The sequence below is a fragment of the Glycine soja genome, chromosome 19, assembly GCF_004193775.1.
Source record: "Glycine soja cultivar W05 chromosome 19, ASM419377v2, whole genome shotgun sequence".
NCBI lineage: Eukaryota > Viridiplantae > Streptophyta > Magnoliopsida > Fabales > Fabaceae > Glycine > Glycine soja.
In genome coordinates, this window is record NC_041020.1 from 40,734,728 (window position 1) to 40,876,260 (window position 141,533).

The window sequence follows — 141,533 nt, forward strand, 5'->3', positions numbered from 1 at the left end:
GCTTTGTAACTGAAAAATTTGTCTTGTGTTCTTCTCTGTATGTTATACCTTATCAAATGCATCATTAAAGGAAAATAAAAAATGATATATAAAAAGTGTAAAACACACCGACCGATGAAAAACAATGTTTGTTTTAGTGAGCTAATCTTTTTTTTAGACATGTAGAGGTGCGAGTATTTTCTCGGAGGAAAGAAAATTATAAAAAAACAAATATGTGAAATAAATAGAAAAGGAAAGATATTATTGTTTTTTTTAAGAAGGCATCATCAATTAGGTAGTAATTAAAAAATGATAAATATTCTCTTTGGAATATTTGTTAAAAAATTAAAAGAAGAAATATTTCTATTGAAATGTATAAAATTGAACTGCTAATGATTTTTTATGTTTTTTTTAATGATTTTCATAATAAATATTTTTTTAATTTCTTAATCAATATTACCGTTAGTAGGACCCGTAAAAAATTAGTTAAAAAAATAATTAATTAGGCTTAACTTTGTAAGTTTGTGCAAGTTTATACCGGACAAACCCTTTTATTAGTATTATTCGTCTAATCTACATACAAAACCCACCCTAAGGAACACTGTCAAATTAAAATATAATCACAGAAAAAGAATATTGCAAATCTCATCTCATGAAAAATCAATTCTTTATTAAAAGATGTAAGAAATAAATTAATAATAATATAGATATCTACGCCATTATACTCAAACAAAATTAAGGATTTACAAATCACAAATGGGGTTTGAATTTGATCTATTTTTTCAAATCACTCATGAATAAAAAAATCATATTGATATAATAGTTTACGTAAAATAAAAGAAAGTGAAATTGTTATTTAATTTTACGGAGTTGTTTAAATGATCTCAAGTAGAAATGAAGTTAAATAACTGGTCCAATAAATTTTTGACTAATTATATACTCTTCTTATTATTTTTTTAGGAATTACATATTTCCACCTTTAACTTCCTAACCTTTCATCCGAATTAAGAAATCATATACAACTAATGTAATGGGATTTACGATGCTAATTACATGAAATCAACGGGATGTGCCTACTTATAGTAGATTTCAAATATTCAAAAACAAAGACTGGTTCATTCCCAAAAATCCTTTCAGGTTACATGAATGACCAACACCACGACCATAATTTATCGTTTTATATCAGCTTTTCAGAAGATTATTACAAATCTTTGTTTGAAAATAATACTGTCAATTCTTTATCTTCAAATCTCACAAACTAAAATTCAATGAATGTGTCTGGGAAGACGTTTCTCCAACTGATGCAAAGATTAGATGAAAAAATTGGATCTAGGTCAGTTTCTTATAAGAGATGATACAAAAACAATTACGGAAACCAAAAATCTCAGATTTCAAAATTTTGTGCATAAAAAAAAAGAGTAAATTAGTTTTTTTTTGTCTAACTTATTATTTAAATTTAATTTTAATTTGATCAATAATTTTTTTAGGTTCAATTTTTTAATTTCATCTTTCAATTTTTAAAATTAATTTATTATTTTGAAAAATATAAACCGTTACAAAACATAATTCTTATTATTTAGAAAAACACAAAATTAAATAGATTTAAAAAATTAAAGAAAAAATTAATTTAATTTTTTAATTTAAGTATAACTTTTAATACAATTATATTATTTTAATTTTACTGTATCGTATAGGATAGGATGGAATTGTTTAATTCCATTTCTAATGAAGATTAATTAGAAAAATCCTTATTTTTACACAACCACTATTTTATTTAATTATTATCACGAAATGATACAAGTACAAGTTTACCACATATAACGTTTCCACGTAGTGAAAACACTGTCATAACCACACCCAAGTCTCTCCATAACAAGTGGAGAGAAAAGCAGACAAACAAAGATAACCAAACAAACAAGTACAAAAGCCATACCCCAAACTAACTACATTTAATAAACCTTATTATTAAACTATTGCCAATAAACCTTGATGATATAATCATCATTAATTAAGTACCCCCAGTCCCATACCCATAATCATTCGGCTTTCCACCCGCACGGGTATTATGAGCTGTAGCGGTCCCACCCGGCCCTCTGTTGGTTCCAATGGGATGTGAGCCCACCACTCCTTCGGTGACATGGCCCGTGGGCTGCCCGGTTCCATGGCCAGGCATTGCCGACGTCTGGTGGGCCCCCATGGGCTGACCATATTCCCCGGTGGTGGAATACGTGGCGGTTCCAGTCCCGGTTCCGGTGGTGTGGTGGCCATGTCCCATGTGCCCAGCCGTGGTGGCGGACTGTTTGGCCGCCGTGTTATGCTGACGCGCCGCCTGCTTGTCCAGCTCCGCCTGGTTCATCTTTGCCTCTTTCTTTTGGGTTGCCAACTCCTTTTGCACCGGATCACGTGCTGTCATTCTTTCTGCCTGGTTAATGCACAAAACACATTTATTTGTTGCATAACATGGTGCAAGTGTAAACGCTAAACAACATAAATGAAGTGATCCATCAAAGTAAAACCATACATAGATAAAAATCTTTATTCTCTTCCTCTAGCATATACCATAGGACTAATTAATTGCTAATATTTTTAATAGTTAAAATGCTATACATTAATATCATTTGTATTTTTTACACATGTAACTTATGCTTGCTAATTTGTACACTCCTTATGATCTTTTAATAAAATCTTCATTTAATTGGCTATAAAAGAAGCATATGTATTTTTTTCTAAAATTAAATTAAAAGTATCTAAAAATGTCTCACAATGATATACTTGAATTACTCTATTTAGCTTCATGAGACATGTCGCATGACAACAATTCATCGTTATGACTGTGGAGGCCAACAAGACCAATGTGTTGTTATATCACTATTTGAAAATCACTAATTTTTTACGTAATTATTTCTTAATGATATAAAAAGATAATTCTTCTATAGAATTATATAGACATTAGAAAGGAGATACGTACCTTCTCTTGGACAGTGGCCTTGGTCTTCTCCATGCCAGCCTTGGCAGAAGCACCAATGTTTGTAGCTGTTTCCTTAATGGACTCTCCCGCTTTCTTTCCTCCCTGCATTTTCAACGATCAATTCTTTCCTTTCTTCTTTTCTTTGTTTCTAATTCTAAGCTTAGGTTTTCTTCAGCTCGGTATCTGTCAGCAGCACAGAGCATGGTACCAAATAAATAGATTTAGGTCCTACGCTATCTTTTTCACACGTGTCAATGCAGTACGCGTGGCAAGTTTCTGAGGATAATTGGACTAATCGTCTTACACGTAGTTGCCGCGTGTCTGTCGCAACGAGCTTGAACAGTGTGAGGGTTTCGGATTTTAGGGACACGTGGCAAACAACCACTCGTGTAGTAATTGCTAACCATCTCTCAACTCTCAAATGTTTTTCTTAATTCTCTGGAACTCTAGCTCTAATACCACTTACCAGTAGTTAGAGGTTGAGAAAAACATGAAAAAAAAAAAAATTCTTTGTTAATTGATACAAGAATATGATCATTTATTTATACTAAAGTTGGAGTGAACATTGTGAGCCTATCGCATGTAGTTGAACCATTCAATGTTTCGCGGCTTTAGACGGACAAGTTATTCCTTTCTCAGTTGAAAGAATTGTGAAGGGTGAATTGAAAAGAAAAAAGAGGGAGAGAGAGATACCAAGGATGAACTTGAAATAGAGATAGAATAACAAAGTTTAACTCTTTGCCTTCCTACATATATCTTTAAAATATTGTTTTTCAGAAGAAGAAAAAATTGCCAGAAAGGGGACAAGTTTAAGCCTTCTCAAATGTCGAGGATGAATCGAAAATAAAAGAGAGATAATCTTGAAATAGAGAGTAACAAAGTTTAATTAGCTGCCTTCGTACATATATATGAAGCCAACGAATCAGGATTTTGTAGATGTATACACTTTTTAATCATTAGATGCAAGAACGCATTTAAAATAGAGATCGACAGAATAACAAAGTTTAACTCTTTGCCTTCGTACATATATTGCAGTCTAAAATATTTTACATTTGTTAATTAATTAAAAATCATTTTAGATATTTTTAAAGTAATAATACAAAAAGTTAAACACATTGTGAAGATCCGACATAAGCACAAAGAATTTTTTTTTTTTTAAAAAAGAAGAGTAGTTCAAGGATTTAAGAAGAAAAAATACAAATAATGGATAGAATATTAAATCAATTTTATTAAGAATCTTGTGTAAAATATAACGATTTTACTTAAAGTTAATTTTTTTATTAATTATGTTATAAATTCGAAGGATCTACTAATTTTACTTAAAGTTAATCTTGTGTCAATGATTTATTCCAAAAAATTAAATTAAATTAAATTCAGACTTTTCTTAATAGATTTAACTCAATTCTATTTAAATGGTGACCGTGGATAATAATTATAAAATGTTTACTTTATAGTATAAAATAACTAGTTTGATTTTAACATACAAATATGATAATTATAAAATGAAATATTTATTGGATCTCTGTAGATACTTGATGAAAATTAGAAAGTAAAAATTGGTTAAGAAGTTAAAAATGAAAAAAATTAAAATAGATTATTTCAATAATTGATATATGTATAATTTACGGTTATTATAATTAATTGTAATTAAAATCAATTTTTATTTAGATAATTTTGTTGAAAAGAAATTTTAAATATATGTAATAGTTGTAAAAATTATAGCATATTTAACTTTGTATTTTAAAAGATAAATGCCACTAGCAATCTAACATATTGTGTGTGACATGATTGATATATTGAATAAATATTCGATTAAAGGAGAACAACAAACCTAAGTCCCTGAGGCATAAGGCATCCTGGGGAGTATTCAGCCATTATGGGAATAGTCCCGATCCTGTGGAGTGTGAGCCAAATATCCTCCCAAACCTCACCTCCTCGTTACCACAAGATTAACAAATGATTATATTAAGTTGAACATTTAGGTTCTCTAAACGTTTAAAAGGTTTGTATAAATAAGATAAGATCTAGGTAAAAATTATGCTCATTTTTATGCATTTTTACTATTTTAATATTTATTCAAAGTGGAAATCTTATTTAAGTGTCAAGGTATTTTTTATTAAGATTCCTTGGGACAAATTTTACTCACAGAAGACAGATAAAAACAAAGAACCCCTTGTCACAAAGAAGTGTCTAATCACTATTTGACAGAAATAATTGGTTGGTAGGGTCAATACCCGGTGGGTCCCACCTTCATTCGACGGAAGACGCGTTACCACTGCTCAGTGCTGATTGCTCACACACTAGCTGGCTTAAATACAGCCCCTCAGCGTCCCCATTTGTCACTCCCTCCTCTTCACACATTTTCTGATCGCTCCAACAATACTATTCCGTCACACTTTCAGGTACCTCTCTCTCTCACACACACACACATTATATCTCCTCTTTTTAATATATATATTTTGCCCAACAACACGTCAAAACATATTTTAAGTGATGCGTGAGTGAATGCTTCTCTCTAAAGGAAGGAAGAGAATGTAAAAAATCTATACTCACAAGAGAATAAGGAAAATAAGTTTCATTTTTAAGTTTGTCCCACATAGGACATCTTGCAGTTGGGTACGCCTATGCATTTATTTACACGAAAATGTTGTGCTGCGCTGTTAATTGGACCACAAACATGCAACGTACATGCAATCAAAATTGCTGTTCACTAGGGAGATAATTCTCGCCATAAGTTCCTGTGGCTGTGGCTGTGGCTGTGACACATTTAGTGCATATTAAAATTTTCATTCATAAGTTTGGATTAAATTTAAATTTGCAAATTGAATTTGTAGAAAGAACCCAAATCTTTTATATATAAAACTCAGTTTCAGGAAAAACTTTAATGCACAAACTTTGTTTTAAAAGGTAATCAACATGTTACAAAATCGAATTAATTTTCGAATAGTTTTTAGCACCAAACAGTATTTTTTTTTTAGAAATAACATCTTTAATGATCAAAACTTAAAGATATCTATTTTTATTATCTTTAGAGTATATTAAATTATTTTTATTTTTAAGAAATTTTAGAGATGAGTTGTTTATTAAGATACTCAAGTCAAAACTGAAGAAATCCACCATGCTTAATTCACAATGCTTAACTGGATTTATCCAACAACAAAAGAAAATAAAAAATTATTTTTTTCTCCTAAGAAACTCATCAAGCATCTTTCATTGGAGATGACTTAACTTTCTTTGAAAGAAAAGAGACGACAATAATCATGGTGGTCCGGGTTTTTTAAACGCAATGTGTTTAGAAAGTGATATATATGGCTTTTTTATAATTATTTTGTTAACTTATTTCATTAAGCTTTAGGATTATTATTATATATAAAAATAACTTTATTTCAATATCAATTACAATTACAATAATGCCACATTATGTTTTATGTACGACGATGTTGTAAGTTGGTGTTGTCCAAGTACTTAATTAAATTATTGAGTACTAGTAACCCAGTTTTTCATATACACTCTCTTTTATTGGTTAAAATATATTAAAAACTATAAAATCAAGTAAGAGAATTATTAAAAATTATGTGAGATCCTCTTAATTTTATAATTTTTAATAAATTTTAACCAACGAAAAAGCGTGTTATTGATTTTAGAAGAATTAGATAAATAAATTAATGTATATTTATTATTTGGAAGCGTTTTAAAAGTGACGTTTAAAAGAGTTGATCAATTTTGTTTACAGATCTGGATAATGTTGCATGTTTATTCTTCTCAATTGTAAATTTTCTTTTTTGTGCACGGGGATTTATTTTTAATTTAGATAAGACAAATTAAGCTTTCAGAACATCACCCTTGTCCAATTCATTTTAGTTTCTGATCATGGTGTAAAATCTAACTAAGTTGGTTTGGGCAAGAGAAATGGTCCCTATGCTTAAGTCATTCTAGGACGAAAATAAAAATATAACAGGGTAAAGCATATCCCTGATAGCGTGTGTCTATTGTTTTCTCATTCCTCCTCGGTCACGAAAACCAACTAATTCTTTTTGCCACGATTAAATAATTAATCTGTGTGTTAATTATAATGACGAGTAGGGTTATCTTTCCCTTTATCCTCAGGAGTGTGGAAATGAAAATTAATGAACTAGCTAGAAAACGATAATGAGAAGAACCTCTCAGCTACTATATATTTATGAAATGTTAATTTATTCCAGACACGTGAGTATATATTATACATTATTTTTTAATGAATGCAATTTTTGCTTTGAAGTGCACACACACGGTTCATTCTAATTCTGATACCTGTATGCTTTAGAATGAATAAGGTTAATTAGGTAACTAGCTATTACTGATCATAATCCTTGATTTAAGGTCAATTATAGTCTTGTTCATGTGTTCATGAAAAGTGCATGGTGTTAATAAAATGCAGGTTGTGTAAAGATGGGTGACACTATGAAACGGGTGCCAATTGAAAAACCTCCATTTACTCTCAGCCAAATCAAGAAGGCTATTCCACCACACTTTTTCCAGCGTTCTGTTCTGCGCTCATTCTCGTATCTCATTTATGACCTTACCATAGCCTTCTGCCTCTATTACATTGCCACCAATTACTTCCACAACCTTCCTCATCCTCTCACTTTCTTGGCATGGCCAATCTATTGGGCTGTGCAAGGATTCACCCTAGCTGGTCTTTGGGTCATTGCACATGACTGTGGCCACCATGCATTCAGAGATTTCCAACTTCTTGATGATAACGTTGGCCTTGTTCTCCACTCTGCTCTATTAGTCCCATACTTTTCATGGAAATACAGCCATCGCCGTCACCACTCCAACACAGGTTCTCTTGAGCGAGATGAAGTGTTTGTACCAAAGCAGAAGTCTAGTATCAAGTGGCTATCTAAATACCTAAACAATCCACCAGGGAGAGTTTTCACACTTGCTGTTACCATCACACTCGGTTGGCCCATGTACCTAACTTTCAATGTTTCTTGTAGTATGCTATGGACTTTTTCGTCTTGTCAGGCAAAAGGGCTTGCCTGGGTGGTTTATGTTTATGGATTTCCAATGCTTGTGGTCAATGGGTGTTGGTCACAATCTTGCAGCACACTCACGCTGCATTGCCGCACTACAATTCCTCTGAGTGGGACTGGCTCAGAGGAGCTTTAGCAACAGTAGTGGATAGAGATTATGGAATCCTGAATAAGGTTCTCCATAATATTACAGGCACACATGTGGTGCATCACTTGTTCTCCACAATGCCACATTATCATGCAATGGACGCTACAAAGGCAATAAAGCCCATTTTGGGAGAGTATTATCGATTTGACGAGACCCCATTTGTCAAGGCAATGTGGAGAGAGGCAAGAGAGTGTATTTATGTGGAACCAGATACTGAGAACAAAGGTGTATTTTGGTACAACAATAAGTTGTGATGGTTAGTGTTCTTGAGGCTTCTTCTCGATCACGTGGGAAGTTTTGAATTTTCCTTTGTGACGGTTTAGGATGAATGCTTGATTCTTGCTTATTGGGAATAATTTTGTCAAATTAATCCTGATGTTTGTGGTGCAGTAATTGTTGGTAAATATTTGTGTTTTAATTTAAAATTTATAAATATATATTAATTCTATTTTATAAAATAAAATATTTATTTTAGATTTTCTTAAGATTTTGTTTTTGAGCAATTTTAATGAAGCGTAAGTTGTTGTTTATTTTAATTTAGATTTTAAATATTTATCATTTTAAAGTTTTCTTAAGATCAAACTTGGTAAAAAAAATTGTTTTCTTAAAAAACTTCCGATAAATTTATTTCTTTGGTTGAAAAAAGTTTACGATAACGTAAGTTGTATGATCTTATTTGAAATATTCTAGGTCATGTTAAGAAAAAATTGTAGTATTGACGAAGCCTAAAGTTTGGCGAGATTTTGCATGCACCGATCATTAATAACTTCGTGTGGAAAACGACGTAATTAATTTAATCTGATGTTTCGTCCAACATATTATAAATTGGCCATCCCTCTCATCACTATTATTTATTTATTTATTTTAACTTGACATGTTCTTATGGGTCCGTTTCGGATTCGGTGTTAAGAAAATACAAAAAAATTATGAACAGACTAATAAGATAAAGCTCGCCATAAGTTCCTGTGGCTGTGACAACTGAACAGACTAGAGCTGCTTTATTTATCAAATCGCAGTCTAGTCCATGCACCTTAATTAACCTCCTTGTAAAGAAGAAGGGCAAGGGTGGTGGTGGTCCTTTTTTTTTTTTAAAAGGAACGTGTTTAGAAAGTGATTTGTGGCCTTTTATATGTTTTTGTTAGTTTATTTATTTTATTAATTAAGCTTTAGGGTTATACTTATCAAAGTAACTTTATTTCAATATCGATATCAATTGCAATAAATTATCTTTATGTTTTAACTACCCATGACATTGTTGTACTCAAGTTGGTATTGCGTAAGTATTTAATAAAATTATTTACTCAAATGCAACTTGAATGACAAATTAATTGCTTAAGAAAAAATGTGTTGTGACAAGAACGATTGCCCTAAAAGCAAATTTTTTCATTAATGGACCTCTGGTGAAACCCAAAATCTGATTTGCTTTTCAAGATTTACACAACGACATCTTTCGACTCGTGCACTCGAGGTCAAATACGTTAAAGCCTTACAAACAATGTCTAGAAAAAATATAGAGAAAGAAAAAGAGATAAATAAGCCAAATAAAGTATCAGAAAGCTTACAACCTAGTTAACATAATGTCTAGCTTGATTGAACCTATTTATTAAAAGTCTAATTTTGGCTTTTTATAGAAAGCTTTTAAGTAAAAAATCCGACGTTCATGTTTTGAAAAGACAACCCAGTATGCTTGACAGGCCAACAAACAAACATGCATTTTTTTTTATTTATTTAGAACTTTTTATTCTTTTGGAGGTTTTGTATGAAATAATAGTAGGAAGACATCTTTAATTTTATTTTCATGCACCGTTGATTGTTGACCTGAGCGATGAGTTCTAATAAAAGTCTTAAAGTCTAGGTTAGTGAGTAAGGCGTTTGAACCAACGAAAATTATTGTTTTTTAAGATCTTGTTTTTGTTTTTCAATATTTTATTTAATATTAATTTTAAATTAGATTAAGATTTAAATATTTGTTTGTGTGTATAAATATGTTATTTTTTTCTTTTGATCCACGTATATTTTGGTTTAAATATAATTTTAATTTCCTATTTTAAGATAAGAATACCGAGTCTCCTGTATTTTTTTTTATAAAAAAAAAATCACAATTTCAGTTCCATGGCCACTTATAATCTTACATAGATTTGTTCCTTTTATTTGTTACAATTATTTCAAAATCGCGACCATTTCTCTGCTCCAATCAGAGACTTTGGAACAAGTTTAGCACAAAATAATTACAACTTGTCTCGGCAGCCTCCTTAATAATAATTAATAAAGCGGTTTAAGAAAATCCTTAGACCATAGAGTTCTAAATACTGTGGTTGATAGTTATTATATTGGGCTTTTTAGATATATCCTCTCACGACATAAAAAAATCAAGGCCAAGATTCCGAATTCATTTTTGTTCTTATCAAAATTTGGAATCTTGACAAATAAGAACGTATGTAAGGAGAGTAAAACAAGTAATGTTGTAAATAACTTGTATGACGGAACGAGAAAAAGAAAAACATAGGTTATAGTTATAGTATGGGAAGCGTGTGCGAGAGCAAGTTATGTAAATGGATTTGATAAAACCTCTATTTATAGTAGATGAGCGAGGATGGTAGTCCTTGTTTATAGATATTGTTGTTAGCCTTGTAGATTATTTTTGATTTATAAATAATAATCGGTCATTTAAAGATAATGATAATGTTAAAGATAAATATTTAAATTAAAGAAAAAGATAAAAAATATTTATATCTCGTAAATAATGTAATATTATAAATAATTTAATATTTAATAATAGTAATTAGATTAAAGATATCCTATTTGTTTGTTGAAAATCCAAGTTTTAAGGATTAAACTTATGCGTTACTATAATAGACTGACGTAAAAAATATACACGGGTCTCTGCATGTCATGTATGATGTCATATAAAATTGTGGGTCCTAAACAATAAGAGATTGTTTAATCGAGATGTCCATGACCAGAAAGGGTTGTCACGTGAGAGTCGCAGATATTTTGGATATGCGGTTGAGAATAAGCATGCAGAACAGTAGTTGATATTGATATGAAAGAGAGGACGGAGTTAATTAAACGTATTAAATAAAGAAAATATTTATTGACTCAGCGTCTCTCTACAATCTACATAGTACATCATAAAAGTTAAAAAGTAAAACTTTGATTCCAATAAAGTAGTATGAAAGCATTCCTTAAAGAAAAGTATTAGTACAAATTAAATCAATTTAAAACATTTAATGAAATGGGTTTAATATTTTAATATTATATTTAATGAGATATAATAAAAAGACTTTTAATAAATTATAGATGCAAACATTATTATGGTTAGTCGTTTGGTTTTTTAGTGCAGATATTTGAACCTTCGACAAATGTTGGTGTAATGCGTAATGATCAAACTTATCTTACAACAATATGAGTTCATAAGGACCTTGATAAATACTAGTGAGACATTTTGTAGGGAGACTAGTAACACATTTTTCAACAAGTTTTTTATTGGTCTAAATTTATTAGAATTTTAAAAAAAATTAAAAATACATTTTCTAACATACCATTTTGTACATATTTTTGTTGGTTGAATTTTATTAAAAGACACAAAATTTTATAAGTCACACATTATATTCAATCAATAATTGACTTGATTTTATAATTTTCAATCAATAAAAAAGTGTATTTAAAGATCATGTTCCAAGAATTTTTATAAAAAAAAGTGAATTTCATCTTTTATTTAAGGATAAATCTTTAGAAGGTGAGTTTAAATTTAATTTTATAAATTCAACTTGTAAGTTGAAGTTTACACCAACTTATATACTATATTTTAATTGTATCATTAATGGATGTGGGATTTCCAACAACAAATGACAACTTTGATTCTTAATTATGTAAATTAATGATAATTTAATCTCTAAAATAATGTTTAATCCATGAATATGTAAAAATTGCGATAATGATGACCTGAGTATAACTTTAATATCAAATTGATTCATAAACTTTTTAATTTAATATCAAATTTATCTTTAAAAAATACAATAAAATATCAAAGATTCTTAAACATTATCACTTAATAATAAAATAGTTTAACAAACTTAACATCAAAACAAAATTATTATACTTTTTACACACTTAAAAACTAAATAAGAATTTTGATTATTTTAAATACTAAATTATCACCGATTTAGGTATTTAATTTAATGACTAAAATGTCATTTACCCCTTATTTAATAAGCTTTTCTCATGATTTTATAATTATAATGTTTAATAAATTTTAACTAACAATAAAAAAATATTAAAATGTGTATTAGTCCCACTTCTTTTAACAAATGATGGTATCTCTGTAAGAGTTTTGAAGTCTTCTACCCTAGTCCTAATAAACTCCGAAAGCCAACTCATTTAAATTTTTTCTATAATGCAGCTAATAGTAGATGCATGGTCACTGAACTTGAAAATAATAGATGTATGGTCACTGGGCCTTGGACACTAGAGAGGAAAGAGGTGAGTGTGATGGAGCACAAGTGGGATGGGAAAGAGAGGCTTTCCATTCGCCAAACAACGTGTCAAAATATACCCCGTGGGCCCCACCTCCATTGGTGTCACTGCTCATCGCTCACACACTCGCTTTTAAATACAGCCCCCTCTACGTTCCCCTAATCTTTGCCCCCTTTCTCACTCCCTCCTCTTCACACATTTTCTTAGCTCTCTCCAACAATCCCTCTCGTTCACACTTTCAGGTCTCTCTCTCTCTCTCTCTCATTATCTCTTTATTTTAATGTATTTTATTCTCGATTAAATATGAATGCTATGCTTCTCTTCTCACCGCTTCAATCGCACCTTCTTATTTTCCAATTTCCCTATTCTCGTTCGATCTAACCTTTTCCGCTCTTCGTGCTTCGAATGACTGAGTAAATCTACGATTCTCTGTTCATTCATTTCATAGATTTCGCGTGATTTTGGCTATTTTTTATTTGCGGCCATTCCTTACATGTAGTGGTTGATTTTCAAACTTTTCTCCTCGATATAACTCTTGTGCATAAATGAACCTGGCTGTTTAGCGCTATCTGCATATTTCCGTGACGCATCTCTATCGGATCTAAGGAGGAATCTCCTTTTTCCTCCGTGTCATTTGTTGTATTTATTGTTCTGTGCTAATACTTCAGAAAATGGCTGCATTGTGTTCTTCTTTGCTGTATTAAGTGTTTGTGTTGTGAATCTGGAAGCGATTTTGCGTGACGTAACTTGCGTCTTCTACTATTCTCTTTCAGATCTCATTCACTGTTCCTCTTTGATGTTTTTTTTTGCTTACTAAGCCTATTTAATGATATTCTTTACAAATAGTTAGTGGACTATTTGGTTGGTTGGTGAGTTATGAATATTCGTATTCTCTACCACAAGTTGGGTTAAAAAATCTCTGCAACTCCACGAGGATATGTTTTTTATTGTTTAGAGAAAATTACTCTTTCTTCCTTCCTTTTCAAATTACACGTTTTGCATCATTTGTTTTGAAATATATACTTTATGAATATAATAAGTTATATTGTGATTATTTTTAAATTGATGAATACTTATGAATGTTTGTCAATATTTTTTTCTTGCCATTAATTAATCTTGAACATGTTATTGATATCTCTGATCTATATTTTGTCCTGATTTTAGTATTTTAGAACGAAGAATAAAATTTTATATTTTTTATTATCAATTTTGAGCCATCAAAATTATTTTCAAAAATTATTTTAACCATCAAAATTAATTTTGTCAACCCATCCTACAAGGCGTTTAACTTAATCATTATATTTGCTTGGGTGAAGTGAGAAAACAAGGAAGAAAATATTAAAAACTAGCAGAGAAGTTAAAGATAATTTCTCCCTTATTATTTAGATAAAGAGAAAATGGAAGAAAATAAAATAACACTGCCTATTATCTCATTTGTTTAAAAAACAATGAAAGCATATAACTATATAAAATACAGTACTATAACTGAGCCAAGAACATATTTTGTCGTCTGAGTAACTTTTTCTTTTGCTTGTTACGCTTTCTCCGCCGATGCAGAAGGAGTATATGTTTGTGTTTTATGTTTTGAAAGATTCAATCCCCGGTTTTAAAGATAATACAGTATGTTTTATTTAAAAGAATTAGTAGTTTTTTTAATATGTTTATTATTAGGCGTGCAGACTACTACAACTAACCGCAATAATTTTTTAATATTTTCTTCACAATAAAATTGTTTTCGTTTTTTCTAACGGTTTACGACACGTAATGGGTTTTGAACTTGAGAACGTGCAAATAATCTAAACTCCTTCTGGTTGAGTAACGAAGTGAAGAACCAATTATAATTTGTAAATACTTGAGTAAGAGTTCGTGCATAAATTGGTTTTTATCAGTTTTTTCCACAAAATTATGATTTCCTGATATTTAAAAATAAATAAATAACTATATTCCGTAAGTCGTACACAGTTATATTCAGCAAATAAATTATATTTAATAATTATTATCTTAAAAGTTACTTAAGAACTTGGTAAAAATATTTTTGTTTGAAAAAGTATATGATAAAAGTTTACGATAATGTAACTCGTGCTTAGCTGTTCCTAATTTCTGTAACAAAAAAAAAAGTTTCTTATTTGAAATTTGTAAATTTCCGGGTCATGTTAAGAAAATCTTGTAGACGAAAAGCCGGCCTATTGCATGCACCGATCATTGATTACTAGATACGGAAAACGACTCAATTAATTTAATATGAGATGCGGACCGATCACTAGAGATGCTTCGTTCAACATATTTGATATTGCCAATATTGGCCATCCCTCTCATCATTATTGTTTATTTATTTGTAACATCACATATTCTTGTGGGTCCGCTTAGGATTAGGTGTTTGTTGCAAAAAATACAAAAAAAAATCTGTGGAACAAGGATCAACATATATTGTTTGTTTAATTGATTGATTGATTAGTTTGCAAGCTGTATTTTATAATTTAATTTAATTCAACTTTTGTTTTTTAGTTAAAATTGTTTTTATTTTACTTATTCTGAAAACAAATTTATTCTACGCAGTGAATCAAATGACAATTTTAAACACACAATATAGCATAATCGACAAATCAATTTTGAGTTTCTTTATCATTTTCTTTATTTATTGACATATTTGCACTTTCTGCAAAGACTCTGACTCGTGGTAGATATAGGGAAGGTTATAGAAGTTAGTGTAGTGTCATATCTAGCTATTTTTGCTTATTGGAAAAAGCCTTCCCTTTGTTTACAGATCTGGATAAGGTTGCATGCTTATTTTTCTCAACTGTGAATGGTTATTTCTTTGCATTTTTTGTTTTGTTTTTGGTTATGGGATTAATTTTTTAATTACGAAGAAGCTTTTAGAGCATCACCCGAATCTAATTCGTTTTGGCTTTTGTGATCTTGATGTAAATCTATACTAACTTGGTTTGGGCAAGAGAAATTGGTCCTTGCTCAAGTCCATTCTAGGACGAAAATAAAAATATAACAGGGTATAGCAGATCTCTATTCGTATGTGGGTAACGATAGCATGTTTCTATTGTTCTCTTATTCTTCATTGGTCACGATAACCTGCTAATTATGCCACGATTGAGATGAAAAGTAACGAACTAGTAAACCATAGTGAGAAGAACATTTCGCTACTATTGTTGAAACGTTTACACCAGGCACTTGAGTATGATGCACTATATTTCAATTAATGTAATTTTTCGCTTTGATGAGAAACATTCTGATTCTGTGAGTTTAGAAACTATTGCTGATAATCCTTGATTTAAGATTTCAGTCTTGTTCATGTTCATTTGAAGTGTTGGTAATAAAATGCACTGATGTGTCATGTGCAGATTGTGTGAAGATGGGGGCTGGTGGCCGAACTGCTGTTCCTCCTGCCAACAGGAAGTCAGAGGCTGACCCTTTGAAGCGGGTACCATTTGAAAAACCTCAGTTTAGTCTCAGCCAGATTAAGAAGGCCATTCCACCTCACTGTTTCCAGCGCTCTGTTCTCCGCTCATTCTCCTATGTTGTTTATGACCTCACCATAGCCTTCTGCCTCTATTATGTTGCCACCCATTACTTCCACCTCCTTCCCGGTCCTCTCTCTTTCGTGGCATGGCCAATCTATTGGGCTGTCCAGGGTTGCATCCTTACTGGTGTTTGGGTCATTGCCCATGAGTGTGGTCACCATGCATTCAGTGACTACCAGCTGCTTGATGATATTGTTGGCCTTATCCTCCACTCCGCTCTCCTAGTCCCGTACTTTTCATGGAAATACAGCCATCGCCGTCACCACTCCAACACAGGTTCTCTTGAGCGAGATGAAGTATTTGTGCCAAAGCAGAAGTCCAGTATCATGTGGTACTCTAAATACCTTAACAATCCACCAGGCAGAGTCCTCACTCTTGCCGTCACCCTCACGCTTGGTTGGCCCTTGTACTTGGCTTTTAATGTTTCTGGAAGGCCTTATGATAGATTTGCTTGCCACTATGACCCTTATGGTCCCATTTACTCTGACCGAGAACGACTTCAAATATATATATCAGATGCAGGAGTACTTGCAGTATGCTATGGCCTTTTCTGTCTTGCCATGGCAAAAGGGCTTGCCTGGGTGGTGTGTGTTTATGGAGTTCCATTGCTTGTGGTCAATGGATTTTTGGTGTTGATTACATTTTTGCAGCACACTCACCCTGCATTGCCACACTACACTTCCTCTGAGTGGGACTGGTTGAGAGGAGCTTTAGCAACAGTGGATAGAGATTATGGAATCCTGAACAAGGTCTTCCATAATATTACAGACACTCATGTAGCTCATCACTTGTTCTCCACAATGCCACATTATCATGCAATGGAGGCGACAAAGGCAATAAAGCCCATCTTGGGAGAGTATTATCGGTTTGATGGGACTCCATTTGTCAAGGCAATGTGGAGAGAGGCAAGAGAGTGTATTTATGTGGAGCCAGATCAAAGTACTCAGAGCAAAGGTGTATTTTGGTACAACAATAAGTTGTGATGATTAATGTAGCCGGGGGCTTCTTGTCCGTCAGGTGGGATGGTTTGAACTTTCCTTTGTGACTGTTTAGTATCATGCTTGCTTATTGGGAATAATTTTGTTGAACCCTGATGTTGGTAGTAGTATCTAGAAAGTAGCATAGCGTTTTTGTTTGCAGAATAAGATATAGCATCTCTGAACAGTTTGATTATTGCACCATGTTTTGCAATCAGTGCATGTCGACTAAGTTTCTCAAGATTGTGGGGATGCTTATTCTTGTTCCAGTTCTTGAATCCAAGTTGTTATCATATTCTGTTATTGACTCAGAATCTTTAACCCTTTCTGCTTCTTTCTCACGATCGTTTGAAGTCATTACTCGCAAATGATTTACATTTCAAATTTAGGGTGCAGATTATTAATTATTGAACTTGTTTTTTTTAATGTTGTGGGGGCATATATGTAGCTTCAACGTTTGACGTTTTTAAAATTAGTTTGTATTCTGTGAACACGTTGCGCCTCAGTAGGTCCGGGTTTGATTGAATCCCAAGTCTCCTGTCCAATATGTGGACGGTGTTCCATTTACCAATTCCAAGCCAAGCTATTTTATCACCAAAAAAAAAAGGTTAAAGTAGCTTATAAAACTACTATAACGATTTTCCAACACGTTCAATAATTAATATGATATTGGATGTATTTTTTATGACTTACATTTTTTTATTTATTTAAATAATGCTAAAGTTATTTTTATATTATTAATTATTAATCTAAAAATACTGAATCTGTGATTTCAAATAAACGGTTAATGAAAATAATGTTAAATCGTTAATGTAATTTAAAAGTACATACTTATAAAACACTTTTTTTGTATTTAAAATTGTGAAGATGGTTTTTCTAACTTCAAAACATTCAAATCCTTAACGTAAGAGGAGATAACTATTAGGTACTGTTTTTACTGTTGTCTAATTATATTAGAACACGTATACTATTTTTTCCATGTCATCAAAACTGAGTCTTAACACCGCAAGCTGTTTTCTTTTGATGGGATCACATTTGCCAAACAACCTTTGCATTCCTTCATGTCAGATGTGGCAACCTCAGTGAGGCCATATTCTGCATCCACGCTAGCGCCACAATGATATGCATCAAGGGCGAGGTTGGCACACGTTGCCCACTTTGTTAGCGGCGGCGTCGCCACCCCTACCGGCGCCGACCATATTATGCAGTTAAGAGCGGTGACCCCAATGAAACGTTTCGGGACGATTATGCAGGTCTCACCACTTCATGTGCTCTGCAACTTAGATGCGGGATCACCAATGATTCTTCTCAAGTTCGTTGCTTTGCACTACTACCCTTGATTATGGATTAAGGGTTTCTAGAAAAGGATTTCACAAATTGGAAAAAGTGGAGCTAAGGTCCTGAATTGGAATAAATTCAGAAATTGAAGACAATGGTGGTACATGCATTGATGCCACAAAGAGAGGATGACCGGAGAATGACAGTATTGCTACAAAGAGAAATTGTAGGTCAATTTTGTCCTTTGCTAAAAACCAATGAGCATTATTATTATCATAACAAAAAAAAAAATTGCAAACATAATTAAAATATACAATGGAGATGCGGGGGATCGAACCCCGTGCCTCTCGCATGCAAAGCGAGCGCTCTACCATTTGAGCTACATCCCCGTTGATACTTTCAGCTTAACTTAATATAATAACAAATTAATAACTTAAGTTGAATATTTATATGATGTAGTTCTTGCCAAGTCGAAAGAAACAAACAATTGGAGCGAGGCAAGTGTTCCCGCCATGGGAATGGAGCGAGTGCAGTGTGCCTATGCCTCTCTGGTTCATCTCTCTCTCTCTCTCTCTGCATTGTGATTTGTTGATGAATGTGCTAATTTGATTTTCTATGACGCAGGACGAAGCGTTCGAAATAGGGAAAGAGACGTATCAGGGTCAGCAATACAGCCAGATTTACTTCGCGCGCCTTCATTTGATGCGAACACTCTTGTATTCCCTCATTCCTCATTGGAAACCCAATTCTCCCGGTACCCTACCCTCCCTTTTTCTCAAATTCACCACCTTTTTCTACTATCTCCCACTTAGGTTAACATCATGTTTGTGTGTGGTGTGGTTTTCGTTGCTTTGAGGCTTCAATTAGTTATTTTCCGGTTTCTGTTTTCTACAGTGTGCACGGTGCTGGGATTGGAAGAGGGCAAGGAGTGTGTCATTGTTGGAACCCTCTATAAACACATGAAGCTCAAACCTTGCATTCTTGATGAGTATTCTAAGGAGGTAAACTCTCGGTTCTACTTTATTACTATCTCCAATTATATTGCATGAGTACTTGTACATATTATAACTTTATTAGTAAACTGTAAAAAAATATATTTTAAAGAAGATTAAGAGTAAATAATAAATGCGCTAACAATGTAAAAGCATTCTTACATGTTTACGGTTTATCCCATAACAAATTGGCATGTATGATAAGTTGTTGACTTTTATACTGACTACCTTAAAAGTCGTATCAACATTGGTTTCTGATTGGTTGACAATGTAAATATAGAAATTAAACTCAAAGATTAGTTTAATTGATTGAAAATTATTTTAGCGATGATAAAATTATTAAAATACTGGCATTTGAAACATTCAGTTTTGGAAAATCTTAAAATTTAGTTAGTTTGTGTTGACGATGATTTGCAAACATATCATTATGTTAGTGTTACTTGTAGAAATTTGAGTATTTGATAAGAAAAGCAAAAATGTTTTTTGGGTGAATACTAATTAAAGAGGAAAAATATTGACTTGATTTAATGCAAAAGCTCTTGTGCCATGGGACTATGTGAGGAGAGTATGCACGTAGACGTGGGTCATTCTACTCTCCAGAGTGAGGACTTGAATTTGTTATATATGGGTGATTTTATGCTTTCTTTGTATGAAAATTGATAATAATGTGCCATGGTGTTGTATTTCACTATTTTTCTGCCAATAATGTACAGAGATCAGTGGTTCCACTCGTCAAGCCACATAACTTCATACACCCGGATGATCACCTAGTTTTGGAAGATGAAAGTGGGCGGGTTAAGCTCAGTGGGTATATCATTTCGCCATCTGAATATGTAACAGGTCTATATGATGAACAATTTATCTTAATTCACTAAAATAGATTTTGTGATAAGAAGGCAAGGTTTGGTATCCTCAATTTTTTCCTTCCTTCATTTTTTTTTTTTTTGATGTGGGTGTGAACGGGTGATTCAAACAATATTGTATTTATTTGTTTTCAGATTTGTTTAATATTTATCTGAGCTATCTAGAAATAAAACATGTAGCTTAATGATATTCATTCTCATAGGAATTGCAACTTGTCTGCCATACGAATGACTGTCATCTTGGACATGATCATTTTATGCTAACATTGTCTTGACAGGAATTGTGGTTGCTTTACTTGGAAAGGAAACGGGGGCAGGCGACTTTTTGGTTCAGGATGTCCTACAAGCTGGCTTACCACCACAGATAGAATTTCCCCTTAAATCAAGTACCTCTTCTTTATCTTTTACATGTTATAACCCACTAACGCACACACATGGCATCATTATGGGATTTTTTTGCCCAGATCTTAGCCACAAATGGTAGACTATGATTTCCCATTTGAGGATGCATGAATATGTGGTGAATTAGCATCCCACACCCACTTTCCTGCATGAAGTGTTGTTTTTGTTATCTATATAATATTTTTTCAGAACTTGTGGTGTTTGAAAATTTTATTATTCATAGTCAGCAAGCATAAATAGCCTTCTGTTTCCCTTCTTTAGCATAGTCTCTTTCCATTTGATTGCATATGATTTTAATTGTATTTTCTGGAGTTAAAGAAACTAGTTTCTTATCTTTCTCTTTATATAGTCAAACTTTAAAAAGTTATCCAGCATCATAATTCAAATATGTTGCTTGCTGTATGCTTCATTTCCTCCTGCTTGTGTTAATGCACGGATGATGTGCAATAGCCTTGCCATTTTGTTCTTTTAACTGTGCATCTTTGATGCTCCATACTTCATTATTTGTTATTAACATTTCCATTTTTATTAAAAATATTGGCTTAAAATTTTCTTTTATTTGGATTCAACAGGGGAAGACAAATATGTTGTTCTTGTGTCAGGGTTAAGTGTTGGGAGCAGCAGCTCTAATCCTCTTCAGTTTCAGCTTCTCATTGATCATATTACAGGGCATTTAGGAGATGAGAAGGTTTATTCTTCTTTTCTCTCAACTTTCTCATGTTGATAATTATGTAACATTTCAAAGTTTTAACTAATCAAAAGTGACAAATTAAACAGGAGCAAAGTATTGCATCACAAATTGCTCAAGTTGTCTTTGCTGGAAATTTAATTGAGATACCTCACAGACTTCTTAATGGACAGGTATTTATGTTACTGTATAGGGAGAGAGAGAGAGAGGAAAATAAAAGGATTACAGAGAGAAACCTTTACTTCTGCATATGTCATTTACTACTTGCCAGAGCTTTACAGTGTAAGGACAGATCTAATTGTAGGGAAAGAATAGTACAAATATGTGACAATGCGTAGTACAAAAGTAATATAATAGACTAATAACCAGCACTAATATCTCAACGAATTCAACATGAGTTTCTTTAATGATAATGCATTTAATTTCTACTATTTGGTTTCCTATGCTAATATTTTTTTCTTTAACAAGTTTAAACAATGCACTCAACATAAGTATTGTAATAAAGTAAACACCTTCATTTCATGCATTAAGAAAATATCACCGACTCTTCTCTCTGTTGTAATTTGTGTTGTATCATCACCATTTAACTTTCTCTGGTATCTGAATTCCTTGATTACACTTGCTTTCTCTTATGTGATTAGATTTCTATAGTAATGCACATTTGTAGAGGAATATAATATAATAATCTGATACATGTTCTAAAGAATAATTAGATGAGAGGAACTAAGTTGTCCAGCTACTTCTTAACTTATTAGAGTTGCATTTTAGATTTAGACACTCTGGTTGATTATCTCATGTCTTGATTGATATCTTGGTGCTAGACAACACACATTGCACATTTATGTCTTCCAATTTTCTATATAGTTTATTGGCACTAATCCTGGTTATACATACAAACTAGTGAAAATTTTGAATTCATAGGTTGTCATTTGATATTTCTAAAGTGTGGAATTTATAGGGTTGATGGCCCAAACAATCCAAACCTGCACCACATTGGACTTGGACCCAAAAAGGCCTAGATCTGAAAGATTTATGTTAGGAAGAGAAAAGTTGGTCCTGATTCTTAGTTCGTTTTGCTGAATTGGAAGAATTAGTTGTGTATTGGCATAAATTCTGAAATCTGGGTGGGAGGTTATAGGGAGTTGAGTTTTGGAGTGAAGGGAGTTAGTTATTTTTTACTATTGCTTTTGGCACGGGTTGTGAGCAGACAAGCTTGTTTCTTTGAGTAGCATTCTGCTCTGGAGTCTCTTATGTAAAATTTAAGTGGGAAAGACAAATAAACAGAAATACAGAAAGGAAGGGGAACAGAGAAGAACAGAGAGATCAAAGAAGCTGTGCACTGCACTTCTGTTATTATTATTCCAGCCTGTCTAAAATGCAACAGCCCTACTTTATTTATAGGCAGCTACCCGACAACTAAGAAATAACAGTAGCTGACTAACTAACTGACATCCTTTTCTTTTACATATCAGTCTCCTTTCGCTTATAACAGCTCATCATGGAGCTGATTTCAGTAAATAATACAAGCAGTTTTCTGGAATTTAATCGCTAGTTCCTAACTTCATTTATGGGCCTTTTCATCAATATTTGCAGAATTTGGCTTCAAAGGATCTCTCAAGAATGGCTGAGCCAATAAAGGAGCTAGATATTCTGTTGAGTCAGGTTCATTTCATTAGCTTGGTTCTTATATTTTAGTTCTTGTTTTTCTAAATAATTTGCTTAACTTTTACTTGCTTTTCAGATAGCTGCTGGTTTGCCTTTGGATATCATGCCAGGACCCAGTGACCCTGCTAATTTCTCATTACCACAGCAGGTCCTTATGTTATCCTTTAAGGGTTATATATGGCATATTAACACGTGTTGTTTGACATTATTACTAAAATTATCACTTTCAGTCATTGCATAGATGCCTTTTCCCTGGGTCGTCAACGTATAATACTTTTAGATCTTGTACAAATCCTCATTGTTTTGAGCTTGATAATGTCAGGTAAATAGGTTATTCTCAATATTACTCTCTTTGATGTTAAATCTACTATACCTCGAACATGATCCCCACACTGCTTCCAGGTTTCTTGGGACATCCGGCCAAAATGTAGATGATCTTGAGAAGTATTCAGAGGCAAAAGATAAACTTGAATTCATGGAAAGGACATTAAGATGGAGGCATTTGGCACCCACTGCACCTAATACTCTTGGTATGTACATTATATATGCCTCAATGCTTTTACACTTCCTTGGTTATCAATAATCTGTCATTTTTCGCTTAGGTCAGCCAATTTTTCTTGAAGTTTGAACATTAATTAGATTACCTGCTATTTCTGAAGAAGTCTCAACTTCTTAAAAAAAATGAATATTTAGTTATTCTGACTTCTGATTGTGACTGTTGTCTTCCAGGATGCTATCCTTATACTGATAAGGATCCTTTCTTCATTGAGAGCTGTCCTCATGTTTACTTTATTGGAAATCAAGATAAATTTGAAACTCGTGTCATAAAGGGTATTTTCATTCTAAAATCTACATTGCAGAAATGAAAGTTACTTCGTTTCTGATTTGCATTTACTATAATATCCCTTCCCTAAAACTTTAATCAATTTTTCATGTTGATTGCAGGATCAGAAGGGCAGTTGGTGAGACTCGTATGTGTTCCTAAATTCAGTGAAACTGGAGTTGCTGTTATGGTGAGCTCCAAATCTCACACACTTAATGTTAACTTAGATATGGTCCGGTGTCTTCTAGGATGGCCTTTTATACTTGTATAAATGTGGCCTTTAATACATGCACAAATATATTACTCCATTAGCATGTCAGTAACATGTCTCTGGTCAGGTGTTTAAGGTAACATATTACTCCATTAGTTGAATGTACTAATGAGATTCACTTTAGGCATTTCTTTGTACTCAACTAAAACAGGTTTCTGTAAATGATTAACTGCCTGAAAATATGGTTCTTGGCTAGAATTTCAATGCTATCTTTCTTGCTGCTTTTCTCCCTTCTATTATATAATAAAGCAATTTTTAAAAGCTCAATTAAAAGAAAGCACATCCAAAAACTATGTTTTTATTCTTTTGTTCAAATCTTCCATACATAAAGGGTTCTCTTTGGAGAAAATCATGGAAGGTTTTGGTATGAGACAAAGATTGGTTAATTGGGCACATCCAATTATTTTGGTTATGGATTGGGCATGAGACCAATAGGTTTTGGTATGTAGATTGTCTTTTCTTTCCCTACTATAATGGAAAGCAGTGATGTTGCCTGAAAGTCCTCCAAGCCTCAGCTATAAGATGGCTGATATTGTTCCCAGTTGGGTTGAAGGTGATACTTGTAAATATGTAATTTTTAACTATCAATGAATCAAGTAATAAGTCCATGCTGCAAACTTTTAAGCTTGTGTTATTTACTTTGTTAATATGCCATGAACTTCACTGATCTAATCAGTTATCTCTTGCTTTCTCCTCCAAGAAGGTAGAAGTTTTAGTTCAATCCTACTTGGTTGCCACTGATGCAGTTCTAGAATCATCCATATTTGATAAAAATGTAGTCAATAGAAATATTAGTGGTAGGATTATGACTGCGGAGGGGTTGTTTTCCTTGCTTAATGTTTGGTTGTGATATAATAGCTGGTTTCTTCTGATGTAATTCTTCTTGCTGACTTGTGAATTTTTTTTTTTTATTTGCAGCTAAATCTGAGGGACCTTGATTGTTATGCTCTCAGTTTTGGAACTCAATTCAGCTCATAAGAATGCAGAATGAAGTTGTTGTGGTATTTAAATTTGTAAGCTTCTAAATTTTGAACAGTTCTAGCATGAGCGTAGTGTTTATACAATTATAGCTTCTCTAAACTGAGAAAATGTATCTTGTAAAAACTGCTCATAGGAACATTCTCATGTAAAAACTGCTCTTAAATTAGTAGTTAGTGTGGCTTCTCCACAATTATAAATACAGATACAACTTACTTAAATTCATCTGATTTCTAAGTCTAGTGTGTCAAGTTTAATCTCAAATGGTTTTGGTAGTTAATCTGAACATGTAGGTTTCATAATTGAAACTTTTTTTTTTGTTTGTCTGGGAGCATCGAGAAACAGTGTGGTTTCCCCACTATAATAATTACAGATATAATTTACCTAAATTAATTTGATTTCGATGGCTAATGCCATTTTCTTTTTCTCCCTTGAATAGACTTGAAGTTTGAATGTGCCATCCAGTGTATATGTACACATATGATTCACATTTACATCCAGGCACGACAAATAGGAACAGTTTCTTATAGTAATCTCATAATACAGGTTTTGGAAGTTTGTTCATGGTGCTGTTATTGGTGTATCTTGGGACATCAGCCAAGAACTGAAAATTGAAGCTGACAGTTGAGGAAGGCTATCTGCGTTTCTTTAGTGCAATATATTTTTGTAATATTGATATATATTGACTTCTATGTTTATTTTTCTTATTAGTTTTCAATGTAACATAGTATTTATACATTAGTTGATAATCGGTTTGCACTAGGATGGAAGTCAATATTATTGGTTTGGTCTTAACTTGGCTGGTTCAAGAGGAATCAATCATCTGATGGTAGAATCTGACTCTTTTAGCCATTAAGATGATCAAGGATGGCTGCTTAGACACCCACCTGAGTGCGCCTCTAGTCAAATCTGTTCTTTCTTGGAATAAGTAGCTGATGCTTTATCCAAGCATGGTCTTTCCTTAGTAGATAGATTGTTTTTTATTCAGTTCCGGTTTTTCTTTATGTAAGACGTGCTGATGTGTTGTCTACGACCTTCCCTCGTGGGTTAGTTTTCTTCTTAAAGCTTAGTTCTACCTCCTTTGAAGGTGGCCTAATATTCCTTACTGATGTTGTAGCTTAAACAATTTCGTTCTTCTAATAGGGAAAATAAAATAATGCTTCAATGTGTTGAAAGTCAAAAGGAATAAAGCTACTTTGATCAATTTTTCCTTACAAGCAATGGGCATGTCTAGCTTTGCTACTAATGTTACTACTACAATCTATTAGGATCCACTTGATAGCGGAGAATTTGACTAGCTTATAAAAGGTTTTAGGTTCTAACTTGATTATTTACCCAAGCAAATAAGGAAAAAAAAATGTAATTTTCACGCGGCAGGGAGAAGAAGAAACCACAATCCACAAGGAGAAAAATTGCCAATGATCTTGTGATAATAGGAACATCCGTTGGAGTAATTTTAAAGAACATTTTCTTACCTTTAAAAAGGTGAACATTTTTCTATTTCAAATATTTCATTAATTTTTATTTATATTTTCACTGTCATATCACTTTTTCTTTCTTTTATCTCATTCTCTTACTGGGTCAAACTCATCTTGCAGATAAATTTACGAGAAACCAAGTTTCTCAACTGAACGGCCGGGTATAATGTCGCTAAAGTGAGATATTGGACCTTTTAAGTAGTAAAACTTCTGTTTGTGACTTTTAAATTAGAAATTATATTTTGAGACGTGTGTATACTAAAAAGATTAAACGTAAGTGAGAAAATAATTATCTATAATATTAAAGATAATTTATTTATTTGATGTTTAAATAGTAAAATTATTTATAAATTATATTTTTTAATTTAGTTAAAATATATTGATAGCCTTTAAAAAATTAAAATATATTGATAAGTATTTTTTTTTACATTGGTATATACGTTTATACATAATAATATATGATAAAAATTGTTAGTTTTTATAACAATTACTTAAAAGATATATCTAAGATAAGTTTTAATTGATTAATAGTATAAAAATCTTTGTACTAATTATATATGAAGATTAAATATATTTTTTTTATAGATTTTACTTTAACAATTTTTTTACATAAATCTCCCATGGCGAAATAACCAATAGGCATATGAATAATTTTATATGAGATAAAAATATCTGTTAGAGTAAAATGATTTTTTTAACTGCATAGCCATATTATCGGTTAAAATTATAAACTACTTTATTTTGGTATAATAAAATTATAAACTACTCGAAGTTAATTTTTTTTTACATATTTTCTTTTCTCTTTTACACACATTATTTTTACAATTATTTTAAAATTTACTCTTCTCCCATTTCAAACTAGTCTTTAAAATAAATTTTCAATAGTTAAATATAGTCTTATATTACAATTTAAATTATTAATTATAAATTCAAAATATAATTTATAATAATTAAATAGTAAAATTTGTTCATGAAGATGTGAAATATTGATAAATTGGTCCCTATAAAAATAAAAAAAATTAAATTTAATAAAAAAAATTATAAAAATAATCTGATAGACAGTTTTATCTCTAAACTTAATAATTTAATGTGAAACAAACTCTTAAAAATATAACTTTAAGTGTAAAATTATTGTTTAAATATATGACAAAAAGACCATAACGTGTAACAATGGGGACTAATACGTGGCACTTTCTTTACAAATTTGGGGGTATTTGGTAACTAGTAAGATCACTATCAGTACTATCGCGCACTACTTACTTCTGTTGGAACGAGAGCCCCTCTCTCTGCGACTCTGCTTCGGTTCTTCCTTCAGTTCAGTGAGTACATTTGATTTTGTTTTATTTTCTTTGAATATTATTTATTTTCTAGTTGTGCGCTGAGTTGTTATTTTGAGTTTTCTAAACTCTAGTGTTCCATTGCAGCAAAGTTTGGATTCTTTGAATCAATAATTTAGGTCAAGTTTTATAGAGGACAATTTTCCAAAACTATTTTGTTTTGTTCTTTTCGATTGCTTTGAATATTTTTAGTAACAAAGCAAGCATTGATACGTTATGTATGGCTGTGAAATGGTTCTAAATTGCGGTTGCAGTTTTGTCGCGATCCTTGACATTGTGAGAAATTGTGGTCGCGAACCGCAATTTAGAACCATTGTCATTGATGCAATGCTAGCTAAATAAACTGTCTCCGTTAAGTTAATCGATGTTTAAGAACAGTAGATTGATATTATAATTGTTGTTGTTCTGAAGCAGCCAGCTGCAGACAATGGCAGACAAGAAGCGGAAGGAGAGGAATGAAGGCAACCGCCAAAGACCGAAGTCGAAGAAGAAGCGGCCAAACACTCAACAGAAGGAGAGGGGCCCTTGTTTGCCCTCATCTTTGCAAAAACAGCTTGACTGTTTAAACCCTACCACTTCCTTTGACAGCATTGATTCTGACGACTACAATGACAATGATGTACACGAGTACAAGGAAGAACGAGCTGAGGAGGTGTCCACCAAGAATAAGCGTTACAACCCTGGTTTTGTCGTCCAGGATGACCTTTCTCATCAATTTGAGGATGAGAATGCGTAATCTGATGTTGAAAGTGAGGATGATGATTACTCGAATGAAAATGCTCTTAGTGACGATTCTGGAGAGGAAGATGATGGAAGGCACACAAGGATGCTACAAGCAATTACTAGCATGCCAAGTGAGGCTTTTCAAGGTAAGAAAATTGCTGTTAAACTTTTGTGTTACTCATTATTTATGCTAGAAGTTAGAACTTAGAGGCACTCTGTCAATTTTCTTCTGTATATATTGGAGAACAGAATTAGTTATTAGAGATGCATATGAACAAATTTTTAATCTTTCTTTATAGTGTCTAACATGACACATTTAATAGCTTCATACAAATGTTATATTTTAACAATGCAACTGTTGAATTATATGATATTATACTAATGATCATCTATACCAAATTTTAAATAATTTAGTCATTCATAGATTTGCAATCTATTAGTAGAATTTAATTATATTTTTAATAATAGATAATATGTTAAAATAAAGTGATGTGATGAAATATCAATTTTGAAATTATATGAAATTACACACTTGATCTTTCCCATGAGAACTTTCTATGTAAAAGTTGGATTGATTAAGTTTAACATTTTTTAAAAGTTATAGAAGATCTCAATTTGTCAAGTTTGACATTCAGTGTCAATTGATCCTTTATATATATATATAATTTTGGCGATATGTGGGAGGAATGCCAAAGCAGTTTTTATACATGAATGGTTCCCAGACAGAATCCTGCTGTTGTTGCTCTTTCTATTGTGTTTTCAGAACCATGATATGATAGGCTTATAAATTTTAATCACAATGCAGAGAATAACAAAAGGAAGATGATGAATTCTGTTATTCCTTCTTTCTGTGATTGTGTGTTGGGGCAGCTAGTCCATGTTTAGCAGCAGCCTTATGTGCCTAGGTTCCTCTATAAATAATGATCATGCAATGGGAATGAAAATATATGAGAAAAAGTTATCTTCATTCTTCTTTTGCTTATTTTATCTTTTTGCATTTCTGTTTAGTAGCTTCACAACTGGTTCGACCTGGCAGCCACCACTTTCCATCATGCCCGAACATAATACCAGACAAACAACCACTGACCACCTGGAAGAGGCTGTCAATCGCCTTACCTAGGGACAGACCACTGTGGCCCAAAACCATGCTGCATTATCCCAAGCTTAGTCCGTAGTGAATATTAAAATTGATTCAATCCTCGAATGTCTGGTAGCAATCACTACCACTCCCACATCTCTGAAATCACCACCAACCCCATCTCCACCCCCACCTTCTTGACCTCACATGAAATTAGAGGCGCCATGGTTTGACGGACAGGATCCTATGGGATAAATCTTTCAAATTTCTCAGTTCTTCGATTATCAAGGTTTACCGGATCACGAGAGACTCACAGTGGCGTCGTTCTACATGGAGGGACTGGCATTATGCTAGTACCAGTGGATGTCTCAAAACGGGTTCCTCACTTCGTGGCCGGCGATGCTTTGGGCCTTGGGGTCCCGTTTCGCCCCCTCATTTTACGACAATCCATAGGATGCCTTGTTCAAATTGCAACAGCGAGGCACCGCCAATGACTACCTGACGGAATTTGAACGTCTAGCAAACCAGATCGTGGGCCTCGGCCCTCCATTCCTATTGAGCTGTTTCATTTCCGGTTTGACCCTGGAACTCCGTTGGGAGGTACAGGCCTCCAGCCATTGTCTCTTCCTCAGGCAGTTGCCTTAGCCAAACTCCAGGAAGACAAATTCAACGACAGGCGCCGCGGACCTCGGCCTGCAACTTCATTTTCCTCCCAGAATCCGCCATCGCCGACACCAACTACCGCAGGATCTTCAACTCCGTCCAGCTCCAAGATTCCCTTCAACGATTAACACTAGAGGAAATGGTTGTTTGCAGAGACAAAGGTATATGCTATCACTGTGACGAGAAATGGATTCTTGATCACAAATGCAAGCTACGTCTCCACCTGTTCATTGCAAACTTGGAACCCAGTGTTCAGGATTTCCCTCAGGGGACACTTCTTCTGACAACTTAGCACCCCTCGATCATGAACCCAATTCTTTTCCTCAGATAAGTCTCAACGCACTAGCAGGGATGCTGGCACCAGAGAATTTTTGCATATATGGCTCCATCCACCACCACAGTGTCGTGATTTTGGTTGACGGAGGCAGCACATACAACTTCATCCAGTCGCGAATGGCCAAGTTCCTCAATCTGTTGTCGTTGCCAACAACTGCACTCCAGGTGATGGTGGATAACGATAGTATTCTCGACTGCAACACCACTTCCCCTTAGGTATCCATTACCGTTCAAGGTCACACATTCACCCTCAACCTTTATCACCTTCCCCTCAGCAGTGCAGACATAGTTTTGGGGGTTCAATGGCTAAAGTTACTAGGCTCAGTCACCATGGACTACACCAACCTCACCGTGTCATTTTTGTATTTGGGCTAGCCCATCAACCTTTTCGCAGATGTCCCTTTCTCCCTTTCCACTGCTTCAAACCAACAGCTTAAGCGGTTTGCCTAGACCCTGAGCATTTTCGCTTTGTTTCACTTATCGCCAGTTCCGGCCCTAGCCCAACCTTCCTCTTCCCTACAACCCCCCACAGACCAAAACACACCCCCAGCCACCACCTCCCTCCTCATCCAATTCGATGAGCTTTTCCACGAACCTCACTCCCTTCCTCCGACCCACTCCATTGCACACCATTGCTAAAATTTACATGTTAAGCTACTAAACAGAAATGCAGAAAGATAAAAGAAACAAAAGAAGAATAAAGATAACTTTTTCTCATATATTTTCATTCTCATTGCATAATCATTATTTATAGAGGAACCTAGGCTCATAGGGTTGCTACTAAACATGGATCAGCTGCCCGCGTGCAATCACAGAGAGAAGGAATAGCATGATTCATATATTTTTGTTATAACAGAATCTGATTTGGTGATAATGAAATTAGTGGATAAGACAATGGGAATATGCTGCTGTTTGTCCTTTCCCCACATGGTTAAACATAGTCACTGAGGTGGGTTGGCCTCTTAGTGTTCCTTTTGGGTCTGCTAGTGGGCAACATACTGATATTTCTAACAACTCCCCCATCTGGGAAAACAACCTTGTCCTCAAGGTTATAAGAATCCCGTAAACTATCTCAATTCTCCCACGTGGTATCTTCTGGGGCCAAACTCGCCCATCACACCAGAATGAGTTTGGTTGGCCAAACCCAAAAGGAGTCCTAAGAGGCCAGCCCCCTCCTCAGTGACTATGTTTAACCAGGTGGGAGAATTGAGTTATAACAAAAATATGTGAATTATGTTATTCTTTCTCTCTGTGATTGCGCGTTGGGGCAGTTGGTCCATGTTTAGTAGCAGCCCTATGTGTCTAGGTTCCTCTATAAATAATGATTATGCAATGGGATGAAAATATATGAGAAAAAGTTATCTTCATTCATCTTTTGCTTCTTTTATCTTTTTGCATTTCTGTTTAGTAGCTTAACATGGACCTTGAAGCTGCAAAAGAATGTTCCATGAAACGCGAGCGCCAAAGGGCTGAGGTATATCATCAACCCTGAAGAAATAGGAGCTCGAGAAATTTTTCTTAACAAATGTTGTTTACTGAGTACTGATATGTCTAGTATCTTCATGATTAAAACGGGAAAATTATTTCTTTTAAATTTTAATCCTTTTCATACTGTCCAACTTGGTACAGGACGCATGACGCCAACCTCCTTTCTCTTTTTGCCGCAAAACTATCCCAACCTATCTTCCTCACCTCCATAACCACCACTCCACCAAACATCACAACCCTCAAGTGAAGCGCCCAACACTAGCCCAATAAGATGAAGGTGACTTGCGATGAGTGAAGATTTGACCCAAAAATTGCCCTTTCCCCCTCGAATCTACTGCAGAAGTGAAGATTTGAAGAGGTACCTCGTGCGATTATGGCATGGCATGGCAGTGCCAGAGTGGTGGCATCGGCAAGTGTATGTTCTAAGAAGGATCTGAAATTTTTATTTTTATTTTTGTTAAATTTGATTCTCAAGTTCTCATCTTTTTACTGTTTTTGTACTGTTTTTGATAGTTTATAAGATAGTGATTTTGTTTTGATGAGGTTCTCTTGGATCTTGTTTTATGTTTTTTCCCAGGGAGAAATTTCTATGGATTGTTAGTGTTGAAGGTCATGTTTTTTATGATTGTTTAGTAGTCTTGAAGTGTTCTTGAAAGAATTTTCTTTTTTGTGTTTTGAAATTTCAGAAACTGTTTGAGGTGTGTTCTTGTAATGGTGTTATTGAAAGCAAATGTCTAAGAAGATGATGAGGGTATTTTGGAACAAAAATTTCATTAAATCACTTGTGCACAACACATGATGTGCTAAAATAAATGGAACAGGGGTAGATGTGTAATGGAATTGAAAACTTAAGGGGATTTTGTGTAGGGGTTCAACAATGAGTGAGTGAGTGTAATAAGTCTTAACAATGAGTGAGTGTGAGTGTAATAAGTCTTAAACTGGGGAGATAAGTATAATTTGCTCAAAGATTAATGGACAAGAGTTTTGGTTCTGATCCAATTCTAGAAATATTCTCAGTTTTCAATCCTTGGGAAAGTCAATAAACTTTGCCAGGTTAAAGAAAATTTCCAAGATACAAGAAAAAAGAGGTGGAGAATTTACCAGGCAAGGAAGGCTGAAGCTTATGGCATGCAAGAAAGGGAAGAAAATAGAACTCAAGTCCAAAAAAAGTTTTCTTTTTGGGGGGCTTCCTCTTGTGTATTATCAGTGTCAAGTTGAATTGCTGTTGATTATTATTTTCACACTTAACGAAAATGTCATTTTTTAATTTAATGTCCCCAATTGATAAAAATATGTATGCTCCTAAGGTAGTGAAAAAGAATGTTATTTATCTTGGACATATTTCTTCCGTCTCTATCTGGATGAACCTGTGAGATTTCAAACTAACCGTTTTTGGTTAAATTACCCCCCTTCTCAGTTTCAGGTTTTTCTACAGATCTACTCTAACGTGGCTTTAAACTCCCATGCCATTTATACATTGATTTTTAAATTTTATTATACGTCAGTTATAAGTTTGTTGATTCGCTAATAATTATTAACATGGATTACTGATTTCACAACCATTTGTGGATCACCCATGCCGAAGCTTACTAATGTGCAAATACAACCAGCTATATATATTCGATTATTAATAATTTGAATCTGCTCAGCTAAATTATATTGCACATTAATTCATAACTAAACACTCCATCTTAGATATACACCTACAAGCACAAATAAGTTGCACTTATTTATCGTTTTAGGGAAGGAGAATATTATGCAACCAAGTTTTGGATGTTTTATTGTTAATCTGCACAATCTCATGGCATTGAAGAAATGTATCCAAAATGCTCTCAAGTGTAGACCCTTTTAGCAACAGAGAAGTATCCTTTATATTCTTATTTTTTTTATAGCAAAATTCGTATTAAATATGCGAATGTCTTATTTTTAAGCTTGCTCTCTCCTAAAACTAGTAATATTTTAAAACAAACGCTTCCTAAAAGTTTCTTTTTCTATAAATGCAACTTTATTATTGTAATTGTTTTACAACTTCTAGTGGGCTTAATATATTAGTTCATTAAGAAAATAAAGTATTCAATATATTATTATAGGAAAAGATATATTTTCGTACTTTTGTTTGAACTTAGTTTTAGTCTCCAAATTTTAACTTTGATCAATTTGGTCATTCATCCTCACAGCAAAAACTACTTTTTTTCAAACCTCAAACTAAATTGATTAAAGTTAAAACAAAAATTAATACTAATTTTTACCAAAAATACAAGACCAAAAATATATTTTATAAATGATGAGAATGAATGCGGAGAAGGGAGAGTACTGGTGATGGACTGATGGATCACCTTGTTTTGGTGTTTATAATATAAAGTGAGGCAGGTTTTATGTTGTAACGTACTAATCTGAAACAGAAATGATAAAATGGACTTAATTGAGGCAGGTTTCATATATAACCAATTTTATTTGTAATGTTTAGTTTTGAATACCTTTTAATCAATAAGATATTAACATTTAGGAAAAGTATGTTGTTATCAATCCTCAATATTGAATATTGCTGCTTTGGCGACACCCCCGATCCAGATCCAACTTTTACAGCTCCTCTTAGGCCTTAGCATAGGTTTATTATTAATTACGGCATAATCATTATTAGGCTGACTAATATAAAGCACTTTTTTTTATTAGGCCAACACTGAAACAAGGTAGCACTGAAACTGAAGAAGGAGAGCGCAATTGTGGGTCCTCTCAATTCTTTAGTATTGTATTGTTGCCATCAGAAAATTCACATGCCAAGCTTAAACATAAACATACGCGTATACAGAATATACAGAAACAGCCAAAAAAAAAAACAGAGATAAGAAATAAAACCTTATGAAAATTAAACCAATCACAATTTATTATCCCCACCCAACGGCTATATTTCCTTCCCTCTCTCATTCATTATTCAACAATAAATCACTCACTATTGGTTACCACTTTTGCTTGCTTCTGCAATATTCCTTCCATAACGGTCCTCACCACCCCCTCCATATACTATAGCACCCTTCTAAAACCACATATATATAATCATATTATTATTACTATTTTCTTACATTACATAAATAGTGCATATATCATATAGAATATTATACCAGTTTCACTTGCAATGGACACTGCTATTGCTACTGAAGCTAAGGTTCAGCATGTCACCAGGAAATCTTCCGATGAGCTTCTGAGGAAGTTCGCCGAAGCGGGTTCCAACGAGGCCGGAAAAAACAAACGGAGGAAGAAGAAGAAGAGGGAAAGTGAATGTGATTGTGACAGCCCTATGAATGGTGGCGCCGCCGTGGTGGAAAGGAGGTCCCTTCTGCCGCCGAAAGTGACGCGGAGGTCGGTGTTGCTCCGGCAGCTGAGGGTGAGGGATGTCAGAAACAAGTCGTCACTCTTTGGAACCATTCATAAGGTGAGTGTGCCCAATTCAGTTCATATTCTTCAAACAAAGCATGCTATTGGTTCATATATGGTAACTAAAGTCCTCATTTGAGTACTTTTGATTTTAATTTAGTTTTATAAGTATAAAATGTTTGTTTTATTCTGGTATTTTAAAGTATTTTTTTAATTGTGATATTGGTGCGAATGAAATCTTTCTATTATACTATTAAGTGGACTTTTTTTGTTAATTTATTATGTTAACTTCAATTTGGTAACATGAGATAAATTATGTGAAAGATGTCACAATATATAAATCTGTGCTGTCAACCAAAATTAATTCAGTTATAACAAGTATTGATAGAAGAATTAATTTGGTCTAATAATTAGCAGACGCTTTAAAGAGAAATTAAGTAAAAATTTCTAAACTTACATACCAAATTAAAACAAAAGAATTCAAATAAATTGTATTTTAGGTTCGAAGTTTTTTTTTTTTTTTAACTTGGGATTGTAATGTAACTTTTGTTGTATGAAAATTGTTAAATGTGTTTGAGAAAAGAATAGATGTCTAGGTGTTTTTGAAGTTATTTTTCAATTAGGATTAGGATTTTACCTTAATGATTTAATGCCAACTTTTATTGGTGTATTAATTAATGAAATGAAATTCTAATTTTAATAAAGAAAACAACATTAAAAATATTTAGGAAACTAGATTTAAGTTTTGTTTTAAACAACCATGCTTGGGTTGTTGTCCTTAAATTGAAGCTTCAAAACAAACAATATAAAATTATGATGGTCAATTCATTAGAATCAGTTCGTTTTCTGGGAGTTTCTGGAGGGGAAGTAATTTGTCAATTTGAGAATTAGAATTGCTTTATACAATTTAACTAACTATACGGTGATTAATTTTATGAATCCCAGCTTACTTTTATGGCTAAAATCCCTAAACATGGGGATAGAATAATAATGTAGGAAAAGTTATATTTATACAATTTTTTTAGAGGGGGAATGTTTTAAGCCTGAAGATGGCTTAGCTTGAAGCTTCAAACTTTGTAACCCAAAAAAAATAAAGAATTATAGTACTCCGGGTAATTTTATTAATTTTGATCAGTAATCTTATCTGGATGTATATTTGTCTCTTAATTATTTTTTAAAATATAGTACTCCGGGTAAAGATTTTTTTTTTTTCTTTACCATGAAGATTGAGATAACAAATTAGCCATCCTTATTTTATTTTTTTCATCATTGTAGACATGGCGTATAACCGTGGAAAGTGCCTCCAGAGTTTTCCTGGAAAAGCATTATCATCGCCATAAGCGTTTGATCAATGATATTGTTTAGGCTCTGATGAAAAGTCTATTACAAGTATATGAGCTAATACCCGGTCAGAAGCAAAATGCAAAAGCTCACTCTTTATGTATATTGCCCCATTAAAATTTAATTCAATTACTGATTCTATGTATTTCACTTTTACTCTTTGTTTATTCTTTCGCTTTCAACTAATAAAATTTATTCGTTCATCCAATATCCATTTGGTTTACAATATGTCATATCTGAAACAGGAAGAATATGAGAATTATAAATCTGTGTTTATGTTAATCAAAAGCTTCATTACAATAATCTAAACTCTCTCTCTCTCTCTCTCTAACAACTGTTTCATCTAAAGTCTGCTAGGTGAAACATTAAGCACATAAAATTAGGTGGGTGGAAAAAGGAAATGGGAATAATGGCATAGCGATGATTCTCTCCTAATATCTCACGTACATCGTCCAATTTGTCACAATGAACCAAAAGAGAGAGAGAGAAAGAAAAGGAATCATTGCGATCATATTAATTGGCTTCCTATGTAGCAACCACGATTATTTAATGCATATTTAACAGGAATTTTATTAGATTAAATTAGGTCAGATTAGATTGGAGCAATTTTTTAAAATTAAAAAACTTAGCCAAGATAAACCAAATAATTAAATGCAATAACAGATTCAGAAAAGAGGCATTTCACATGCGACTTGTGTTTAAGACTCTTTTTTATTACAACCTGTGTTTAAAACTTTTTCTTTTAGTTCTGGAAGGCAAAATACCTTCTACCACATCTAAGAATCTTAGGACTTAATGTTGCACAAATTATAAGCCGCACATACTGAATATGGCTAATATTATACACAGAATACTTTCTACCCTTTTAGCCGTTTGAATGCATTGGGTGAATCCGTGAATCTGATATATAAATATGGCCAATATTCATTTTATGGAGATTTCTGCCCTCTTACTTTTTTCAATAATAAAAAAAATTCTTTTAGGGTATTGATATTTTTTAATAATGAATGCTTATCACTTCTTTATGTATATTTTACTTAAAATATAAATAAAACAAAATAATTCATTAGATCTGAAAGACTAATAATAAAGAAAGCGCATGGCATGTTCCATTTGGATTTTAGCTTTCATTGTTTCAAGAATATGCATTCCTTTCATTAAAATTATGACATGTCATATAAATAGTTGTTTTTATACCTTATTTTAAGTGTTCGTTTAGATAAAAAAAAAAAATTATCAAATTAAGATTACTAACTATTAAATAAATATATATTAAGATTACTTACTAATAAATAAATATATGTTACAAGAATATAATCATAATTTTTTTTAATGAAATGAAATAATAGGGAAATTGGATATTACATAAATTGTGTCAAGATACTGTATTAATACATTATTTTTTATAACACTTTTACAATGTTATTTTTATAAAAACCAAAAAAGGTTGTCTTTAGTGGAGAAACTAGTCTTTAATATTGTAACAAACTCGAATTTAACTTTTTGTTAGAAGAGATGTTCATAGCTATTTGAGTAGATTCTTTAAAACTTTCTTAAGAGAGATGTTCACACTTATTGTGAGACCATGACTTAAATAAAATTACCTCCAAGATAAATTATTGTAGGAAAAAGAAAAAACTTATTTTTACTTCTATACTTTTGGTCAAGCACCATCGAGGTCTTTGTACTTGATGGATTTAGCCTTCAAACTTTAAAATCAGATGAATTTAATCATTTCTAACTTAAAAAAATGATAAATTCTTTAAAATGAAAGATTAATATATAAAGATTAATGACTAAATTCATCAAGACTTAAATCATGTTTAACAAAAGTATAAGAATTAAAAACTAAAAACAGAATATGCTAAAAAAAAGTATAACCAAAATTGGAAAATGGGCATTAGAAAATGGAAGAAAAATTATAAAAAAAAACACATTTTTCCCAAAAAAAAATAGAAAATTGGAGAGAAAAGTTATCTAAAAACATATTTTTTATATGAAATAAAATAGAAAATGCACATTAAAAAATTGGAGAAAAGTAATATTAATATATAAAAACTAAAAAACACATTTTCCAAAAAAAAAAAAAAGACATCACTTCTATAAAAAGTTATATAAATAAATTTAATTTCTTATATTAATTGCCTACTTAAAAATGTGGACTTGGGTTGGCTTTTGATGGGTGGTGTAATTTGGAGCTGGGTCCACCCAAATTAGTGGCAAATATGTAAATAAGTCGTTGTCAAGTTGAGAGATCCAGAACCTTTTTAAAAAAGAAAAACTTGAGGTCCAAGAGATAACACCAAAAATAAATATAAAACTAAAAATGGCAAATGGGCATTAGAAAATTGGAGAAAGGAAAAAATGCATAACAACAAAACTGATACGCTCTTGTTCGTTTCAAAGTCAACCTAAGCTTCCGTCAACTTTCCTTCCTCACTCACACTCACCATTCTCCAATCTGCACTTTCTTTACAAAAGCAGAGAAACCATAGCGGTTTCTTCTATAAGAATCCATTGCTTAAGCTTAAATTCAGCATTACCCCTCAAGAATCAAGATGCATCATTTGGCCATTCTCTTTCAACAACACTAGTCACAAGATCATTCTATTCACTCCCAAATACCAGATCTTTATGTTTGCTTTGGAATCCCAATTCCAATAACAAACTCTCTCTCTCTCTCTTCAACCATTACGAGGTTTAACAATTCGAATTCTAGTTCTGAATATACATCTGTTTTAAATACTTCAAGGAGAGCTTTAAAATCTTCAGAATTTGCAATTGCAATTCCTTAATCTTTCGTTCTTCTTTGTCTCTCTTCCAACTCTAAAAATTACAATTTTTTCCACACTTTTCCTTGCCCAAGCACAAGTTTTAATCTTTTCTCACACCCTTGTTTGCCCTCCAATTCTTGCCTCCAATTCTTGCCTCCAACCCCACGAAACCAAAGTTTGGATCTTTTCAGCACCCCTTTAATCTTTTTCCTTCCAAGAAAACAGCCAATGTGGGATGTTTTCGTGGCTTGCAAGACTAGTTTCGTCGTGCTTGAGGCCTGTGAGGCGCTATGCCCGCATGAGCAAAGATGGTGATGATGATGATGATGGTGTTGATGAGTCTACTTCATCAGTTGAAGACTCTCTTCTGTGGCGTAGAGACCTTTTGAAACATTCTTGTGGTGAATTCTCCTTTGCTGTGGTTCAGGCCAATGAAGTTATTGAGGATCATAGTCAGGTCGAGATTGGCTCTGACGCCATCTTTGTTGGGGTTTATGATGGCCATGGTGGTCCTGAAGCTTCACGGTTCGTCAGAGATCACCTCTTCCAGCACCTAATGAGTGAGTCTTTTTTAGTTTCTTTGGTTGTTCCTGGTTTCTAAATTTGTTTATTTGTTTTTGGCCTTTTTTTTGTGTGTGTGTGTGTGTTGTTATTTATTATTTTTATAATCGTGTAGATTGTGCCTTGTTGTTGTTATTTGGAGTGGTCTTTTGGCTTATATGGTCTTGGCCCTGGCTGGTTTTGGTTTTATCGTTGCTTTGTTTTTATTGCTTGTTATTGCGGCTGCAAGAAACTGATTAGTTAAAGTTCAGTTTGCCTTCTGATGCTTTTTTCTTTTGATTCTTTGAATGGTATTTTTTGTTTATTTGGAAAGAGTGAGGGATGGAACGGAAACATGAACCTGAAATTCAAAGGAACCAAATTTTGATTGTATATCCAAAGGATTGCATGCTAATGTTTTTATAATTGTATGTGTGTGTGAAATGGAAAAAGCAACTTATCCATTTAAGATGATAAAAAAATTGGCATACATATTGTGTGATCTAAGACACATGCCACAAATTGATTTATCTGTCAATTTAGGAGTGGCGTGGTCTATGAATTTCCATAGTTCGTTTTCTTATTCTTAAATTTGCGAGTTAATTGATTTTAGTTTCTGGAGCTAATTTGATTGGTTCATAACTCTGTGAGTTAACATGCATAACAACATAAATATGCTTGTCTGACCTGCAATATGTTTGCATAAACTTGGTTCTTTTTTTCATTTTTCCTAATGCTATTTTATCATGTGCGGAGTTGGTACTGCATTGGTTTAAGAAATTATGGAAGTTTATGTGGAACCTGATTACAGGGATTGCTCAGGATAATGGAACTATCTCTGAAGAAATTCTCAGAGGTGCTGTTACTGCTACAGAGGATGGGTTTATGAAACTTGTTCATAGGAGTTATATGATAAAGCCTTTGATTGCATCAATTGGTTCCTGTTGTCTGGTTGGTGTTATCTGGAAAGGGACTCTATATATCGCCAATCTTGGAGACTCCCGTGCCGTTGTTGGTTCTTTAGGTAGATCTAACAAGATCATTGCCGAGCAGCTGACTAGAGAGCACAATGCTTGTAGGGAGGAGATTAGACAAGAACTTAGGTCTTTGCATCCACAAGATTCACAAATTGTAGTAATGAATCGTGGAACATGGCGTGTCAAAGGCATCATCCAGGTTTTGTTTTGCTCTTTACCTTTAGAAAGAGTTTCTTAGTAGTTTTTGTTGCCTCTTCCTCTTTCCCAAAATAACCTACACTGTTACATTGGATTCTTTATGGATCCTTTTTCATATTTTTCTTGTTATTATAAAGAATCCAAGCATTGCACAATGATTTTTCCTGTAGTCTCCATGTGTGACTAGGAACTATTTGTCTCATTTTTTGTAGTGCATATTACCTCATCATTTGATGGGTGGACCGGTTGTGATTGGTGGCATTCCTCTCCATCTTTTGTGGACATCCTCCTCTATTACATGATAATTCACCATGCATGTTGCAAAACCATTAAATGTTAAATGTATATGTTTATATTCGATGCATTCCTCTTAATTCTATATCAAATGTAATAGGTTTTGTTACAACTCACTATAATTATCAGATGATGATCTTTTGACTCCTTCAAGTTTATGGCAATTATAACTAATTATTCTTTATGTGTACACTGCTTAGCTTTATAAGACTTTGCTAGCTAGGTGTCTCTACTTCTATGATATGCTTAAATTTTCAGGACTTTCTATTAATGCAAGCCATATTTTTTATGCTGCATTTCATTTCTGTTCACTTCTAAACTACTCACTGTATTTTTTTTCTGTAATTAGCTTTTCAATTATTAACGTGATACTTCCTTCTAGGCTGATTGATATTGTTTGTGCACTGTATTAACTTAACGGTTTTCTTGTTCACTGACAACTGCTCTCAGGTATCGAGATCCATAGGAGATGCATATTTGAAGTGGCCGCAGTTCTCTCTCGATCCATCATTCCCACGTTTCCACATGCCTGAACCTATAACCCAACCTGTGCTAACAGCAGAACCATCTCTATGTTCAAGAGTTTTGCAGCCCCATGACAAATTTCTTATATTTGCATCTGATGGACTTTGGGAATACATGACAAATCAGCAAGCAGCCGAGATTGTTCAGAAGAACCCACGAAATGTATGCTTTTTGTACTTATCCTTTCTTCTATGTTTCTTCTATTATCTTTGCCCTTGTATATATGAAAATGCTCAAATTTTTTTCTTATGCTATGCTATGCATTTGTTAAAAAAAATACTCCAGGGGGTTGCAAGAAAACTTGTTAAGGCTGCTCTAAAGGAGGCAGCTAATAAAAGGAAAATGAAATATAAAGAGCTTCAGAAGATTGAGAAAGGAAACAGAAGGATTTTTCATGATGATATCACTGTGATTGTTGTCTTCATAGACCATGAGTTGCTCGGGAAGAAAATTACTGTGCCAGAGTTGTCCATCAGAGGGTTCATTGACTCGGCTGGACCGTCAAATTTTAAAAGTGTCCAGGAGTTTATGTGATACAAGGAATTATTTTTTCTAGAACTATAGCAAATAAAGTTGGTTGGCTCTGCCTAATTTTGGTTAAAAAGGAAAACAAGAATCTATAACATTTCACTTGCACACAGCTTTGCAGCATACTGTTATTGTCTCTATTTTGAGCATTTCTTGGCATCTATCAAAGTTCTCCTATTTTTAGCTAGTTTAGCTTCACTTTAAAAGTATACTTTATGTTTTAGAAACTCATTTGCTGTTGATAACTAAAAGGTGTAATTGGATTGGAAGGCTTTTTCTTTTTTTTGGTGGCATAACTTGTATGATTTAAAGAGGTTGAGGAGTGGTTTAACTCCAATCACTAAAAGTTGCGCGGATCAGAGACTTTATTCCCTTTTGATCATGCAGTATTGAGAGAAATATTAGGAACACTGGTATTTACAGTTTTGGAATCAACTATGGTCTACTCTCAACTCACGGTTTGGGTACATTTAAAGAAGATAAAAGAAAAGTGGGTGGAAGTTAATGATAAAAATAACAATGCACTATTGTTTAGCTTATTAAAGTGCTTTTTTAATTCTTTTAGAAACAATAAATTCTTTTATTATCACCCATGATATCTTTTGTGTACCATAAATGTTCTCTTTTTGCTTGGCTTATAAATTTCCTAATGTTGTATGGCTGTCACTGAAATTGAAATTTTAGTAGTGGAGGATGGTTAGAAGTCAAACTTAAGCACAAAGAAGCTATAATGGCTTGATTAAGTTTTTAATTTCTTAAAAACTCATTTTTTTTTATTTGGTTTCGTTTTTAGTTTTTTAAATAATTTTTCGTATGTTTAATTTTCATGTCTTATTTGGTTTCTTTAAATACTATGGGTTTTCTTTTTTGCTTTTTAAATATTATGAGTTTTACTTTTGATCCTAGATACTATTAGTTTTTTTAAAAAAAATTCCTTTTAGAGGGACTGAATGGAAAACTTGTAATATTTAGAGGGGTTGAATTGAAAAAAAAAAGAATCAAATAATAATAAAAAAAATATTTTATGAAGTAACTTATTTAAAAGAAAAATAAAAATGAAGTAACAAATGAGAAAAATTACCAATTTTTTTTACTAAAATTTTAATTAAACCCTATAATATTAATGGAATTATAGTCTTGTAAACGAGTTGTCTAAAAAGGGGTTTTCTTATAATATTAGTGGAATTGTAGTCATGTAGCATTGCAGTCTGAAAAATAAATTTTCATTGGTTCCACTAGAAAGATATTTTGAAACAGTCACATACAATAACCACTCTGTTTTCAAGTATCAAGCACACTAAAGCTGTATAAAAGTAATAAAGTTAAAAAAAAAATAACAAAGTTTAAGTTAAAGTCAAATTAAAGTATGAAAAGCACGGTGTAGAATCAAGAAGAAAGTAAAAATGATAGGTTCGAATAAACCGTTTTTCTCGCGTGCTTTGATACCCACTTTCAAATACTCAAACACACTAAAGCAAAAATTAGTGTCGGCGTTCATTTCAGTGAAGTCATTTTGGATAAGACCAACTCAATATCACTTAAAAAGAGATTGTAAATTATGTATGTGTCTGTGTATATATATATATTTAGTATGGTATCGTGTAATGATAAGGAAATGCAGACGATCCTGGACTTCCAGGCTTTGGGTTGGAGAACAGCAAGAGTTAAGAGAGAATAAGTAAAAATAAATTATATTTTTAAAATGTTCAAATTAAGGGGAAAATAAAAGTATAAAAGGTTAGCTTTTCTTTTTACTCTGGTTACTTAGACAAATAAATAAGGAAAATAATATTTTAATATAAAAAGATTTATATTATATAAAACTAATACATAATTTACTTTGTGATAGAAAAAAGTAAAATATGTGAAGAAAAAAACTGATTTTTATATATAAAAAAAAATCCCACTCCTCTCACAAATCATACCTCCTATTGTTTAGTCTATTGTGCCAATGTCAACAACTCAAATTGAGTACATCATGATAACAAACAACTCCAAGAAAGTCGTGTGGTTAGCGGGGATACTAAAGGACTTGGCCATTGAGTAACAAGGAGTTCATTATAATTCTTATAGTTAAAATTTTATCAATTTGGTAACAAATTAGGTCTAGCATGCTAGAATAAACCATATTGATGTGAGGATCCACAAGATTAAGAACTTGATGACATCTCTTTATATTTTGCTCAGTAAGGTCCACCCTTTAAAGTATGTTGTTAATATGTTAATCAAAATGGTCATAACTAACAAGTCCAACCATTGGTTGGACTTGTTGAATGTTGCTAAGTGCTAAACATAACAACAGTACAACTCAGGAAACTATTAGTTGGACTTGTTGTTTATCTTTCTCGGGACAAGATGCCTAACCCTTCATGCATTGACTCATCTGCCAACAAGACTATGGATACAACAAATCCCCATGTCTATGGATCCAGCACCACCATCTTACTTGTTTGAGTCAATTACCACGTCGAATCAATTGATAGTTGTTGGAAAATCCAACGGAGGTTAAACATCAAGAAAATTTATACCGATGGACTAGAACCACATCACATGATTGAACCTAACACCATACTTTAATACTAAAGTAATACTACCTCTTCTTATTTAAAAGAAAAAAAAATAACTAATTTGTGAAGACAAATAAAAATGGTTAAGTTAGTTATTTTTAATTAATGATATCATAACTTCAAATTTTATTCCAATAATACATATTAATTACTTGGTTTAAGTGATGGTTGTATTTAATGATATTACTCATTTTTCAAGTGATAGCTTTTTCCATCAATGAGTATGACCTATCTCATTAATAGTCTTTACAATAAATAAGAGTATAGAAAGAAATTACCATTTAATGCATTTAAAAGTATTCATATATTTTTTATATTTAGGAACAAAATAATGTTTTTATTTTTTTCTTAAATATATTGGAACGTAGGTAGTATTAAATTAAAAACATAAATCACACTTTTTAGGACAATTTTTTTTTTCCAAAAACAATGCAAACCTAGCATGCCACTTATTTTCTCCTCAATTTTTTTTTACAAATTGAAAACCTAATATGACACTTTTTTGGGACAAAGGAACTATATTCCATCCGGTCTTAAATATACGGAAAAAACCTATTTCTTGGTATCAAATATAGGAAAATATTATTACTTTTAACTTAATTAATGCTACTATCTTTAAAATATCATCCATTTAATTGAAATGATAGGTTCAATGACTTATTTTTACTCCTAATAAATAACAAGTTTTAATGAAGGCTAAGTTGGGAAAAATTATTTTTTAATTGAAATTGATGCAATTAAAATGTGCTTAACTAACTTTCTATATTATCGTAAATTGTTTTCTTTTTTCAGACAAGAGAGATTATGTTACCAACAAATTAGGCATGGAAATCAATATCAGTAATAAGAGACAAACCATGGGCTTGAATACAACACATGGCTGGTTTAAAAGATATTCAAGTAAACAATCACAATGAGTTGTTATTGACCCCAGTAGGTTTTGATGTTGGTCCCTACAATCCCTCAAAATTCCAAGATTATCCCTCCCTGAAAAGCATTACAACATCCTGATTCCGTTACACAATAAGGGGTGTGAAAATTCCGTTGTGCAAAAATTCCACACCCTCTTTTGTGTAATGGAATCATGATGTTGTAATGCTTTTCGGGGTGTAGAAAATACATAATTAAATCATGATTTCATTATGCAGGGGGGGTTAAAACATGACAGTACTACGGAAGTGTGATTCCGTTGTATGATATGTAATGGAATCACACTTTTGTTTCAATGTTGTTCCTGGAACAAAAAAATATACAACGGAATCACACTTCCATTTAGCATTTTGTTTTTTTGGAGAAAAAATATACAATAAAAGTGTGATTTTATTATACATTGTTTATAGTATAATTCCACTTCCATTGTAATTTTTTTTTGGAATTTTTAAAATTCTACAAAAAGGCATGTATTGCATATAATTTCATAGAAATATTAATTACATATTGAGGTTCACATCCATAAAAAAAATGGAATACACATTCAATGTTTGCCATGAACAAAATATCTACTACATATTTGAAGAAAGGTCTACTACATATTAATATTACATATATCAATCTTTAGAAAAATATACCACATATTTAGATCCTCTAATTGATTAAAATTATATTGAGTTGAAAGCTTGTATGCGTTAATTGTAAGGCCTTTGTCATGAGCAGGCTTCGGGTGTGCAGTAAGTTCTTCATTGTGGTACAACAATAAGCATTGGACAATGATCCTTAAAAAAAAAAAACTTCATTACCATATCATACATACAAAAGATGAAGTTATCGGGAAAAAAAAATCAATATTAGATTACAAAGGTAAATGGTATGTTTAGTAGATATTAAATACCTGCATAAAGTGATTTCCATTGACAAATCAAATGGAAATGAGACGAGACTTTGCTGGCACACGAACCCTAAGTGAAAAGAAGGTTCAACTCTGCAGCTTAGATAAGTGGATCAATAAAAGGACACCCACATTTTCCAATTCCAGTGGACTTGTTCACTAATTTGTCTATGTATTGTTTATAATTCTTCCCCTCTCCCCCCTTTTCACAATCTAGTATAACATATTTTTTTATACTTATTTATGACTTATGAATGTTAATCACAAACATGTGCTCCTTTCCCACACATCGAGTCCAATTTAACAAATTATCCCGCTCTAGAAAAATCTAAAAGAATTGAAAAATTATTCAATAACAAAACAAAACACACATGCAAATAAAAGTCTAATGAAATAACTAGAAAAGTCAAGATAGCTAGGTTGCGCCTGCATATCAATGTCATCATCACCCATATTTTCATCATTATTATCCACATACCATCATTAGGCTCGGCTCCACAAAAAAGGTCAGACCGGTAAAGGAATTGGCTTCCATTATCCATATTTCTCCCTCCAACTAACATTATAACCTCATCAAGATATAAACGTATTCCAATTTATTGACCTACATAATCAGTACAAAAGTATATTTATTTCTAAAAAAAATGCACAACAGAACCTATTGCACAATAGAATCGTGATTTTGTAGTGCAACAACAACATCGAAAATAATGGAATCGTGATTCCGTTGTGCGAAATTTTACAATGGAATCCTGATTCCTTTTGACCATGAAAATAAAATGAAAATACTTGGCAGTGTGAGTGCAAAGAGTGAAGAGCGGGAACAAAGGGAAATAGAAAAGAGGAAAAATGAATGAAGAAAGGAAAAAAGGGAGAAGAGAATGAAGATATGGGAGGTGGAGAAGGGTAGTTTGGTAATTGCTCTTGCTAGAAGGGGACAAGAGCAATTTATTGGGGCCAATAGTAACCCCACAATCATATTTCATTTATATGTTTTTCTATGGTTGGGCTACCATGGTGAGCATTTAAATATCATAGTAGCAAGAGTGTTACTTGGTGCACCCAACACATAGGATGAAATGGCAAAAATGTCTTTCACCCTAATAATATAAATAAAGCTATAGTTTCGTCCGTACGGTGCGCGCATCCTTCTTCTTCATCTTCCTACGGCCTTCTTCTTTTTATTCCTGTTCCTACGGCCCTTCCTCTTCCTCTTCCTACGGCGGTTCATCTTCCTCTTCCTATGGCGCTTCTTGTTCGTCTTCCTCTTCCTACTGTGCTTCTTCTTCCTGTCATCGTTCGTGGTTGTTCCTTGCAATTCTTCTTCTTCCTCCACTTCTCGTACTGTTGTGATTATTCATCTTCCTCTCCAACAAAAAATGGCATTTTTTCTGAAAAAACCCTATACGGATCATCAATCAGTATGGCTCATACAGATCGACAATCTGTATGTGTCATATGGATTGGCAATCTGTATGTGTCATATGGATATCCATATGACACATACAGATTGTCGATCCGTATGAATTTTTTTTGTTTTTTTGTTGAATATTTTTTTTTCAATTTTTCTTCTTCTAAATTTGTTTTTTTTTGGAAATTTTTTATTTGTCAATTATTATTTAAATTGTTTCGTAGTGTGATGTTGTTTTGTAATATTAGTGAAATTTTATAAAAAAAAATTATTTATATGCTAAATATTGATTTTATTTATAAAAATATATATTAGTTATTACTAAGATTAGATTAGATTGGTGAAACAATTAATTTTCAATATTGTTATATTATATTTGTAAAACTTTTAAAAAAAATTGAAACAAATATTTAAAAGATATTGAATTTTTTACTTATGAAAAATATTGAAACATAATTTTTAATTGTACAATAAATATGTTAGTTATAAAAATTATGAAACCAAAATTTAAAATATGATAAGATTTATAGGTTAAGATAATGATTGAAATCAAATTTAAAAATATATTTGATTTAGTAGTTATAAAAAATATTGAAACCAAAATTTAAAATTTAAAATATGATAAGATTATTAGTTTAAGATAATCATTGAAATCAAATTTAAAAATATATTTGATTTAGTAGTTATAAAAAATATTGAAACCAAAATTTAAAATTTAAAATATGATAAGCTTGTTAGTTTAAGACAATAATTGAAATCAAATTTAAAAATATATTAAATTTATTAGTTATAAAAAATATGGAAACCAAAATTTAAAATATGATAAGATTGTTAGTTTAAGGTAATGATTGAAATTAAATTTAAAAATATATTTGATTTTATAGTTATAAAAAATATTGGAACCAAAATTTAAAATTTAAAATATTATAAGATTGTTAGTGTAAGATAATGATTGAAATCAAATTTAAAAATATATTAAATTTGGTAGTTATAAAAAATATTGAAACCAAAATTTAAGATTTAAAATATATTTATTAATTCATATGTTTTAATTTTTTTAAAATTATTTTTTTAGAAAAAAAATTCATTTAATTTATTTACAAAATTTGATAATTAAACAAATTTGATATTTAATTAAATCATGTATTTATATGTTTATTATAATGATTAAAAATTAAATAAATATGATATTTAATTGAATGATGTATTTAGATGTTTTTTATAGCAATTGATAATTAAATAAATTTGATATTTTTTTTACATCTGTAAATGCTTATTAAACCTATCATTTTTATTTATAATTTATATATATAAACAAATTAATTATTATATAAAAAATAATCTTCACAAAATTTATTATGTAAATTTACATATACATTAAATATAAATTATAAATTCTAGTGTTATATATTAGCTCAGTTGGTTTGAGTGTTCTATTAATAATGCAAGTGACACAAGTTTGATCCATTCTTAGATCATTAATTTTAAATTAAATCATAAATTATATTTTTGAAAAAAAAATAAAAAAATACGGTAATCCGTATGTATGATCAATACGGATTGCTGATCTGTATGTGCATATCATTTTTTTTGTATACTCCTCACAAACGCATGTATACCACCGGAGACCAAATATGCTTCCAAATTGCCCTTAAAAGAAGCAAGTTACACTAAGTGAAGGAATTTTTGCAAAATTGCCCTTAAAAGAAGCAAATTACACTAAGTGAAGGAATTTTTGCGAAAAAAAAAATAACGCTGCAGAAATGAAAAAATCCTGCTGCTATTTGTAACCGAAAATACCTTAGACATTTTGGAAAATTGCTGGGTGCCCCAAGTAATTCCCTAGTAGCAATCCTTTGACCCAATGTTGTACAAATTCGTTGCTACCTATAAGAATTACATGGATCAGGCCTTTCTACTCCGTTTTAGTCCAATATCTTGGGACCGCTAATTGTACTGGATCTGCTCCCTTTTGGTCCAACATTTTGACACCACTTCAACAACGAATTACACTCCAAACAAGACCTTCTTCTATGATAGGACAAAAATGTCATTTCCACTAAAAACAAATTCATGACACGCTATTCACAAATTCATAGCAAATTCCGTACGAGCCATACGTTTTTCTCATCTGGACGGTCCATGTTTCTCCAATTCAGAACAATTCATATCCAATGGCTGAAAATTTTTTATGCACTGGTGGACGACCTGAATCTTCGGTCCATGCTAGAATTTACCATATGGCACCTATCTACAGTACTCACATTTAGTACAATTATCATATGTCAACAACTTGTGTGTAATGCCTTTATAAATTATAATGTTCTCAATACCTGAGTATTTAAGGCATATTCAACTTACATGTACGAATCTAACCCTCATTTTTTCTCACCATCTCTCTTGTCTACTTGATCAATGGAGTCCTTACCGGTTACGAGATCGATCTCAGCTCTTGGATCCTCCTTGCAGTTTCACCATAAAAAAATCTATGAAAAAATTCTACGAGTCAAGCTCTAATGTGATCTACCTACAAGGACTTCAATACTCGGAGTCACCACTTACAATAAAAAATGATGAACAATTCGAGTGTGTACCTTATGCTTGCTAGGCACACTTATATGGCTCCTTTTAGGTCATATTCCAATATTTCGTGCCTATATGAACCCTTGTACAATGTCAAGAGATTCTCTAGTGTGGAAGAACATTGGGCTTAAACCGAAGAATTGTGTGTCAAATCGACTTAATAGTGACCCAAAACAAATGTCAAAATTAGGAAAGTGAAAATCAAGGTTATACCAAATACAAGCGGTAATTTTAAGGTCTCTCCCCCTTTTGATTCCTATATTTTTCGGATAAACGAGCAAAAAAGCCAAGGACAACAGAAGCACAAAGAAAAACTAACGCAGAAAAGACACCCGAGATGAAACATTTTCACGTGATCATGCATGGCTAGGCCATGTTTCGCAACTGATTCCGCACTTTCTAAGCACATGCTTCTAAATGATGTCTTCCGCTTGAGAAGCAAGTCTGAGAATGGTTTGGACAAAGAGCAAAAGTAGGATGAAGTGAGGAGAGTATTTGAGAGGAATTTAATGGCCATAACCATGAAAGAAAAAAGGATTGGTTGAATTGAATGTTTTCTCCATATTGATCGAAAAAGAACATGGTTTAATCAAAGTTTAATTGTTTCTTCTGACACTACTACAAAAATAAAATACACCAGGATAACTTTTATACTCAGGTGAAACTCTCACTAGCAAATATGGATCATACCAAGTTGGCAAATTGGCATATGAATTGTAAGATAAACATCAAAATTATCGAGATAAAGATTGGACTGATCAAAAAAAACTTTTTCGTTGCAGAGAATTATAAATCAAGCACGTACCGTACCACTATGTTAATCAGAATACTTCATGAAAAGAATTTGTTAATTCAACCAAACCAAATAGGTAACAATTCACATCTCTTCTACAACAGAACGGGAGAAAAAAAAAGAATCTTACATATCTTGCTAGCCTTCATGCTCTTATCTCAACATATCAAAGAAAGGAAAACACAAAAACAAGATAGATAAAAGGATGGTAAAGAGTAGGAAATGAAAGTTCCTCAACCACTAGATGGTATTTTTGTAGTATTTGTATAAATAGTAATTTCCCTGGTCCAGCTTTCACACTCCATGATTATAACTTAGAAGCATTTCCTGTGTACGATTGATGGTCCAGATTCATCATACTCTGCCTTCGCAATCCACATCTACACAAGGGAAAGAAAACATAAAAAAGGAGCTTCAGTAACTACATTGTTACCATCAATCGTTAACAGCAAGTACTTACTCTGTCGCCCATCAAGCACAGCAAAAGAAGGATATATTTTAGACTAGTTCATTCTCTTGATCTAGCTGAGTATTATGTTTGTTATTTCCTCCTATTTTGTTATAATGTTTATTTGATTAAAGGTTTTACTCATTATTGAAATATAATTTCCGAAGTTATTTGCTGCGTTAACATTCCAAAATTCAACTGCTTCAGGAATATGTAATTATAGTCATGCAGTTTACCTGTTGGAAGGTGCTGAGGGAAGCCAAGATGGAGCCTCCAATCCAGACACTGTACTTCCTCTCTGGTGGTGCTACAACCTTAATTTTCATGCTACTTGGTGCCAATGCTGTAATCTCCTTGCTCATCCTATCAGCAATGCCAGGGAACATTGTGGAACCACCACTCAAGACAATGTTACCATAGAGATCCTTCCTAATGTCGACATCACACTTCATGATAGAGTTATATGTTGTCTCATGGATACCAGGAGATTCCATCCCAATCATGGATGGCTGGAACAGAACTTCAGGGCATCGGAATCGTTCAGCGCCAATCGTGATCACCTGCCCATCAGGTAGCTCATAGCTCTTTTCAACAGCAGAACTGGTCTTGGCAGTTTCCAACTCCTGCTCATAATCCAGAGCAATGTAGGCCAGTTTCTCCTTCATGTCCCTCACAATTTCCCGTTCCGCAGATGTGGTGAAAGTGTAACCACGCTCAGTCAAGATTTTCATGAGGGCATCAGTGAGATCACGCCCTGCAAGGTCCAAACGCAGGATTGCATGTGGGAGGGCATAACCTTCGTAGATAGGAACCGTGTGACTGACACCATCTCCAGAGTCCAGAACAATACCTACAACAAACACCATAGAAAAACCACATCAACTCATCTCAATACCAAGCCATTAAATGGTTGCTAGATAACATTCATGATACAAACACATAACAAACTGAACAAAAAGTTTCACTTTAATCTCACGAATTTCTCCTTACTACCATCCAACATCCAACATCCAACAATAGGCTACAATGGTTACTCTGTATTGAAATTTTTATTTTATTTTTATTAGAATAATGGAAACAACAAGGATTCCTTAAGCTTTAGTTTTTAAGCGAGCTATAAATGGCATCGTGTTATCCATGTAGCCGATCTTAATTAGTGGGATAAGACATTGTTTGTTATTAATGGAAACAACATGGATCAATTTGGTACCATGTCATGATCCAACCATCCCAAAAGCTTAAACTAACAGACAAAGACACATAGGCCCAATTTGGATTAGTTTGAAGCTCATGCAATCCTTTTTAAATTGAGATAAACACATGATCTGTAACTCACAAAATCACCAAGTTAAACGACAAACACAGATCAATAGTTTCATCATATCTACAAACCTCGCAATCCCAACATGCAAGTCACACCAAAGAAACAAAAATCAAGAGGCTGGGTTGAGATCAGGGTTGAGATCAATTACCAGTTGTACGGCCACTAGCATAAAGGGAAAGCACGGCCTGGATAGCGACATACATAGCAGGGGTGTTGAAGGTCTCAAACATGATCTGAGTCATTTTCTCACGATTAGCCTTAGGATTAAGAGGTGCCTCGGTGAGAAGCACAGGGTGTTCCTCAGGAGCCACACGAAGCTCGTTGTAGAAAGTGTGATGCCAGATCTTCTCCATGTCGTCCCAATTGCTCACAATTCCATGCTCAATTGGGTATTTGAGAGTCAAAATACCCCTCTTGGATTGAGCCTCGTCCCCAACATACGCATCCTTCTGCCCCATCCCAACCATCACCCCAGTGTGACGTGGACGCCCCACAATGCTAGGGAACACAGCCCTCGGTGCATCATCTCCAGCAAAACCAGCCTATATCACACAAAGCCAACAACATTAACATTTTATTGATTAAGAATTAAGAATAATTTTACATTCTAACAGATCCTAAATGCCAACCCCCCCCCCCCCCCATGGTCACCAGCATTATGTTGATCTAGATGGAACTGGACTCAGATCCCTTAAACAAAGACTTAATTTGCCGCCAAGATTAGTCATCGACAAAATCGGTAAAAGAAAACCTATGATCCCATGGGAAATTGATACCTTGACCATTCCGGTTCCATTATCGCAAACGAGGGGTTGAATATCCTCGGCATCGGCCATTGTTGTTTAAGGTAAAAGATGTTTGTTTGTTGCTGCAAAAAACAAAAACACTCAAAAATTAGCGTTAAACGGTGGGTGCTTGTTCTTATCGGGGGGATGAAAGAGGGAAGAGAGAACGTGGCGATACCTGCGGAATGAAGGAATGTGTGCGCGACAACGTGTGTATGAGAGTGTGTGTGTGTGTGTGTGTTTTTTTTTTTTTTTTTTTTTATGTTTGTGTGAATTTGTGTGTGTGTGGCTGAGGTACCCGCCCTGTGGTTTAAAAAAGGAAGGTCTGGCCAAATGAAATTCGCCTCAAATGAAGCGCAAATTGCACGTCCTTCCATCCTCGCCGTTCGTTACGAATATCGCATCCCACGGGCCACGTTTGTTGTTGGAAATAGCTGGCACTCTTGCGCTTTTTCTTGCTTTCCAGTTACACCCCCCTCACTCATTATTTCACTCATCTCCTCCAATAACAATAACCCCATCTGCCATCTTTGTATTATTATTCCACTTTTCTTGTCACCGTTTCAATTATTCAACATATTTTTTTCTTTTGTGTGGAACGTCTCTTGTTCCAATTCCGTGGTATCATTTTTAGTTTATTCAATGTTTGTGATTTTAAAGCATAAAAATACTTTCATTATAAAAGTTCGGTTAATGGATTCAGTAATATTTTTAAAAATTATTAATTTAATCGTAATTATTATATAGACAAGTGACATAAAAATTACTTTTTGGTGTAACATGGTTTTAGTATCAAGTAGTCTATATTAACTAAGAGGCTTAATTTTATACTAATTGTATCAATTATTGTTGTTGATAAAAATTACTTTTGCGACAGATTATGATAATAACACTATTAATTGAACAGTTAATCAGAGAATAAATCAATATTACTTTTATCATTGATAAATTAAATAAGTGTCATTTTATATAAATAATTTATTAAATTGGTGCCACTGTTTCTAAATACTCCTTTTATTCTTGGTACCTTATTTTGTATATCTTTTTTGAAAAAAAAAAGTAATACATTTTAGATTGTAAATTGTGTTGCTGTTAAAGTCCATGGTATATTCCTTGGCACTTAAATCCCATCCCATTAGCCTTTTTGAGTGGATTCGAACCCCAACCGTGTGACATTTATTTGAGGATTTATAATCTATTTCACAGTGTTAGTATTTATGAATTTGAATGCCAGGTGCAACATGTACAATGCCCTTTAAGACTTTAGTGCCAACCTATTATGCTGACATCATAATATCATACTATAGTCTGAGCTGGATATTATTATCATATGATGAAAAGAGGGGTAATTTAGGGGAAATGGAAAAGGCCCTACAAGTAAAGTAACTAGGTTGTGATGCTTAGAAGAAGCAGCTTTTCTTCTCCTCGGGTGTGTGTAATTTTCACTCTTAACTTTTTAGAGGTTGATGGGGTGGTGTGGGGGAAATGATCATGGGACGGTGCAAAAAGCGATAGGGCATAGCATTACCAACTCAGCGTTCAGTTCGCAACTGTCGAGAGATCATGTCGGGGTGTTTTTTTAGATGCAGACGTATCCACCAACACTTGTTGCTCTCACCTATATTTTCGTCGCTAGGATTGGATCCTTCGTTGACAACTTCAAATTCTCTTTCGAATCTAACGGTTACTGATAGTTCTCGTTGCAATGGCCAAAGACGTGCAGCGGATAACGACCAACCAAACATACAACGTGGTTTCCCGCTTCGGACAGTCACCGTCTCCCCCCGCCCGTTGACCACACCCCTTTAAAGGTTGTCCAATGCTTTCTCTTAATGTGACGAAATATAATTAATAAATAAATATTTTTGTTTTTGTATAATAAATTGTTTATTAATATTGTAAAAATAAAAATATTGTTTTAAATAAATTTTTATATTAAGTTGAAAGGGAAAAGTAATTTTCTTTTTTTTTATTTGGTTTGAGAAAAAATGTGAGAGAAAGAAAATATAATTATATCAAATGATTTTTATACCATCGTTTAAATAAATTTTTTGATCTAATTTGTTTGGTACATCAAAAAATATTTTACCTAAACTATTCTTTGTCTTTTTTAATTTATTCAATTTGATTTATTTATTATTAAAATATTTGATGTGATATTCTAATTAGGAATGTTCGCGATGTAATTTAGTTTGATTTTTAGACAAAAAAATCATCTAAATCAAATATAAATAAAAATGTGGTGAGTCAGAAGAGCTTTCCTTTAGTATCAATTGTCATCTCTGAATTAAAGGTCTTATTTATCTCTTTCTCTTTTGAACTAAAGGAATGTTCTCAAGGTGGATTGGAACATTGTTTTTTAGGTGAATTGGAATAGCTTTTTGTCTAGCATCAATTGTTTAGCTAGTTGATTTGCCTCCTTGGTTTGGGCACTGTCTTCTTAATTTTAAGAATGAATAAAAGACCCTATGATTAATTATGCTCCTTGTACCAAAAGAACCTAGCATGCACAAAATCACAAATAACTAGAGCAACTATAAAGATAGTTAGCACTAGGTAAAGGAATAAAAATAAAATAAAATGCGAAAGGATAAAAGAATATTTAAAATCCACAAAAAAGACTTGAATTTCGTCCAATCATTGAAACACAAGTCCTCGTTAATGGTAGTAGAAACTTGTTGGCATTTTAGTGAGAATACCAAATTGCTCAAGTAATATAGTGATAAGTATTATCTCCACAAAAACTTGTGTAATAATTGAGTAATTAATATAATTATAGACCATGAGTCTATGAGAATTGAGAATTATAGTAACTAAAATTAATAGACAATTGCATGAGTATTAAAAGAGAAAAATAGGAGAAAATTGGTCGAGGAATTTTGTTGAACATTTGGTATATGCATAAAATGAGATTTATATCAAATGAATGAAAGTATGAGAGTTTAACTTCATTGAACTACCTAACATGCAGTCACTACATAATAATCCAATTAAGATTATACTATCATCAACCTACAATTGTATCTCAATCTTAATTCTTTAAGTGAAAAGACCTAAATCTCTTGATTATACATTATCAATCTCTTAAATTAGTGCAATCAAATGATTTGCATTAGAAAAAAAGATTTATTGATGTCTAATCCTTGTTACTTATTCCTAGGCATAAGAATTATTGGGTGTTCTCTCAAATTCCCAATTCAAAATAATTTCTCTCAATTACAATTGACTAAATAAAATCATGAAAAATGATGATTAAGCCAAAAATAAGCATTAGACATAGAAAAAGAGCAATAATAATATTCCATTAAATAAAAATAAATGTAACAATTACATGAAGATACAACCAATTACATTAATCCAAATACAACATAAAATTAGCCCTTTTTTCTCTATCACTATATATCTTCTAAACCACTTATCATAGGTTGTTATCATAATATGATATGGATTATAATATATATTTTTAGTAGTTTTATCTTACTTGTTTGTCCTTACATGTATTGCTAATTTTCAATTTATCCCAAAAATAATAAACATATTAGCCTCGATACCTAAAATGCAACATCAACAACTCTTGTTGGCAACAAATTCTCATTTTTCTACCTTTGTGTGTAAGTAACATTATAGAAAAAAGTTTGTCAAAAACATTAATGTATTCAACCATTTACAACAATGCAATACTTGTTTAGTAAATATTAATGAATTTAAAGAGTCTACCCAACAAGATTAATGTGAGTGGTATAAATCTCAAGACTAAGTAGCTAAAGTTGATTATTGATGTAAGTAAACAATAAAGTGACCAAATTATGACATTGAAGGACTAAACCTTTGCTCTCTAAGAGAGACTCTTTACTTGGTCAAGCACAACTTAACTTGAGTACAAGATCCATTGTGGAAGTCAACAACCCTTTCACTGTCATTACCTAGATCAAATAACTACTAAGTCCACAATTTGATATACTAAACCATGAAGACACTCGATGTTAGAATATTTAAACTTTCAGTCTTATTGTCATTACCGTTGTGATTATTTACTATTCTCTAATAATCTCTCATTATCCATTTAACCGCTCACGATTGATGTGACTTATTATTTACTCCTAACTTAATCTCACCGTCTCTCCGCATTTAATCTCTCATCGTATTATCCACTTAGATTATGAATTCCACAAATTATTTATTACTCTATTGGTCTCATTATATTTGTTGTATAAAAAAAATATCTCAAAGTAATTATCATTCTAATTTTTCAATGTTACATTAATTATTATTTTTCCATTCATATCCCTTATATATTAGTGATGAACTACAAAATCTAGAAATAAATCAACAATGATGCAAGATTAATATTACAAAATTATTATTTTCTTTCATCTATTTATTATTAAATAACTTAGGATAAGAATTATTTTAAGACGGAAGAAATAATAAAATCAAGAGATTCTTTTATTTTAATTTTCTTCACTTTTGTATTTTATCCTATTTTTTTCATAAAACTTAATTATCATGTTATTATATAGGTGTTCTTTGATTTATTTTGAAATTAATTTTTAAATGTACCATTGCAGTGTTTATTACTTCATTTCCTTTGAAATAAAATTAAATGTATAATTGTTGTAAATTTTTTAATATCCGTCTTTTATTTCTATGGATTAAAAAAATAATATCAATTAATTAATAGAAAAAGGAAGGGGATAAATAAAAAACAAAACATAGAACATTACTTAAATTTCTTCCTAATATTCGTAGATATAATCAATGTACTTTGCAACTGCCAATTCATTGTCCAAGTTAATTGGATTAATGTTCACCATTAAAACCTATAAGGGAGTCCACAAGCAACATGCTGCTAATAAGTTTTGTAGTTACACCACACACAAGAATGTACCATAAAAAAAACACCCACAAGTCAGAAACCACATTTCCAAAGGTGAAGAAACAAAGAGAAGATAAAAACATCAAGCTGAGACGATTGAAGTAAAGGCCTTGACATCATCCTTCTTTCCTTTGCATAATAAGACATAAGCATTGTTACTTCAGGTTCCACCTCCGCTGCAGCAACAAAGTTCCTAAGACTAAACCCATGAGTTGTTAGTTATTATTTTAATGGTTGAGTTTTGATTAATTAACATTCAGTCACACAAATTCTAATGGAAGAAGTAGTATTAACTACATGAAGAATAATAATAGTAATAAAATCATTGAGGAGATATTTAATATTTGAGCCAAATAATGTATTTTTATTCATAACTTAGTATAAAACATTTAATTTTACCGGCTGAACCGATACAAAGATTAATGATTGTCGCTGTTTAAAAAAAATTATGTTTGTCAGCCACATCTTATGTTGTTGAAATACATTTTTTATCTGTTTTGTTTTCCTACAACTTCATAACTTTTCTTTGTAACTTTATCTTACTTTAAAATTAACTAATCCTTGGACTTATTAAATATGTAAACTTTAATTTTAATTACATATTTTATTTTATTTATGAATTCAACAATTAAGTATTATTTGAATAAAATAAATTTTCAAACATTTCTTATCATCATATATCCATTTATTAAAAAATGATAAAATAGATTTCCATATCACCTCTAAAGAGAAATATTTAAGAATTTAAGACTGAATTTTTAACTTGCAAGAACTAAAAATATAATTTTTGAGATTTTATTTAAAAAAATTGGAAAATCAAGACTTGATTTGTCCCAAATTTCAATTTTGAAGAAACAAAAGGTAATTAGGTCTATATAATTTTATTACTTAAAAAATATTAAATAGACATAGTATTAATATTTGAGAATAAACATGGTTTTTTCTCTCGAATGTTTTCATAGCATTCTATTGAGTCTATTCCCTAATAAACAACCATTAAAAATAGTTTTTGTTATGTAATAGCCACTCTGATTCCTTGCTAGGTCAAACTTATTAAGATGATCCTAATTTTGATTTCTGGTTAAACAAGTTCGATCGATCGAGGTTGGGCAAACAACTGGAATTGCAGAGAAAATGAACAGCGCCATCTTCAAAGCTTCAAACAGCAACAATCTCCATTCCTCTCTCAGGGCCGCACTCTTCCATTCCACCTCTCCCTTGCAACGTAAACGCCGCAATCATTGGGACTCCGTTAGTTTCTCTCAATTCCCTTCGCTTTATCTTTTTGTCATTTCATTCAACAACTTCTCTTGATTTATATCAATTGATCAATTAATTAATAGAATGTAAAGTGTAAACCTTTGTCTCTTTTAATTAGTGGGTCTCACCACCCCAATTCCGTGTTTCTTTCTGATTTTGTATCCGTTTTTTGCAATTTGGGAACTTTTTGTGTAACCCAACAATGTTATTTTTATTGAATTAATGAGAAGGTGTGGGGGTTCGATGTAGTTTGGTTACGTGGAAAGTGTTGTTTACATGTTTTGTTGCTGAGAACTGTTTAATTGCAGAGAGGGAGCAACCATACCTCGAGAAGGTTTAGAAGGGTGCAAGCGAAACACAGAGTAATGAACAGTATCAATGATTATGCAGAATCCCTGTTTCAGGTTCATCATGCCTCTTCTCTGTCTCACTTTTGTATGTGTGTGTGTGCAGTTTCTTGTATTGTTATTTTGCTTGAATGAGGTTGGTAGTCCTATGGTTTTTGTCATGGTTTCTTTCCAATTGTTACAAGTTGAAACAAATTTTCACATTTATCATGTATGTATTATCTATGCTTCATTGGTTTATTTATAGAAAATAGGTAAGTGATGAACAGAACAGCCTTGTATTTAGCATTTAGGACCTGCTGCAATCTGTCTAGATGGGCTAAATCTTTGTGTAATGTTTTTTGAGTAAGATGGTTCTGGATAAAAACTCTACTGTGAATTGTCAGGATGGATTTCTATGTTAAATCTGGTGACACATGATAAATAAGCGTGTAAAATGAAGATATTTTATGGGCTAACAGCCTAACATTGACTATTTGGCTCCATGAATTTCATAAAGTGAGAAAAAGGGGATATGTGGAAAGGCTTTTAGCTGTCATGACTCGTGATATCATATTTGGTTTTCATAAATTCCCCTCAATGAGTTATTTCCGGATGAATTTCACACATCTGCTGAAGGTAGCAATGGTTGGAAACTATTTGGAGAAGATTGTCAAGTAACAAGTTTGGGTTGTGCTCCTTGCCTCCTCCAGAAAGGTATATTGTGGGATTTAGGATTGAGTTTTACAGAGGTCAATAAAACAAAAACTTGTTAGGTTGCTTAGCATGGCTAGTAATAGATATACTTTAAAAGAAAATTTTCAGTTTTGGGTTCTACCAAGACATCAGAGCCTTCATCCATTGAAAACCATCATTACCATTGTCTCATGGTCTTGAAGCTCTTTTTGGCTCTTTGTTCCTCTAAGACAAAGTCCTGTAGGCTGCAGGCAATTGAAGCTTCCAACACCACTAGGCAGTTGGCACAATTGCTGCTTCAGTCCCACCACCCAGCATAATATCTTGTCCTCTCTTCTAATGTGATTAGTAGCTGTATGAGAGCAGTACTATGCAATTGAATAAGCAGTAGAAAAGGAATAATTGGTACTTAGGCCACTGTATAGCCTATAACAAGGAGCACATACCGATGATGGAGTAGGGATTGCAAAATGGAGTGATTTTCCTGTAGCTCTTTCTGTATAAGAGCTTCCACACTGGTGCTGAAAGCCATTAAACCCCTCATTGCTGATGGATCCCATGCTTGTTTAGTCCATATGCTAGAAGGACAATGTACCTATCCAACGTCCTTTTTGGTTTCCCTCTTCTCCTTTTTACAGAACCAAAAATCTTCAATGGTCTCTTGCCAATACATCCAGCAATTATCAAGGCGCTGGTCATTTTTTCTTATGGACTAATAAATCATGTATCTGATGACCACTTTCAGACTGAGAAGATTGAGGCATCAGACCCCATCTATTGGGCTTTTCCTACTCTCTCCCTCAAGAAACTTGTTCTAAAATGCATCAATGTCACTGCCAAAGACAAACAGTAGACCCATTCCTGTTATTACCAATTTTTTTGGATCCCATGTCTCTTGGGAGCTGCAACATTTGGAGAAGATGTGAGCTACATTGTTCTGCATTTCATTGCTGCCATGCAAGTGGGAAGCTTTCATATATATAGCGTGTACGCTAACACACATATCAAGCGAGAAAGCCTTTTTTTACATGAGGGTGAGAGGAACAAATACTGACCATTAGATTTTTTCATGAATATTCAATATTAAAACGTAAAAGTGATGTTAATTTTGTTTTCATGTGGTCATACAACTTTTAAGTAGTCTTTAATCTTGACTGTTTATGCATGGTTGTATGATCAGTTTTTACTCCTCTTGCTCTAAGCCTCCAATATAAAAATAACCCTCACTATATATACTTCCGCAGATATGGTGTTCATGTGATTGGCGAGGATGGGTTCAATTTCAATTTAAAATAAATTAATAAATAAAATTCTTGGTTAACTAGTTAACTAAGAAACAAACTTAACCCCTTGTCTTCTGTGATTTTGTTTGTCTTGAGATGTTTCGATGCTTATGGTTGCTCTTTTTCTGCATGTTTTAGAGCTGGAAGCAAGGTATTGATAGGGATGACCCATCATCAAGTCGAGGCACCTCATGGTTTAAAAAACAATATTCTGATGGGGCCTCTGGAAGGTACCGGAATAGCAATAAAGGATCAAGTCATCGGTACAGAAGTAAGGATGCTTGAAAATATTTGTGCCATAACAGAATATATGACAAATGACATCATGTATCTTGTACTACTAGCTCTCTTGATTGGTGGTTGTATCTCTCTAGGAAGTCATCCAACTTAATCTTGTTTGGAACTTCATGTCTACTCAAATAGGATCAGAAGATTTAAACTTGCGGAGGTCATAGATAGGATTTGATTTGAACTTGCATCATAAGCTTTCTTAAATTTGTCATGTTTTTTACATTGTTTTTATTATTTTTAACAAAAAATAGAAGTTTCTAGATACCTATAAAGTATATTCTGGAGTCAAACGTATTAATGGTAAGTTAACAAACTTGATTTCTTTCAGGAGATCCTTCTTTTTGTGAAGATGATTTTGATGTTGAAACCATTCTCCGTTCTGCCTTTGGTGGGAATAGATTCTTCTATTGGTCCTTCATCAATGAGGAAAATCCTCAGTGGAGGAGGTCTGAACGCTTTTCTAATTTTGAGAAATCATGGAGCTGGAGATATCGAAACGAAAATGATTATGACTCTTCATCTGAGTCTGATAGTTTAGATTCAGATTTAGTTTCTGATAGATTAGCCCTTGGATTGAGTGCTTCAGGTTCCCTGAAACTTGAAGATGTAAAAAATGCGTGAGTTCTTACTTCTTCTTTTACTCCCTCTCCCTCTTTACCAAAATGTTAGGATGCCAGAGTTCTTTGCTATGATTTTTTTTAACCTTTTTATGTCATCTAGTTACCAAAATGTTTGGATGCCAGAGTTCTTTATTATGATATTTTTAACCTTTTAATATCATCAGGTACCGGGTCTGTGCTCTAAAATGGCATCCAGATCGTCATCAAGGCTCTTCGAAGGTGCTGCCAAGCTCTAACCACTGATTATATTCCTCCTTCTTTCTTGTTCTATTCCTTGTTCAGGAGTTCTATCATTAGTTTGCACAGCTTCCTAACTCTATTTTTTATTCTGTACATTGATACTTGATAGGCTATAGCAGAAGAGAAGTTCAAGCTTTGCAGTGCAGCTTATCAATCTTTATGTGATAAGCTGGCCTTGGATTAAGGATCCTTAAGGCCTATGCTAATCCTTTTCTAGAAGTCTCCAGCCAGCTCATACCAGATGATTGACCATGCTAAATTATTTAACACAACAATCCTGTTTTCATTGTATTTTTGTAGTTTTAAGTAATTTTATTAGATGATCATGGAAATATTATGTATGCTATTTTACAATTACAATTGCATTTGTACCATTTATTATCTCAGCTGATTCATTTCAGAATCTCGTATTGGTGTTCAAATAATAAATTGTAAGAGTTGCCTTTTTGCAACATTTGAGTACGAGTGTTCGTAAACTAAACAAGTCCAATTTAAATTGCAAAAATCGAATTGAAAAAGTTTAAAAAAGAAAAATAAAAAATCTAAAAGGTAAAGACTAAAGAGGTCTTGTACTCTTGTTAGCTAGAGTTTTATGAATATTAAGAAATATTTAATTATTTTAAAAATAAATTTTATATAAATTTATTATTTTCAAGACAAGATAATATATACTTTTTTTTTTTAATTTCATACTTCCTCAACTGTATTTTTTATTTTATATTTTTGTATGCTAAGCTCACAAGGTGAAGAAAATTGGTAGGCTTAATAGTTTCACCAAAATCCGAAATGGCTAGGTTGGGATTGGAAGAAAATGAAGTAAAGTAATAAAAGAGAGATGCGTGCGTGTGAATCTGCTCGTTTTCAATTTTTCATGCATAAAATGCATAATCATTAACATTTAACACTGTTGATTCGTATTCTTTCCATCGTATATTTTTTCATTGTGTAGGTGATAATTTTTTATTTACAATAAAATAAAACATTAATCCATTCCGCTTCAATCCAAACATAAACTTGGTCTTATCCTTAGAAGATTTTGGATTAAGAAAAGGTGAGGGAAGAGAGTGGTTCTTTTCTTTTGCTCGTTAAATCGAATGATTTGAATTCGACACGGGCACAGTAAAAAAGGGTTTAGTTGTGTTCGAAATTCGAAATTCCAATCGCAAAGCATAAGAAAAATTAAGAAAAAATGACGGTGAAACCAATCCATCTTCAGATATGTGGATTGGTTAGTCAACGATGGAGTTGGAAACCCCGCACAGTCTCATCCCTCTCCTCATTTTCCCCAATTCCATACCCTAACCCTTATTCCAAACTGCTTCCCACCAACACCGTCGCTCGCAGGGTTCGATTCGCGCCATTTCACGCTTCCTCGTCGCCGCTTCCTTCTGCCGTGAGTTCTCTTCGCCCGTTCCTACTGTTAATTTCGTAGCTGCATTATTAGATATGATGAAATTTTATAATTTGTGGACCTTAACGGTTCGCTGAAATGGTATTAATTGTGATACTGTAGGGTATTGTTCGAAACATCAAGTTCTGTCAGTGGTGTGGTGGTTCCACGAAGCATGATATTCCTGAAGGGGAGGAAAGGTTGAGAGCAATATGTACGGTTTGCGGGAAGATCGCGTATCAAAATCCGAAGATGGTGACTGTCTAGAAATATCTCTGTTAGTTTCTGGTTGATTTGGTTTAGTGGTTGTGAAGTGATAACGGGTATTTTTGGGTGTTCTGAAGTAATTTTCTTTGAATGTGTATCAATGGATTTGCAAGATGACTGTTGTGCAACAAGTATATTAGAAATTTGTTTTACTTGTTCTTTCATTCTTGCAGCTGATTTTGTGGTTTTTGTTCACTCTTAAATTTGGATTAGGACTTCTACCATATGTTCCGTAATAAGTGTGAAGGTTGCTCTGTGCATTAGATATGATTTGGTATGCTCTGCATGAATTTGATACTGAAATGTATATGGAGGTATCTGCATATAACATGCTTTAAAATGTTATGCCTATAATTTTCATTCTTTGAAGTAATTTTTGTTTTCACATAATAGTTAATGAAAATGAAAAACAAATAAGGATTTGGAGGAGTATCATTTGTTTAGATGTTCTCCAAAAGGAAGCATGGTCACTTTAAATAGTAGCTGTACTTGTATCAAATGTGTATGCATGTCGGACTCTTCAGAAACTCCTGCATTTTATGTTTTTTTTTTTACTTCTGTTTTTTGAACTTTTATAATTCCATTACAATTAGATAAAAAAAATTAATGTTTCATTATGTTTACAATGACTTATGCTAACTTTCAAAACATCAGTTTTCTCTTTTGATTTAAGATTTATGTTTTTATACTATTTTTATCAGGCTTTGTTGTTGAATTATTTTTGTAGTAATTTTTGTGTTTATTAATGTTTAAAATTTGTCATATCTCTGTGTCATGTGTCATGTCTGTGTTTTTAGGATTCTCTAACCTTTGTCTTCTGGAAAAGAATTGTATAATGATTGTATGTTGTTTGTCATAGCATTTATTTCATTCCATCAATTGATACATGACTAATTACTTTGTTCTGAACATGACATGATTTTGGATGGCAAAGTAGGTAGTTGGCTGCCTCATTGAACATGATAACAAGGTCCTTCTTTGCAAGAGGAGTATTCAACCATCTCATGGCCTTTGGTAGGAATGGATTTTTTTATTGAACTGCCTATTTTTGTTGTTTGCGGTTATGTACATGTTATCTTCCTATCCCCAGAACTATTTATAAAACCATGATGCTATTGCTAACAATTTTTTTATAATGAAAAATGATGCATTACTTTTCATCAACAAGCTATGTTAATTTCACATTTTGGAGTCAATTAGGACCCTTCCTGCTGGTTATTTGGAAATTGGAGAGTCTGCTGTGGAAGGTGCCATTAGGGAAACAAGGGAGGAAGCAAATGCAGACGTAGAAGTAATTTCTCCATTTGCCCAATTGGATATTCCTTTAATTGGCCAAGTGAGAAAGAAGCTTTGATTTATTTCTTCATTATTTTTGTTATTATTTTTCTTTTTTGTTGATTTCCTTGATTAGGTAGAGAATTTTGATCATGATTATTGAATGTTTGAGGCAGAGTTACATGATATTCTTAGCAAAGCTGAAGAAGCACCATTTTTCACCTGGTCCAGAATCATCGGCATGCCAACTTTTTCCACTTGATGATATACCTTTCAATTCTTTATCCTTTTCATCAATGGTGGTTACCTTAAGTTTGGTATGATTCAGAATCAGATATTTAAACATGCTGGCTTTAGGTTTTATTTTGTCGCCTACTCATACTGTAACATGTTATTTGTCATGGTCACAGTATGTTGAGGATATTAAGGCTGGAAAGCTCAAATTCCATTATGGAACCATTAACAAAAGGTATTTTCTTCCTACTTGCAGGTTATTTTCTCTAAATATAATGTATTGTCTGGTTTGAGGGCAGGAAATTATTTTGGATGTGAAAGTAATTGTGTTTTCGGTTAGGACAGATATCTGTAAACTGGGTTGACCACATACATCTCAATTAGTTTGGTTGGGTTGGCTACTAGTTTCATAATTGTTCAGGTCCAGTCTGTCCTGGGATGGATGCTAGCAAAATGTTTGGAAGATAAGTTAAGGGTCTTGCTAACGAGTGTTTAAGAGTACTGGTTAAGAAATCAATAAATAGAAAATGTTATTGGAAATTACAGAGAGTGCATAGGAAATCATGATGAGAGTGCATTAATAATTGTTTTTAATAAAAAGTTTCTACTGTTGATTTAATTAGTATCATAAATTGTTAGGAACCAAGAATTGAAATAAGAAAAGAAAAGATTTTATTGACTAATAAGAAAAGAACAGAAAATAGGAGAGAAAACTCTCCTCCAAGGGTTTCCCCTTCACAAAGGATTTCTCCTTTCACAAAGCGCTAATGCTCAATCTACAAATGATAAGATTCCCCTCTCCTATCCCTCTTCCTCTGTTTATATCTAATAAACCCCTCTAACTAACTAACTCATTAGTAGCCTGACTATATAAACTAACTCTCCTTTCTCCTTATATCCTAACATAAATTGATTAGGACGCAAAAAGGTACTCTTTATGTGTGTTTTCAACTGCAGTTTCTCCCTCTGTTCTATTTTATAAGGGAAAAAAAGTCCTATTTTTTGGTCTCAAATATAAGCAAAAGTTAACTAACTTTGTTTTATTTAATGAGGTTATCTTCAAAATGCCCTTTATTTAATAGGGCCAAAGAATTTTTTTTTTATGTTTGATATCAAATTCCAATGAAAGATAGTTTAGGAAAAAACTTATTTTTGTTTGGGATTATTAACACAATTTAATGAAATTAACTAATTCCTTAATAAGTGTGAAATCAATTTTTTTTTTGCTTATAAAAGAGAGTATATGTTTTGTACAAACGCAAACTGATGAAATTAATGAGTTTTTTTGCAATATTTCTGATGCTTAGTTTCCTAGACCTTTGTTCTCACTCATGCTGTATAATTTTCTCTTGATGCTTTTCGTTAGGCCGGGTACAAGTCCTTCTGATATTCGTGCCTATACACTGGATCACCATATGCATTCATGAGTCGTGATAAGCAGGTGAGCCCCTTATATATCTTAGGAGAAAAAAACAGAAAATTAGATATCATCATATTCATTTAATTGTCAATTATCACCCCATAATGACCTAACAAAACACCCTAACATTGCATCAAAATATTACTTAATCATCTCACATCTCTTCCTAATGATCCTCCTAAAGTAAAAGAAATATTGAATGCATTTATTTTTTATATATATTTTAAAACTATTAAATGCATATATTTTTTATTTAATACTTCCGTATTTGGTTTTTAGAGGATTATTAAGAGGAAGTTGTTGGAAGATCCAAAAGAACTCATTGCAGCATTCTTATTGATTTTCCATCCCGATTAGCCAATAATACATCTATGATCATGATTTTCTCAACATTTTGCATGTTACAATAGAGTATAAGAAGATTGTAAGTTGAAAATTTTCTTCGGCCAGCCAGAAGATTGTAAGTTGAAAATTTTCTTCGGCCAGCCAGAAGATTGCATGTCTTCTGCAAAGAATTTCCGTGTTACTGGCTTGAACTCACGCTTGTCACAAGCTTAAATTCAACATTGTCCCAAGGTAGATGAGCAGTGTTCTAATTCAAGAAGGGCATGTTAGACCAATGGTCATCATTACCTGCGAATTCCTCAGCTGCTCTTGTGGACCTACCATATCAAATTGGTAGGTAGTTGCGTTGCAGAAAGAAAGATTGAGACTTGTTTTGCAATCTGCATTGGAATTGTAAACATAAACACTCATTGAGATAAATGTAATTCTTTTTGAAAATTTTCCCCATTTCAAAAATCAGGGACTCTTGACGCACTTTGGTTGACATGTTTGATGCAATATGGTAACATAATCAAGACATGGGCACGATCTTCAACTCAGAAAGCTCCATTTTTAGTAGAACTTGGTGATTTTTACTCGTTTTTTTCTCTTAATCACACATTTATCCTCTTGTATACCGAGGTCAGTTCAAGACTCAGTGTGCAGGCAATGGCATTTGTTATTAGGAGCAATCTATTTTCCAAATAGATACTATTCAACTTAATAGTAAAATAGAAGGTTTAAAACATGAGAAGCATGTTGGATCATACATCAAAGTAAAACCTCAGATAACCATGGTGAGAAAATGTAAAATCCAAGTATTTTGGCTTAAATTCATTTTTGGTTCTTATAATTTCATAATCGTGCAATTTTGGTTTCTTAAAATTTTATTGCACATTTGGTTTTGGTTCCTCATGTTTTCAAAATTTAACAATTTTAATTTATCGTTAGTGTGTTGTCAATTCAATAATTCACTGTTAAAACATGATGACATACTAACAATGGACCAAAATTGCTAAACTTTGAAAACCTGAAAAACCAAATATGTAATATTTTGAGGGATCAAAATTGCACATAAAAAACTTTCAATTAAAAGGATAATTGTTCAAATCAATGTTTAAATATATAAACTACCACAAGATGTTTGGACAAACCTTATCTTCCTTTAACTCAAAGTATGCATCTATAAGTGAACGATTATTCTCTTCCCCAATAAGTTCCCAGTTTTTACCATACAATTCTAACAAATTTTTGAAAACCGGTTTCACCTCTTCATCAGAAATTCCTAAGGACCTCATAGCATTATAAGCCTTAATGACTCTTGGATTAGGAGCCCTGATAGCTCCAAAAGTAATTGTCATGCAATTGAACATAAACACTAATGTAGAAGCCAATTGTATGCCTAGACTGTGTGCCCCTCCGAACGGTCTTTTACCAAAACTCAATCAAATTAAGCTTTATATGCCCCCGCAATTAACCCTTTTTCCCTGCATGTTACAAAATAGGATCACAATACAAAACCTTAGAGAAGTTCAATGCATTGAGAAGAAAGATCACTGAACCAAATAAAGCAAATATAATATAAGCATTATACTTGAAGGGAACTCTACAGGCATAAAAATAAAGGAAAACATCAATGAACAAGAATTAGGGACTAACACAAGATCCAGGTGATCTCTTTCTCAAAATTCCATTTTATAATAGGTTTAAATAATCCAAAATCCCCATACTTTAAATATGCCAATAAAAAACCAAAGTTCTTTGCTTCCTAAATCACAACCTCAGCTCAAAATCAAACGATCTAGTGATATTGATTCAGAGGTATTCTTCTGCCAACCAATTCAAATTCAAAGTGTGCAAAAATATTGAATAACAGTTAAAATTTCAAAATAAATAGAGTTGGTGAAAATTCAAGGAGCTTCTTTTAGGAATTTGTAATGTTTCAAATCTTTAGGCTTTTATTCAGATTCAAATATTTTATTAATTTATTTTAACTTATTTTAGGGATTTGTTTATTTTTTTTAAAGATTAGGATGATGATAATATTTAAATTTTGTATTCTTATTTAGTTTTATATAGAAAGCCAAGAAATAAAAATCCTATAATGATGTGACATTGACATGTTAACATGAAAGATGATATAATTGATATATAACCTTATCTTTTACATATGTAATTAGAAATTTGATTCTAAGTCCGTGCGTACGAGAAAAAGATATTAGCTTAAATAAATTTTAATATCTTGATGGAATAATTGGACTCTAAAAAAAAAAAAACCCAAATTCACCTAAATATTAAATGGAAAATGCCCTCAATTAATGGAAATAGGACGCCTTGACGTGCAAGGCATAGATTAGACTTATATTCTCAAGCCCATTAGGCCGACGACATCTACTGATCTACCACATTTTTATTTGCTGGTGTTTATATATATATATATATTAAGGTCACGTTTTTTTACTATTTATTTTTGTTACATTAAGGTCACGTTTATTTCAAGATACAATATCATAGTTTTAAGAATAATGTTTCCTGAAATATTATAATTATAAATTTTATTTTTGAATAAATTTTAAAACATGTCTAGTCATAATTTTTTTTATAAAATTTAGAAAATGATTAAAATAAAAAAGAGCGTAAACAAGAGTTATAATTATTTAAAAATAATAATTTCTCTTATTTTAACGGGGATATAACTTTTTCACCCAACAATCATTATAAGAACAAAAATGAATCAAGGTATGATGTTATTATTTTTCCAAACATATATAAAATCTATAAATGATTTTTTAAAACTCCTAATAATAAATATAAAAATGTTACATTCCTAAGACCCGTAATTTTTTAAAATAATTTTACTTTTTTTCTTTTTATGATTTTAATTTATAATTTCATATAAACTACCTAGATTGAAAAATCGTGTTTTTCTTTTCTTATCAATACAAATGAGAATAAGAATCTTAACTTATTTTCATTCTTGTAATTTTTATATATAATATATTTTTTGTTATCAACCAATTAAAAGATATTGTTAATATAACTTTTAAGTTAATTATTATAAAAGAATATTAATTTATCATATTTGATAGTTTATGATAAAATAATAATATAATTTTACTTTATATCATCGGTGTATGACTTATTTTTTAAAATAAGATTTAAAAACAATGTAATAACATAATTAATGTTGAACTTCTATGTCTTTAGATGCACTTTGACATTGGAATATGATACAAAAATTCATTATTTTTTAACATTAAAACAAATTAGATAATAATTAGTTTTAAAATTTTTAGTGCATGTTACAAATATAAACCCTAGCTTTTTTTGAAGGGTAATCTAAGTCCTACTTGCTCTATAGCACGCCATTAATTTTTAGTCACGGACAATGTTGTTTTCTTTAAAACGTTTCGTGGCACTACCAAAAAGTTGTGCAAGCAAACTATCAATCACGACGATCACTCTATAAGAGGGAACCTTTTCTAGAATTACATATGACTTAAAAGTCACTCTAACAGCCAACCGAACCGAAAATATGACTTGAAAAGTCACTCTAATAGCCAACCGAAAAATATGACTTGAAAAGTTACTATTATAGCCAACTGAAAATATGACTTAAAAAGTCACTATTATAACCAACCGAAAAATATGACTTGAAAAGTCACTTTTATAGCCAACCAAAAATATGACTTAAAAAGTCACTCTTATAACCAACCAAAATTTTAGAGCGAAAGAAAGAGGAAGAAGTTTGCCGGAAATAGATCCGCTGAAATATGAGAAGGAGAAAGAAAAGTTGAGAAAATGTTTTTTCAACTCGGATAAGAAAAGAAAAAAATGAAGAAATGAGCTCTCTATATGTAAAGAGTGAAACAATATTCAAGTGTTTATCGTGAGCGATATGATACTTGAAGTTTTTTTTTTTTTCAAACTTTCATTATCCTTTATTCTAATACAAATTATTTTAAGTTTGAATATGAACATATTCAAACTTTTTGGTGAATGAATAATATTATTGAGGCTAAAAATTAAGCTATATCAACTCGAAGTTGGGAAACAAAAGAGTTAGGAGCAAAATTAAAAACATAAAATTCCTCATTTAGCATCCAGGCATGCTTTGCTAACTTATATGTTTGAACATGAACACAATAAAACTATTTTATATTCTATATTTCTAGGTAGTGTCTAGTGTCTAGGTACACTTATTTTAAAAGAAAACTAAGTGAAGAGTTTACTTTGACTTGGATCGCGGCACTTCCTTGAACAAGAAGAGGAAGTTTCAATTTGAGTGATAATAAAAGTATAAAAGCTCCTTCATTCCCTTCGCAGTTCGCAGCCAATCAAATCCATTGTTTTCTCTTCTCCTCCTCCTTCAATGGATTCTCTGACTTCCATCAACGGCGATTTCGGCTTCGCCGGCGGCACCGATCGCAGATTCGCGTTTTCGCGCCAAGCCTCCTTCCAACAGCCTCACACGCCGATAGACATTCCGGCGCACGGCCACCACTACTGGTCCGCGCGTGACGATAAACCCTCCTCCGCCTCGCTCCAAAGATCCTCTCTGTCCTCCTTCGTTTTCTCCGTTTTCCGAAACGTTAGGTCCGGCCACAGGTACATGAAGAGGCTCTTTCTCTTGATCTCGCTCAATGTCGCGTACTCCACCGCCGAATTGCTCTTTGGACTCTTCACCGGTCGCGTAGGTCAGATTCAGCGCTCAATTTTCATTACAACGATAATTTTACTTTTCAGAATTGTTTGCTTTGGATGATTCGTTTAAAATGAACTATTTCATATTGAATCTCTGCTTTTGGCGTTTTCAGGTTTGGTGTCTGATGCGGTTCACTTGACTTTTGGATGTGGTCTTCTTACATTTTCGTTATTTGTTATGGCCGCGTCTAGGAAGAAAGCCGATCGAGAGTATACTTATGGGTGAGATTTATTTACTTATTTATTGTCAGTACCTGTCAACAATGCTTCATTTCTTGGTTTCTACTTAAGTACTGTAACTGAATTTTGATGCCTAAAGTATGTAGGACTGTAGGAGAGGGGTTGCTTGGATAGTTCTTCTGGAAATAACCCTGTAATTGCTTTTGCTTTTTCTATTATAGTTATAATTGTAATAATTAGTTTTGGAGAATTTTTCTGTACAGTTATGTCATGTATCAAATTGTAGAACTCATAAGGTATGAGTGATTATGTATGACAAAGTGGTGCACTGACTACATTCTGTAGAAAGCATGATTGTTTTTCCCGCGTGCTAAAGGGAACTTGTTAGTTCTTTACCACCTGGTATTGCTAGATTTTATAAGCTGAAGAACCTACATTTGGCTCATGTGTTCCTTTTCTAACTTTTGTGCTTGGTGTTATTCTCTTAAGTTTTGTACCGAGGGCTAGTTCTTGATTCTCATGTAAGATTAAGGGATGGAGTTATGGACTTTTTTTTAAACTGGGAATAGATGAGTTTATTGAATGAGCATGGGGCTGAACTGACATGTGGAGGAATTTGTTTTTTTGACTTAATTGCTTCACTATTGTTACACTTGTATTTTAGCTTGAACCTAACACACATATCCATGTGTCCATATGTAGCAGTTTGCATCTCATGTACTAAAAGATAACTTTTTGCCATGTGTCTATATGCCATTGTTTGCATGTTGTATTCAAAATATGAAAATGTCCAACAATCACTACTTAATGCTAGATGCAAACATGTCTAAACTTTGTACCTTGTGTGCGTGCATGCTTGTGTTGTGTGCACTCCTAAAGGTATTTTTAGTACTACTATTTACTGTTTGATTAATCATTTCAACCCTGTCTGCAGTTTTAACTAATGATTTAATTTCAGGTATAAAAGGCTAGAAGTCTTGTCTGCATTTACAAATGCCGTAAGTATTCCTCATTTCCTTTACTACTACTGTTGTTACTGTATACCATAGTGAATTGGTTACCTGATGCTGTTACTAGAATGATACTTCTATAATAAAATTAGTAACCATGTAAAAGTAAGCTGTATTATCAGTGTTACAGTTGATTACAAATCAGGTCTGATTCCTTTTGAGAGGTTTTTGACAACTTGACATGTAATTTTTATCCCGGATGTAAATATCCACAAAACAGAATTTTTATATTTATGTAGAACTATTTTTCATAAAAATCTTGTAAAATGCTGAATGATATTGCATAATAAATGGTAAAAAAATTCTGAATTGGCATGTTTAACTGTATTGAGTTGCCCAAAGATATATATATTTTACCAAGGCAATTTAGTTTATTAAAGAAGGGATAATACGTGACATTCTGGTTTGAATTTTACAATGTTGAGTCTTTAAATGACTGCTTGTATGAGGCTAAAAGAATTCTGTATGACATTGTTTTGAATTAACTATGGCAAACTTAATTCATTATTTTCTCCTGTTTGGTACATTACATCATATGCGCTAACATCTTGAATTTTCTTGTTCTGCTGCTTGTGTAGACAGCTATTTCTTTTGTTTATGTCATTCTCCCTAGCAGTTGAGGCACTTCATGCATTCATACAAGATGAATCAGAGCACAAGTAAGTTTGTACACACAATGACTGTTGTCTGTCAGTATGTAATTACTTACAAATTACAATTAAGTATTTTACATATCCAGCAACAAAGAGATAGGCAGTGATTTTTATAGTAAGAATTGAAATTTGTGTCTAATTTTTGTGGATGAGCTGAGTTTCATTTGATGCTTGCAAAGGTGATTGCTATTGGTGTCTTTAGTAATATGGTGCTATCCATATTTTGATGAAGGTCCAAGGCACAATTGAGTAAAAGCATGATAGCAGTTGAGTTGATCATAGACATAAAGGTTCCTTGGCATTGTACCCAAGAGAAAGAGATGAATGAAGTCTTATGGCTTATGACTTACAAAATATTTTCTTCAATCAATATCTTCTTCTGATGGCTTATCATGCCACTTGTGTAGAACTATTTAAACTTGATCAAATAGTAGGATAAAATAAATTACCCTCTTCAAATAAACATAAAGAGAACTTAAATAGCAATAATAACTTTTGGAAAAGTCCACAAAAAACTAATGCCCATACAAGACAACCAAATTATTACCTTTCTTGAGGATGCCTATTATAAATGGCTAAAAATTACAATTTGTGACTTTTAGATATGTTGACCTTCCAAATTATGAATTCTAGATTTTGCTGTCGCCTTCATCACGTATGTAATAAATTGTGTTTCTTTCAGTATGGGAAGGGGTTGTTTGTCTAATTTGTGACATTTTCATTCTAACAATTTTGTTTTTTATTTCTTTCTAATTTTTATTTATGCTGACTATGTTCTTGTAGGCATTACTTGATTGTTTCTGCAGTGACCAATTTATTTGTGAATCTTGTTGGTGTATGGTTCTTCAGAAACTATGCTCGGATTAATCTTGGTTAGTATTTTTTGAATGTTCTTAGATTCACTTGATTTAACCTCTTCCCTCTTTTGGGCCTTGACCTGCAGCTTACAGAAATGTTTCTTCTGGAATTTGTCTTGCAGCTTACAGAAATGCCGAAGATATGAATCACCACTCTGTTTTCCTGCATGTTCTTGCAGATTCCATTCGCAGGTAGATATACTTGGATTTATGTATGTTGTTGGGCACGTGTAAGATAGTAACACCCTATCAATGCTAATGCATTTCCTATCCTCTGTATAAATTAATATTGAACTTACATACTTCAATGGTTTCTCAGTGCAGGTCTGATATTGGCATCCTGGTTATTGTCAATCGGGTAAATATCATTTTATTTTCTGAAATCTAGATTGATATGAAAAATAAGAGCATGTGAAAAACAATTGATTGTTTCTTAACCTTATCACTTTAGATATTGTAATTTGACTTATTTATGTTTCCTTCATTATAGGGTTCAGAATGCAGAAGTCTTGTGTTTAGGACTTGTTTCTGTTGCAGTTTTTATGCTTGTTCTGCCTCTCTTTAGGGCAACTGGTGGTATCTTGCTCCAAATGGCACCTCCCAGCATCCCAACTACTGCTTTGAACAAATGCTTGAGACAGGTTGTTACTTTTTCTTGGTCAAAATGTGTTTTGCACCACTTACATATACATTTGTTTTGAAATTTCCGGTTTAATCAAATAAAGGATAGTTTAGTTTCAAATTTATTTTTGGGAAGTGGTGTTTTTATCACAGATCCAATCTTGGGGCTGGGGGGTGATAGGTGCATTTTGCTCACTTTAGTCTGTTATTTAATTTGATACGTCAATGTGTCACTTCTAAATATATATTCTGTTCAGATTTCTGCTCGGGAAGATGTAATGGAAGTCTCCCAGGCTCGTTTTTGGGAATTAGTGCCTGGTTATGTGGTTGGTTCACTTATAATACAGGTAATTTATGATGTGTTCTCCTTTCCTTTATCAATACTGGTGCTAACTAGTGGGAGCGAAAAACTGAAACTTGATTAGTTATTTGTCTGGATTCACATCCCTCTAACGCTTAGTCTTGTTCAATTGGGCACCCAAGTTAAATGTTGTTCATCTATTGTATAGAGACCTAATTTCATTTTCAAATTTTGATTATGTTAGTGCGGCATGTTTCCTTTTCTTTTTATTTAGTAGCTTTAATGTAGATACTGACTTTTAGTGGGTCATTCTGACAGGTAAAGAAAGGGACGAACGATCGGCCAATACTAGAATTTGTGCATGGTCTATACCATGATTTGGGTGTACAGGACCTCACGGTGCAAACTGATGATGCATGAGACTATCTTAACACTTTTATGCTAATAGTTATTACCAAGGATTGTATACGCATTAATGTCATTGTTTATTACTGGTGGAATAGATGGTTAACGTGATTTCTCATTTAAAAAGGATTATTGATTTTTAACCGGCATCGTTTTTCCTGCCAAAATTAACGAGTTTACTTTAGTCACTATGTAAATGTTTATATATGCCCCTTTACACTAAGAAGCGTATCTGATAGATAAGAATTGGATGCTTATAAATACGTATGAAAAATTTCGTGGATATATGGACAATTTTGAGAAATATTCCAAAAAAAAATTTAGATATTATCTGTGTAATATTTGACTGTAAGTAATTAGTATTAGAGGAAAATAATTGACTAAAATATAGGATTGACAATAAAAATTTATGGGAGAAGATTGTACGTGCGTACCTTTTATTTGATTTGGAAGCGCTATTTCTTTCGCTAATTCTCTATATTCTTTTTATTTTTTCATAAACAAACCCTAACTTCATATCTGCATAGGTTTAGAAAATCATTCTAAGTTCTTTATTTTTGGACAACTCTGCTTAACCAAACTCATTTTCCATCCTTTGGTTGTTGAATAAATTTCGTAAAAAGAAAGCTCGGGGGGTAGTATTATGATGTCTTCCAAACTTGTATATGTTGTGCTCTCATTAATTATAGCTCTTTAGTTTTTCTTATTCAAAATAACAGTTCAAAGATAAAAAAAAATAGTATTATTTAAAAACTAAGATATTAGAAGTATGTTTGAATTAATTTATTTAGAACAAAATGCTTTTTAAATTTTTATGTGTTTAGTTTCATTCTAAAGAATTGATTCTTTGTCCAGAATTGATGTTGAATTGTAATTTTTGATAACTTTTACATTGAATACAAAAAATTGTTAAATATTATTATTAACTTATTTTCATAATAAAAATATCTAAATATAAATTATATTACTTCAAAATTAATTTTAACTAAAGTCAATTTTGACAATACTCATGTGAACACACACATACATGACTACAAGTCCCAGAACAAACAAAAGCTAAAATAAAATACTTGCACAAACGTTTTCGATAGGCAGTGCCTATACTGGCATTACTCATGAGAAGAACTAGTCTTGCATATGAACAAGGAATGTGTTGTATAATATAAAGATAAAGATGAGAATCAGGGAGACTACCTAACATATTATATCAGTTTAATTACACATATAACATAACGTAACATAGTGTAGTTTTCTTAATTATGGAGGGATAGTGAGGCCCTCAGTTTGTGGTAGCATTGGGCGTGGAGGCCAACACGTTTGCTGCATACCTGTGTCTCATCATTCCTGATAACTCCAAATACTTTGCACTCTTTTTAAATTCTTTCCAAAAACACTGTCCTTCCCGGTGAAAGTAGCCTTTGCATTGGCCACATTCAAGTGTCCATCCATTGCAGCGTTCACCACAGGCTCCGCATTCATTGTTCTGCTCAGTTTCTTCAACCAAAGCAAGAGGGTGTGAGTGAACATCATATTTGAAACTGCCTCCAAACTTCACACGCCTAGACTTGCCAACAGCACAAGAAGGGTGAGCACCAGAGTCACAATCATCACAATAATAAAACCATTGCTTCGGAGACATTTTCTCATTGCAAATGCCACATTCATTTTCCCTCAAACTCCCTTCCACGAAATAGTTTAGACTTAGAGGATGCTTGTCATACATGTGCCAAGTCTTACTCGGTAGAGTAGCACATCCACAATCAACAGAAAAATCCTCACAAACATCACACACATACACAAGCTTCGACCAAAGATGACAACCTTTGCACTGCCTAGAAACGCTTGTCTTCTTGAGGAACAAGGGATGCACGTGACTTTCATGTTCAATTCTCTCTTCAAGGGTACCACAACAAACATCAAGGTCGAATTGACACACATCACAACGGTAAACAAAACCATTGCTCAATCTTCTGCATCCGTCGCACTTGTAAATGCCATCATAAGGAGCCTTGGATTGAAGAGTTAGAGGGTGCGTGTGAAACGGGTGTTGCTTCGTTCTTGGTAATTCGGCACAACTTTGGTGCAAAAAGAAGCCACAATTTTCTTCTTCACAGGAAAAGAAAGGTGGCATGATGGGTCGGACACACGCATCACAGAGTTTATCAAAATATTTCACATCATCATCACTCTCTTCCTCCGTGAACTTCAACAAATGTTCATGACCAAAGAAACTAAAAGTAAAATCAATATCTTGAGATTCCTCAGTTTGATAGCCTGTGAATGATTCCTCATCTTCGTACTCTCCTCTTAAATATTGTTGCGGGCACTTCAAATGCACGGCAAATTTGCATGTTGAGCAAAAGTAACCCGCAAAAGCTGGACTCATTGCTTCATTACAAACACCACAAGTTAAGTTACCCCAGAAACCATAAACATGAAGGGTATAAGTGAGCTTCAAAGGGTGGTCATGACCTTTTATTCTAATAGCAAGAGGCAATTCAGCGCAGCTAGAATGAACCCAAATCTGACAAATGGTGCATAAGCAAGCAAGACCCTCGTTTGCATGCATGCCACAAGCATAACAAACAAAAGATTGTGGATTTGTCACAGACAAAAACTCATGCTTGTGGCCATCATCAGGGTTAAACTGAGAACCACATGAGACATCAAGGTCATAGTTGCAATGATAACAATGGTATACGAAGTTAATGAAGAGGCCTCTACAGGAATCACATATGTATGGTCCTTCATAAGGGGTGGTGGAAAGGAGAACAAGGGGGTGTTGAGGGTGAAATGGGTGTTTCACATGGCGTGCAATTTGTGCGCACTTTTTGTGAAGGACGTAGTTGCATTGGACGCAGCAGAAGACAGGACCTGAAATTAGTTTTTCACAACCTGAGCAAAGGACTTGGTTGTTGTAATTGCTGTCTTCCTGCTTTAACAGAAGAGGGTGGATGTGGCTGAAATGCTCCATCTTCTCCATGTTTTGAAATTATGGGTGGTTTTCTGATTTTTGTTTTTGGATATTTAAGTACTTTTGCTTGGGTATTTGGATACAGTTGATTAGGGATTATGTATACTGTGAACTTTGCTTCCCATGTAAGACATCAAAGATGATGTAAACGGATATGCCTTATTCTTGTTTAACCAAAGAAAAAACACAAGGAATTTCCTACTAAAGGAAGGAAAGACTTCTCGTTTGACCACGGAACTAGGATTGTACATTTCACAAATATGTTTATTTGTATATTCTTTTATAAGAATATATGTGGTGATTCTTGGTTTGAGCTTGAAACATGTTATGAACTTATCTGCCCATGGGGAACTGCAATACTCAGGCATAATTTTGGAGTGGAAGAATGGGTTGGGGGAGATCAACGAAGGCACAATAACTTTTAAGTTGATTCCCAAATTCATAAAGAAAAGAATTTTAAGTTGCCTTCAAATTAATCAAATTTATTAGCGTATATATAAGTGAGATAAAGTTTGAGAGTGACTAACAAAATAAATTGCTTAGTTTGACTTGAAATATTAATGTCTAGAAAGAGTTTTTTTTAAAAAAAATTTATGTACAAAGTATTCATCAAAATTTTAAAATAATTAATTTTTATCTGAAAATCTATATCACCATCTTTAATATTTTAATTTATGTTTTTTCATTCACATTCAAATATAAGATTCAGTAAAAGATTAGTCTAATTTCACTCCGACAAACTTCCCAGTGGGTTGAAGAATATATAACTCAAATATGATTCTGAGTAATTTGAAGAAAAAATATACTTTTAGGTACATTTTTATTGGAAAAAAATATTTGTAGATCAGAACGTTTTACATTATATTGATATGAATATCATTAAATAAGGATTAACTAACAGTAATCAAATATATATTTTTAGCATTACATAATATATTCAGTAAAAAAAGTAAAAGTCAGGTGAAATTTTAAATTAACCATATTTTGTAAGATAAAATCAGTAATAAGAACTGAAGGAGAAATAAGTGATTCTTAGGTAAGATCTACAAGAATGAAAACAAATTAACAGTCTAACATTTAAAATAAGCATGACGAATGCAAAAAAGGTTAAACTCATAACAGAGTTTCTCTATACAGAGAGACTCTTCCAAAAATAGGCGTATGTCGCTTTATGTAACGGCTACACGGTATTCTTTAGTAAAAGGCGAAAGAATAGTTCGCTTTGTAGCCATTACACGACTCCGTAATTTTGAGAGACTAGAAGCTTTCTTTTTTATACCATCAATAGTTATCTTCCTCTCAGTACACTACACGATGTGGGCTTTAATAAGAAGCATAGACAAGCACACTCGACTCGTCCTTGTGGTGTCGCGTTCTTCCCTCATTGCTAAGAATGCTTCATGTTTCATATCACTTCCAATTTCATATCTTTGGCTTCACTCGTTCTAGATCTCAATATCCTAAAACAAAGGAGGAAGGAAAAAATTGTTTCTATAATCACTTCCCTTCTCGATGGAAGTAGCATTTGTATTGGCCACACATTCTAGTGTCCAACAATAGCAGCATTCACCGCAGTCCACAGGCTTCACATTCACGAGTGTTCTGCTTAGTTTCTTCCACCAAAGTAAAAGGGTGTGGGTGAACATTTTCAAAGATTAATTTTATTAATAATTTGAGATGGGAAACAGTATGATGCATAAAAAAAATTAATTGGGATAGTCTGGTAAAAATATCCAGCAAAGTCACACTCATCAAAGTAACAAAACCATTGCTTTGTAGACATCCTCATTGCAAATGCCATATTTAAGTAGTTTATGCATAGAGAATGCTTGTCATACATGTGCCCTCCCTTACACGGTAGAGTAGCACACCCACAATCAACATACAAACACATGTTTCGACCAAAGACGACAGCCTTTGCATTTGCAGCCTAGCAAAACTTGTCTTCTTAAGGAGTAGGGGGTGCTTTTACAACTTTCATGTTCAACTCTGACTTTATAGATATAAATAGCATAGCTTAGATCAGATCGATTATTGAATCAACAAAACATTGTTTTGCATTATATAGATCCAATTATCGTTGAATTATGATTTCAAATATATAGCTGAAGCTTTTGGACTTCTATTGGCATGACTTTTGCAGTTGGAATATGAAGTAGAATTGGGTAATGCATACCTAATTCCCTATTTGAACTTGTCAGCCCAGCCTTCTCAGTCAAATCTTGTTGTTATCCACCACTCTTCTCCAATTCGGGCTTCCATTCTGAATTCACCCCCCTTTTTTACTTCACTAAATGTAAATTCAGTGCTTTATTTCACAAACATAGCACAATAATTCAATTAAATAATAAAGCAAAATACATACTTTAATTCAAACATAACATAACATTACATGCAGACATAAAATTTAAAGCAAGAATCATGTATCATGGAGATCAGAACTAGAAACTAATTAATACAGTACTTGTTTAGTACTTAATTTGGATAAAAGATTGGAGAGACACACATGACATCATATTAATCCTACAGAATGGTAAGTGAATTAAGGAAGTGAACACTCACAAATTAAAAAAAAGCAGAATTGGAGAAACTGGAATTGATGAGGAACTTACGAGCTTTTGATGAATGAATGGTGTTATCAAAGTTTGGGCAACTCTGGCCTAGGTGAGAGCGACCCGTATCGATCAAAACACAGTCAGTACAAATTGTTAGAACAAACCGTGTGAGACCAGAACTGAACCCAATCCATCGATACGCGTTTCTCTCACCCAGATCAAAGATGACCATAGGAGAAGCTTTAATTTTGCTTGCTTGGTGCTTATCTCTTCTCTTTATAATCATAAATTTTTACGGAGCCGGCACAATTGAATCCAGAGTCCACACCATATCCACTAGTTCCAAATATGAGTTATATATATATATATATATATATATATATATATATATATATATATAACTTTTGTTGATCAGTGCCTATACATTACGTTCATTTACTAATTACTATTCTTAATCTTGAATTCTTAATGAATAGATGACGTGTGTATAACACGTGAAAAACATATACGAGTATTTTATTACTATTTTTATTTGTCGTATAATAATAATAGTATTATGTATATTATTCAATTATTATTGATATCTCAAATTGTCATCCACTGATATAGCTGTGTTTTCCGAGGATATATAACTCTTATCATAGACTGACACCACATTTTTTGGATCTAACGTCATTACTTACCAATTCATTAAATTTAAATATATTGTCAGCATATAAAAATTTTATTATATAATTATATATTATCATCATCTATATAAATATTTTTTATTAGATTAAATGCTTATTAAATTAATTAAAATATTAATATTACATATAATATAATATAATATTTATATTAAAATTTAATGTAGAATTTAATTTCAATAAAAATATTACAATATAAATATGATATTATATATAATATAATAACATCTTTCGACAGCTTAGTAATACCTGCAACGTGCTATTTCTAACTAGAAGTTCAACATGTCTGAAAAGCAAATCACTATTTTCCACGTGCCATTTTTTATATGTATTTTACGTGAGGTATGAACTGAAGATTTGTAAAGTCCCTTTCTCAGTTACTACTAACAACTTAAACCCCAAGTGTTTTAAAGCTTAGGTAAGCACTGGTAGGAGTTTAATTGAATATTTATCAAATTGATTATTTAGTTATTTCAAAATACAATGTGTCATATTGAATGCATAATGAAGTCAATCTGTATGTATCATGGCCTGTAGAATTCATAATTAGTGATTGTTTCTAACAACAAGACTAAACAACAAAGCATTCCAACAATTTCAAGTAATAAACACTACTTTACTACAGAATCTCCATCAAAAAGAAAACCTTTTCGAAAACAACTTTACCAAAATTAGAGAGTTATTGCACGGTCTCCATTAGTGGGTGACGAATACACGGTATTCATAAGGAAAAGGCCAAAGAATAGTTGGCTTTGTGCTCATCACATGGATCCATGTCTTCTGAATATGAAAAATGTCTTTTTTTATATCATACGTAGTTCAGTTCCACACAACACACTAGCCGATGTGGGCTTTATTTAGAAACACTGAACAAACACACTTTACTTCTCCTCCCTTTATGTTCTGTCTGTGGTGCCTTGTTGTCACGGCCTCAGTCTTGGGAACACTTGGCACTCACACTACATCAACAGATGCAGGAAATCTGGTCCCAAATGCAAGTCTCTTATTCGCAGCTCCACCATCAGCTACTTTGGCGCTTTACAAAATCTGTTGGTCATCAAGTGGATGTGCATACATGGTTGCTGCATTTGATGCTACTATACATGAAGATATAGATATCATATTCATTTTCATAGGTGGAGGAAATCCTAATTATGTTCAAGATTCAAGACTCTATGTTACGTGGTGCATTTCTTGCAATGAGGAAAAGTTTTAATCACAGTGGCCTTAGCTGGAAATGATGGTCCAAACATAGGAACTGTAACAAATACTGCGCCATGGATTGTAACAATAGCAACTAGTGGCATTGAAAGGGCTTTTAAGAGCATTTTACAATTGTGAAATGGCAAGAATGTTACTGTAAGTTTCATTCTTTTGCCATTCGAATATTCTGAAAGACCGAAGTAGTTTTATCCATAGTTTAATTACGACAACCATGATTCTTTGTTACTCCCCGGTCCCCATTAATCAAAATTTCATTTTATAAACATGGTTTGCGTATACCTATGAATAATTTACACGGGACACTGGAATTGGTAACAACTGAAATTTCAATTTGGTGTAGATTTTGTCAATAACATGTGGCATTATAGAATTATCCTTATAAGTATACCTTGAGAGAGTGGCAAGGATTTTACAAAATGCAAGACCAAATAATTAGTTTTAGGAATATAAAAGTAAAGTTTGCCGAACATTTGAGAAGTTAAACGGTTCTATCAATAACCAATCTAATGTTTAATTTGTGTCTCGATGAGAAATTTTGTCATGAATTTACTAGTGTACATCCAATAATTGAGGATATGTAGGGGGTAGGAGTGAACTGTTTCAATTCAAAATGAAAACAGCGCCTTCTCAATGGGATTGATGCAGCCAAAAACCCAAAAAAGACAAGGAAGAAGCTGGGTAATTTTCCATTGTTTGTCAATAACACCTGATAAATTGTTCAACAATAAGTAGCAAAGAACATTTTGATGCAGACAGATTCTGCTATGAAGACTCCTTAAAGCCAAAGCTTGTTTACTGCGAATTAGGATCATGGCATTGACTTTTATTAGAACCGTTTGTTCTGCTATGAAGACTCCTCAGTTCTGAAATTATCCTTTTAAGCCACATTGAAGTTATTGTGAAAGAAATTAGGGCCATTGGTATTAATAGAAAGTCAGTAATATCCTGATGTTGCTCAAATTTTCATGGCACTTGCTATCATTGTGAATAGTGGCACAAGTAACATTATTACCAAATACATGCAATCCACAAGGTAAAGCATGCTCTTGTTTGATCTTTGAATCACTTATGAGATTGATAAATAGCTACTTACTATTTTTTCTATAGCTTGCTTAAACCAAATATTTCTTACAAAACAAATCTTTTGATCGTAGTATCTTATACCATCAATTCTACATGAATTTCTTGTTCAATTATGCAAGAGCCATGACATACAAAGGCAAGCTCCATTTGTTACTACATTTTCAAAATGTTTCTCAAGCTATTAATAGTTACAAGTTTTCAACCTTCCTATTGTTGGTGGTCCTTCTCTATTATGCTTTTACTAGTGACCAAAAGGTTGGTATTTCAGAACTGAGGGTAACTGAAGGTGTTTTATAATCTATTTAATGCAGCTCCTGGAATTGACATCTTGGTTGATTTGTTTGTGTCGTATATATGCTCAATCTGAAGGCCTTGCATGACAATTCACAAGTATAGGTCACAACTAGAGATTTTTTGAGATGGGTGAATTCAATTTGTTTATATAACCTTTGTCAAGCCAAGCCAAACCTATGAGCAGGAGAGTTAACAACGAGGCAGAATTTGTCTATGGTTCTGGTCAATTGAACCCAAGAAGTGTGAGCCCTGGTTTGGCCTATGATGTTGATGACTTTGGTTATATCTAGTTCTTATGCCATGATGGTTACAAATGAAAATGGTTCCAGTTTTAGCAATTTTAGTTTGTTCTCTCATAAATTCCAGGTCAGGATGCTATAACTACCCCGCCGCAATGCAATTTGGCTTGGAAAGCAACAAAGGCATAAGAGTACGTTTTTCAGAAGAAGAGTGACCAATGTAGATCCTGCTCCAACAATCTACAGTGCTACCATTAGATCACGGAAGGGAGTGGAAATCACAGTGAAGCCTACTAGCCTCATTTTTTCTAAAAACCTGCAGAAGATGAGCTTCAAAGTTCAAAGTAGTTGTGATTGTGAAAGCCACATTTACTGCAAGTAAGAAAATTGTATCAGGTTCCTTATATGGAGAAGCCCACGTCACATTGTAAGGGGCCCTATTGTTTTCAACAATCCATAATGTTACAGTTAGCAGTGAAACTATGCTTTTAAATTAAGTTGCCTTTCTAGCGCTTGTTGTGCATCATGTTGACATTCTGTTCACCATATGATTACGAATCTCTCTTGAAGTCTGTTATCTAATGCAATCTCTCTCTATCTGCCTTTTTTTTTTAAATGTTTATAGTTCATATTACGTACTTTTTATTTATAAATTGAACTAAATTGTGAACATTGTTATTGCATATTTACTCATATACTATAAATTAGAATCTTCGACTTCGATATATTACAAGTGATTTATTTTCTTAAAAAAATTATCTATTAATTGAATAAGTTAAATGACTTAGAGATTGTAGAGCAAGAAGAGGACACGGATTTTTATCTCATTGTGTGTGTGTGGAGTAAAATGGCAAAACAGTAATTAGTTGAGTGTAAAATATACAATTATAAGTCAAATAAGAAAGAATATTAATATTAGCCGCTGAGTAAAAGGGAGACCAAACTTAGTGATATATTACTCATACAGCTCGATCAATTCAAACTATTTTAATCTATCTTCTGACTGCCAGTCTTATATAATGTTGGTTTCAGGAAGTTGCTTCTGTTTAAAGTAATAGAAGGTTATAGAAAATATGTTATATGAATTTAATATTATGCACTATGTTTACATGTAACTGATCAGAAATTATATTTTATATGTATTTTAAAGTAATTATTAGCAAAACAAACAACTTACTAATTACTATCTAAATATATAATTTATGATTGTAAGAAAGTGTAGTAAATATTTATATACTATTTTCTCTTTAGTGGATCAGAAGGTTTTGAAGAAAAGAAAGGTTTCGTTGTAAAAAAAAAATTCTGTAAATCTTATCATTTATACTCTTATTATTTTATAAATTTTATCACTTAAATTTTATATATTTATATATTTCATGATTATATTATTAATAAAATGATTTCGTTTTATTTTCTTAAAAAAATGGTGACACATCGGATAAAATGCATAAAAATTAAAAACTTGATTAATAAATTTTTTACAAGAAGAAAACAAATGCAGTGAGCATATAAAAGGCCATAACCGTATGGTACATAAGAACAAAAGAGCGTCCGGCGACTAAAATGTGGGAATCTTTGTAGAAACCTAACCTAATTAAATATAACTCTTCTTAGGTCACCACGCTATCCAATTGATCCCGCACTTCTCCCTTCACCCGAAACCTTTTTTTACCTCGGTTTGACAGATGAACAATCCAAAACATCAAAACTACGGAAATCCCAACCAAGAATCAGCCACGTGCCCCCAACCAACACACGTTAGAATTTTGTATAACTCCGAATAGCATAGCATCTAGAGACAACAAGAACAGTAACAGCTAGCTTTCAATTATTCCACCAAAGAAAGAAAACAGTAGATAAGGAAAAAAAACACCTCACATACAACTCAGTAATATATAGATGGACAAGTTCAATTGTTCAAGTACTTTCACAAAAAAGAGAAATGGGATCATTGCACAAGGACCCAAATGTTTTCCACTTTAGCCATCCACATCCTTTGGACTGTACCACCCCACCCTCCACAGAAAACAATAATATTGTAAGCTGCTTTGGATGCAAGCTAAAAGTTAAGCATGGTGAAGACTATTACCAGTGCAAAACATGTGCTTTTTCTCTTCACCATGTGTGCTACAAGATGCCCTTGATCACAAACCACCCTTCACATCCAAGCCACGACCTAGTCCTTCTTGCTATACCTTTATCATCATCATCACCTTACACCAAAGCCACCCTCAACTGCGTGGCATGTGGGAACCATGTCACGGGCTTTTGCTACCACTGTGCCGAATGCAGCATTTTCTTTCACTCGTTGTGTCTCGCACTTCCCGTGTCCCTCGAAATCACCTTCCACCCCCACAAAATCAAGCTTGAGTTTTCACCACCGTATGATTTCTTCTGTGACTTGTGCAACAAACCCAGTTACAATAATGGGTGGCTATATAGGTGCAACATGTGTGAATTCGATACTCATATAGTTTGTGCCTTTGAAAACTTGGAGCCCCACTTGTTTCAAAACCCGTCTTTCCCTCAATCAAGCCCTTTGTTAAGGCAACTCACGAGTTACCAAGTGGAACACAAAAGGGTTAGTGCAAGTGTTGGTGATAGTTGCAAAGGGTATGAGTACGAGATCATGAGTTTGGTGGCACAACAAATTGGTGGGGGAATCAGAGAAAATTCTGATGGTGCAGTCGTTGGATGGGACAAGAGATTATATAGTAGTCCAAGGAAAAAGCATAACAAAACTGGGAGTGGGAAGATGAAGATTATTAGTGAACTTGAATTACAAGAAAAAGAACTAAGTCCTGCTGAACTTTTATTGAAGTTAGAAGAAAGAACACCACTTCGGGATAAATTGACTCCACTTTCTGATCATTCGGAAACACCGTTTAGTAACCAATATAGTGACTCATATTTTTCAATAGATTTGGCAAAGTCATATTCAACCCATCATGGACGTAGAAGTCAGGTACCAAGAGAAGTTGGTAGTGACCAGATAACTCGAGCTGTTACTATGCCAGAGAGAGTAATTGTAAGCAATTCTGGACAACGTGAAGAACCATTCGGTCTAGTTTATTGGCCATTCAACGATTCATACCATGTGGGGCAACAGAATAAGGTGAACAACGCAGCGTTTTACATCAAAGAAGGACCAACTACTGATTTTGGGAAATCAACTTCAAGCCAGAGAATCGTCAAGAAAAATCCTAACCAAAGCATTGCCAAAAGGTCTGTTGATCAAGATCAAACAATTGCCAAATCAGAGTCAGTAAGTTCAATTAAACTAGTGCCTTTTATTTTCTTCAGCCAAGCTTTGGGGTAGATCTGGCTAGAATCGCTTCATTCTATTTTATTTTTTTATTTGTTCAGCTAAAAGACAAAAATCATTCCACATATTCAATCCATACATAATAATCTATCGTAGTAATTTTTCTTCTATATATATATATAACGATTTTTTTTTAAAAAAATAAAGACATAAATTAAAATTAACTTGGTATTTTATCAATATATTTCCTACTCTCTTTTTAGAATTTGTAAAGTAAAAAAATAGAAAATTAAAAATAATAGAAAAAAAACAAATATGAAAAATTATAAAATTATAATGAAATAATTACATGAAAACAATGATTATAAAAAAAGAATGTAAAGTAAATAGAAAGATAAGAAACGAGAGAAATGAAAATTATTTGAATTTAGTGATTAAAAAAGAAATATATAGGAAGAAATAGATTATTAGTGTTAAAAATAAGAAGAAAAAACAAATTTGGATCATGATTAAAAAAGAAGACAAAGAAGGGTGGGTGTATAAGTTTACTTCTCTCTTCATTTTTTGTTTTAAAAAAAAAGGTGAAGAGAAAGAAACATAATAGAAAAGTTGATAAAAAAAAATTACTTTGAGAGTACTAATAATACACTTTTTAACAGACTTGTTTTTTTTAGCATTTAAGGTTTATAAATAATCATAGAACTAAGGGATGAAGGTAAGATCGACTCTTTTTTTGTTAAATTTATTAAAAAAAAATTATAAATTATGACTGATGTTCGTTATAAATAAGGAATTAATGAGACTGTAAAATTTTGTAATTTTTAACAAATAGTAGATAATTAAAAATAATATGTTAAATAATATACTATCAATACATGATAAAAATGTATTAACAACATCTTTTATAAAAACTTTTTACTTTAAGTTTTTAATTAACCAATGTTTCAGAATATCGATTAACAAATGCTGTCTCCTTAGTCTTTATCTGCCTTCCGACAGGTGAAAACAGCAAGCTAAGGGGTCATTTTCATTATCATGACACTAAATAATTATAATTAATTTTATACATAACAATGCTATATTTTAATCATCCTTTCAGGAAAGATACAGCTGTTCTTGTTGGAGGAAGTTCCTAACTTGCTGCCTTTAATTAGCACAAGCACGTGGAAGACACACGATTTTTGGAGCACAGAATATGAAATCTGTGAATAAGTTGGTCTGCAAATTTCACGAGAACAGAAAGCTATAAATATGGCTAGACACACAAGTCTTACAACTTCACGTCATGTTTACTTCGGCAAACAAATTAATATAAGAACTATAGATGACTTTGTGTTATTTACGTAGTAACAAAATGGACAGATCCGCTTTTGTGTTAGTTATTTATTGATCATTGATTTAACAATATCTCCTTCACTTATTAACATTACATTTTAACAACAAAAAAAAAAATTAATTTTGAGTCTTTCTTTCATTTATATATTATTTAATTTTTTTTATTTTTATCCGACATGAAATCTTATCTCATGCACATTTATATTCCAAAAATTATGATTACTATTATTCATTAATTATCATGCCATTTTTATAGAGACAAAATTTAACACACAATATGACATTAATAGAAATTAGAATAATCCAGTAACGAATTTTTTCACCACCACCACAATGCAGGGACGATGGATGGTATCATACCATATACCATAGTGATCTGATTATTCTGATCTTCGCAATATGTTTTGTTAAGTACACAAGAAACTAGAAAGAAACAGTAATCACAAGAAACTAGCGTACTTTCTGCTACCTAAGCTAGTAGTATATGTGATACGATGATGATCACAAGTATTAGATTACATATGCCATCATTGCAGAATCAGAGAGATACCCATGCCAGCCCTAGCTAGGGGAGAACTAGTCCCACTGTTAATTCTGAATTCACATTCCCCCATTTGAAGCACAAAGTGCTCGGACAACCAGATCTCACTGCTTAAAGAAAAATTGAAATCGTAAAGGGATCCATCGATTAATTCTTCTATGTAGTACAACCCTTTTAAGGGACTGAACCGTGGCTACGGTTGAATCAATTATCAAATGATTGTGATTTCCATCATTAACTTGCTAGAATTCAATGCTCACCCTATTGACTTTGTCTTTCTGCTACACCTACTAGCTTAGTCACGAGGTGCTGGTAAACAAATATTCTCTATTAGGGTAAACACAGCATATTTATTTCAGTGTTTTATTTGTTCTCAAAATATTTATTATTCTTTTAATAGAGAAAATTGTGTTTTTAATCTTTATACGTTTGGTTAAACATAATTAAGATCCTTATACTTTCATATCAAAGAATTTAATTAGTTTTCAAACTTAAAAAAAGACATGTAGATTTAATCTCTATTATGTTTTATTTTTTATATAAACAATCAATTAAGAATTAAATTTATATGTTTATAAAGGAGTAATGAAGATGTTCATTTTACTCACCTTTTTATAACATATTTTCATTTTATTTTTCTCATTATTTATCTTTTTCATCACATATCATATTTATTATTTTCTATTTCCTTTTTCTTTTTTTTTTCTTTTTCATCCACACTAATCCACCCCAAATGGGATGTGCATTTATTATTATTCTTTTTATACAAGAGTACCTTCACAGACCTTAATCATGTTTGACTAAAAATATACGTAAAGATTAAAAATATATATTTTTTCTTTTAATATCCTTGATATTTGACAATAATATTTTAAATTTTTTCATAAAGATATTTTTGTTAAAAAAATCATATATTATTATAATTAATTTGTGTAATTAATATTTTTTAATTTATATTTTACTTTAAAAGAAATAATATGAGACAAATAAAGTATTTATTTGTAAGTTGTAACTGCTTGTGGTGGTCGATTGTCTTTTCCTTTAATGGAATGACATGATTTTTTTATACCATATATATGACGAATGTGAGGAACTAAAGATGCTTATGCTTTAGCATAAAACATCCCAAATTCACCTTGCCAGCTGTCAACGTACATCCAACGGAATAAAATGTCGTAAAAGGATTTCTATTTTATCTTGCATGTGATAACTAATTAAAAAATCTCAACTTTAAAATTTGCCAGTCGAAGACTTCAAGTTTATTGAATTATCATGGGTCTCAACTTTAGAGAAAAAAAATAATATGTATGACATTAATTGAGAAAATAAATTTAAGAAACATAATAAAGAAATAGATCCGAAAAATATTAATTTAAGGAGCAAGTCAAAAGCTAGCAAATAAATTTAGACTTTTTTTTCTGAGTAGCAAATAAATTTAAACATACGTAATTATACCAAAAACTACAAGACTTGAAAATTTAATTTTATATATAAATTGGAACTTACACATAATTTTCAGAATTAAAGAAAGAAAGACCAAAACCACCGAAACTTACGCTAGCCTCCTCTAGATCCATCACTGGACATAAATATCAAGTATTAATTTGTTCAAAATTTTATTTAAAAAGTTGGATCTTTTTGTCTTTCATTAAACATGAAAATAAATTTTAGATAAGAACCTTTGTCGATAACAAAAAATCTAATTATCTGGTTAATTAATTTACCTTAACTCCGTAGTTTGGTTTGGTGTGGCATTGGTGGGCCTTCTAGCCACATGCCGTTGAATACATTATCCCACTGGGGTAAGTGAAAGGATGCTATTACCTATTGCAAGATTTGCTTTGCTGTTTGGGCCCCCCTCCTCTCATCTCATCTCACCAAGCTTAAGGGCATATTTGCCCCTTTCTCTATTGACAAGTGGCATCCACATATATATACCCAAAAGGATCCACTTACCTTTAACCATTTCGACCAATAACAAACATGTTAATGCATGTGAATTGCGATGATCCATCAATGCCATAATTTAAGACCTAAAGCAACACGCAATATACATGATATCCAAAGAAGCCATATTTTTAACAAATTGGAAGTCTTGCAAATTATTATAGCGCCAATTCTTTGTTTTTCTCTCTCGCTTTATTTTCCATGTAACAAATGCATACACACTCAATGATAACTCTTTTTTTACTTTCTAAATTAAACACTCTAGTTCATGATATATATACTAGTACCAACCTTACTCATATCGTACATGTCTCTAATTACATTGTTAATGCATGTATATTAGTCGAGAACTTTAAGGACTTTTGTTGAGGAACATGACTCAATTAGTTTGTCTAGGAACTGTGACACCAGCAACCAGAACAGAACCTTGTATATTAATTGCTCTTAAGTTTTCCTCATGATTTCATAGTTTATTCTAGCTAAGACTCCCCGGGCAATTGGGTGGAGGGCATGACTCTTGTGGTTTTGTGGAGAAGTGCTGGTATAGGGTCTCCATCTCAACCGTCTCCATCCAAAAGAATCTCTCTGTCATATTTATTGGCTAAGGCACAGAAACGAAAACAAATATTGATATTGTACCTTTCTCACAGAAAACAAAAAACAATTGGGTGGTAATTTACCTAATGTTTAATTTCTGCAAAGAATATACTCTCATCTTTTTATAAAATTAAAATCAGTTTTGTTAACATCACTCCAACTTAAGTTATTAAAAATAAAAGGTTTTAATTCAAAAATATATCTTATTTTATTAGAAACATAAAAGTGTAATATTTTTATTTTATTTTATTTTAAATGTGTGTGACATTAAATGCGTGTTAATAAAACTAAACATAAAAAAATGGCCAGATAGAGTAAAAAAATGAGTAATTGAGAAGCACAGTGGAGGCGTGTAAGTCATTTTAGTCAACAGAAATATGAAATACTATCAAGCCATTTATCGTCAAATTAAGTAAGGAGTAATACATATGTTGGTATCCTACATATATGACTTGGCTTTAAAGGAGTGTATCTAATGCGATGCAACACTTCAAGACACACAAAATGCATAAAAACTGTGTCACGCTCATTTCCATAGCGTGCATTTCTCATGTCTGTATCTATTCCTATATATATGTTCATCTATAACCCTTCCTTTCCCTCAAATTAAGCTTCTTGTTACAAAGTTTTTCCATGCACATAATAATATATACGAGTTTCCTTTAGCAAGGACAGTAAAAAACAATACAACATGCAATGCACGTACGCGTACTTCTCTTGCTCTGAAACACAGATAACACACACAGAATAGGAGCTTCTTAATCGAACAGCTTAAAATTAGTTGATCTTATAAATAAAACCGAAGTAAGAACAGCTTAACTAATGCTAGTTGGCCTATAAACGAAACCAAAATAAACCATGTATATATAATTACGCCTTTTTAGCCCTACCTTGGTGCAACAAGTCAACGAAATACATGAGTACACATATATGCTAACCTATAGCCACTCGAAAAGGTAGCAAATTTTTCAGTAGCTGTCGTCTAAAATCCCACCCCTTCACGTCTCTACTATTATGCAAAATCATAGACTTTTCTCGAGACATAAGTTAGACGTGGTTGTGATATAAACTTTTCCAAGGAATTGGCACGGAAATTAAATAGAAGATAAACGAAAAAAGAAAGCACTGCCTTAGAATGAAAAATATATTATAATATTAACAAAGTGGACACTACCATACTACTACAATTAGGACATAAAAAGCATTGACCATGCATACAAAAAGTTATTATGCAGGAATACTCATATACATGTCAAACCATTAAGCCATTTTTTCTTAGAAATTACAGTAAAAAACGCATAATACTGAGTAATTCGTAATAAAAAGTACATACTCATGAACTAACTTATCCTCATTGTAGTTATATGTGACTGGGCATGTTATGTGACATCGTCTATATATACACATATATCACGGGGTCTACATTCTCACGCTTTTCAGTAATAGCTTAAGGCAAGGAAAACTTTACCTTTATAGACTGAATCTCCTTCCTTGTACGTTCTATTGTCAATTGTTTTCATCTCTAAAATATTTTTCTATAAATAAGAAAGTAATAGTTTTATGCGACAAATCCCACATTTTTTGTTTTCGACGCAAACTAGACAAAACAACATCAAATGATTGTGTAGAATTGCCCGAAATCATGAGGCAAATATAAATTATATAACATATAGTCCGACAAGAAAAATAAATATAATAATTATGAGATATGCATGGTATTTTGTTCTTTTCTGTTGACTGCAACATTATTTTTGCCCGTGTTTATTATAAGTTTTAACTTAGTCGGGTTTTCAGAACATATTGGAGATGATTTGAGGCACGGTTCTGATGTTTTTTATTTTCTTTTGGTCTGCGAGGAATTCCCTTTTATAATCTTCAAGCAAATAATTTTTCGGGTACTTGACCTGCCATATGTAGGCCATGTCTTCGAAGAAAAAGAGAATTGAGGGTCCATTCATCTGAATCAAAAGTTGCTGTTTCCTATATGTAGCTCTCAAACCCAAAATAAAATGCTCGTCATAGCCAATGAAAACAAATTATAATATCACAAGGTACAGAAACAAAAAGACCAGCCAGATTCATTGATGAGAATATTGCAAATGATTAAACTCTTTGCAAAATTGTTTCCGATGTATACAACTTTCTCAAATTTTCTGTTGCAATTTGATTGCAGAAAGCGAAGCAACCAAAACTCTTTCTACCTCAATCTCTTTATGGACAAAATCATGCCATTTGCTTTCAATTTATTTTATTAAAAATATGCTATCGCCCACGTATATATGTGTTCGGCTGCGATTAATTATATCAACCTCAGCCGCAAATGATTTCCCATAACTGCGGATTAACACAAACAAAGTACTCACGGTACACGATTGAAGACTGAAACTGCAAAATAGTGTCTTACAAGTTACAACCTCCACAATATAAAGGCGAACAATTTGCTTTACTTAACATCGATGTACGGAAATTCTCCATGTTAACTAAAGGGTGCAATTGTTGACACGCACCATGCATGCAGGGGTAATATCACCACCAATAGCATATTAATCTTTAATTACATGCATCTTAATCTATTATCCGGTTAAATTCCTTTTCTGTTAATAACAAATTTTCGTATGTACGATAGAGTCCAAGTTGTTTCCTTGGTCAAAGGACACACAGATATCATGATCGAATCCACTGCTAGGCCAAAATATCCGTTGGATAACATATGATCATTTCAGTGCAATGGCTCAAAAATAATCCCACAAACCATAACGAAAGCATTGCAAAATTAATACGTAGCAAAATATATAAACACAATTACGATATAAGATAAAGCACCACCAAGTTGAACAAGATGCAGTGGCACCAAGTATTAAGACAATTAAACTATAGTATTAAAAATATCTTTCAAGTTTCAACCCTCTAGTACATGAAATAATAACCGTTTTCTGCACTTGTACTTATTATGGCCTTACTTGCTATTCTCATGAGCTACAGCAGCAATCTGGGTGTTTGTTTGCCCCAGCAAGCTGCTTATGGAACGGGCTTTCACCATGCCAAGCTTCATCCTCTTCTTCGTCATTATTATCTCTGGCTTCTTCTCCTCATCCCCAAAGGGCTCAGCATTATCAACACACTCAATTTGCTTCTCATGATCAAGAGAACAAAAAGAAGGAGGAGGAGAAGAAGAAGAAGAAGATGGGTCAGGCAAGTGGTGCACGTGCACCTCCTTTGGTGCAGTTGAAGCAATGGAACGGCTTCTAACACTTGTCATGCTTCTGAGCCTTCCCTTCCCCAAGTGATGCTCACACAGCGAGTAACCAACCAGCGTTTGTTGGCAGCACCTCCACCCTCTCCCATTCACACGACTGCACCTAGAACCTTCCATGAGTGCACTACCCCTTGCTCTCTTTTTACTCACAATATTCACTTCCGCTTTTGTTTCTTCTACCTTCTTCTCTTCTTCATCTTCCTCGTCTAATTCCTCTCCCATGCTATCCTCCTTGTTGCGCGTCGAACATTTCTTGTTCATCTTCGTCTTCATCTTCGCCTTCATCTTCTTGCTATGAGTAGCAGCATTATTCTTATTATTCTCCTCGAAGTTCCCTCTCCTTTTCTTCAGCGGAATCGCCTTCTCTCCCTCGTACCATCTCCCATCTACAACGTATGCAACACCAACACAGTTATAAAAAAACACCAGCTAGCAAGACTTAGTTACATGCATTGAATCTTTTGCCATTACCTTGAGTAGAAGAAGGGCTTAACGGTGGCAACAACTCAGCTTGTGTTTTTTCCGAACCAAAAGAGCGTCCTTTTCTACAAACAAACAAGACCCAGAAAGACCCACAACCATAACATACATTTGCACATACATTTACGTGAATACGTGCGAATTGAAGTGAAAGTAGGAGTGTAATTTTTCGAAAGAACAAAACACAGTGTAGTTGGGGACCAGCATTTGAGTGCTGGCTACTTGTGCACCTCTAGTGCAAACCGTTGTTGTCCAATTTTGATAAAAGAAACAAGAACTTTTGTTAGATGTGGGAGAGTATGGTGGCTACAAAAACCTCTTATTTAAAACAACTTCAACAGTATTTTCCACTAATATTATTGATTCTTTTTTTATATATAAATAATGATAATGATAATATTATTTTCTTTTTTGTTAAAAACTTAAAATCAAGATATGGGTCTCCGTGTTTTTCACCTTTTTTACTACGAGATCTCATGAAGGAAAAAACTTGAAAATTTCTCTTTTTCGTTCTTACCTGCTATGATTACCCTTCTCTCCCGAGTCTTCCCCACTCTCACCTTCCCTTCTAACAACCTCGTCCTGCAAAATCAACCACACCAAAATATACATAGCATCTTGTTCTTGTCCCAAGCGTGCCCCTTTCTGGGTGTGCGAAAAAAAAATTCTTTTCAAAAAAAATGAATAAACAAGGAATTTTACACCAACGGGCAACAACCACTCGCCAGAGATTGGACAAAAGTGCACTTGTAAAAGCCCACATCATGAAATTTCGAAAAAACAAAACGGAAATAGTGAAACCAAAGATTTTTTTTTTAAAAAAAAAACAAGAAAGAAAGAAAAGGAAATAAAAATTAAACAATTAGTGTTTGTGTGTGTTTTTACTTACCAAAGGGTCTTGCTTGTTGTGCTGTCCGTGTGCCCCACTTTCACCGATGCCGGAGGGATCATCAGAGCCGTTGCTTCGTTTCCCGATCGAAGGGAGAGGCTGATCAGACGGCTGGCAACGATCCAAGCTCGACGGAGGCGCGGAAGCAGCATGGTGAGGGAACACTGCAGCAGCAGAAGAAGAAAGTTTCGGTGCGGTGGAAGTAGCGTCGCTTAGTTGCACCACCACCGGTGACCGGTTGATCAGGTGGGGATCTGAGAGACGCAACGGCGAGAGCCAAGAAGGGAAAAGCACCGGCCTTTTCCGGATCCTCATCGGTGCAAAGATAGAAAGAAAGAAAAAAAAAATCTCAACTCACGAGATTCACTCACACCCAAAACCGATTTTGAAGGTTTCAGATTTCAAAACAAAAATAAGATAGAGAAGAAGAAAGGGTATCAAATAAACCAATCTATTGGAGCTGCTACATCTACATGACCCTCCAAAGACCAAGAAAAAAAAATTATGCTTTTATCAACAACTCTTTCTCTCTCTCTCTCTCTTTCTATCTCACACACACAAACGCATACATACACTCTCTCTATATATATCTCTATCTCTATAGCGCTCCATATATATTGCTTCCATGAGTTATTATTCTCTCTCTAACTTTTATTTGTTGCACCACAGAAAGGGAGTTGTATGGGTGAGGGACGGCACGTGCGATTGAGTTTTGGGAGGAGGAGGCACGTGTGAGGATGGGCACCTGACGGGTCGGTAGCCCGTGGAAGAGAAAGTAAGGGAAAGGGACAGAGTACGACGAGGGTGGAAGAAAACGTTACATTACAAAATTACACTAATTAATTTATTTTTTATTTTAGAAAAAAAAAGGAAAAAAGGGAGAGAAAATTGATAAGAGAAGGGAGTGGGTGGTGGCATTATCGTTTATACTTTTAAGATGGGAAACTGTGGGGCCCGCGACCCCGACCCTCCTTAACCGTAACATTAACCTTCTTCCACCTTTGCGAATGTCATGTGATTTTTTATTTCTAATTTTCTATCTCTTCTTCCTTACTCATATCCACCGTTCTAGTTCTAGCAATCACCGGTTGTCATAAACTATAATATTATTGAAGTGTTTATTTGCGAGAACAATTCTTGGTTACAGAAAATTTTGTGAAATAATGATGAATATGTTTGTGTTTATTTGGCTTAAGGTGCAAATATATATAAGATCAGATTTAGAATCTTTTTGTACCAGAGCAAATACCGAGCACTCTTTCATATATACCATGAGAACTAAAAACACTCCCCAAAATTCATATAGGATATATCGGAGTATAGATTATTTTTTGAAAAATAGTTCCTTTTTTCAAAGTGTTATTCTAAAGTTTATAAAAAAAAAAGTGATTTTTTTTATTTTTAAAATAAGCTGAAAGAAAGATTTTCATTTTTGTACTAGTTTAGAATATATTCTGTTTGGGATCATTTAAGTTATTGGTATATTTGAGTAAGTTCATTAATAAAATGTTTAAATCCGTATTAAGTATTTCCGTAGAGTATTATGTTTCGTATTAGGAACGAAAATTAATTTCAAATTTAAATTGTATATAAAATCACAAAAAAACTAAAAAAGATAGAAAATTAAATGTGTTCTAGACAAATTACAAAGCTGAACACCTAGCTCAAGCTCAATTTTGACACATAATCCAACAACCGTCCCACCATTCTCAATCATATATAAGTGTGTTTGGATTGCCGATTTCATCTTCCCTTTGCATCCAACTTCTGTTTTCAAGAAGTATCATCTTCGTTGCTTCTACGTTGAAGTTATCCTATACTTTATGTTGCAACTCTAAGTGTTCTTACTCGTTGAAGTTATCATTTACAAAGATCTAAACACGCACTAAATGGATTCTTGTTGTTGTAAGATCCTATTTACAACAAGATACATTTTCTAACTATAAGTGTTCTTACTCAGCTAAAGTCTAACTTAGACGTTAACCCGTTACAGATATGCAACCTCTTATGAACATGGCGTGTGGAAAAACCATGAATACACGAAGACCAACTCTCCTTGAAGATCCACTCAACGAATATCACTTAGTCAATCACCCTCAATTCTTTTTCTTTTTTTACATGGACCCTCAATTCATTACATAAAAAAAAAGAATAAAATAAACCAATTGAATACTATCTTAATATTTTTACACCAATTAAATAAAAATCTCAATATTTTAATAATTATAACAAAGCAGGATCTTAATTCACATTATTATTTTCTCACTTTTTTTATATATAATTACTTTCATTCGATCACAAATATTTTAACTCCCCGCCCATCCACAACTTTATACATACTCTCTGACTCTCTATTTTACCCCTTACTATAAAGTTTTTCTAGTGATTTTTGAAATACATGTAAAATACATTCACTTTAAACCCAATTAGTTAATTAATTAATCACGTCTCTTGTTGAGGTTAAAACATTATTGCCTTATTGGGAAAGAAATATCCAAATTCAAATTTTAGAGAAGAAAATTATTGTGAGAGCTTCCTCGTCGTAATAATATTTCAAATAGCATAGTGTCAATGGATATGACTCTTATTCACTTGTTTTACCGTGCGATATGGGTCTCTTTGTTTGAAGTTTAAACATAAAAAAAACAACTATAAACAAAGTGTAGAATTATGCATGCCTCTAAAAAAATATGATTAGCTTCTGAAAAAAGTATAATTATGCTTTTTAAGCATTAACCAGTTAGACAAACATATTAAAAAAACAAAAAATTGATTATTTTATTAAAAAAATTAATAATAAGGCTGGGCAATCAAAATTCTAAATTGACTTAAGGTAGTTGTTATTATCAACCCCAAATTTTCTATTTATACCTCAATGTGTGATTTAAATTTTGTTTCTTTTTTCAAAAACATCCTTTCAAGAAAACACAATTCCTTTCAGAAAATACAGAATGAAAATGTGTTTTTTATTTTGTAATAGGAGTGTAAAAAAGACATACTGAAAATATATTTTTATTGTATACTTTATATAACGGAAACATATTTCATTGGAATATTTTTTGCAATCCCTTTTACACAATAGACATATATATCTGTTTTGTTAAATTCTTACTAAAAAAACATTGTAATAACGCTAGATAAAGGTTAGTTTTTCTTACAATTACCTTAAGTATTTTTTGAATTAATTATGATACAAATTATCTTAAGGGTGACACATTAATTTTTTTAGTAATAAAAAAATTAATTGTGATATAAATTACCTTTTTATTTAAATTAGAATTAATGATAACACAAGTTATCATTTTAATTGTAATCAAATTAATTTTGATACAAATCAGTATCATAATTAGTTTTATTACTATTAATAAAGGTAATTCATATAATAATTAATTCAATTATCATTATAAATAGTAAATTTTATCTAATAAGTTCAATTTAAATTAAAACAGATAATCTATATTATATTGACTATTGTTAAAAACAATAAATTTTATCTTAATTAATTTAATTTCAATTAAAAAAGATATATATATTACGATCAGTTTGATTACTTAAAAAAAGTAAATTATATCACTAATTACTTAAAAAATCATAAAAAATATACGATGAAGATATATTTTTGTTGTATAAGAGGGGTGTAAAAAAATTACACAACAAAAAATATATAATAAAATTACATTTTCACCGTGTATTTTTTTTTTTTTTTTGGTATTGTTCTCTGAAGAATAAAAACATGATTTTGTTGTATATTTTATCAACAGAATAATTATGTCTATGTGAAGAGGATATTTTTCAAATAATAATTCATTTAAAGCATGTGGGGGTATAAATAACAAAATCAAATAACAACTCCCTTGACTTAAAGCAATTCGATGCATGGTAGGGGTTTCGGCCCAAGCATTACAAGCCTTAAGCTTTTGGACCTAAAGTTAGGTCTATATCTAAAAAGAGTGAAACTTTCCATACTTCTATATAGGCTTTTCGTAATACAATGAAATGCATGAAAAAAAATATGAAGGCTCAACAGTAATCTAAAACTAAATAAATCAAAAGTTGGTCCAAGACCCAAGTCCGTGAGCAAAGGGTAGCTCTTTCAATAGCTAAACTAATATTTTAATTCAAATTGAAAAAAAAAAACATTAAGTAAAATTTGTAATTTTTTATATCAAATAAGTTTTATCCCCCAAAAACACAAATAAAAAAACAATAGGATTTAACCTTTCCATGTAATATAAAAGAGGGTAATATTATACATGATTAAAAAAAATCAGGGTATATAATGTAATTTGCTCTATTATTTATTTATGTGTAATCATAAAGTATATTAGATTTTTATTTAACACCCAACCCAACTAATACTTAATTTCACGCCAAGTTAGTCCAATTTTTAAGTAAAATGGTACTTTGAATTACAACTAAGCATATTATTTTATTCAATACCGTAATCTAAACCCTCTGAATTTCAATTCATTTAATTGAGTCAGAGAAAAAATAAATAAATGAGATATTATATTCGTACAACGTTTTTACAACAAAATTGTACGAATATAATATCTCTATAGTTTTTTATATTCTCGTATTGTGCGTTGAAAGACCAAACTACAAAATAGGCTTAAATTATTACGAAAAAAAATGTATAGATTTGAGTTTGAATATTTAAATATTTAAATAACCATTAAATTCAAGTATGAATACCAAAATTATTATCCTCACAAGTATATATGATAGACTATAGGTTTTTTTTTTTCTTTTCAAAAGTATATGTATAAACATAAATATTTTAATTTTATATATACTTTATCCAAATCTTACCTTGTGCTTTCTATTTCTCACTGTAAACTATCCTTGTAATTTTTCAATCTTTCCATAACCTGCAATTTCAAAACATGCATCTAGATGAACAAAAATTACATCCCCGATGGCCACATAATTGGCATGCTCCTCATTGTATCGGTTAGAAGTCAGTGACTAGATGTTGTACCTTAATATTTTGTTTTCCCTCTGTTGATTTAGACGTAGCACCTAGAAAGAATGACTGAAAAAGAATGTATGAAACGTTTAGCTCGTTAATAGTCTTCGTACCATAACAGGCAGGGACCATAGAATCTTCTTTCTTTTCCATTTCGAAATTTAAATTGCATTGCTAAGAATCGTATTCTAGGTTGAACACTTAAATATAGAAAAAGGAAAAATAGAACTAGAACAGAACAAAACATGAAAAGAACATGACGGCCAGCAAAGCATTCATGATGTTTTCTTTCCAACATAGATAAGAATTTTAATTAGTTTTTAGTTTTTTTTATTAGTTAAAAAATTTGTTTGATTATTTAATAAATAATTTTTTATTGTAGTTTCTAATATTTTTTTAAATGCTATTTAAATAATATTTTTTTAAATGATAGTTTCTAATTTCTAATTTTTTATATTTTTTATTTTTAATATATTTATCTAATTTTTTTAAATAAATCATAATTTATTGTTTCTATTATTTTATAATTTTTAATTACTTCCACCATTAATTTTATAACGCTTATAATTTAATAAATTAATTTTCAACTATTAACTAACTATTATTAGCTGAGTACTTTATTGCAGTATATTTGAGTACTTTATTGCAGTATATTTACGTTTGTCTGAACAGATTTGCAATTGCAAAACTCTTTCTTTTCACGCAGTGAATCATTATGGCTTGTCTTGACTCTTCTTTAGTTATAGTAATTAAAGACAAATAATCGGAATTTACAATAACTTGCTTGTTAAATTTAACTGATTAGCGGAGCTAGATTCCTTAATTGCCTTTAGTGGAGTTTGTTCTTATCATTTGCTTATTTTATTAAAAAAATATTAAATGGAATACGAGTGACAATTCTTGACATCCACTCGAAATTGTTATTTTGTATTTAGATTTATCTCTTCTAACATTAAATAGTGTAAGCACAATGTAAGAACAGTTTTTTTTCATTATTATTCTTATCAATGTTATACTTTGTAATCAATAATAATATTGAAATTATAAATAGTTATAATTATAATTTGTGTTTCAAATTACATCTTCTGGTATTTGAGAAGTTACATAATTTGTGTTCTACTATCAAAGTAAAATCTTTGTCATAAAATCATGATGGATAGTCAAAATTATTATTTTAATAATCTATTTAAATATGATTTATTAAAACCCTCATCTCTCATATAATACACTCACAGACACAGAGAGAGAGAGAGAGTTGTATATTTTGATGAACGTTTTATAATGTACTTGATAATCTATTGTGGTTTTAGAGAGACATATAGCATCTGGTGGCTGGGTTGTGACAATTTGAATTTTATGAACTTGTTCTGATTTTCCATTCAATCACTGGCTTTGTGCAAGTTTCATGGCAATTATATATAAATTCTTAGGCATGCACCTAAGGTAAAATTTATGGTGTCAAATATTATATTTTTTGACTAAAAGTACCGCTCAAGGTAGTTAAGAGGTAATCATTATGGTTTGAATTTTCCTTTCCACGTCCGTTGCGTGTACCTAATGATTATTACAAATCATTTTTTTTTATACTTTTTTGGCATAGCTTAAGCATGCAAGTAATGTAGCAGTGAAAACTTTATCTTTAAGCAAATTCTAAAGTAATTAACTAGATATACTTTCTTATATATATGTCACCTAGATTCCATGCATTTGCTAGAACCAGTATTTGGGAAAGAATATACAAGAAGCCAAAAATGTCTTCTTTTACTTATTCCCTATTCACCACCATTTTCTTAGTGCTAACAATCTTTCTTCATCCATCAAATGCTCAACTGAGTTCAACCTTCTACTCCAGCACGTGCCCCAACGTGTCTTCCGTTGTGCGCAGTGTTGTTCAGCAGGCTCTGCAATCTGATCCTCGTATTGCTGCGAGCCTAACTCGTCTTCATTTTCATGATTGCTTTGTTAATGTAAATCCCATGTACACAATCATTTAATTTTAAACTCCCAACAAATTTTCAAGAAGAGCATGAATTTATGTAACTGATCTAATTCATTTTGATTCTGCTCCCATAGTTAATAAATATTTTCCTTTTTTTTAAGGGATGCGATGGATCCATTTTGTTAGACGTAGGTGGCAACATAACACTGAGCGAGAAAAATGCAGGTCCCAACAACAATTCAGCTCGTGGCTTTGATGTAGTGGACAACATAAAGACATCTGTTGAAAATTCATGCCCTGGTGTTGTATCTTGTGCTGATATTCTTGCCCTTGCTGCTGAAGCTTCTGTGTCTTTGGTAACTTGTTATTAATTAATAGTTGATGATTCTCCTTTTCTTATCAAATTTATATAGCACAAAAAAGGATGTAGAGGTATTTACTTTAGAGGGCATAACATAACTGCATATTATATATTATTTGCAGGGAGGAGGTCCTTCATGGAACGTACAACTAGGAAGAAGGGACGGTTTGATTGCAAACCAATCTGGTGCCAACACATCCATTCCCAATCCAACTGAAAGCCTGGCCAATGTCACAGCCAAGTTTGCTGCAGTTGGCTTAAACGTAACTGATCTCGTTGCATTATCTGGTAATCATAATACTTCCCCCGGATAGCTATAGTTTCCTGTGTACACACACAAACTTCATGAGAGTCACTGAATCACTGATAATAAAAAAAAACATTAAGAGCATGTGCATGTAGATAAATAGCTTAAACAAATACTACTAATTAACTTAATAAGAACTTATCCAACAAAAATGTCACTTTAATCATATTCCAACTGTTAAAATCCATTTCATATCTTAAAATGATTTTTCAACTTAGGTATAATCTAAATTGTTAAAAAAAGTAAATATTGTAGGATAACTTTAGTGCAATGTTATTTCAGATGTTACCTATCCACCTTATTATTGTCAACAAAAAAAGGAAAATATTTTTTTATCCATAAAATTGTAAAAAAAATATCAAAAAATTAATAACAACGCATTTTATTTAATTAAATTCAGTTAGATTCCTTCAAAATAAAAAAAATACTAACCATAGCATCTAAATACACTAGCTAATAAATCAAAACTCAAATATTTTTGTTGAAAAGTGTAACACTACATTATCTCAAGCTAAAAAAATTATTTATTGGTTTCTTTAACCATTGTGATAGTGAATAGCAAGAGTACTCTTAAATATTAAAATGAATTGTATATGCTTATAAATTAAATACAATATATTCTTTTTTTATAAATATTTTTTCTTTTCCCTCAAAAAAAAAAAATACTTTTATTCCTATATTTGCTTAACTGCGTGCCCTGACATTTTGTCTATATAGTAATTACATAATTACCATGATGCTTAGTAACTAACTAACTAATGGTTTTGTTTTTGAGTGTGAAGGTGCACACACTTTTGGCCGTGCGCAATGTAGATTTTTCAACCAGAGACTGTTCAACTTGAGCGGCACGGGTAGCCCTGATCCCACGCTGAACGCAACCTATTTGGCGACACTGCAGCAAAACTGTCCTCAAAATGGAAGCGGCAACACTCTGAACAACCTCGACCCTTCGTCCCCAGACACCTTCGACAACAACTACTTCCAAAACCTTCTCAGCAATCAGGGCCTTCTCCAAACCGACCAAGAGCTCTTCTCCACCAACGGCGCCGCCACAATCTCCGTTATCAACAACTTCGCCGCCAACCAAACCGCGTTCTTCCAAGCCTTTGCTCAGTCTATGATTAACATGGGTAATATTAGCCCGTTGACTGGAAGCCGGGGTGAAATCAGATCCGATTGTAAGAGGGTCAATGGAAGTTAAAAATGAGAGGTAGCAAGTTGTGTTCTTGATATATACAGTAACTCAGCTACGTACCATCAACATTTACTTAAAACTTCGCGTTGTTATTTGTGTGATCATGTCAAGAACTCAAGATATAAGGTAGGATGTTAAAATCGTTGTTTGAATGTTTGACTACATGTTGGTTTCTTTCCTTGCTTGCATAAAGTGATCTTATAAGTATATATATTCCTCATACAATTCAACAAATAAGTATGGATTCGCTGTAACCGTAACATGCAATTAAGTGATACTCTAGTATTTTTATTGTTATAGTAAATTACACAAATCTACTAAAATTTAAAGTTTAAAGATATTACAGAGGTCTTTTCTTCATTCTTAAATTTACACAAATCTGTAAGATTTAAGAAAATTATACATTTTTCTTCTATTTTTAAAATATATCTAAGATTTAATATTATTATTGTTGGTACGAAATTAGATTAGGTGATTGTGTATTGGATCATTGATGACTTAGTTAGAGTAATTTCATTTGATTTTTGAAACTTATAATTATTCATTTGACTTATAAGTTTTTTGGAATGAGGTTGGTTCATTGGTTCTAATTCTCATAGTAATGTTCATTTAGCTTATAGGTTTATTGGTATAAGAACTTGATTAATTTTTCTGCAACCCAGTTTATTTTATTTTATCAAAATTCTCATACTTGAAGGAAAAAGACAAGGATATTTTTAGAAAAAAAAAATACTCATTAACTATCATGTGTAAAGCACATAACTTGTTATCAAATGTTTAAACGATATTTAAAGGGTTTATGTAAGTTTTAAAAATCGAGAAAGGTTTGTGTAAGTTTTAGAAAAGAAGGAGAAACATATATAATTTCTTTAAACTTTAAGGGAGATTTGTGTAATTTACTCTTTTTTATTTTTGAAAGGCTAACAATAATTGTTAATTTGTTAGGACCCTTTTGGGGTGGTTGCAAGATTTGGGTTTTCAAATGTAATTTTTAAAATAAAATGTGTTTAACAAAAATGGAGTTCAAATGGTTTTTGAATTATTTTTCGAAATACTTTTACATTTATTTCCAAAGTCAAGAAAAAAAAGATTTTGTAAATTTGATTTTTAGTTTTTAAAAAAAACATATTTTCTACATTTGACAATGACATTTTTTATTATCATCATCATCATTGTCATTGTCACTGTCATCACCACAATTACTAATATTACCTCCATCATCGCCACCACCACACCACCGCTACCATCACCATTGTTATCATTGTCATAATTGGTTGTCATCACCACGATACCATCACCGTCATCGTCATTGTCACCACCAGCATTGCTACCACCACCATTAATGTCACTGTCATCATTATTGTTACCACCACCGCTTCCATAATTGTTGCTACCACCAGTGTCGTAGCAACTACCATCACCATCACGTCGCCTCCACTTTGTGTCACCACCAACATTGCTATCATCACCACAATTGTCATTGTTGTTATCATCACCACTGATATTACCATAACCATTATCATTAATGTCACTGTTATTGTCACTACCACCACCATTACCAACAATATCACCAATGTCGCTGCAACTATCACCACTTGTTGTCATCGCCACCCCAACACCATTGGGGAGTATTTCAATACATCCATAATTCTAAGTGTCATGTTACTCATTCCAAGAAACATGTCACTCATTGCCACCACCAATGTTGTCGTCACCACCATTGACTGTCATGACCAACACCGCTATCACCACCATGTCGTTACTGCCACCACCATCGACATCGCCGACACCACCAGTGTCACTTTCATTATCATCATCATCGTTATTGTCACTATCATCGCAACCACCATTGGTATGTCTATCATCGTCATCGTTGTTGATGTCACCAACATCACCATTGTCGATTTGTCGTTACCGACACATAAAAACACAAAAACACTCTTAAACTAATTTTAGTACCGTACAAAACTTTCAAAATGAATGTATTTCAAACTAATCATATTTTAAAAATTAGTTTAAATTTTTCTTGAAACTAAAACTAAAACTGATTATTATTCTTAAAAATTTTGAAATTCAAAACTAAAAATCACCCTAAAAAGTTAGATTTTATCAGTGAGAGAAATTCAAACTCATAATTTCTCTCCCTCCTTTTCTCTTCAACCACCGTAATCATATAATTTCGTTTACAAATTATAAGTAGTTAGCTAGATGCTACCTAACAGGAAAAAAAATTAAGAAAAAAAGGATTATGATAATCTGCAGTTTGGAAGTTGACCATCATCCCGTCTCCTAAATAATTTTTATTTTGAATGGTTGAATGATGAACTGCATCGTATACTGTTTGTTCAAAACGGTAGATCCTTGTGTGAAGGGAAATATTTCTCGAACGCGAAAATGAGATAACAAGGAGTTTTTTCTTCAACTTTGGATGGTATCTTTGAGACATGTATACAAAAAAGGATAAGCATCATAAATGAGATAAAAATAAGTGTATATAATATCACATACGGTGTTAGTTATTTATTTTTTATTTTCATTTTGAAATAAAGCATGTTTTGTCGAAATAGGTTCCTTCTCCGGGGATCCTTTAATAAATCAAACTCAAAATGACAACTTATTGCCATCATCGCATTTGGATTGGGTGATGTTCCATGGCGGGAGAGGAGTCTTTTCATCACTTGACTAAGATCGCATATAGATGAATATTTTGTTACATTGAGGATTGACTTATATAGACATTATTATAAAAAAAAGTTTCATATGTAAAAAAAATATTTAATCTTAAGGCTTGTCTTTTTGTAATTTGTTTATAGTAATAATAATAATAATAATATTACATTATGGATAATTGTAAGTAATTATTATTATAAAGAGAGGAGATACCCTTATTTCAAAAAAAAAATTAATTATTTATTTAGTTTCTATAATTTTTTTAAACTTGTCATTTTTTATCCCTATAGTTAATAATTAAATTTTTTAATCTTTAACTTAATTTTTTAATCTTTACATTTTACATTTTAAGTCTCAAAAGACTTTAACAGATTTAAAAGATTTTAACCGTTGAGATCTTTTTGAAATTAAAATCAAAATTTTAAGGATAAAAAATTTAACTTATTAAACTTTAGGAATTAAAAAAATTCACTTATTAATTATAGAAATAAAAAAAATAAGTTTAAAAACTATAATAATTAAATCTTTCAAAAGTAAATTTGAAAGTTATCATGGATGTCAAAGCAACCCAATCCGCATCATCCAGTTCGATTCGGGTCAAGTTAGAAAATCCAGGTTTTAACGATTTTTGTCCAATAGCAATCAAAATCACTTAACCCATGAGCCGAACACGTTCACTTAGGGTTGAGAACTGGGTTGGTCAGTTTAACTCATTTTTTAGAAAAAATAAAAATAAAAACACTTGTATACATCTGTTAGTGTTAGTGAAGTGAAGGTTCGCTTATTGAAGTGAAGGCTCCAAATAAAGAAATTTATTTTCAGTTTTTCAGATTATCAACTTAAAAATCATTTATTCGGGTTGTGAATAATTTTGATTAAAATCCAGGGTTTGTACAAGTTCGAATAAACATGGTATCCAGCCTTCCAGTATTGATATGGTTGATTTTTTGCTATTATAATTGATCTTGCTAGTGCTTAAGAATAAATTTCAATAGAGATTTGGGTTAACTATCAATTTGATCTCAAATTATTTTAAAAAATTTAATCTAATGTAGAATCCGGACCTGGGCTTGGGGAATGAAAGCACAACTGAAATTGAAGAAGAAGAAATAGGAAATGGTTTTATTTATTTTTTATATAATAATAAATATAGTGACAACTAAAAATTGTTACTATTTATAAAAAAAAAACTTTAGAAATAAATTGAATCCTTTAAAAGTCTTGGAACCTAATTAAATCAGGCCTAGAGATTTTTTATCAATAGCACGAGTGTTTATGACTTAACATATTTTTTTTTACAAAATACAAATTATCACAAGCATAATAATGAATCAAACTATTTTTCAAAATTATAATGTTTCATATGCTTCATAAGTTTTTATTGGTTACAGAGTTATAATTACAAATTATCACAAGCATAATAATGAATCAAACTATTTTTCAAAATTATAATGTTTCATATGCTTCATAAGTTCTTATTGGTTACAGAGTTATAATAAGTACACTTATAATTTTAATTTTATTTTATTTTTAAAATTTTAACGAGTCTACCAATTATGATAGATCAAGCTGGATTGAAATCTTCTTAACTCTACTTGTGGTGAGTCAAGTTAGGCTGACCCATTTAAATCAAAGTGGTGAGTCAACCCGAGTAAGCCAAGTTGGCTCACTTTGATACCTCTAAAAGTCATTCTCAATCTAAATCCTTTATTTTATACTAAATCAATGATTAAGCGAATAAATCCTAATATGTAACCTTTTCTTCTCATCCCTCACTAGGAGCTTCTCATCCTATGTCTTGTCAGAACACCTACTACTCCTTTTTGTGCTATTTTTCTCCCATGAACATACCAACTACTTTGGTTGTTGTTGTTGTTGTCCAGTACTCTTCGTCATCGTTACTTCTTAATCTCAGATACCAACATCTAGCTTGTGCTCTTCCGTCGTCATCCAAGATTACACCACACCATCCATAGTCACTCGTGTTCATGTTGATCTATTCATTACAAGTTCATTGTAGTTTTATTAAAATTTGATGTCTTATGTATATGGGCTCTTAGTCTTACATGCAGCGTGATATCATTTAAAATTCCTTTTGTCAAAGTCGCCTAGGATTTCATGTAGTCGACAAATCACCACACAATGGGAGTTCAACACAAACACTCTTAATTAGGATGACACTCCTAACAACAAGTCAAAGTTACTCAACTTTGCAAGAATACTCTGATCGATAGGATCAATATGAGTCACACAAATATTTCACACCAGTAACACCCCTAGGGCCAAAGTTTAACAAACCCTTCATGACATCCCTATGTAGATTCACAAATGTAATTTCAAAAATACATGTATATACCATGTGATGATGCATGATCCACATAGATGTTCATGACTTTATTTATCTCATTACACGGAGGATCCTGTCTCACATAGGTTTGGTCCTCATTTTTCTCATATGAATGTGTAGCCCATTCTCACTCCTACTTGTACTAACTTAGGTATTGGAGTTTTCTTATAGGTGGCCATCAACAAAATATTTCCATTGTCACTTATATAACTCTCCAAACCTTTAGTTCTATTATCACATGCTTTTACACCATGACAAAATTAAGACGAGACTTTTTCGTCAAATATTATTTATTTTACTAATGATCTCAAGTTTAAGATTAAAATATATAATTATATTAAATATTAAATATTTAAATAAAAAAATCTATGTAATAATCAAACCTATCTTACATAAAATTGTAGAATTATATCCAATGAAAGATGTAAAAAGATCTTTTAAAATATTTATCATTTCACTTACTAGATACTTCATGTGTCCCTAAATATATAAGATACTTATAACTAATTTACACCTATAAAATTTTCCTCTATTTTTTTTAAATTACCTTTACATTATTAAGGCTAACTATTTTATTGTTTTTACATAATTACTTTTCACAAAAATAATTAATATATTATTTTTATTGACAAGTGTTAGTTTTTAATTTTTTTGTCAACGGGGAGATTTCAAACTCATAAATTCTCCTATTTTTTTATTTATTTACGACCAAGATAATCATTTTTTTTAAATAGTTAATATATGGGAGAATAATAATCATCTTCTCCCATCATCACAAGATAAAGAGAAAAAGAAATAGTAATTCGTAATATTTATTATAGATTGACTAAAATAATTAAAGAAATTTGGGTGAATAATAATTAGACAAAATTATAAAATTGGTCTCACACTTTATCTCCAATTGCGGATTTGGTCCCCCTATAATTTAATTCATAAATTTGGTCCCCCAGTTTTATAAATTCTTACAAAATTGGTCCTGAAAGTCCGATTTAGACGTTGACTATTAATCTTAGACGTTGACTGTCACGTGTCAATGTCACGTGTCAATGTCACGTGTGACTGCCACGTGTCAATGACACGTATCAGCATCTGAGTGATTTCCTGTAAATGCTTCATTTTTTGTAGATAAAGTTGTACTTTTGGTCCCTCAATTTTACTCCAATTTTGATTTTGGTCTCCTTATAGTTTAATTCACACATTTAGTCTTCCAGTTTTATAAATCCATTTATAAATTATTTCTGCAAAATTGGTCTTTTGAATGGTTTAGCTAATGGTACTAGAGACATGGTAGGTCTTGATAAATCTCGCACTTCTTTTTCATCGCAAGTTTTTCACTCACTTGGAATCCAGAAAAAAAATCACTCTTTGTCTCTCTCCCACTTCCGGGGTTGTTCAACTTGGGAAAGTGGCGCATGAATCCCAACCTGGGTCAGAAATTTTCAAATCTCTTACTTTAAGAGGTTTTGTAATAATTCCCTATTTTTTTTTTCTTTTTTTGCTCCCCATGCGGTAGTATGTGTATACGATTACTTAAGTGGTCTATGTATGATAATGGTATTTTTGTTTGAAATTTGAAATACAACTTCTTCAGTAATGAAATTCGGCTGAATTTATAAAGGGATTTATAAAACTAAGGGACCAAATGTGCGAATTAAATTATAAGGGGACCAAAATCGAAATTGGAGTAAATACGAGGGACCAAAAGTACAACTTTACCTAAAAAAATGAAACATTTACATGAAACCACTCAGACATTGACACGTGACATTGCACGTGCAGTCAACGTCTGAGGTTAATGGTCAACGTCCAAATCGGACTTCCTGAACCAATTTTGCAGGGATTTATAAAATTGGAGGACCAAATTTGTGAATTAAATTATAGAGGGACTAAATCTGAAATTGAAGATAAACTGGGAAACCAAAAATATAATTTTGCCTAATAATTAATAAAAAGTATGAAGAAAATCTTATAAATAAAGACAATAAAATTTAGAGATAGAGTAGAGGAAGTAATAATAATTCATGATTAAGATATCAAGAGAGAGGGAGAGAGAGAGTTGTTTGTTTCATTGCGATCCCTCCCAAGAACGGCTCTGATAGCTCTTTGGTGCAGCAAGCGGCGTAGGAATATCAAAGACAAAGCCATTCGTGCCTCATACCTCATTTCATCACACCCATTCATCTCCATCACAACACAACATACATACGAACCAGGTGAAGCTCAGGTTCTTCTTCCTCCTCACTTCCCTTTTCCATTTTCATTTTCCTCTATAAACCCCTCCTCTCTCTCTCTCTCTAGATCCAACCGCACCGATGGAAACACAATGATCCAACCCTAATCCAAGCGCCTCTTACCTCCAAGGTCTTCCATCTTCTTCTCAATTCCTCTTCTGTATTCCCTCTTTTCTTCCTTTCATCTATTTTTATTTTCTTTTTCTTTTTTAATTGCATATATGTAAAAAAAAACATCTTTTTTTTCTATCTTCCTAAAATCGTTATCGCGAAACTCTAATCGGCAACACTTTATCACAGCTTCCCTTCTATTCTAGTTGAATTCACCATGGGTTCTCCTTACAATTGTGGTCAACCCTGTGTATTGGATCTGGGGTCCTTCATGTTTGCGACGAAATTAGGGTTTACTCCCAATTTCGCCCCAAATTTTGGGGGTTTTCGTTTCTGATTGTTCAATTTCGTCACCCGACTCCCTTCCAACCTGGTTTCTTCGATTTGTGTTAAACTTGAGCTTTTTGGTGGAAAAATCCTCGCTTTCTGTTTCATTTGCTGTTTTCCTTTCCCTGCAACTGAAATTTGTAATAAAGGAAGCTTCTTTTTAGTTTTGTGATTGAAGCTGCGATGGAGGAGGAGACCTCCGATGCAATGAACCTTGATTTGAATCTGGGCCCAGGCCCAGAGCCCGAAACTGGGCCCATGAGCAATGAAGCTGTGAACTTGGACGATTGGATAGGGGAGCCTCTTCAGAGAATTAGCGAAGCTGTGAGGAGGGCACGGCAAAGGTGGAGATGGCGCCACCTTCCGCTACCGCATCCTGAATTTCATGCTCACTTTCCAACTGAAGCTACCCGGCATTTTCAAATACCACCCGAGGCTCGTAATATCTCCGTGGAATTGAACCACTTTTTGGTCAATTCTGGCAATGGAAGCGCCTTGCAGGCCGGCGAAGGGAGCGTGGCGGCCGAGGAGAGAATGGAGGAGGTGCCAAAGGCGTGTGACAATGTCAATGGTGTGGCAGAGGATGAGACTTCACAGAAGAAGGAGGATGTAGAAAAGGGTAGTGGCAATGATGGGGACTTTTTTGATTGTAACATCTGTTTGGACCTGGCTAGGGATCCTGTTGTAACTTGTTGTGGTCATTTGTTTTGTTGGCCATGTTTGTATAGGTGGTTGCATCTGCATTCGGATGCGAAGGAATGTCCAGTTTGTAAGGGAGAGGTGACACTTAAAAGTGTTACCCCAGTATATGGCCGTGGGAACAATGTCCGTGGTCCTGAGGAGGATTCTGCTCTTAAGATCCCTCCCAGGCCCCAAGCAAAGAGGGTTGAGAGTCTGAGACAAACCATTCAGAGAAATGCATTTGCACTCCCTGTTGAAGAGATGATTCGGCGTCTTGGAAGCAGAATTGATCTTACACGTGATTTGGTTCAGCCACCTGAACCGGATGCTGCCCGTGAAACGGCTGAGAGAACTACTTCCTTGCTAAGTAGGTTCTTGACTGCACGAGGGATGCGTAGAGAGCATCAGAATCTAGTGGCACCCCCAGAGGATGTAATGGGTTTGGCACAGAACAATGTTAATACTTCTGAGGCAGGGGATCCCCGGAGTAGGGTGCAGTCCCATTTGCTTCGAAGAACACAATCACATAGAGCAACACTTTCTACTCTTTCATCAGCACTAACTTCTGCCGAAAGGTTAGTTGAGGCATATTTCCGTAGCAATCCATTAGGTAGGAACCAAGAACAACCTCCTCCTCCAGTTGATGACAGAGATTCTTTTTCAAGCATTGGTGCTGTTATAAATTCAGAGAGTCAGCTGGACACTGCTGTAGAGATTGATTCCATGGTATCCTTGTCAACATCCTCGTCTAGGAGGAGGAATGATGCTTCAAGAGTGTCTGATGTGGATAGTGGAGATTCTCGTGCTCCTAGGCGTAGACGTTTGAACTGATAAAAGTCTTTTAGATGTTCAAGTTTTACTATTCTATCATGTATCGCATATGATAATAATTTTCCAACACCTATGTAAGTGCTTCTTGCTTTCTTGTTACCTTATATTTATGAAGTTTTCAGCATTTACAAGTTTTGGTAGATTTAAGATGGTTTCAGATTAGTGTCGGTTGCGGTTTAAGAATCTCCTTTAACGATTGAGCCATTTATAGAGTCTTGTCATCCAGGAACTGATTTTTGCTATAGAATAACCAAGCTACCAAGCTACTTTAGCATTTATGGGCATTTGGATTATTGGACTTTATGGAATTGGCTTATGATTTTTTAACAAGTTTTTTTTAACTTATTTCGATAAAATTCATAATGAAATTTATTCAAAACAAACAACTTTTATTTAATTTTTTTAAGTAGGAGTTAGTATATAATGAGCTTGTCAAATAAGTTGTAATTAAGCTATTTACTAAATGTATCGTCTTAAAAGTTATAACCCAGAAGACTCAATTATCTGATTGTATACCTTGATTGAATGGTCACGACTGGTCGTAAAAGAAGCAATTTATCTGCTCATGCAGGTAAGGTTGCATAATCTAATCCTTCATTATCCCACAATGGTGGGAGCTTCTGTTTTATTTTTATTGTAATTGAGTTGTAAGGTTGCATAATCTAACCCTTCATAATCATACCCACAGCAATGGGTGGATCTTTTTTTTTTTTTTTTGTACTTGATAGCTCAATAAATCTTTCATTGAGTCTTGTTACTATAATCATGTTCAAGCATGATTGTAGGACAATAATATCGTGACATTATCTTTTGCTGATGTTAATTTGATTGGACTGATGTGTATAATCTACCTATATTCTTTTTTGGTAGTGAACTACCTATCTTCAGATTCATAACAAGTTTTTGTAGTGGAAAAACACTTACCCATTTGTTTCATATGATTGTCTAGTTCTTACCTGTTTCATTTAGTCTGATTCTCATGTATGCTGATTGTTGTTTACGAATCACCCCAGTGTCTTACTCTCTCCATGATTTACCATAAAAATACGCTTATGGGTATTTGCAAGGGATCTCCATAGTTCATATACCTTAAAATCCTGAAGCTGTTTACTTCTTATTAGCAGAATCTTCAATGAAAGAGTCTATTTATAACGAATAAATTCTCCAGGAATACTCATTTTTGTAGCAGGATCTGAATGAAATAGATGCTAAATTTGAGGTTGTAATAATGCATCTCCTTTTACTGGTTGTTGATCGGGATATTTTATTTTATTTTCTGATGAGTTATTAGCTTGCGATAATCTTACTCTGACAAAGTTGTTGTGGACAATTAATTGTTCATGTAGTGACAATTATTATTATTAACATTAATATATAGTAGGTTAAAGGCTTCTATTTGTTCAGTGGTTCAACAATAGTGATTTGGATGCCCATAATACCATCTTCTGTTGTGTGAATCTCATTTGCATAGTCTCCCGGGTGTGCCTCTTGTGGTAAAGTATTAGGCACGTACTTGATATTAACTCTTGGAAGTCAACGGTAGGTGTTTAGCAAGCTACGCTACTACTCTTGAGATTGATGCGTGGTTACGGTTGTGTTCATCAAAGACTCGTGTCTTCAATTTCATCTATTAAGCTTTTTTTACAAGCATCTTCTCTCAATCTCTCCATGAAACAATTGAAAATTTTAAGGAAGCGATTGATTTGATATATATATATATATATATATTCATCACAAAATATTTTTTATTTTTACTTTATTTTTTTGTTTTAAAAAATTTGTATATGAAATAATGAAAATAATATTTTATCTTTTATAAAATAAAGAAAGTTGTGGTGCAATTTTTCCCATATAAACCAGGAACACTTTAAACAATTCTTTCTTAATTGTTTATTTTTCATTTACTTAATAGAATGTAGTATTAATTATTAGGGCATGTATACGGTTTTTTCAATTTACACTTCAAATATTTTATCTTTGACTTTTGTCTAATTTTTAGCCATTGATTTGAGGGATGGATCATTCAAAAATCTTCATTATAATTAAAATGTTTAAATATCAGAATTCATTTATTATATTTACGAATTTTGTTTTTTACTAATAATAAAATCAGATAAATTAAAATAAAAGTGATGTTTTTTGTTAGTGTTAAATGTACTAAGAAAGATATTTGGGCTTCCATCCTCTCACTCTCTTGTTCTAGCAATGTTGTCACCTCCACCAACCAACTTAAAAAGTTGTAACTACTTTGCATGATACCCCCGTACTGTAAGTTTTAAAAACCTCTAGTGTCTTCACATCTACGACGTACAATGCAAAGCTCTTTGGCTAGTAACACATCTATGGCGTCTTAATAATGATGTTTGTAGAAAGCCTTGCAACACAAGTATAATACCTAATCTTAAAATTGAAATACATTTCTAGTCACTTGTAGTCTGGATTAATCAATCCGAAGCATTGTTTGCCAACTTTCGGATTCAAAATTCCATAGTGGCAGCAACACAAGGAAGGAGAGGCATGATAGACGTCCATGGAAAAATGTGGTGCAAGGCAGAAGAGGGTGGGAGAAAGGTAAGTTAGGCATCTCAAAAGCTTTTGGGTGCAGAAGTAAAAATGGGTGTAGAAAGCAATTGGCTAGACTTTATAGTTAAATAGGCTGGTTAGGAAAACCAAACCCGGCCCACTTTTTGTGCAACTCAATATGTAGGCTCAATAAATCAGAATAGAAATCTTTGTGTAATCTCCAATTAGAAAGTTTAAATGCCTGAATGTAACTTATTTTATTTTATTTTATATTTTGCAATGAATAAAGTTATAAAAGATATTACTTTGTTTTGACATCACTAATTGAACTCTGGGTGTAAATGCGTTCTTGTATACTATCTCAGTCAGGTCTGCTTGGTATGCGAATGAGACGTTAGAATAAGGAAAGAAAAGGAATGAAAAACATAATATATGATCCCTCGTTTCTTAGAAATATGGCTGATAAAGGAGCAAATGAAAGGAATTTATATGGATCTTATGCTTTGCAATACTTCAATTCAGCGCGACGTGAAGGAAAAGGTGGAGATTTTTTTTATTTTATTTTTGTGAATTATAGCATATATCTATTAGTGTGTTTGTAACTTTGGATTCATTTCAACATCTTGGATTCCCAAATAAAATTCTAGTAAAAACATTCTTGTTAGCTTCACTATGTGACACATTGAACCAAACAGACCATTCATACATTTTTCATCCACTCAAATTCAACATTTTTGTCTTCATTTTTCTCAAATCACAAGAAGTTCTCTGATGCAGTGTACGTGATGGAAAAGACAAGAGTTTCAAAAGCCATTGATTTGTAAAAATACTAAGGATAACTCATTGATTCGAGAAAATATCGAGAGTTGACAAATGCAAAAACCTCAGTTTTTAATTCCATAATAATCTTTCACTTTGAGTATATATGTTTTCTCTATATATAAGAAAAAAATAAAACTTCCTATAATCTAAATAAAAAGAAATAAAGAAAGATGATATATTTCTAATATCACTAATTAATATGTTCCTAAAATAATACTATAAATATGATAAAAATATAATATCTTTATTAAAAAGAAAAACATAGTATATTAATATTTTTAATTTTCCTAATAAATCTTAACAAATTATGGGAGGACACCTTCTTGATGTTTCTTGAAGATTAGATGATTTCTTCATTTTGGACCTTATATGGACTCGCTCTTGTCATTGGACTTTCAATTTTCAATTTCCATACTGGAGCATTGAGATCCTATGGTTACACCACATTCCTACATCACTCTCTCAACATTTTAGGATCAAATAAAAAAGGCACACAGGCTCAAAATAGAGAACAAAAACATGTTATACATAAAAAAAAAAAAAAAACTTGTTAATAAGAATAAATCGAAGACATGAACCTAAAACTCATAATTGGAGAAAGATCATAGTACCAAATCCATAACCAAAAAAGACAAATAAATCAAATTATTGCAAGAAAAAGGTTAAACTAACCACAAAAAGTTAAAAAATGCAAATCAACTACCAGGGAATCGCAAACAACAACTCATTACAATGATCAAAGAGAAAATCAAATCAATTAATGACTATAGTGAGGTCTTGTGTTAGGATTGGGAAAGATGTGAAAGTGGTGAACGAACCATTGCTTCGAAGTGGGGAGGAGAAAAGTGAAAGCGCGATCATGGCGAAGGTTCACAAACGAGAGCGCCAATGGTTGGTGAGTTGAGCCGACCCTGGGCCTTGATTCGAGGGGCCCATGACTAAGTGAGACCCAAATTTTACAAAAAAAAATAGGTATGTATTAAAAAAGTCTATATTATTTTCATAAATGAATTAAAACTATTGCTTTATTATATATATATATATATATATATATATATATATATATATATATATATATATATATTCAAATTAATATACAATATGTGATTAAAAAGTATAATTCTTTTGGTTGTTAGTTTATTTTTTCTTCTAATGGTTATATTCATAAATCAATGTTAATAATCTTTTTAGTTAATTGTGACATATCAACATGTAATGGATCTTTAATGATAAACAAATGTTTGTTTTTTTTATCAAGATAATAAACAAAAACTAAAACTTAAATTATAAAAAAATTAAAAATTAGTATATTAACAAACAACATAAATATATGTAATTTTTAATCAACAAGGATAGTATTTTGCCGATAATAGATGATGTGAACATGGCTAAGCATTTTCTGAGGGGTTAAATACAAAAATTAAATTAATTTATTAAATTTAACCAAATAAAATAATCATAATAATTGGTCACATACTATAAAAAATTAAATTAATATAAACTAAACAAAAGATATAAGCCAATAAAATTGCAATTGGATAAAAGAGATTCAGTTTTTAAAATTCATTCTAATGATTTAAAATCTTTATTTTATTTAGATATCATGTTTAAAGTTTAAAAACTATAATTGGTCCTCAATTTTTATTAAAATAAAATTTATATTTTAACTTGAGAATAATAAGAATAATATATCATCTGCTTCAAATGATCAAATAAAAAAATACAAGCCTATAAAATTGCAATTGGAAAAAATAGAGACCTTAGAAATGATGATTGACTTATTGTATACTTTTTGGGAGGAGTGTCATCTTTAGTGGTAACAGAAAACATAAAGAGGAAAGAGAGAAAATGTAAAATCTAATGGGAATCATGTGAAGAGAAAGGAAGATAAACAAAATCATTCTAGAAAAGATTATATATACATATTGTTCATATTTGTTATCATTTTAAGGTTGTTCTTATATATAAATATTTTGTGTGTGATTAATTTTGTTGGAGGTGTAAATTAAATGTTAGATGGTGATATATGGGTAAATTGAATGAAAATATGATAAATTTTTTAAAATCATGTTATTCATTTAATGTAATAAAACATATCATTTTAATAAAATTATGTATCTATTTTTTTATAAATATATTTATTTTTTAAAATATTATATATAAGGGATTATTATTATTATTATGTCATTGACCCCTAAATTGTGAAGACCACCTTTGTTGGTGAGGAGCACACAGTAACTGCGATACATATTTAGATTTGGTGCGGGCGAGTATCTTCAAATAAGCCATGTCGATGAGTGAAGAAGGTAGAACCATACTTGGACCTTGTATTAATATTTAAATAATTATAGTTTTCTTATGACTTGTTTCCTAAGAACTTGGTAACTGAGAATTGTTTTTGGTTGTTGTTGTTAGCATTACACAAATCCAAAAAGAGTCAAGATAGGCTTTGCTTTGCTCACTTGTTGTGGTTGCAACAAAAAGGGATAAAAGGTGAGTAACAATTTCTGACAATTTTGAATGGATAAGTGTTGTTTAATATTATTTTTTATTTTTATAAGAAATATATTATAGTATAAAATACATCATCACTTGTCAACGTGTGATAGTACCTAAAATAATTCATCACAAAACATCATATAATAATTAAAAAATTAATGTCATATTATTATTTAACAGTAATATTTGATAGTAAAGACTTAAAAACATTAATGAGACAAAAGTTTAAAAATCAAAATTGATCAAGATTTTAATTAAAAATAAATTTAAAAAAATTTAGAGATGAAAAAAGATATTAAATCCTTTATCATTATTCTCGTATGGAAGTCTCACTCTTGAAAAAGAAAAAACGAAAACAAAATGATGAATGGACTGAAAGGGCATGATTGGGCACACGGGTGAGTGTAGCTGAAGTCATCTTATTTGTTTTCGAGTCTTGTTATTTATATTCTTCTTTAATATATTTTATTATTTATTAATTCTATTACATTCATTTTTTTTACAACATTCATTATATTATTATCGCTCAATATAAATTTAAAGTGTATATATAATTTTTCTTTTTCTTGTCAGTGTCAGGGTCAGTGGTCAACAACTCTCAGACACTCTCATCATCATTACCGAACATCATCCTTCTTTTCATGCCCAATTAATTGCTTCTATGATGAAAGTCAATATATTCCCTCTCATCCTTGCCATCATGCCCAAATTGTATATATTTGTTTATCAATATTATCTTAATCATCATTGTTATTATTGCAATTATATAATAATCATCCCTTTTGAAAACAAGCATGCATGCCCCGAGTTTAAAATTTATTTATCTGAAGTGAGGAGGCCAGAAGGCTGGACGTTATAATAAATCATGAAGAAAATTACTTACATAGCAAACTTTAATACACTAAAAATTAAAAATGTAAAATATTTTTATAATATATATTAACATATTGATTTTTTTTTAAGATTTGACTATCTACCATCTCATAAGGAATTTTCAATTACCAATGTAAAGAAAAATGTCATTCTCATATAAATAGAAAAAAAATAAAGAAAAGATATATCAAATGTAAGAAAAATCAAAGGGGATTAAAAACAGATGAATATTAACTATAAAAATGAAAAGTATACACAAAACATTTTTTATATTAGAAATATAAATGATTTGATATTTTCTTTTTAATTGGTTATTAAAATATGTAATATAATATATTAAATGTGTCTCTGTAATAGTGTTCTCGAAATGCTTATTAATATGATTCTTAAAAGAATTTAAGAATATATTAGTTTTTAATATTTTTTATCTTAAAAAAGATATGACACAAATATAATTATGAAATTAATTCTTTAGCAAGGAGAGTATACATAGTTAAAGTCTTTTAATTTGCATAATATAATATAACATCATTGGTTGATATCTATAACTCTTTAATATGTGATCGATCAAAAGTTAGATGCATAAATGTATATATATCAAAGAATATTTGTTGATAGTGATCAACTACTTAAATAAGTGTTCATTTCATACCTCAATGAATTGGTATTTAACTCCCAACCACAGATGTTTGAGCATTCAAACACAAACTCTTTCATATAGATAATGGGTGAGTTTTTTATATTTTAAAAAAGTACTTTTTCAATAAAAAAATATTTTTTATTTTATTTTTTATGCATGTCTAAATTATTTTTCTTTTTAAAAATAATTTATTCTTTCTTTAAGAAACAACCCCTATTAGCTTCTTAAAAAATCATTTTTTTAGACTAACTTGTTTTAGGTTTAAATAAACTGCTCAATGTCTAGAATTTAAACCTTTTGTCGGTTATAACTAATTTTTAATTTATTAATAAATGATCAATATATTAAATACGTTATAAAGAATATTCCGTTTTTTCGTCAGCTCAAAAATTACAAATACATTAATTTATATTTTAAAAATTTAAAGTAGCTTGATTAAAGTTTATATAAAACCTTAAAGTTACTTAATTTTTTTAAATAGATTATGTGAATTCATGCATATTTATTCTTAATCGTTTTTTTAACTTGTTCTATATTTTGATTATATACTAACTAAACTATTTTAGTGAATTCATGCATATTTATTCTTAATCGTTTTTTTAACTTGTTCTATATTTTGATTATATACTAACAAAGAAACCAACTTAACAAATGAAGTAATATTGTGAAATAAAGTAAAGTTTTATTTATTATTGAATTAAAATGGATACATAATATATTTTTCTCTTCATACACAAACACAATTTAAAAAGTATTTTCTTATAAAATTTGATACATCCAAAATGAAAGTTGAATGCAACTCTAAATTGGTCAAAAGTGGAGAAGCCTTGCACAAAATATCATATGATTAGTTCTCACTTTTTTCTTTTTCTTTTAAGATGAAATAAATTTTTATCATTTGCAAGTACACTTTTAATTCGATAGTGATTTTTTTTTTCTTTTATCTTAGACGGAATAAGCAGCATCATATCATTTCTATAGTTATAAGAACTAGATCTGATGGTGTCTGATTTGACTAATTGGTTTGGAAATTAGTTATCAGTCTAACATTGAGTTTGGTTGACATTAGTGCATTGCAACTTTCAGCTTCCGCCTTAATTTCACACGTTGCACAAACAGGTTGTAAACAATTAAAAAAAAATCAGTCAATTGGATCAAACCAATCAACAACTAGTAGAAATCAGTGCTAATAGGTATTATATAATTTTTTAGAATGATTTTCTCATATTGTAAAATACTGAAATATATAATACAATTCTTTTATATCAAGTTTAAATTTCATATAACTTAATTTTATAATTTTATATTACTTTAGTATTTAATACAGCATATCATATATTATTGAAAATACATTAATAATTACAAGTTAGACCACAATTCATTAACCATTAATTGCAACAATAAATCAGTATTTTTAACTGTTTATAATCCACCTGTCCGATGCTAATTTTTTTTTTTTAAATGATCCTTTCACAAGCCCCTTGTAATTTCAAAATCTCAATTCCAGAAGTCCCTTGTAATTTGTCCTTTGATTGAACGAGTATATTAGGCCACCACCTCTTACAATGTAATAATTCCGTTTTAACTTTTTAATCATTCCAAGCTACAGATTTCAAGAGGGGTAACGTGAGAAAAGCCATGAAATAGTCACTCTGGTGATGAGGTGCAATTGCAAATATTTTAGGGCCAGTTTGTCTCATACTTTGCCAGCATCGCACGGCATCTACCAGATTGAAGAAGACGAGATTATGACGGTAACAATTATCACTGCCATAATTAATAAAAGAAAAGAGCATGAGAAATGTCTCATGATGGTGTCTGCTGAGGCGAGCAAATTAAGACCTTAGGAGTAATTTCTATGTGCAACATTGTTGCAGGGCTACTCTCTTGATTTAATTGCTTTGCTTTTTTCATCGTGTTCTTCACTTCGTGATTCTCTTGCTTTGAATAGTTAGCGTGCAATCATGCATGCGAGGTAGAACCATGCCCTCATGATAGTTTCTAGCCTTACTTCCTTTTTTGTTAATTATTTCTTTAACTAATTTTGAAAAGGAATCTCTATTTTGGACAAAGCATCTATCTGGCTGTATTAATTTTTTTTCCTTCTATGTTAGAAATTATAGATATCTTCTTTCAATCCATTGTAGTGTGTGATTGCTGTTCATTTAAGAGAATTTTACACAAAGATGGATTCAACGTTTTTTTTTTTTTCATTTTTCTTCTATCAAACAAAGCTCCCCTTTTTATTTCTATCTTTGTTTCAGTTCTCTCCTCTCCACCGTTTTTCTTCTATCAGGTTAAAGGGTCCATTCCATAAAAGATTGCTGCTAATAGATAGTCTACTTAAGACGCTACACACCACGTCGCTATCTCAATGGGCCTCCACCTTACCCTTGATTAAATTAAATTCAATTTTTTTGACTTAGTATTTATTATTAAACCAAATCCATCAATGCAGCACAATCTCTTCGTATCTGTTATGGACAACACATATATGGTCCACAAAATGCAGACGCAGATGGGTTTGCTAACGAGTAATGACCTAGCTGGTTACTGCAACAGTGTAGTCCCTTCCCATAACCACCAGCACAAGCTGACACAAGAATGTTGCTTCAAAACTATAAAATCCTTAAGGTCTGCTCAGTGAGATGGAATGAAATAAAATGAAACTAAATTGAGATAAAAGTTTTGAACTAAAATAAAATGTAAAAATATAAATCTCATCGATCATTATATTGTTTATTTCACTCTTTCATTTTTCTTTCGCTGCAAACTATCATAGGGTTAATCTTTTCTCTCTCCATGCACTGAATTCACACTCCAATACTCGGCCTCCTTATTTGACTATTCCTCTCACTCTGACCCAACTTCAACGTTAGTTCATTACATGCAAAACATATTTACCCACGACCTATTTTAAAATGAATAAATCTGCGAAGGTTAGAAAATAAAAGCAACTACTATCTTTTAAAAACTAGCTAGAACACACATGCCAGTTTTTGTGTGTCTAATTCAGGAGTGTCTGTTCTTCATAGGTTTTAACCAATCAATTCAACATTAAGCTTGAAGTAACCATGAGGAGGAAAGCTCCAACCTATGTAAACTTCGTGTTCCCTATTGATAAATAATTGATTTCATAAGGGTAATCAAGTCTTCTCACCTTCTATTGCCTTTTTGAATTCGGAAAAAAAAAAGAAAAGGAAAAGGTTAATTTTTTGATACAGTAAAACAACAGAGTTGGTTTCATGGTTGGGCTATGGCTTTTCCTACATTCCATTAACAATCATTACAAGATGTTCACTTTATGCCATTGTTCGTCTTCTGAAAGATTGTACTACCCAATAATTCACGCATCCTCTCTCTTCTCTCTGCAGTTTATCATTAAAGCCTGCATGACTGCAATTATTGCAATGATCTCAAAAGCACGATATTTTAGACCTATTCACTTCCTCTCTACTACTCCTTCCATCTAAAATATAAAAAGAAAAAAATATTATTTTTTATCTTAAATATAATTTTTATTTTATTTTATTTATATTATTATATCTAAAATACTTTTCATTAAATCGAAGTGTTACTTTTAACCACTCTTTTTTATTTCTGATACCAAATTCTAATAAAGGATAATTTAAAAAAAATCATTTTCTAATTAAAGTTAATGTGGTTAAATATGATTAGTTAACTTTTTTTTTGTTATTGTAAATTTTTTTTCGTTATATTAATATCGGAGGGTCTATATCACTATTTTTTTTACAATATTGGTCTCAACAAAGTTAACATATGTCTGTGGAATTATTTGAATCTCTTACCACTCTTAACATGGTTCTCCTGTATCGCTATTTGAAGCTATGCTTAATAACATAAAAAAACGAAAAAAAATAATTTTAAACATCTTCAATTTTATTATTAAGTGTACTACCTATTACCTCTGTCTTATTTTGTTTGATGTTTAATTTTTTTTATAGGGAATAGGGAAAATAATTAATATTTTAAATTTCATTAATTAGATTAATTTTAGAGAAAATATTATACAATTTTCTAATATATCATTTTCTTTTATATTTATTAGATTATCTTTCATCTATTGCATTACATGTAATGAGTGAATTTGTTTGAACTTAAAAAAATAATTTTAAAATAAACGTGTTTTATATAAACATTTTTTAGAAGTAGATAAAATTTACTTCTTAAAATAAACAAAAAATTATTTATTTATTTTTAAACAGAAACAATTTAGATAAACACATTAAAAAATAGAAATTTATTTATTTTATTGAAATAAATATTTATTTCAACAAATAAATTTAAATAAATTGGTCCAATATTGTGTAACCTATTAATATATTCTAGAGACAACAATAAGTGGTTAAATTTATAGACTTAGATAAAACAAATTATAGTTTATTTTTAAAAAAAAAAATCGTTAAATCTTATTATTAGTGACTCTAAATCAAAATTTCAGATACTAATTGGTCATTTACTCTTTTTAAATAATATTGTGTGTGTATAAATATTAAACTAATAAATGAGTATATATATATATATATATATATATATATATATATATATTTAATATTCTTTTAAAGTGATTGACTTTAGATAGAGCAAGTGAACAACCTCAAATGAATGTTTATTTCTTTGGATAAGTTTATCCGCAGATATATACTTTTAAAAAAAATATGATGAAATTTTTCATAATTTAAAATTAATTCGTATATAAGTTAATTTGTAGTTCTTTCATATAACTTATTTAAAATGTGATTTTTAACTTATATATAAGTTAATTTCAATCTATAAAATGCTTCTAGTTAAACTCATATCCAAACAAACCCTGAATTAAAATGCTTGTAAATAGTAAATAATCAAACCCGCCCAAAGTAGGTTGTGATCACATGTGGAAGCTACTACTACTAGGTTTAAATTCTTGTTGGAAGAGGTTCACGCATCTAATACAGACATGTCTCTAATAAAAAAAATTCCGTGAAAAATAAAAAAGGAAAACACTACCAGGCATGACAAAGGTTGTGCCTCCTAAATATTAAGAACATTAAAATGTAATTGCATAGAGTTACAGACGCACATAGCACGGCAAGAGTCATACCTTCCTCACAAAAGAGTGAACGGATAGACTTGACTTTAACTTTAGAAATTAAAGTACAGTTTAATTAAAGGATGTTGTTAATAAAATAATCAATAACAAAATATTTTATTTAAAACCTCGTTGAAAAATATTAAAAACTTCTAAAGTATTAAAAATAACTTTCTTTTTATAGGAAAAAAATCTCAATTTCTACTTCTTTTCTTTCCATTCTTTTTCCTTCTTTAAACATTCTTTTCTAAATGAAACATACTCTAAAATAACTTGTAAAAAAGAAGTTAACCCGAACACATCCTAAATAACACTAAATTATATTTTATATACAGCATATATATGAATTTCTTAAAGTATTTAGTCACGAGAATAATGGAATAGATATGGTAGGCCGGGCTGATTATTAATAGCTCAATTTTACAGGCCCGCTCTTGTTTTTTGATTATCTAGGGGTGTGGGGGAAAGAAAGGGAGTGGCATGAAACAGTTGTATTTGTATGTTTGAATAGGATTTTTTTTTCTTTGAGTAGTACTGATAACAATAGCATGAAAGGTTAAAAAAAACATTTAATAAGAAAATGTAAAAAAAAAGTCATTCAATTTTATGTTTCTTAATAAAAATTTGACAAATATTAACTAACATCCTAAAAGTATCAGTTAAAGGACTTAAAATAAAAAAATTATATTATTTATAGTATTTTTTATATTCTCCTTGATTTACACAATAAATATATATTTTAAATTCTTTAACAAATACCGTAAAATCATAGTTGACAAAAACCCTACTAGTTTACTCATTTTCATCACACAATAAATATATATTTTTAATGCCCTAAGCATTGTTAACAAAACCCTACTAACTTACTGATTTTCATTTCTTAATTAACTAGTATCGTAAGACACATTTACCAAAAACAAAATAATAAGATTAAAAGAAAAATGTAAGAGTTGTTTCAATTTCAATGGGTTCACGTGCGTTTGTCAAGTTGGACCTGTCGGTCAATCTTTTGTCCACGCAGAGGAAATAAAAGGTAGTAGTAGTAGTAGGTCGCTTTGTTGTAGAAAGGAGGAAGGTTTATTCATTTTTGCAGCACTCTCCAACTTTCTTCTTTGCTTTCTATAACTTACTGGGCACATATATAGAAATAGATAGATAGTCTTTGCTTTCAAAGTTTACACTTTGCTTCGCGATTAATCCACGCTCCTAGCTCTTCTAAATACCCTTTCTTTCTTTTGCAACCATATAATACCCCGAAACCGTTCTCTTTTACATCGGTATCGTTGTCGCAGATGGAGCTAGCTTTGAGCTTAGGCGACACACCCAAGCCCTTCTCTTTGCCCGCAAAAAATGATTCTGTGAGTTTCAAAATAGCACTGGGTGACGACAAAAGGGTTTCTTCAGATCCACCCGTTCAGCTCGACCTTCTTCCTTCAACACCAGTTCTTCCTTCTTCACGCCTTCGAATTCCATGGCTCTCCGATGCACGTACGTAATAAACACCCTATTTTGTCTTTTCTCTTTCATCATTTGAGCACATAGTTTCCCACGCACTAGTTAATTTATCTACTTTTTTAAGGATATTCTTTGTTTATGGTTTCACTGTGTTTGTGTAATTACAGTGGGTATGGAACGTGTGACATCAGAGATTCCGGTGAGGGCGGTGGATGACACTGACGATGGTGCTGCACTTTCATCCCCCAACAGTGCAGTGTCATCTTTTCAGATGGATTTTTGTTTCAGGAACAGTAGAAAGTCTTGTGAGGGTGCCAGCGACGAGGACGACGAAAATGGCTCAACAAGGAAGAAACTTAGACTCTCCAAACAACAATCAGTTTTCCTCGAAGAGAGCTTCAAAGAACACACCACTCTCAATCCCGTAATTCTCACTTTCCTTTTCTCTCTTTATTTTTTGGATAATCTTCTAATTGGTATGAAATATTTTTTAATTTTATCAATAGTTAATCTCTTTAAAAAAAATTACATACATCCAAATTAATGAACAATGAAGTCACCTCAACCATGTTATTATTCAGGTAAAATATTTACTAATTTTATGGATAATTAATTTTTACTATAAAAAAAACTTAGCTGATTACTTTAAGGAAGTTTTATCTTCCGATCATATTTTTCTAACCAGGTTGAAAACTTAAGAAATTGAGTTTCACTTAAACTAATGATATTTTTGGTTTTTTCCCCTGTTTTAATAATAAACATCTTGGTAATATTTTAATTTCTTATGTTTTATTTATTTATGATCAAAATGTGCAGAAGCAAAAACTTGCGCTTGCAAAACAGTTAAATCTCCGTCCACGTCAAGTGGAAGTTTGGTTTCAGAACAGAAGGGCAAGGTAAGAATGTGCTACAAAGAACATGAAACGATATTTGTTGGTTTTGTTTTGTTTTCTGACAAAAAAACAACAATAATGATAGGACAAAGTTGAAGCAGACAGAGGTGGATTGTGAGTACTTAAAGAGATGTTGCGAGAGTCTGACAGAAGAGAATAGGAGGTTGCAGAAGGAACTGCAAGAACTGAGGGCTTTGAAAACATGTCAGCCATTTTTCATGCAGCTTCCAGCTACCACTCTCACCATGTGTCCCTCCTGTGAACGCGTCGCCACCAACACCACCACCACCGGCGCCGCCGCCGCAGCTGCCACAACCAACAATTATAATAATGTCGCTTCTGCCCCCATGGCCACCAACAATAATAGCGTTTCTCAAATCTCTGCCGTGTTGTCTGTTGATCGACAAGCCCGTAATATTGCCCTGACCTAACGGTCAAGCCCACCCGCAGCAGGCCCAGATGGCCCATCAGATTGCTTTATGATCTGATTGACCTTTTTTTTGTCGTTTAGGTATGATAATAATAATAATGTATATCGAAGAGGACAAAAAAAACATTCAACTTCATGTCGATTTTCGATTTCTATAAATACAGTAGTCTCATTTTCAGCTTTTCTTAAATTTTGACTTAATTATCTTCATTCTTTCTTTTGTTGCTTAGCTTCTCCTCCTCTCCATATCATCGGAACAATGATATTTTTTTGTTCACATCAATGAGGAGTTACCAATTATGAGAGTTAAAATATTGTTTTTATATTTTTTCTATCAATCTCTTTCTTCCCACTTATCTTTTCTTTCTCTCTTCTTGTCTCTTTTTAATTTGTATAACAAAATGTACAAACTTTATAAATAACTATTGTATGGATTTATTATTATTTAAGGTGGATTTCTATTGGTATAACTTTTTTATTTTGTCACATTTATACAAACTTCTTATCTCTCTTTACAATAAAACTACATTTTGTTTTACCACATCATATTAATGCGTAGGCGAATTTCTATTGGTATAACTTTATTAAATTATTTTTATGAAAACTAAATTATCCATTTAAACTATAATATTTAATTAGTATGCAATGATAATGTAATTTTTTTTTACTTTGTCATCTAATTATATATTGTAATGTATGATAATCTTTGTTTATTTTTATAATTAATTACTTTAAATATTACACCTTAAATAATTTCTGATTAATTATTATTATTAAAAAATTTACGCATGAAAATTAAAATCATATTCCTAACTGCTAATATGCATAAAAAAAAAAAATCTATAGTAACTATTTACTTTTTTGTCAACAAAAAAATATACCACAAAGGCAAACAAAAAATGCCAAGTCTTACATGGTGGTCACTGATCGATGCTAAATCTAAAGATTAAATTTGGAAATAACCGTTAAAAGTGGTAATTAATTAGAAGGAAGAGGTGTGTTTTCGTAAGGAATTTTGTCAGCCACGGTGAAGAAAAAAAAGGAGTTCATTGTAAATAAATGTAAAACAAGAGAAAAGAATTTATTTCTGAACAACTTGTTTGCTTCATTAATTTCTTATGAACAAATAGATTGATTTAACAAGATTAAAAATTTTAAAACTAACAGAACTAATAGCTTATCCCTAAAAACCGCTAACGACTAAAATTTAAACTTAGGATTCTTCCAACAAAATATAATGAGTGTATTTGGCAAGATTTGTAAAATATTTTTACTTTATTTGAAAATTTTAATTTTTTTTACTAAATGAATGTCATTTGATAAAAAAACTTCTATTGATAGGTTATAATGTTTTGAGAATGTTTCCAAAAACATTGTTTAAATATTGTTTGATCATATAAGTTTTTAACTTGTTTTTTTTTCTTTCCTATCTTATCATAATTTTTATATTTTATATTATTTTGTATTTGTTAATTAGTTTAAAATCTAATTCATTAAATACTTATTTAATTTAATTGATTAATTTATTAATTTTTAAATTTCAGTTTTCACGTTCTAATTAAGTATTTACTTTTTATTTATTTTTCAACTTTCAACTATTTTATCCGTTAAGTTTTTCAGAATTCAGATATTCGGGCATAATATAGAGCAACTTTTTTTTTTTTTTTTGATGAAAATACAGAGCAACTCTTTGAACCAACATGTTCTCAATTTTAAATAACTATTTTTTAGAAGAACTTTAAATAACTTAAACAACCCATCTTTTTCGAAAAATAAAACAACAACTGAAGCCCTTTCCCTCGTTGCTGCAATGAAGTAGGTTATCAGTATGAAATTTACTCATGTCATCTTTGAATCGATTGTCAAAGTACTGTGGATGCTATCAATAAGAACAAGTTCTCCAATAATAAAGTTGGCACCATTCTCAAGAAATGCAAAGAAGACGTCTCTCGGTTTCAAAAAAATTCCGTAAAATTTGCTCGTTGGTAAGTTAATCAAATTGTTCATGAACCAACATGATGTCTAGATTTAACGCTAATCCACACATTTATAATTTCATTCCATCATGTATCCATTCTTTTATTATTAATTAATGAAATTATATCGAGCTTTTTCCTGTAAAAAATAAAAATAAAACATTTCATCCTCGATATTGGAAGTTTCTCAATTTAGGGAAATTGGGCTCCACAAAACCTAGGTCCTCAATTTAAAGGGGATTATTATTGACCCATTAAAATTGTTTGGCCCCTACCTGAAGGGGAAATGATCCCTCTGCCCCCTATCTCAAATTCTTTATCCCTTCCTCTATTCCCTCTACTCCATCCCGTCTGCACTCATCCTCTTCTCTCTTCCCCAATTCTTCTCCTTCAAATCTCTTCTCTCTTCCTTTTCTTTCCGGTCGTCTTCCTTCACCTCTTAACCGCACCCAACCCTCCTCCCTCTCCTTCCCCAACTCCTTTGAGGTATTCTTTTTTATTTTTGTAAATTTTCCTTTAATAGAATCGTAATTTTTTTATAAACGTAACTACAATGGAATCACTATACTATTATATTTTTTCTAGAAAAAATAGATAATGAAAACATGATTTGGTTGTGTATTAACCACAATTTTGTTACCTTTATTGTTTGGAAAATCTCAATGAAATCGTGATTCCGTTGTGACTATGGTAAACAACAAACGGGAGTGCAAAACGAAATCGTGATTCTATTGTATTTTTATCAAAGTGCAGAACGAAATCGTGATTTTGTTATGTTGTTTTTAAAGATACAACAAAATTAGGATTTCATTGTGAATTTGGTGAAACACACAATAAAATTGTGATTTTTTATTACTTTTAGACAAATGTAATATTTTTATTTTATTTCATTGTCTTAATTAAATATAATTGTTTATTATAATGACTTATTTTTTTCATATGGTTGGCACAAAACAAACATCATATGTTGTTGGACACTACCTCTCCCATGAAGGCCTATCACAACAAGGGGAAGATGTTGTAGAGAGACATCGCACAATATCGAGGTGTCAGTGCCATGGTGACGAATGTTAACAGTAGTAGCAGCAAGCATAGCCAGAGCCATAGCCAGGGCCACTTGCTGGTAGGATCATTGGAGGAGGTATAATTGATTTGTTCATTCTTCAACCACATAGGAACCATTGTGTTGGTCACATCTAGATGCGTTAAGAGAGACCAAAGGTGAAGCTTGTGAGCCACGGTGCTCAGGTGCTACCGTACCTTACTTATCCGCAAGTCCAGAGGTATAGGGACCGATCGGGGTTAGTAGCCCTTGTTACGGTGCAATATCCTGTTGCAAACAAGGGCTTAGTAAATGCCTTTTTTGTGAGGTGACACTAGGAGACATCTTCCTTCCATCTACCTATCAAAAAGATGACCATCACTCTTTGTCAAAGAGGTGGTGAAAAGGGTCAAGCAAATTTTTGCTGCCTTCAATGACAATTGTAATTGTTTTCCTTAAAACATCAAATAACATATTCTCACTCATTCTAACCACTTTAAAACCATTAGTATATTTAAACCATACCCTTTCAGATGGCAAAATCATATCACCATCGCAATATAGAACAACATATACATTTTCTATGTTTTTAGCAATATGGTAAATATTAGGGCAAGAAAAGCAATTGGAACTCTGGGAACAATGGTAACCAAGCTTTTGATCCAAACAATAGCAATTGGAACTCAAACAAATCCTCTTGGAGTGTTGGGAATGAAAACAATAATTCTATCTGGAGATCCGGGGATCCTGGAAATAAAGAGGATTTGTTAGAGTTTCAATTACTATTGTTTGGATTCTAAATGGGGTAAGAAAAGTAATTGGAATTTTGGATCTGATGATGCTAATCAAAACACCACTTGGAGAAGCAATAGTAATTGGAAAACAACAAATGCCTCAAGCAATGATGGTGTAAATGACAGTTCAAATGAAAATTCCGATGGAGTAAGTGGTGAAAACTAGAGAGGTGGTTACTAGGGTAGAGGTAGCTTAAACATAGGTGGCTTTAGAGGTAGAGGTTTTCAGGGTAGAGGAGAATGTGATGGCTTTGGTTCGACAATATAAACATTTTAGACTACATATGTGTTTATTATGGTTGGTACGTGTATTAGAAAGAAAATACAGTGTTTAATCAATAAATGCAATATTGCGGTGTTCATTCAATAAAAAATACAAAATGTATTTTTTTTACTTAAATTTTTAAAAAGTAGTACTATGGGGTGTAAAAAAATAACAATGGAATCTCAATTTCAAATATAAAAAAATTAAAATAATGAAATCTCGATTTCTATGTTAAGGGTGCTAAAAAAATAACAATAAAATTATGATTTTATTGTTATGCCTGAGTCTATTACAAAAGTATAATGAAATTATGATTGGGTTGTAATAAGATGAGTGCGACTTTGGGCGGAATCATAATTCCATGAATACAAAATTCTCAATATAAAAAATGTTTTCAATCCCTCCATAGAGACCAAAAGCAATTTCAGTGGGCCAATAACAACCCTCAGTTTAAATGGCTACAAGTTCATATGTTAGCTGTCACTTTGCGCTTGACTTTTCAATACAAAGTCACAACTCTTTTTTTTTCTCTGGTTTGCCAGGAACATCATTCAATGATCATTGCAACGTTTTAAAGTAAGTATTATTTTTTTAAATAAAAAATTTAGGTAAATTGAATACTGAAAGTTTACCTCAAAATCAAGACATGTCTCAAGACAAAACATTCAAGTACGAACAAAATAAACATTTACTGTTGGGTCATATTATAAATGTTTAAAATTAAAACATAAATACCAACCACATTTTTAATATCTAGTTTAGTATAGAAGTCATCTTAGTAATAAACGTTAGTGATTTGATTTTTTTTTTCTACATGCATGTTGAGTTTTGTTTTTGTAGGCATTACACTTGACTTTCACTTCACGATAAACACGCTTCCGGAACATATGTGATGCACATTAGGTAAGCACAACATTCACAATTTTACTCCAATCATGGTTACATACTAGGCAAATTGATTTCTTGAAAGTGAAAATACACATCGAGATTTAATCAGATTCTTTTTTACTTATGAAAAGAAAAATGTTAGGGGCTAACCCATACTCTTTTAAATAATTTTTTTGTTCTTTCTGAATATGAAACCGAAAAAGTTTTTTTTTTAAAAAACGGTTGTTGGGTATCCAAGGTTTGATTAATCTTGTGCCTAAAATAACATAAATTGATTATCGAGTTAATTGAGTGTTTCAATACCTTAAAAATCATGGTGACTCCCTTAAAACCACGTAAAAAAAAACTTGATTTTTCAATGAAATTGAAATTGATTTCCCCTCACATGGCCACCATCCCAGGTCTTTGGGCCCTCCAATTCACAAAATAAATAAAAATCGGATTACCACAAATCCATGTGCAGCTCCAATTAAAAAAAAAACTCGGATAATAAAAACCAAGTCGAAGACGAGAAAGTGTTTAAAATGGTAAAAACCAAGTCACTTGGACAAGTACACTAACAGAGAAATAATAAAAAGAAAAGGAATAACTAAGATCAATGAATAATAATGTACACAGCTTGCAATAGTCAGGCTTCATGTGACTAGGAAGAAAAAGTTCACTGTGCAATCGCATAAATTAACAAGAAAACTGACAATCTGATAAATTAACAAAAGGGTGCTGGAACAGTTCATCCCAATAATTTGATTATAATAAATAAAAATCTAATTGACTATAGATTTACAACAAGAATCAGCCTTTCAGGCTAGAAAGAAAATGAAGATGCAAGGTAAGGGATGATTTACAATAACAAATAACACCACCCTCGTATTCTCTCCTATCCTCACCAATTTATGTCTTCCATATGAACAAATTTATTGCACAGTATCAAGGTACTCACATCTTTTAATTCAGTATATATTGGTTCACTTAATTTTATGAACCTTTAAATAAATACAGAAGGCACTTTCTGTATGGTTTCTTTCTTTCACTATCCTGGACATGCGTGGGAACAAAAATGGAACACACAGCATCTGGTTCTGTTTGAGCTTAACTCATAGACCATAAGTGAGGCAGAAGTTTGGTAGTTTATGTGTTTACCTATGCTTCTGCTCATGCTGATTCTGATACTCTCTCAATAGAAGTTCAGCATAGAGAACTTCATTCCATAAATCAGGAACACCCGGAAGGCACCAATGGCTGCAGTCTTGGAATCTCAAAGGTGATTTTCTTTCCTCCGGTGATAGATTTTGCTTCCTGTATATTGAGGGGTGACCATCCTTCCGGAAATCTGTCATTCTAGTGATGTTTTGGTAGGTCACATGGGTTTTCATATTCTTTAGCACCTTCTCCAAAACCTTCATTTTATCTGGATACTCGGTTAGATACTTCTCATTGTCAATTGGATCAGTTTCACTATCACATTGTCCACCTGAATTCCATTGTCCACCACTGCAGTATCATAGAAACACAAAAAAAATTTAGTGATCAGTAAGACTTCTAATGGGTCCTCAAGAAATGTGTTTTCAATTTGCAAGTAATGAAATTGAAGTAAAGAGTAATGTGATGTGAGACCAAAACAAGTATAAAAATTACCGATGCAATTGTATTAAGAGTTTAATTTTCATCTGATGTCATTGTAATTACCATAAAAGTCAACAACTTTTCCATATATGATAATCTATGATTAAATGATAGTGTATGAGTACATCTAAATTAAATCAATTCTTTGTACTTCACCTGAAATGGGAAGCAGAATAGCCTCTGAAGAAGACCATGGTCTTGGACGGATTTATGTTGGCATCAACCCACTTGCTCCAAGTCGTTAAAGCTCTTCTGAATGCCTCAAGAACGTTTAATTCAGCATACACATGGCTACCTTCTTGGTAATAGTCCTGCCTGAAAATTGTCATGCGCAATTTAAAGTTCATGTTCATAACAAGGGTAGGGTTCCTCTAATCTTGGAACTTACAAAACAATTATGTATAAGTATACAGGTAAATAACGAAACAGTTAACAGTGTCAATTGCAATCACTCCAAAGGGAAGTTGATTGTAATTACCCTTTAGAAGTTTTATCATGAGTCCACCAGTGGCCAGTGTTGAAGACGAGAATATCTGCATCTTTGTATTGAGATGAAGATTTACCAACCAAATCGAGACGAAGTGTTTCCTTCTTTGTCCCGTTCTTATCAGTCATTTCCCCTTCTTGAACCAAGAATGGAGACACAAAAAGCTCCACCGAGAAGTGATAATCCTACAGGGGACATTGATACCAAACCAGCTCTGTGAGGCAAAGAATAACAAATCAAAACAGAAATAAGGAAAACTAGAACGCACGAGAGTTCAACACTCACTTTGAAAATAAATGAATATGCGGCTTCGCCTCTAAAATGGACTCTTCCATTTGCTTCAAAAACATTGTGTTTATTTTTCACAGCATTTCTCAGTATGCAAATCAATGACTCCCACATGTTCCTATTGAGCGAATCGCCAACGAAAACCAGTCGTTTCCCTCTCAACAATTGCAGCATTCGATGCGCATCCAACCTATATCACCAATTCAATCAAATTTTGGGACCCCCAAAAGAAAAATAGCAAATGAATCAATTCAAGTATAATACAAAACAGCAAGTTCACATTACCAAAACGAAATAAACAAATGTTGTCAATTTTGGACAAACACCCATCAAATTAAAAGCTTTACCATCTAAAACTAACCAACAAATTAAAACAGATTTGCATACCTTGGAAGGGTGCAATCCTTTGGCTTCCACTTATACTTCTGATAATCCTTATCAGGCCTTCCATTCCTAATACAATTGAACTGTTCATCAATCAAAGAGCAAGAATCTGGCTTATAGAGTGGATAGGCATCATCCTTAACCCACTCTCCATCAAAAAAATCACACTTCATCAGAGACTCCATCGATTCATCGCTCCCCTTAGCGTGATCCTTCTTCCCATTGCTCTGTTTCCTCGCCAGAGAAGCCGTGTAATTATCATTCGACACAACAACACCCTTTACCGAATCCACCTTCACCGAAGAATTAGAACTCGTGTTCTGATTTGGAACATTCTGGACAGGGAAACTCACTGAAACATTGGTTGCAGTTGCAGTAGCATTTGTAGTTTGATTTGTGCTCATAGGTTTAGCTTCACCAGAGTTAAAAGTCTGGTTTTTTACAACACCTGGTGGTTCCTTACTAGCAAGGGGTGGTGGAAACTTCACCTCCAAACTTGGCGCGTGAGAATCCGTGGTCTGGTTTGTGGTTGGAACAGGAACTGCATCTTGGGTTGAATTCACTAAGGTTGTTTGTGTTCTGTTTTCCAAAGAGGTTTCTTTGAGTGTTTGAGATTCAGTGGTTGTGTTTGGATAAGGAGATCTAGAAGAGTTAGTGTTATTGTGCAGGGGATCAGAGGAGTTTGGGAAAAGGAGAGAGAAAATGTTGGGAATTTGAGGCTTGTAGGAACCATCGGTGGTGGATGCGGGGGAGAATATGTTGGTGAACCAGGGGGAGGAAGCGTTTGGGGAAGGAGAAAAGGCTAAGAAAACAGTGAAAGCGACGAAGGCGAGTATGAAAGCGTATGCAGCAGCCACTGTTTTTTTGGTTTTGAGAATGAAAGAGAGGCTCTTGAGGTCCGTGGCCACATTGCCACCACCGATGGGAACATACTTGGTGGCATCAGCCATGGAGGTTCAAGGGTTGTGATTCGTGTCCCTATTTCGTGCAAGAACAAAGTACTATTAAAGTGAAGTGGTTGCACACAAACACAATGGAATACACTTGTGACCTTCTTCAGGGGTGTTGAGACATGAACATGAGAAGGAAGGAGTTTGTGAGAGTAAAAGTAAAGAGTGAAACCAAAAAATGAGTGGGGTGGGTGAGTGATGTTGGGCCAATCACCAAGATAACTAAAGTCCAGAAAGTGAGTTTAGAATACCAGAGCTAGACTTAAGTGTAAAGTGTATAGAGAGAGAGAGTAAATGGAGGAAATAAAGGAGAGACAGGGAGGAAGCATCAGCTTTGTTTGCCGACGACTTTCTTTATCAAGACAGATGATGGATTATGAGAAACTTTTTTAGATATTACAAGATGGGTTATTATCAGAATAAAAGTTAGATTACATTCACAGTTTTGCAAAGGTACAATATTTATACCTATTATTAAAGAGTATAACTGAAAATAAATTGTCTAAATTATTTTTATGTTAGAAGGAATATAAATATGTCAAAAACTTTTTATTTTATTTTTTTATACACGAAAACTTTTAAACTTAATATTATAAAA

At 32.2% G+C, this 141,533-nt stretch overlaps 17 protein-coding genes, 1 long non-coding RNA gene, 2 other non-coding genes and 1 pseudogene across 34 annotated transcripts; 13 read left to right on the forward strand and 8 right to left on the reverse strand.

The window, feature by feature from the left end:
* Positions 1–1,727: 1,727 nt before the first annotated feature.
* LOC114399523 (18 kDa seed maturation protein) lies at positions 1,728–3,135 on the reverse strand. Its single transcript, XM_028361720.1, has 2 exons — positions 2,948–3,135; positions 1,728–2,401 (listed from the first exon to the last, which is right to left on the reverse strand). The coding sequence occupies exons 1-2, from the start codon at positions 3,053–3,055 to the stop codon at positions 1,988–1,990; spliced, it is 522 nt and encodes a 173-aa protein (XP_028217521.1). The 5' UTR covers positions 3,056–3,135; the 3' UTR covers positions 1,728–1,987.
* A 4,112-nt stretch (positions 3,136–7,247) lies between these two features.
* On the forward strand, positions 7,248–8,496 carry LOC114398218 (annotated as a pseudogene).
* A 4,190-nt stretch (positions 8,497–12,686) lies between these two features.
* On the forward strand, positions 12,687–17,433 carry LOC114400352 (omega-6 fatty acid desaturase, endoplasmic reticulum isozyme 2-like). 3 transcript variants are annotated; one of them, XM_028362791.1, is made up of 2 exons: positions 12,687–12,831; positions 15,943–17,433. In XM_028362791.1, the coding sequence occupies exon 2, from the start codon at positions 15,954–15,956 to the stop codon at positions 17,103–17,105; it is 1,152 nt and encodes a 383-aa protein (XP_028218592.1). In that variant the 5' UTR covers positions 12,687–12,831; positions 15,943–15,953; the 3' UTR covers positions 17,106–17,433. The 3 variants fall into 3 exon arrangements, with proteins under 3 accessions (XP_028218592.1, XP_028218593.1, XP_028218594.1); XM_028362792.1 differs by lacking the exon at positions 12,687–12,831 and adding an exon at positions 12,887–13,002; XM_028362793.1 differs by lacking the exon at positions 12,687–12,831 and adding an exon at positions 15,181–15,364.
* A 1,260-nt stretch (positions 17,434–18,693) lies between these two features.
* TRNAA-UGC lies at positions 18,694–18,766 on the reverse strand. Its single transcript has one exon. It is a non-coding gene; the product is annotated as a tRNA-Ala (tRNA).
* Positions 18,767–18,806: 40 nt separating this feature from the next.
* Positions 18,807–26,224, forward strand: LOC114400351 (DNA polymerase delta small subunit-like). Of its 2 annotated transcripts, none has more exons than XM_028362789.1 (15): positions 18,807–18,928; positions 19,002–19,131; positions 19,272–19,378; positions 20,083–20,209; positions 20,511–20,618; positions 21,207–21,322; positions 21,412–21,495; positions 22,916–22,984; positions 23,064–23,135; positions 23,218–23,309; positions 23,390–23,517; positions 23,717–23,818; positions 23,933–24,000; positions 25,000–25,094; positions 25,606–26,224. In XM_028362789.1, exons 1-14 carry the CDS (start codon positions 18,890–18,892, stop codon positions 25,057–25,059), a joined length of 1,302 nt encoding a protein of 433 aa, XP_028218590.1. In that variant the 5' UTR covers positions 18,807–18,889; the 3' UTR covers positions 25,060–25,094; positions 25,606–26,224. The 2 variants fall into 2 exon arrangements, with proteins under 2 accessions (XP_028218590.1, XP_028218591.1); XM_028362790.1 differs by having other exon boundaries at positions 25,000–25,082.
* A 1,512-nt stretch (positions 26,225–27,736) lies between these two features.
* Positions 27,737–33,410, forward strand: LOC114399062. 3 transcript variants are annotated; one of them, XR_003663639.1, is made up of 4 exons: positions 27,737–27,856; positions 28,289–28,743; positions 32,083–32,148; positions 32,304–33,410. XR_003663639.1 is itself a non-coding variant. In XM_028361160.1 (4 exons), the coding sequence occupies exons 2-4, from the start codon at positions 28,483–28,485 to the stop codon at positions 32,310–32,312; spliced, it is 333 nt and encodes a 110-aa protein (XP_028216961.1). In that variant the 5' UTR covers positions 27,737–27,856; positions 28,289–28,482; the 3' UTR covers positions 32,313–33,410. The 3 variants fall into 3 exon arrangements, 1 of the variants encoding a protein (XP_028216961.1); XM_028361160.1 differs by having other exon boundaries at positions 32,086–32,148; XR_003663640.1 differs by having other exon boundaries at positions 27,752–27,856; positions 28,286–28,743; positions 32,086–32,148.
* Positions 33,411–35,131: 1,721 nt separating this feature from the next.
* Positions 35,132–37,083, forward strand: LOC114399624. Its single transcript, XM_028361828.1, has 2 exons — positions 35,132–35,592; positions 36,810–37,083. The coding sequence occupies exons 1-2, from the start codon at positions 35,296–35,298 to the stop codon at positions 36,897–36,899; spliced, it is 387 nt and encodes a 128-aa protein (XP_028217629.1). The 5' UTR covers positions 35,132–35,295; the 3' UTR covers positions 36,900–37,083.
* A 2,135-nt stretch (positions 37,084–39,218) lies between these two features.
* LOC114397982 (probable protein phosphatase 2C 25) lies at positions 39,219–43,088 on the forward strand. The gene is made up of 4 exons (XM_028360076.1): positions 39,219–40,209; positions 41,001–41,365; positions 42,109–42,345; positions 42,469–43,088. Exons 1-4 carry the CDS (start codon positions 39,885–39,887, stop codon positions 42,715–42,717), a joined length of 1,176 nt encoding a protein of 391 aa, XP_028215877.1. The 5' UTR covers positions 39,219–39,884; the 3' UTR covers positions 42,718–43,088.
* Positions 43,089–51,910: 8,822 nt separating this feature from the next.
* Positions 51,911–54,769, reverse strand: LOC114400091 (actin-3). Its single transcript, XM_028362372.1, has 5 exons — positions 54,626–54,769; positions 54,439–54,530; positions 53,811–54,204; positions 52,575–53,188; positions 51,911–52,270 (listed from the first exon to the last, which is right to left on the reverse strand). Exons 2-5 carry the CDS (start codon positions 54,496–54,498, stop codon positions 52,205–52,207), a joined length of 1,134 nt encoding a protein of 377 aa, XP_028218173.1. The 5' UTR covers positions 54,499–54,530; positions 54,626–54,769; the 3' UTR covers positions 51,911–52,204.
* Positions 54,770–60,277: 5,508 nt separating this feature from the next.
* Positions 60,278–64,493, forward strand: LOC114399105. Its single transcript, XM_028361210.1, has 6 exons — positions 60,278–60,574; positions 60,892–60,987; positions 63,027–63,159; positions 63,508–63,796; positions 63,964–64,018; positions 64,149–64,493. The coding sequence occupies exons 1-6, from the start codon at positions 60,458–60,460 to the stop codon at positions 64,221–64,223; spliced, it is 765 nt and encodes a 254-aa protein (XP_028217011.1). The 5' UTR covers positions 60,278–60,457; the 3' UTR covers positions 64,224–64,493.
* Positions 64,494–64,936: 443 nt separating this feature from the next.
* LOC114400577 (nudix hydrolase 23, chloroplastic-like) lies at positions 64,937–69,641 on the forward strand. 3 transcript variants are annotated; one of them, XM_028363090.1, is made up of 8 exons: positions 64,937–65,432; positions 65,553–65,684; positions 66,634–66,710; positions 66,897–67,032; positions 67,148–67,288; positions 67,382–67,440; positions 68,572–68,646; positions 68,905–69,641. In XM_028363090.1, the coding sequence occupies exons 1-7, from the start codon at positions 65,229–65,231 to the stop codon at positions 68,630–68,632; spliced, it is 810 nt and encodes a 269-aa protein (XP_028218891.1). In that variant the 5' UTR covers positions 64,937–65,228; the 3' UTR covers positions 68,633–68,646; positions 68,905–69,641. The 3 variants fall into 3 exon arrangements, with proteins under 3 accessions (XP_028218891.1, XP_028218892.1, XP_028218890.1); XM_028363091.1 differs by having other exon boundaries at positions 69,076–69,641; XM_028363089.1 differs by having other exon boundaries at positions 64,938–65,432; positions 69,036–69,637.
* A 3,517-nt stretch (positions 69,642–73,158) lies between these two features.
* On the forward strand, positions 73,159–77,847 carry LOC114398410 (metal tolerance protein C2). Its single transcript, XM_028360598.1, has 10 exons — positions 73,159–73,646; positions 73,767–73,875; positions 74,792–74,831; positions 75,426–75,502; positions 76,280–76,368; positions 76,476–76,545; positions 76,673–76,711; positions 76,844–76,994; positions 77,232–77,321; positions 77,594–77,847. Exons 1-10 carry the CDS (start codon positions 73,322–73,324, stop codon positions 77,693–77,695), a joined length of 1,092 nt encoding a protein of 363 aa, XP_028216399.1. The 5' UTR covers positions 73,159–73,321; the 3' UTR covers positions 77,696–77,847.
* An 832-nt stretch (positions 77,848–78,679) lies between these two features.
* On the reverse strand, positions 78,680–81,227 carry LOC114399720. The gene has a single exon (XM_028361935.1). The coding sequence runs from the start codon at positions 80,661–80,663 to the stop codon at positions 78,960–78,962; it is 1,704 nt and encodes a 567-aa protein (XP_028217736.1). The 5' UTR covers positions 80,664–81,227; the 3' UTR covers positions 78,680–78,959.
* Positions 81,228–81,778: 551 nt separating this feature from the next.
* LOC114400961 lies at positions 81,779–81,895 on the reverse strand. Its single transcript, XR_003664083.1, has one exon. It is a non-coding gene; the product is annotated as a U5 spliceosomal RNA (small nuclear RNA).
* A 449-nt stretch (positions 81,896–82,344) lies between these two features.
* LOC114399554 lies at positions 82,345–83,529 on the reverse strand. Of its 4 annotated transcripts, none has more exons than XR_003663761.1 (2): positions 83,267–83,529; positions 82,345–82,962 (listed from the first exon to the last, which is right to left on the reverse strand). It is a non-coding gene; the product is annotated as an uncharacterized LOC114399554 (long non-coding RNA). The 4 variants fall into 4 exon arrangements; XR_003663760.1 differs by having other exon boundaries at positions 82,345–82,944; positions 83,217–83,529; XR_003663762.1 differs by having other exon boundaries at positions 83,217–83,529.
* Positions 83,530–88,555: 5,026 nt separating this feature from the next.
* Positions 88,556–91,429, forward strand: LOC114399658. Its single transcript, XM_028361866.1, has 2 exons — positions 88,556–90,000; positions 91,100–91,429. Exons 1-2 carry the CDS (start codon positions 88,678–88,680, stop codon positions 91,148–91,150), a joined length of 1,374 nt encoding a protein of 457 aa, XP_028217667.1. The 5' UTR covers positions 88,556–88,677; the 3' UTR covers positions 91,151–91,429.
* A 5,732-nt stretch (positions 91,430–97,161) lies between these two features.
* Positions 97,162–99,732, reverse strand: LOC114400252. The gene is made up of 4 exons (XM_028362605.1): positions 99,046–99,732; positions 98,674–98,738; positions 98,148–98,221; positions 97,162–98,062 (listed from the first exon to the last, which is right to left on the reverse strand). Exons 1-4 carry the CDS (start codon positions 99,358–99,360, stop codon positions 97,377–97,379), a joined length of 1,140 nt encoding a protein of 379 aa, XP_028218406.1. The 5' UTR covers positions 99,361–99,732; the 3' UTR covers positions 97,162–97,376.
* A 6,007-nt stretch (positions 99,733–105,739) lies between these two features.
* On the forward strand, positions 105,740–108,070 carry LOC114400253 (peroxidase A2-like). Its single transcript, XM_028362606.1, has 4 exons — positions 105,740–105,981; positions 106,115–106,309; positions 106,437–106,602; positions 107,404–108,070. The coding sequence occupies exons 1-4, from the start codon at positions 105,766–105,768 to the stop codon at positions 107,820–107,822; spliced, it is 996 nt and encodes a 331-aa protein (XP_028218407.1). The 5' UTR covers positions 105,740–105,765; the 3' UTR covers positions 107,823–108,070.
* Positions 108,071–114,829: 6,759 nt separating this feature from the next.
* On the forward strand, positions 114,830–117,154 carry LOC114399893. Of its 5 annotated transcripts, none has more exons than XM_028362109.1 (3): positions 114,830–115,046; positions 115,132–115,194; positions 115,667–117,154. In XM_028362109.1, exon 3 carries the CDS (start codon positions 115,686–115,688, stop codon positions 117,012–117,014), a length of 1,329 nt encoding a protein of 442 aa, XP_028217910.1. In that variant the 5' UTR covers positions 114,830–115,046; positions 115,132–115,194; positions 115,667–115,685; the 3' UTR covers positions 117,015–117,154. The 5 variants fall into 5 exon arrangements, with proteins under 5 accessions (XP_028217910.1, XP_028217912.1, XP_028217911.1 ...); XM_028362111.1 differs by having other exon boundaries at positions 114,836–115,057; XM_028362110.1 differs by having other exon boundaries at positions 114,836–115,057; positions 115,132–117,154.
* Positions 117,155–130,507: 13,353 nt separating this feature from the next.
* Positions 130,508–132,428, forward strand: LOC114399458 (homeobox-leucine zipper protein HOX11-like). The gene is made up of 4 exons (XM_028361655.1): positions 130,508–130,948; positions 131,083–131,339; positions 131,732–131,811; positions 131,894–132,428. Exons 1-4 carry the CDS (start codon positions 130,753–130,755, stop codon positions 132,237–132,239), a joined length of 879 nt encoding a protein of 292 aa, XP_028217456.1. The 5' UTR covers positions 130,508–130,752; the 3' UTR covers positions 132,240–132,428.
* A 5,419-nt stretch (positions 132,429–137,847) lies between these two features.
* LOC114400572 (protein trichome birefringence-like) lies at positions 137,848–141,305 on the reverse strand. Its single transcript, XM_028363079.1, has 5 exons — positions 139,989–141,305; positions 139,599–139,791; positions 139,305–139,498; positions 138,983–139,141; positions 137,848–138,694 (listed from the first exon to the last, which is right to left on the reverse strand). The coding sequence occupies exons 1-5, from the start codon at positions 140,933–140,935 to the stop codon at positions 138,340–138,342; spliced, it is 1,848 nt and encodes a 615-aa protein (XP_028218880.1). The 5' UTR covers positions 140,936–141,305; the 3' UTR covers positions 137,848–138,339.
* Positions 141,306–141,533: the final 228 nt, after the last annotated feature.

Excerpts from the sequence above, each read along its gene's own strand:
- LOC114399523 (XM_028361720.1), bottom strand. The coding sequence starts at position 3,055 with ATGCAGGGAGGAAAGAAAGCGGGAGAGTCCATTAAGGAAACAGCTACA. Across the intron at positions 2,402-2,947 it reads AGGCCACTGTCCAAGAGAAG|GCAGAAAGAATGACAGCACG; the intron begins GTACGTATCTCC and ends TGCATTAACCAG.
- LOC114400352 (XM_028362791.1), top strand. The coding sequence starts at position 15,954 with ATGGGGGCTGGTGGCCGAACTGCTGTTCCTCCTGCCAACAGGAAGTCA.
- LOC114400351 (XM_028362789.1), top strand. The coding sequence starts at position 18,890 with ATGGGAATGGAGCGAGTGCAGTGTGCCTATGCCTCTCTG. Across the intron at positions 19,132-19,271 it reads TTGGAAACCCAATTCTCCCG|TGTGCACGGTGCTGGGATTG; the intron begins GTACCCTACCCT and ends TGTTTTCTACAG. Across the intron at positions 23,819-23,932 it reads TGAAACTCGTGTCATAAAGG|GATCAGAAGGGCAGTTGGTG; the intron begins GTATTTTCATTC and ends TGTTGATTGCAG.
- LOC114399062 (XM_028361160.1), top strand. The coding sequence starts at position 28,483 with ATGACAATGATGTACACGAGTACAAGGAAGAACGAGCTGAGGAGGTGT. Across the intron at positions 28,744-32,085 it reads GCCAAGTGAGGCTTTTCAAG|CTTAACATGGACCTTGAAGC; the intron begins GTAAGAAAATTG and ends TCTGTTTAGTAG.
- LOC114399624 (XM_028361828.1), top strand. The coding sequence starts at position 35,296 with ATGGACACTGCTATTGCTACTGAAGCTAAGGTTCAGCATGTCACCAGG. Across the intron at positions 35,593-36,809 it reads TCTTTGGAACCATTCATAAG|ACATGGCGTATAACCGTGGA; the intron begins GTGAGTGTGCCC and ends TCATCATTGTAG.
- LOC114397982 (XM_028360076.1), top strand. The coding sequence starts at position 39,885 with ATGTTTTCGTGGCTTGCAAGACTAGTTTCGTCGTGCTTGAGGCCTGTG. Across the intron at positions 41,366-42,108 it reads GTGTCAAAGGCATCATCCAG|GTATCGAGATCCATAGGAGA; the intron begins GTTTTGTTTTGC and ends AACTGCTCTCAG. Across the intron at positions 42,346-42,468 it reads TTCAGAAGAACCCACGAAAT|GGGGTTGCAAGAAAACTTGT; the intron begins GTATGCTTTTTG and ends AAAATACTCCAG.
- LOC114400091 (XM_028362372.1), bottom strand. The coding sequence starts at position 54,498 with ATGGCCGATGCCGAGGATATTCAACCCCTCGTTTGCGATAATGGAACC. Across the intron at positions 53,189-53,810 it reads TGCTAGTGGCCGTACAACTG|GTATTGTTCTGGACTCTGGA; the intron begins GTAATTGATCTC and ends TGTTTGTTGTAG. Across the intron at positions 52,271-52,574 it reads CCCTCAGCACCTTCCAACAG|ATGTGGATTGCGAAGGCAGA; the intron begins GTAAACTGCATG and ends TCCCTTGTGTAG.
- LOC114399105 (XM_028361210.1), top strand. The coding sequence starts at position 60,458 with ATGAACAGCGCCATCTTCAAAGCTTCAAACAGCAACAATCTCCATTCC. Across the intron at positions 60,575-60,891 it reads GCCGCAATCATTGGGACTCC|AGAGGGAGCAACCATACCTC; the intron begins GTTAGTTTCTCT and ends GTTTAATTGCAG. Across the intron at positions 63,797-63,963 it reads CTTGAAGATGTAAAAAATGC|GTACCGGGTCTGTGCTCTAA; the intron begins GTGAGTTCTTAC and ends TAATATCATCAG.
- LOC114400577 (XM_028363090.1), top strand. The coding sequence starts at position 65,229 with ATGACGGTGAAACCAATCCATCTTCAGATATGTGGATTGGTTAGTCAA. Across the intron at positions 67,289-67,381 it reads TGGTGGTTACCTTAAGTTTG|TATGTTGAGGATATTAAGGC; the intron begins GTATGATTCAGA and ends TCATGGTCACAG. Across the intron at positions 67,441-68,571 it reads TATGGAACCATTAACAAAAG|GCCGGGTACAAGTCCTTCTG; the intron begins GTATTTTCTTCC and ends GCTTTTCGTTAG.
- LOC114398410 (XM_028360598.1), top strand. The coding sequence starts at position 73,322 with ATGGATTCTCTGACTTCCATCAACGGCGATTTCGGCTTCGCCGGCGGC. Across the intron at positions 76,712-76,843 it reads TCCTGGTTATTGTCAATCGG|GGTTCAGAATGCAGAAGTCT; the intron begins GTAAATATCATT and ends CCTTCATTATAG. Across the intron at positions 76,995-77,231 it reads TGAACAAATGCTTGAGACAG|ATTTCTGCTCGGGAAGATGT; the intron begins GTTGTTACTTTT and ends TATTCTGTTCAG.
- LOC114399720 (XM_028361935.1), bottom strand. The coding sequence starts at position 80,663 with ATGGAGAAGATGGAGCATTTCAGCCACATCCACCCTCTTCTGTTAAAG.
- LOC114399658 (XM_028361866.1), top strand. The coding sequence starts at position 88,678 with ATGGGATCATTGCACAAGGACCCAAATGTTTTCCACTTTAGCCATCCA. Across the intron at positions 90,001-91,099 it reads CAATTGCCAAATCAGAGTCA|GAAAGATACAGCTGTTCTTG; the intron begins GTAAGTTCAATT and ends TCATCCTTTCAG.
- LOC114400252 (XM_028362605.1), bottom strand. The coding sequence starts at position 99,360 with ATGAGGATCCGGAAAAGGCCGGTGCTTTTCCCTTCTTGGCTCTCGCCG. Across the intron at positions 98,739-99,045 it reads ACAACAAGCAAGACCCTTTG|GACGAGGTTGTTAGAAGGGA; the intron begins GTAAGTAAAAAC and ends TTGATTTTGCAG. Across the intron at positions 98,063-98,147 it reads AAGCCCTTCTTCTACTCAAG|ATGGGAGATGGTACGAGGGA; the intron begins GTAATGGCAAAA and ends CATACGTTGTAG.
- LOC114400253 (XM_028362606.1), top strand. The coding sequence starts at position 105,766 with ATGTCTTCTTTTACTTATTCCCTATTCACCACCATTTTCTTAGTGCTA. Across the intron at positions 105,982-106,114 it reads TTCATGATTGCTTTGTTAAT|GGATGCGATGGATCCATTTT; the intron begins GTAAATCCCATG and ends CTTTTTTTTAAG. Across the intron at positions 106,310-106,436 it reads CTGAAGCTTCTGTGTCTTTG|GGAGGAGGTCCTTCATGGAA; the intron begins GTAACTTGTTAT and ends TATTATTTGCAG.
- LOC114399893 (XM_028362109.1), top strand. The coding sequence starts at position 115,686 with ATGGAGGAGGAGACCTCCGATGCAATGAACCTTGATTTGAATCTGGGC.
- LOC114399458 (XM_028361655.1), top strand. The coding sequence starts at position 130,753 with ATGGAGCTAGCTTTGAGCTTAGGCGACACACCCAAGCCCTTCTCTTTG. Across the intron at positions 131,340-131,731 it reads AACACACCACTCTCAATCCC|AAGCAAAAACTTGCGCTTGC; the intron begins GTAATTCTCACT and ends CAAAATGTGCAG. Across the intron at positions 131,812-131,893 it reads TTTCAGAACAGAAGGGCAAG|GACAAAGTTGAAGCAGACAG; the intron begins GTAAGAATGTGC and ends CAATAATGATAG.
- LOC114400572 (XM_028363079.1), bottom strand. The coding sequence starts at position 140,935 with ATGGCTGATGCCACCAAGTATGTTCCCATCGGTGGTGGCAATGTGGCC. Across the intron at positions 139,792-139,988 it reads AAGGATTGCACCCTTCCAAG|GTTGGATGCGCATCGAATGC; the intron begins GTATGCAAATCT and ends TTGGTGATATAG. Across the intron at positions 139,499-139,598 it reads CATATTCATTTATTTTCAAA|GATTATCACTTCTCGGTGGA; the intron begins GTGAGTGTTGAA and ends TGTCCCCTGTAG.